The sequence below is a fragment of the Martes martes genome (genome assembly GCF_963455335.1).
Source record: "Martes martes genome assembly, chromosome: 2".
NCBI lineage: Eukaryota > Metazoa > Chordata > Mammalia > Carnivora > Mustelidae > Martes > Martes martes.
This window is the reverse complement of record NC_137889.1, coordinates 105,154,057-105,298,235: the sequence shown is the minus strand read 5'-3', so window position 1 is coordinate 105,298,235 and position 144,179 is coordinate 105,154,057. Positions and strand designations below refer to the sequence as shown.

Here is a 144,179-nt window from a genome sequence, read left to right as displayed (position 1 = left end):
GATACCTTTGGGGGTTTTAAGTTATAGAATAATTGAATAAAAACTACAAAAGCAGGTTTATTTTATATATATATACATAATTTTTTTATAAACATATAATGTATTATTAGCCCCAGGGGTACAGGTCTGTGCATCGCCAGGTTTACCCACTTCACAGCACTCACCATAGCACATACCCTCCCCAATGTCCATAACCCCACCACCCCTCCCTACTATCCTCCCCACGGCAACCCACAGTTTGTTTTGTGAGATTCAGAGTCTCTTATGGTTTGTCTCCCTCCCAAACACATCTTGTTTCATTTATTCTCTTTCTACCTCCTAAACCTCCCACATTGCATCTCCACTTCCTCATATCAGAGAGATCATATGATAGTTGTCTTTCTCCGATTGACTTATTTCACTAAGCATAATACCCTCTAGTTCCATCCACATCATTGCAAATGGCAAGATTTCATTTCTTTTGATGCCTGCATAATATTCCATTATATACACATATACCACATCTTCTTTATCCATTCGCTGTTGATGGACATCTAGGTTCTTTCCATAGTTTGGCTATTGTGGACATTGCTGCTATAAACATTTGGGTATACATGCTCCTTCGGATCACTACGTATCTTTAGGGTAAATACCCAGTAGTGCAATTGCTGGGTTGTAAGGTAGCTCTATTTTCAACTTTTTGAGGAACCTCCATGCTGTTTTCCAGAATGTTTGCACCAGCTTGCATTCCCACCAACAGCGTAGGAGGGTTCCCCTTTCTCCACATCCTCGCCAGCATCTGTCATTTCCTGACTTGTTAATTTTAACCATTCTGACTGGTGTGAGGTGGTATCTCATTGTGGTTTTGATTTGTATTTCCCTGATGCCGAGTGATGTGGAGCACTTTTTCATGTGTCTGTTGGCCATCTGGATGTCTTCTTTGCAGAAATGTCTGTTCATGTCCTCTGCCCATTTCTTGATTAGATTATTTGTTCTTTGGCTGTTGAGTTTGATAAGTTCTTTATGGATTTTGGAAACTAGCCCTTTATCTGATATGTCGTTTGCAAATATCTTCTCCCATTCTGTCAGTTGTCTTTTGGTTTTTTAACTGTTTCTTTTGCTGTGCCAAAACTTTTGATCTTGTTGAAATCCCAATAGTTCATTTTTGCCCTTGCTTTCCATGCCTTTGGCGATGTTCCTAGGAAGAAGCTGCTGCAGCTGAGGTCAAAGAGGTGGCTGCCTGTGTTCTCCTCAAGGATTTTGATGGATTCCTTTCTCACATTGAGGTCCTTCATCCATTTTGAGTCTATTTTCGTATGTGATATAAGGAAATGGTCCAGTTTCATTCTTCTGCATGTGGCTGTCCAATTTTCCCAACACCATTTATTGAAGAGACTGTCTTTTTTCCATTGGACATTCTTTCCTGCTTTGTCGAAGATTAGTTGACCATAGAGTTGAGGGTCCATTTCTGGGCTCTCTATTCTGTTCCACTGATCTATGTGTCTGTTTTTGTGCCAGTACCATACTGTCTTGATGATGACAGCTTTGTAATAGAGCTTGACGTCTGGAATTGTGATGCCACCAACTTTGGCTTCCTTTCTCAATATTTCTTTGGCTATATGAGGTCTTTTCTGGTTCCATATAAATTTTAGGATTATTTGTTCCATTTCTTTGGAGAAAATTGATGGTATTGTGATAGGGATTGCATTAAATGTATAGATTGCTTTAGGTAGCATAGACATTTTCAGAATATTGTTCTTCCAATCCGTGAGCATGGAACATTTTTCCATTTCTTTGTGTCTTCCTCAATTTCTTTCATGAGTACTTTATAGTTTCCTGAGTATAGATTCTTAGTCTCTTGGTTAGGTTTATTCCTAGGTATCTTATGGTTTGGGGTGCAATTGTAAATGGGATTGACTCCTTAATTTCTTTTTCTTCTGTCTTATTGTTGTAAAGAAATACAACTGATTGCTGTGCATTGATTTTATATCCTGACACTTTGCTGAATTCCTGTACAAGTTCTAACAGATTTGGAGTGGAGTCTTTTGGGTTTTCCACATATAGTATCATATCATCTGCAAAGAGTGGGAGTTTCACTTCTTCTTTGCCAATTTGGATGCCTTTAATTTCTTTTTGTTGTCTGATTGCTGAGGCTAGGACTTCTAGTATGATGTTGAATAGCAGTGGTGATAATGGTTGCTGTGTTCCTGAACTTAGCGTAAAAGCTTTCAGTTTTTCTCCATTGAGAATGATATTTGCAGTAGGTTTTTCATAGATGGCTTTGATAATACTGAGGTATGTGCCTTCTATCCTTACACTTTGAAGAGTTTTGATCGGGAAGGGATGCTGTACTTTGTCAAATGCTTTTTCAGCATCTATTGAGAATATTATATGGTTCCTGTTCTTTTTTTTATTAATGTGTTGTATCACATTGATTGATTTGCAGATGCTGAACCAACCTTGTAGCCCTGGAATAAATCCCACATGGTCATGGTGAATAATCCTTTTAATGTACTGTTGGATCCTATTGGCTAGTATTTTGGTGAGAATTTTCACATCTGTGTTCATCAAGGATATTGGTCTGTAATTCTCCATTTTGGTGGGGTCCTTGTCTGGTTTTGGGATCAAGGTGATGCTGGCCTCATAAAATGAGTTTGGAAGTTTTCCTTCCGTTTCTATTTTTTGGAACAGTTTCAGGAGAATAGGAATTAATGCTTCTTTAAATGTTCGGTAGAATTCCCCTCAGAAGCCGTCTGGCCCTGGGGTCTTGTTTGTTTGGAGATTTTTGATGACTGTTTCAATCTCTTTACTGGTTATGGGTCTGTTCAGGTTTTCTATTTCTTCCTGGCACAGTTGTGGTAGTTTATATGTCTCTAGGAATGCATCCACTTCTTCCAGATTGTCTAATTTGCTGTCATAGAGTTGCTCATAATATGTTCTTATAATTCTTTGTATTTCTTTGGTGTTGGTTGTGATCTCTCCTCTTTCATTCATGATTTTCTTTATTTGGGTCCTTTCTCTTTTCTTTTTGTTAAGTCTGCCCAGGGGTTTATCAATCTCATTAATTCTTTCAAAGAACCAGCTCCTAGTTTCATTGACTTGTTCTATTGTTTTTTTGGTTTCTATTTCATTGATTTCTGCTCTGATCTTTATCATTTCTCTTCTCCTGCTGGGTTTAGGCTTTCTTCGTTGTTCTTTCTCCAGCTCCTTTATGTGTAGGGTTAGGTTGTGTATTTGAGACCTTTCTTGTTTCTGGAGAAAGGCTTGTACTGCTATATATTTTCCTCTCAGGACTGCCTTTGCTGTGTCCCACAGATTTTGAACCATTGTGTTTTCATTATCATTTGTTTCCATGAATTTTTTCAATTCTTCTTTAATTTCCTGGTTGACCCATTCATTCTTTAGAAGGATGCTGTTTAGTCTCCATGTATTTGGGTTCTTTCCAATTTCCTCTTGTGATTGAGTTCTAGCTTCAGAGCATTGTGGTCTGAAAATATGCAGGGAATGATCCCAATCTTGATACCGGTTGAGACTTGATTTATGACCCAGGATGTGATCTATTCTGGAGAATGTTCCATGTGCACTAGAGAAGAATGTGTATTCTTTTGCTTTGGGATGGAATGTTCTGAATATACCTGTGATGTCCATCTGGTCCAGTGTGTCATTTAAGGCCTTTATTTCCTTGTTGATCTTTTGCTTGGGTGATATGTCCATTTCAATGAGGGGGGTGTTAATGTCCCCTGTTATTATTGTATTATCGTGGATGTGATTCTTTGATTTTGTTATTAATTGGCTTATATAGTTGGCTCTTCCCATGTTAGGGGCATAGATTAAAATTGTTAGATATTCTTGTTGGACAGATCCTTGGAGTATGATATAGTGTCCTTCCTCATCTCTTATTACAGTCTTTGGCTTCAAATCTAATTGATCTGATGTAAGGTTTGCCACCCCAGCTTTCTTCTGATGTCCATTAGCATGGTAAATTGTTTTCCACCCCCTCACTTTAAATCTGGAGGTGTCTTCGGTTCTAAAATGAGTTTCTTGTAGGCAACATATTGATATGTTTTGTTTTTATAATCCATTTGATACCCTGTGTCTTTTCATTGGGGTATTTAGCCCATTTACATTCAGGGTAACTATTGAGAGATATTAATTTAGTGCCACTGTATTGCCTGTAAGGTGACTGATACTGTATATTGTCTCTGTTCCTTCCTGGTCTACTACTTTTAGGCTCTCTCTGCTTAGAGGACTCCTTTCAATATTTCCTGTAGAGCTGGTTTGGTGTTTGCAAATTCTTTCAGTTTTTGTTTGTCCTGGAAGCTTTTTATCTCTTCTTCTATTTTCAATGATAGCCTAGCTGGATATAGTATTCTTGGCTGCATATTTTTCTCATTTAGTGCTCTGAATACATCATGCCAGTTCTTTCTGGCCTGCCAGGTCTCTGTGGATAAGTCTGCTGTCAATATAATATTTTTACCCTTGTGTGTTACAGACTTCTTTTCCCAGGCTGCTTTCAGGATTTTTTTCTTTGTTGCTAAGACTTGTAAATTTTACTATTAAATGACGGGGTGTGGACCTATTCTTATTGATTTTGAGGGGGGTTCTCTGCACCTCCTGGATTTTGATGCTTGTTCCCTTTGCCATATTAGGGAAATTCTTTACAATAAGTCTCTCCATATACCTTCTGCTCCCCTCTCTTTCTTCTTCTTCTGGAGTCCCAATTATTCTAATGTTGTTTCGTCTTATGATATCACTTATCTCTTGAATTCTCCCCTTGTGGCCCAGTAGTTGTTTGTCTCTCTTTTGCTCAGCTTCTTTATTCTCTGTCATTTGGTCTTCTATATCACTAATTCTCTCTTCTGCCTCATTTATCTTAGTAATAAGAGCCTCCATTTTTTATTGCACCTCATTAACAGCCTTTTTTATTTCAACTTGGTTAGATTTTAGTTCTTTTCTTTCCCCAGAAAGGGCTTTTATTTCTCCAGACAGTGTTTCTCTAGTATCTTCCATGCCTTTTTCAAGCCCAGCTAGCACCTTGAGAATCATCATTCTGAACTCTAGATCTGATATAGTACCAATGTCCATATTGATTAGGTCCCAAGCCTTCAGTACTGCTTCTTGTTCTTTTTTTTTTGTGGTGAGTTTTTCCACCTTGTCATTTTATCCAGATAAGAATATATGAAGGAGGGAATAAAATACTTAAGGGGTGGCAAAGACCCCAGGAAAATGTGCTTTAACCAAATCAGAAGAGACCCCAAATCGTGGGGGGAAGAAAGGAGAAAAAAGAAGTTCAGAAAAAAAAAATTTCTAAGAAAACAAATAAAAAATATAAAAAAGAAAATGTGTATATATATTAGGCTGGTGATTAGAAGAGGGTCACCCACTTAATTTTGGGAGTATTTTGGTCTCTTAGAAGAAACTACCTCCCAAAACTTTAAATAATGAAAAACATATATAAGGGTAAACAAAATAAAGGGATGGAATATGACTATAAAGGTGAAATTTTTTTTAATTTCAAAAAAAAGAGTTGATAAAATAAGTTAGTTGGAAGAATATAGAAAGAAAGTGGAGAGAATCGCTCAGACTGGAGATTAGAACAAAGCCCTGTGCTAGACTTAGGGTGTACTTTGATCTATTAGAAGAAGTTGTATCCCAAATTTTTTAGAAGAAAAAAACCCTATATGTATACAAGAAATAAAGTTAGATACAGTGAAGGATAGAATATGTCTATAATAGTGAAGACTCAAAAAAGATTTTTTTTTGAAAGGTATTGTTAGGATAAATTTGTCAAAAACGTTAAAAGAGGAAAGGGTAAAGGTTCTAAAAAAATTTAGCAGAAGAAAAATATAAAATTAAAAAAATTAATTAACTTTGCAAGACTAAAGAATCATGCAGAGAAAGCAATGAATTGCATGCTTTGCTTTCTCCTCCTCTGGAATTCCGCTGTTCTCCTTGGTACATGAACTTGGTCTTGGCTGGATTTCTTGCTGATCTTCTAGGGGAGGGGCCTGTTGTAGTGATTCTCAAGTGTCTTTGCCCTAGGTGGAATTGCACCACCCTTAGCAGAGGCCAGGCTAAGTAATCCACTTGGGTTAGCTTTTGGGAGCTTTTGTTCCCTGAATGCTTTCTGTAGAGTTCCGTAGGATGGTAATAAAAATGGTGGCCTCCCAATCTCAGGCCCAGAGGAACCGAGAGCTCGGGGCCCCACTCCTCATGTGCCCTCGGAGAAAATTGCTCAATCGCTCCCATCTCCCTGGCCTCTGGCCGCGCTCCGAGCTCACCTAGCCTGTGACCAAGCTTCTCTGTCTCTGGCACACAGCCCCGCCTGGAGTCTCCAAAGCCCACAGATCCCTGAGCTCTTCCGGGGGGGTCTCCTTGGATATTGTGGGGTCCCTACTCACAGAGCAGTGGCCTGTGCCACAGATCACGATAAGGTAACCCCGAGTTGAGAGCTCACTCGTTGGCTCCATCTCTGTAGCTGGCTTCCCCGCTCTAATACCTGTAAGCTCTGCCACAGACGGCCATGATCCTTCTGTGACCCCATGGGAACTGAGGCCACACTGCCCCCGCATGGGCTTCACCCCGGCTTAGCCTCTGGAGCGATGTCCATCAGTGGAGCAGACTTTTACAAGTCCTGATTTAGTGCTCCATTGCTCCACCGCTTGCTGGGAGCTGGCTCCTCCCCCCGCGGTCTATCTTCCCATCGCTTTGGATTCACTTCTCCACAGGTTCTACCTTTCAGAAAATGGTAGATTTTCTGTTTCTAGAATTGCTGCTCTTCTTCTCTTCGATCTCCTGTTGGATTTGTAGGTGTTCGGAATGGTTTGATAAGCTATCTAGCTGATCCCAGCCTGCTACTTCTCTGCCATCATGACTCCTCCCCACAAAAGCAGGTTTAAAAGAATAAGAAAAGTGGTGTAGTGTTACCAATGTCAGACATAATTGCATTTTATTATATAAGCATAAAATACTACATAAAAATAAAAGAAACAGTCTAACAAGATCATACTACATGAACTTATATACACCGAACAGTATAGTTTTGAACAATTAAAGCAAAAGTGTTCATAATCATAGGAAGAGATCAATAAATACACAATCATAGAAGATTTTTATACATTTCTATTAAAAAAATTCATCAAGGATATGAAAAGTTAGTTAAATATTGAAGAGCCGAACAACAAAATTATCAGGTTTTATCTTATTTTTATATATTACATACTATTTATATTATATAGTATATCATATATTTGTTATTTAAATTCTATTAAATATATCTGTATATTGATATTAATAGAATACAGTAATATACCAAATATTATATTACATCTCTATTTATATATATTTCTACATATTTACCTGTGTGGAAAACCATACAGCCAAAATAGCATACATGCATGGATCATTTTTGAAATGGCCACATATAAGACCATAAACTGTTTTTTAAAAAAAAATTAGTAAGATGCTTACCACAGTCTTCAATTTCAATACAATTAAATATTTTTAAAGCTAAAATTCCTGCTTATATTTTGAAAACTAAAATGTGGAAAACTTACAAAAATAATCTATATAAATTTGAATGGGATAAAGAAAAAACAAAAAAAATTGCAAAATACAACTGATATTGAAAATATTAGATGTCAGACCTTATGGAGAGCAGGCAAACTATTTTTGAGGATATATTTTATAATATTAAATGTATTTCTTTTAAAAAATTAAAAAATTTAAAATAAATTAGTTAAGCATTCAAATCAAGAAACTATAAAAATAACAGTGAAAATAATTAGAAGGAAAATTTTTTAAATGTAAAAACAAAAAATTAATGGATCAACCTTTAAAATGTTGATTAATAAAACCAATACATTGCTTAAATATTAATAAAAATAAATTATTTAATACAACTAATCAAAAGAATAAAGCCACAAATAAACAATTGTGAGATAAATGAAGGAGATGCTTTTAGTCATAAGATAGCTCACTGAACAACCTTATGCTAATAAATTTTAAAATGTTCAAATTTTATTTTTTCTAGAAAATAAAAATGATAAAAATTGATTTAAAAAATTGATTCAAGAAGAAATAAGGTATGGGGGCTGCTAGGTGGCTCAGTAAGTTAAGCATCTGACTCTTGATTTTGGCTCCAGTCATGGTTTCCAGGTCATGAGGTCAAACCCCATGTGAGATCTGCACTGGATGTGGAGCATTCTTAAGATTCTCTCCCTCTCCCTCTCCTCTGCCCACCCTCTACTCCACTTGCATGCATACTCTCTCCCTAAAAAAAAGAAGTAAGGTATAAATACCAATAACAATTTAAAAATTAAATCAGTAGCCAAAAAATCTCTCTTCCCAAAATGAAACCAGGCAATGATGGTCTTACAGGTGATTTTTACCAAGTCTTTGAGAAAAAAGATGTTCTACATCTTATTCTTAAAAGTTTTTAGTAGAGGGGCACCTGGGTGGCTCAGTGGGTTAGGCCTCTGCCTTCAGCTCAGGTCATGATCCCAGAGTCCTGGGATCGAGTCCCGCATCGGACTCTCTGCTCGGCAGGGAGCCTGCTTCCCACGCCCCCCACCTCTGTCTGTCTCTCTACCTACTTGTGATTTCTCTCTATCAGATAGAGAAATAAAAAAATCTTTAAAAAAAAAAGTTTTTAGTAGAAAAAGAAGGAAAATTGCATTGATTACAAAAACTATCTGAAGACAGTTCCAGAAAAAAAATGACTCAGAAATCTCAGTTATGAATGTAAATGCAAAATTCCTAAATAAAGTATTAGCAAATACATGTCAGTGGTTTATAACTAACACATGATAATATATCATGACCAAGCAGGGTTTTCTGAAGGATGAAATGATATCTATACATCAGAGTTTATCAGGAGCACCTGGGTGACTCAGTCCGTTAAGCAGCTGCCTTTGGCTTAGGTCACGATCCCAGCGTCCTGGGACGGAGCCCCACATTGGGCTCCCTGCTCAGCTGGGGAGTTTGCTTGTCTCTCTTCCTCTGTACCGCCCCCCACTCATGCTTTCTCTCTCTCTCTCTCAAATAAATAAAGGAAATCTTTAAACATCAGAGTTTGTCAATATATTTCACCTCATTAACACATGAAAAGGAGAAAAGACAAAAGAACAATTTTAATTGAGCAAGAAGAGTATTTATTGGACTATACTGGACAGTCATTTAAGCTAAAACTAGAACCAGAAGAGAGCTTCTTTGTTAAAAAAAAAAAGTGTTTACCGGGGCGCCTGCGTGGCTCATTGGGTTAAGCCTCTCCCTTCGGTTCAGGTCATGATCCCAGACTCCTGGGATCGAGCCCCATATCGGGCTCCCTGCTCAGCAGGGAGTTTGCTTCCCCCGCTCTCTCTCTGCCTGCCTCTCTGCCTCCTTGTGATCTCTGTCAAATAAATTTAGGGAAAAAAAAAGTGTCTACCAAAGAAATGTAAACACTGTAATTATGGTGAAACTTTACAAGCATTTTTTTTTTTTAAACCAGAATGACTGAAAAATTATCCAGAATTTAGAAGTAGGCAAAAGAGAATAGTAGGTGTTCTTTCAGTGAGGAACTGGGTTCGCACCTTTGGTTGATTTTTCTGTTGGTTGTGCTATTTTATGTTTGTGTAGATGCAGGTTAACTTGTAGACATTTGTCTGGTGCAGATGAAATTAACTTCTTTGTAGTGAAAATTATAACCCCAGAATACAGTTTATGCTCTGTAGGATGTTAACTAATTTTGGATCTAACCCAGCAATCTTATCCTAAATTTCCTTTATTAAGTTGCCTATAAATAACTCTAACTATAAAGTATCCCAGTTCCCTCATTCACTAATCAGTTGAATAAAATCCTTGGCAGGTATCCTTTCTCTATGTGTATGAGAGCCATGATTTACCCTTTTGACAAATACTCTTTAATAAGAAGAAGTCAAGGATGACTATTATCACTGCTTCTATTCATCTTATACTAGAGGAGATAAATAAATAACTAGTGAAAATAAATACTATGTCTAAATATTAGGACAAAAGAGGAAAAAACCTTGTGATTTTCATGTGCTATGGTTCTCCAAAAAAAATAAATTAATTTTAATTTGCTGAATACAAAACTGATATAGAAAAGTTAATAGTCTTACTGAATATTTAGCAATAATGGTTATAAAAAGTAACTTGGAAAAATACAGTTTACAAAAGCAGCAACAATAAAAAATTTACGTAGGAATAGACCTAATAGAAAGTATGGAAGTTCTCTTTAGAGAAAATCTATCCTCCCTCCGCCAAACCAGAGTAGACAACAGGTAATGGATATGATCAGGTAGGTCACTGAAGTAGTAGAAAACATATTCATTATTAAATATTTAAAAAGATAGTCACGTCAGTAGTAATCTGCAAAAAATGTTGAAATGATAATAAAGTAACATTTTGCATTCATCAGATCAACAAAAGTGTAAGCATTCTAATAATTCCAAATGTTATCAGTGATATGGACTAATGATTACTCTTTTAGACTGTTGGTGGAAGTATAAATTGGTGCAAGGTACAAATAGGAACATCTACTTTGAAAAGCAATTTTATAATACATAAAAATTTGAAAATTTGTAGAAGAGAGCTTAGCAGTATCTAGGACCTTTGAAAGTGTGCATACCCCACGACAAGCAGTTTCTTGTTGGCTCCCCCTTGTGGTGCTGAGTGGTTACCAAATACTCAAAGTTTAACGTTTCCCTTGTTCCGGAGCAGGGAGACACAGATGACTTTGGAAACCTCTTTCTTTAGAAGCCTCCAACAAACCTCTTTTTCTGAGGGCATTTGTACTGCTGGGCAAAGTGGAGGTCCTTAATTAAGATCTGTTCAACTGACCTGCATCTCCACAGATAATTAACTCACAAAACATTCAGCAGGATATCAAAAAGCCCAATGTTTATAAGGAACAAAATACTCTTCTCTTTATAAATATTAGCAAATACATGCTAGTTTAGTCACTTGTTTTCTAAATTTGCACCTTTTATCCCAGAAGTACTCTCTTGAGTTCTCAGACGTAGCTTTTAAATATTTCTAATTTTGAAAGTTATAATCACAAATTGTATATTGTTTTATTACTTGAAAATTAGTTGATAGAAATCAAATATGCAAGCAAGAATATTTTATCATAAATACGAAATCATAATTAGATGAAACATGAGAGAATAAGGTACTGGGGGAAGATATATGCTTAAGTCATTTCATAACTTGGTATGAAATGGTACCTAGGTCTAACATAAAAATCAGAAACTGTAAGAAAGGCAAATTTAACTACATAGGAAGTAAAATATCTGTACAGTCAACACTTGAGCAACATGAAGATTAGGAGCACTGACCAGTTGAAAATTTGCATATAACTTTTGACCCCCCAAAACTTACCTGTTAAGAGCCTACTATTGACCAGAAGCTTTACTGATAATGTAGACAGTTGATTAACGCATGTTTTGTATGCTATATGTATTAAGTACTGTATTCTTACAATAGAGTAAGCTAGAGATAAGAAAATGTTATTAAGAAAGAGAAAGTACTTATACAGTACTGTACTGTATTTATATAAAAGTGGAATGACATAGTTCAAACCCATGTTCCTCAATGGTCAACTGTATATTAAAAATACTCTATATAAGGTAGATACAGAAACAATGAACTGGGAGTTAATATTTACTATATATATATATATATATATATATGATTGACAGCTATTTGCCATAAATTATAAGAAATACTACAAATCAATATCAAATAACTAAATGGAATAAGAAAGAGTTAAAGTCATAAAATATAATCCACAGGAAAAAAAGTATAAATAACCAGAAACATATGAAAAGATGTTCTAGGGGCGCCTGGGTGGCTCAGTGGGTTAAAGCCTCTGCTTTCAGTTCAGGTCATGATCCCAGGGTCCTGCATCAGGCTCTCTGCTCAGCAGGGAGCCTTCTTCCCCCTCTTTCTCTGCCTGCCTCTCTGCCTGCTTGTGATCTCTGTCTGTCAAATAAATAAAATCTTTAAAAAAAAAAAAAGAAAGAAAAGAAAAGATGTTCTATCTGACTATGAAAGAAAGAAATGCAAATTCAAACAATGGGATATTTTTCTTGGAAAAGATTAAAATGAGTGATGAAGCCTGTGATGGAAAAAGACCATTTTAGGAGGTAGGAGTATAAGTTAACACACTTCACCGGAAACAATTGAAAATACCTACTTAAAGTCAAGTCAGTTTCAAAATTAAATATTGAAAACTTTTGGATTCAGATATTCTATTTCTAAGAATTTTTCCTGAAGAAATAGTTGCACAACTGTAGAAAGATATATGTATGTAGGTACTCATTGCAACTCTGTTTTCATATAAAAAATTGGAAACCACCTAATTGTCTATCAATTGAAATCTAGTTAAAAAGCATATAACAGTCATCTTTTGAATATCACACAATCGCTAAAATAGTATGTTACATCTATACACACTGACAAGGAAAGATAACTGAAAATGATTTCTTAATTGCCAATATATATATATAATCTGATCACATTTTTGTGAAATACATGATGTAAATCTTGAATATATATTTTTTAAAAATCCTAAAGAATGTACATCAAAGCAAAACCTGTGATTATCTCTTGGGAGTGGAACTCTGGAAAAGTGACCTTCAACTTTGTATATTCTATATTTCTTAGGTATTTTACAGTAGGCATATAACACTCTTGTTACCAGAAAAATACATATAAAGTTATTCTAAAAATATGTACTACAGGGGCACCTGGGTGGCTCAGTGGGTTAGAGCCTCTGCCTACGGCTCAGGTCGTGATCTCGGGGTCCTGGGATCGAGCCCCGCGTCGGGCTCTCTGCTCAGCAGGGAGCCTGCTTCTTCCTCTCTCTTTCTGCCTGCCTCTCTGCCTACTCATGATCTCTCTGTCAAATAAATAAATAAAATCTTAAAAAAAAAATAAAAACATGTACTACATAATTTTTCAAGACAGAGATTAATGCTGTTAAATAACTATTGATAATATATTTACCTGACACTTATTTCACTGATACCTTAGAGAGTAACTCATAATTGTTTAGTATATGTGCTGCCGAAGCGAGCACTAACTCATAATTGTTTAAAAGTTCAAGTTATTAGTTAGGTGGTATATTAGTAGACAATATGTGAAGTGTTAGTAGAGAATAGCAGAAAGCTTTAAATGAAGGGATAAAGCAATACAAGTGGAATATTGAAGAATGGTGATTAGTTGGGAAAGGGTAATTGCTAGACAATGTGACTTTCAAGTCTCCTTGTAACATCCGTGTTCAGTACAGCCCATTTTGCTTTGTGGTTGCAATAATGCCCACTGATGAGTCTCAAAATGTCTCAAAATTCAGCACAACTCATCTTTTGTGATTCTCTCTGATCACTACCAATGACCTATATTTCTTCTATCAAATAGAAAAAAGCATTTTATATAACAACAGATATCACAGAAAACCAAAACTAACTGGATACCACTCCCTGCCCCTCACCCCACCCCACCCCACCCCTGGAAAAAGACAAACTAACAAAAAACTTTCTCCTTTCTTCCTCTTTTATCAGTCTTTGATTTAGTGTCTGGGGCTGAGAATCCAGAGATAAATTACAGGTGGACATGCCTTTTTGGGAACTTGAACCCTAGATGAGAAGACAAACAAATGAATTAAAAAACAACAACAACAACAAAGAAAATGGAAATTCATTCAATACCTTGAAATTAGGTGTCAGTTACTATCAGTGATGGCAGAGTGTAAGTATGACCCTGTGTGTTGGGAGTGTTTAAAGATAAAGGTGGCCTCCCTGTATTTAAGGGTGGAGATTACATGTCACTTTTGTGCAGACTTCTATTCTGTGGCAAAATGCTTAATATGGTCGTCTCTTACTTATGTGTGTTAGAGTGAATGCGCTTAAGGAAACTGGAGTTCGGAACTTCTTGTGAAGCATTCAGAAAGCAAATATTATACACTGTGCAATAGTTAGGAGGACTGAGCACAGGAGTGACATGGGACATCTCCATGAGTGGTGGGACTGAGGGAGCCCAGGCACAGTGGACCTTGATGCCCAGCATTGACCCCCTGGGGCCTGGCCAACAAACTGACCCAAGGAGGTTGTTCTTGTGATATATGCCAAAGTGACCGAACAAATCTTCAACTGCTGACAGCATGGGCTGATTAGAAGAAAGAGCATGAGGGACTTGCAGTGTGAGCTACATACCTCTTTGGAGCCCCTGGATGACTAGGAGGCTGATAGGCATGTGGAGACTTGGGGATTGCTTGGAAAAATAAAACAATGAGACCACATTTGCAAGCTGGTTACACAATTGAAGAGTGTTCAAATAATGGCAGAAATGGGCAGCTGGAGAATGAGGGGATAACAGTGGAGTGAAAGAGTTTTGAACTAAGAGTTGGGAGGTTTGGGATTAAATCTTGCTTTTTTCAGTACCATTACACCAGTTTAAAGATGAAGGAATAGAAGCTTAGAAAGCTAAGTCAACCAAAGAAACCTGGCTTCTGAGCTGGCAGGAATGGGATTGAAATCTAAATTGCTGTATGACTCAACTGGTATTTCTCACTGTCCGTATCCAACTGCCTTCTTGATGTATCCCTCTGAAGTTTAACAGGCATCCTAAACTGGTCTAGACAACAGAGAGCTTTGGACTTTCTGCCTGCCCACCAAATTCAACTCTCCACAGCTTTCTCAGCCTTGATTATGGTATCTACATATCCATCCAGCTGCTCAGTCTCCAAACTTGAGTCATCCTGATTCCTCTCCTTATCACACAACTTCACTGAATTCATCAGTAGGTTTTACAAGTTCTATCTCCAAAATATATCCTGACATTAATATTGTTCAGCCATAATTTCTCTGCCCAGACTGTGGCAATAACCTCTAAATTGGTTTTCTAGCAGAACAAATCTTCAGATAGTGACATCATGTACTTCTGAGAACTCCTGCCTCCTTAATAGTCCATCCTCCACACAGAAGCCAAAGTGAGCTTTCTCAAGTATGATTCAGATCACGTCACACTTCAATTTAAAATCACCCAATGCCTTCTTTTTACAACCAGAAAAAAATCCGCTATCCTTCTACTGCCCCCCACCCTTACATGATGAGACCATTGCTGATTTATTTTCCTGCCCCCTGTGCTCCCCTTTGTTCCTTATTCTCCATCCCCATTGGCATTTCTTCTTCCTTGACACACCAGATCCTTTCTATCTCAGGGCCTTGGCTTTTGCTCTTCCTTATGTGTGGCTTCCTTCTCCCCCAGACCTCCATGTGTCTGTCTCTCCCTCCTCATTCAAGTCTAAACGCAAATGTAACTACCTAGAGGTGACTGCCTTAGTTAAAGGAACCCCCTCACTCTGAATGGCATTTCCACATTTTATCTTCTTAGCTCTTCACACTTCTTGAAATCCCTACTAGAGATTAGAAGCTCATCGAAGATGTAGATTCTGTTTTATACACTTTAGTATTCCACTACTCAGAATACTGTGTATACTTGGTGTTTAATAAATATTTGTTGAGTGACTGTATTACTGCGTTGTTTGCACCCTATGATAGCCTTTCAGAAATGATGAACAAACTTGTGAAACAATAGAATGTCTCCTTTCTAGATAATGGTAAATCATGAGAAAACCTCTGTTGGACTAATATCTATGGGTATTCCACTTAGTTTGCCTGTGATTGTTCAAAACTAGGAAAAAACATACATGAGAACACGTAATACTATATCACTAAAATTGCTGCTTAGATTACAAACATACTAATACTTAAGTCTTGTGGTAAAGTCCTGCAGCGCCAAGAATAAATCACAACTTTATAGCAACATTTACAAATTGAAGGGTCAGGATCTTTCACTTCATTTCAAAGTCAGAGCCCCAGAACACTAAGACTGAGAACTCTAGAAATACTTCTCCAGAATTCGAGGTGAAGTAGTCGGTTCACACTTTATATTTGTAACAATTTACTGAAGCTCATAATTTTTTCCACACTTCACTCTCACATGAGGTTAGGCTGAGCAAGGAGTCACCAACTTTATTATTTTATTGAATTCAGAAACAAAAGAAATGGAAGTTGCTGCAGTAATTGCTGCTGTAATGGATTAAGCCATTGTGTGTGTATATATATATATATTTTTTTAAGATTTATTTATTCATTTTAGAGAAAGAGAGAGCATTGGGGGAGGGGCAGAAGGGGAGGGAGAGAGAAACTCAAGCAGACTCTGCACTGAGTGCAGAGCCCCACGTGGGGCTTGATCTCATAACCCTGAGATCACGACTTGAAACAAAACTAAGAGTCTACCGCTTAACCTACTGTGCCACCCAGGCGCTCCCCAATTTATATTCTTAATAGACTGTCTATTTTTTTATTTTTGACACACTCTCCTATTCTACATACATCATACTCTCTTCCTGACTTCTTTACCATCCTGAGTTTCACAGCACCTGCTAGTTATGGAAACACAAGATAGCATTTGGGAGTCACAGAAAGTGAGATGAGTAGGACAAGGCTTGACCAACCCTTGAGGACTGAAGGATCTAGCCATGCTAAGGAGCTTGGGCTTACTGTGAGGTCTTATTTATGGGGGGTAGGGGAGAGAAGAATAAAAAGAAGAGAAGGGAAAGAAGAGAACAGAAAGAAAAGAGACTCTTGTTTGCCTGATTGTTCATTCTAGCCGTTACCCGATTTCACTTCCTCTTTTGACTGCCAAACCTCTGGAATGAGTCCTCTATCCTGAGACCTATGTAAGAGGATGTTAAAGTATTTTCTCGGTTTGAGGTAAGGCTGTAAACTTGAGAACAAAATGTTTTATTATCCACAAATTATACAAAGAAAGGCTTTACATAAGAGAAGGCTCCGTCTTCAAACCAAGGGGTGACTCAAACAGGTGATTCAGCCTTATCCTACCTTGAAGATATTTTAAAGGGATGTTTGCCAGTGAATGGACATGGCTAAGTAGGACTTCTTTAGAGGGAAGAATGTGACTGATTGAATATACAAATGGAGGATGACCAGACCATGTATGTCAAAAGAATTCTGATGCACTTCCTCTGCAGCAATCGGAAGCCAAAACACAACCTTTGTAGCAATCTGATGGAACAGTTAGGACTTGGTCAATGACTTCCAGCTTCCTTTTTTTTTTTTTTTTTGCCCAGCTTCCAACTCAGGACCAGACAGAAGAAGCCAAATATGCTTCTCAAACTTAGCATCTAAGATGCTCTGCTCTAGTTAACTCTCCTCCAGCTTCTCCACACCAACACCTGCAACCAGAGCACACCTGAATGCTTTCCTTTCTTAATCCTTGAGACTTCCCACTCCCCTGACTGCCTTTGCATCTCTGCCAAATGCAAGTGATGATCCCAACTCCCTTCAAACAGAGGCTCTGAGGACATGACTTTAGTTCTTACTTAGGTGATCTTCGTTTATTTTCGGAGTGCTATGACATTTCCCCATCTCTCTGCCTGGGAGACAGAACAGGGTTGCTTGGTCCTTACCTATAACCAAAAGCCCCGGGGACTGCCACTTTACTAAATTCCAGGAAATGTTGAAAGGGGAGGTTGGCTAAAGGGAGCTGGGATAGCAGAGGAAAGAAGAAAGATCTGGGGAGGATATTTTGGTAGGGGAGGGATGTAAATGCAAATCATATGGACCAAATGTGGATCACTTGGGCTGTCCTGAAAGGGACTCTCCCAGGATAACTTCCTAGGAAGGTGAGCTGACTCTAACTGAAGGTCTCTTAAAAACTCAGAAAATCACCTAGTGAGAGAAAACATTAGCTTTTTGGTAGGCCAAATGACAAAAACTATATGAGCTAAATCACAGTGTTTCTGCCTTTGTTTCTTTTCCCTCCAACCATACCATGTCTGGAAAAGCCATGGGCAACACAGTGAGTAGGAGAGAAAGTAATAAAATTTTCATATTCTCCCCAATTTGGATTATTATTTAAAATAATACATATATTTTTATTTTATTTTATTTATTTATTTATTTATTTATTTTTTCCAAGACTTCTGAAAGAATCACTCAAAAAACAACCCTACATTTCTTCTACTATAGACCATGACACTCTTCTTGGTTAAATAATGAGTAAAGAAGCTTTTTATAGGATATTAAAAGTTTAATATCAGAGATAAATTTGACCAGTCTTCTCTCTCCCATTGAGTTGTAGTTCTTAGTGCAACACTCCTCTCAAACTGTGAACCCGCTTTGGGAAACCAAAAATTAACTTACAATTTTGAATGAAGGTCTGTGGTTTGCTCACTGGCCATCCATTAACCTCTACTGTTACAAGAAAAGGAAAAAACAAAAACAAAAACCGCTTCACTAGTGTGCTCCTTTGGGAACTTTTGACCGGGTAGCCAGGAGACCAAGGTTTCTCATTTTTCTGACCTTACACTCCACCCAGGAGGCAAGCCTCCCCTTCTGCACTTCATCCTATGTTCATGTCTCCATTCCTCTCTTTCCCAACCACTCTTCCCATTCTATCCCTGGAACATCTGTCTCCTAATAACCACAACCACCTGAAACTTCAGATGTTTTACAAAACAACCTGCTTGCCTTAACGGATCCTGCTCATTTTTTCTAGCTACCCTCCTCCTTACAGTTTTTTCAGGTTGAAAGCTCTGCATTTTCCTACTTGCTACATGCTTCAGAAATTCTGGATTATTGAGCATTTTTCTTCTCTCCTTGCATGTTCTCACCACTATATTTATCCCACTACACTGTCAGTATAGTGGCCACTTGCCACATGTGGCCATTGAGCACCTATTACCTGACTCATCCAAATTAACTTGTACTATAAGTGTAAAAAACACCACAAATCTTGAGGACCTGGTGTGAAAAAAGCATTAAAATATATTACTGATAATTTTTATGTTGATTGCATATTGAAATGAAAATTTGGGGAACAAATTCAGGGGTCAAATTAATTATATTACTTAAAATTTTTTGGCATTTAAAATGTGGCAATTAGAAATTTTAAATTACATGTGTAGCTCACACTATATTTCTATTAGAAAGAGATGGGAATTACATGGGCTTACAATCAAAAGAGAAAATTACATGATTACTTATCTCATGTACTCCGTGGTGCCGGGTACCAGGTATTGATCTTGGTACTGGTGAGGTAGCAGTGAGTAAAGTCCTTGTCATCATGGAGCTAACATTATTGTGACAGGAAACAAACAATACATACACTAACAAGTACAGACAAAATCAGTAGGATTTGGATAGTGCTGTGGTAAAAAGAGGAGGGTATGCTGGGGGTGAGGGGGAGGAGTTAAAAGAAAGCGCCAAGGAAGTGAGGAAAGGGTGTGTGTGTGTGTGTGTGTGTGTGTGTGTGTGTGTGTAGTGGGTGGGCGGCATTGTATCATTACTCTAGATGGAATGAAAAACCAATGGAGAAGGCTGAACCAAAAGAATGATCTTATCTCATTCCTGTTTTGAAAGGATGACTCCTAAAAAGAGGGATGGGGGGCACCTAGGTGACTCAGTTTGTTAAGCATCTGCCTTTGGTTCAGGTCATGATCCCAGGGTTGTGGAATCAAGCCCTGCTTTGGCTTCCTAGCTCAATGGGGAGTCTGCTTGTCCCTCTGCCCCTCCCCCATTCATGTACTCTCTGTCTCTCTCTCAGATAAATAAAGTATTTAAAAAAATAAAAATAAAAGATGACTCCTGCTGTCACATTGAAAAGGGAGTAGTGATGGATAAGGACTGATGAAAAGGAGACTATTATGGTAGCACAGCAAGAACTGGATAGCAGAGGAGTGCCTGGGTGGCTCAGTGGGTTAAGTCTCTGCCTTCTTTCTGCTCAGATCATGATCTCAGAGTCCTGGGATCGAGCCCTGCATCAGGCTCTCTGCTCAGCAGGGAGCTTGCTTCCCCCTCTCTCTCTGCCTGCTTCTTTGCTTACTTGCACTCTCTTTCTCTGTCAAAAAAAAAAAAAAAAAGAACTGGATAGCAGCTAGACAACAATGGGGCGGGGCTGGAATTATGGATATATGTTGAAGATACAAGCACTAGGATTTGCTGGAGGATTGGATATGTGAAATGGGAAGTAAAAAGGAGCCAAAGAAAATTCCTAAGCATTGGCTTGGGCAACTGGCAGACCATTTGCTGGGAAAGAATATGTTGTATGCAGTGGAGGAGGGAAGTGGCAGTTGGTGGTCCATGTGAGGGGAAAATATCAGGCGCCAATATTCACAAGAAAGAGGTCGAGACAATTTGCCTAAAGATGTCAGGGAAGGTTTCATAGGGTACATATTTTTAAACTACGCCTAAACATATGACGAAGTTTTCACAGATGAGAAAGAAAGGAGTGCTCTGCCCTTTAAATTGGAAGAGCAAAGGCAAAGGAAATGGAATGGCCTTGGCTATTGTTTGCAATGGTGATGGTTGTAATTTGGTTGCAACATACGAAACTGTAGCAAATTGCAGAGAAATAGGCTTAGAAAAGTGGGATGGAGCAAGATGGTGATGGTCAGTTTGTTTAGACTTGTTAGGCTAACTAGGATATGCTGAAGAATTTTGAGCAAAGGGGAGAATGATAATTTTAGTCTCAACTTTAAGAAGATAGGTATGGAATGTGGGGTGGACTGGTGGAGGAAAGTAGAGTTGAAAGCAGGAAAACAGGCGGGTATTGATGCTGGACATTTTCCTTTTGCACCTCGGAATTCACTGGTCGTCCTACTCCACTTTGCCTGGTGCCCTGGAGGTTGGCTTTCCTGGACTATTTAAACGAACTGTCTCTATCCCCTAATTTATTATTGAATTTGTCCAACAGAAGACATGGCAGGAGAAAAGAAAGCTGGGAGAGAGTGAGGGCAGAGTGACTGTTATCCTGAGTCATTCCCTGATGGGCACATCTGCTTGAAAACCAGTGCTCCTATCAGGAGGCCTAATTCTGTAACAACCTGGGATCCAATAATGGCTCTCTCCTTGATCCTTAAAGCATAGTGGCCAAACACGCTTCTCTGCAGTTAGTAAACATGTTATTATTGTGTCTTAATTCTGCCCATACCCTTCAGTAAACTGTCCTCCGTAGCCCTATTTGAGCCTGCCATCTATTTGACACTAAAATCATAACTGTGTACCACAGGAAGCACTCCAATCATAGTATTTAAAACTCAGCAGCTTACTTGTCTTTCAAGTAAAAGAAGTCAGGGAAGTTGGCAGTGCAGGGCTGAAAGGACAGTTTCTCCTTCACTCTATCAGGGCAGGCTACCCAGATGGCTAATGGAACACGGACTAGTACTTTCATTGCCTAGGCTGCAGGAAGGCAGAAAAAGGGTTTCACTTCTCAGCAACTTCAAGATGACTTCCAGGACAACACTTTTGTTCCCATCTCATTGGCCAGAACTTCATCACATGGCTAAGTCTTGCTGTGGGGGAGGCTGGAAAATGATTCATTCAGCTGGACATGTGCAACTCCAAATAAATCTGGGGTTTTGTTATTAACAAAGAACTAGAAATGGTTATTATGTAGGTAGTTACAAGCCTCTACCACCAGAAACAATTAAATAATCCAGAAAAATAGACTAGATAACAAGGGCCTGAGAATGGTTAAGAGGAGTGATAGATAATGGATATTGTGAGAGATGGACAGGGCTACATGTTAATGGTGGAAAGGGACCTCCTAGTATCCTCTTTATCTAACAATATTTGACTTAGATTCCTTCTGATCTAATAAAATATTATTTCTCTAAATATAAACTTTCTAAAAGCTATTTGTTGAGAGCTGGAGAAAACAACCAGGAAAATCAAAACCATGATGAGGTATCACCTCACAGCTGTTTGAATGGTAGTCACCAAGAAGACAGGAGACCACAGGTGCTGGTGACGATATGGTGAAAAGAGAACACTTGTGCACCACTAGTGGAAATGTCAATTGGTCTGGCCACTACTGAAAAAAAATATGGAGGTTCTTCAAAAAATTAAAAACAGGGGGCACCTGGGTGGCTCAGTGGGTTAAGCCTCCACTTTCGGCTCAGGTCATGATCCCAGGGTCCTGGGATCGAGCCCTGCATCAGGCTTTCTGCTCAGTAGGGAGCCTGCTTCCCCCTCTCTCTCTGCCTGCCTCTCTGCCTACTTCTGATCTTTCTGTCAAATAAATAAATAAAATCTTTTAAAAAAATTAAAAACAGATCTACCATACAATCCCACTTCCGGGTATATAACCAAAAGAAATGAAAACAGGATTTTGATGAGGTGTATGCACTCCCATGTTGATCCCAGCATTATTCACAATACCCAAGATATGGAAACAACGTAAATGCCCACAATGGATGAACGGATAAATAAGATGTGGTATATACGCACAATGGAATATTATTCAGGCAGAAGAAAGGAAGCTATCCTGCCAATTGCCACAACATAAATCAAACTCAAGTAAGTTACGCCAAGTGAGATAAGTCAGATCGAGAAAGACAATTATTATATTATATCACTTATATGTGGAATCTATAAGCAAACAAATAAAAAGCCAAACTCATAAAAAATGAGTTCAGACTTCTGGTTACCAGAGGCAGACATGGGAAGGGAGGGAGAGAAGGAGCTGGAGGAAGGTAGTCAAAAGACACAAACTCCCAGTTGCCTCCAAACCTCAAATTGCCACCAATACAATCATTTGAAAAAAGTATTTGAATATTCTACTTTTGCTAATTATGAGACTCTATTAGCTTTTTCACTGTAGCAATACTGCATAACCAATAATCCCTAATATCTCAGGGGCTTGAGACAGCAAAGACTTTTCTTTCTCATGGGTCTGTATGTTGGCTGTTATTATCTGGGATCACTTATGTTAAGTTTCTGATCATGCACCAATAGAAAGGAGAAAATATTACTACAAATGTGCAACAAGAGACTCCTGCAGTGAAACACAAGACAAGGTTTTATGGAGCACAGTTTGGAAAAATTAGGCTCCTTGGGAGCAACACTATTAATCACTCACAGAGACTTAGCCATAAGTAGCCAGAAAAAAGAGACCTACTTTTGATGAATATTGGTACCTCCCTCTCCCCACCTCCAGCATTCTCCTGATCAGTAAGTTTCATTCTATAGAAGTCAGTGAGTGAGATAACATTCATGGCTTCCAGAATAGATCAGATAACTGGGTTGTTGGAAGACATCAGTTCATATCCAGAGAACTAAATTTGATACAAATATAATTTTATCCCTGTCTCTATCTCCCTCATCCTCTGCCCCCTACTATAGTATAAGTCAAAACTCCCAGCAAGACAAGTTGCAGGGATTAGCAATAAATAATTTCCTTTATACTTGGTTAGCAGGCTCCTCAGACAGGGTTGAGGCTCTGGAAAGAGAATATAAATACTTATTTTCTTCTCACAGGCACTCCTTTCTGAGAAACAAAAATCAAAAGACTGTTCAGTTTTCTGAGGAGAAAAATGCTTATCCATTAGTGTTGTTTCTGGTGATGTTCTGGTGCTTAGCCCATTCAGGCTGCTACAACAAAATACCACAGACTGGATAGTTTATAAACAACAGATTTTTATTTCTCAGTTCTGGCAGCTGGGAACTTCAAGACTGAGGTGTTAGCATAGTCACATTCTGGTGAAAGCCCGCTTCCTGGATCATAGGTGGCACCTTCTCACACTGTCTTCACATGGAGGAAAGGGCTAGCAAGCTCTCTGGGGCTTCTTTTATAAAGGCACTAATCCCACTCATGAGGGCTTCACCCTTATGACCTAAGCACCTCCCAAAGGCCTAACCTCCAAATACCTAACCTCCAAATACCATCATATCAGGCATTAGGATTTCATCATATGAGTTTTGGAGCAATACAAAGATTCAGTCTGCAGTGACCAGTGTCTTTTGAAAGAGTGCACACCATCATGAGAACTCTTCCAAACAATTAAATCACTAAGCAAAGAAGTGGTGAAAGGGCTGAAATGAAGAATAATTTCAATCCTACGAGGGGAAAAAAAGAACTCAGTAGACAAATCATTCTCCTCTTCTGAAATAAGGAGCTGATTATAGACAGGGGCCCTTAGGATTCATGTTAATGAATCATGAATTCATGTTAATTCTAATAAGTGCAAGGTGGTTACATGTGGGAGAGTGATCCCAGATTTCACTGCTGGTGACAGAGGTTTGGCAAGGTTCAAGGTTTGGGGCTCTGAATACACTAAACTCTCACATTGCTTGTTTGAATCAGAGGAAGCTCCTTGCTGTCTAGGGAGTTAGGACTCTTGGTTGCAAGTCACAGAAATGTAACTGAAATGTGAACAATAAAGAGGATTTGTTGACAGGGTACTGGTGAATCTCCCAGAGCCAGTGCAAGATTTAAGCAACCCCCTCTCGGAAAGACAAGGATTAGTGCAGCTCCAGGAATTCCAGTAACTGGAACTAAAGATTTGAAGGTCATCAGCTCTCCCTCCGTGCTTCCTGTTCTTTCTGGTTCTCACTGCTGCAGACAGAGTTTTCTTCATATTGTAGAGCAGTGGGGGGCATGGCTCTAGATCATGTATTTATTTATTACGTACTGCTCCAGTTTTGACAATCCCAGGGAATGTCTCCGACTGGCCTAGCTTGAGTGGTGGGCCCATGTTTAGCCTTCCCAACCCATGGAGACAAGAACACACAGCTTCCTTTGGACCATATGCTAGAGCGGGAGGGGGCACAGAAGAATCAGTCCTTAGAGAAGGGGAATATCAGAGTATCAAAGTATCAAAGACTGACTACTGGGGAGATCCCTGTAAGCCAAGTGATCATAACAGTTAATGTCTACTGCATCTAATTCCTGAAGAACCTTCAAATTTTTTCTGACTGGAGGAACCTCACCATTCCAGACTGAGATAAATCTAATAATCAGGAAGGAGGGGCAGGAAACTCTTTCATGGTTCTAAAGAAACAGCTGAAGATAAAACCTGAATTTTAGACTATCCCCAAATGGTCCCATCCAACTCAGAGTGAAAGGAGAAAGGCAGGAGAGTTGGGTCCTGGCTGAGCCACTGGCAACCTAAAAACTACAGTATCTGCTCTTCACCCACCTCTTAGAGAGAAGCAGCCAGAGTGACAAATATTTCCTCAGAGAAAGATCAGGAAATTCTGTCTGTTATTTATAACATTTACTGCTTTCCTAAGAAGGGATGAGGGGTAGGTGTGAAGTCTGATAGCTCGACGTTGTTGCTTTCACAGTTGAAAATGTAGGACTTTATCACTTGGGAACTTTCCTCACAATTTTTGTAAAGGAAAAGGCAAGTTTCTTTCTTTTATTTCTTTTTAAGTGTGTTTATGTGGGGGAGATCCATCTTTTAGGACACAGTCCGTTTTATTGCAATGTGTATAACTTTTCCTCTGTGAAGTGGAAAGTATGTGCACAGGCAGCTTAGTGTGGTTTAAGTACAATAGAGAGAAGATACCACATGATAGATTCATTTGTTTCTATGATAAAGTGGGCTTCAAGCTGGTATTAGTGAGGATTCTCCAGAGAAACAGAACCAATAGGATACATATAGATATAGAGAGATTTATTATGACAGATTTGTCCATACAATAACAGAGGCTAAGAAGTCCCATGATGTGCTCTCTGCAAGCTGGGTGCAGGAAATCTGGTGGTGTAGTTCTAGTCCAAAGGTGTGAGATCCAGGTGGCCAATGGTATGAATCTTAGTCTGAGTCTAAAGACCTGAAAGCTAGGAGCACCAATGTCCAGGGGCAAGAGAAGATGATGCTCAAACAGAGAGGGTAAATTCACCCTTCCTCTGGCTGTTGGTTCTACTCAAGCCCTCAACAGTTTGGATGATGCCCACCCATGTTGGTGAGGGCATCTTCTTTACTCAGTCTACTCATTCAAATGCTAATATCTTTGGAAACATCCTCACAGACACATCCAGGTATAATGTTTTACCAACTATCTGGACATCCATTAACCCAGTTAAGTTGACACATAATATTAGCCATCACAAGGCCTATAAAGGGGATTTTGATTAAAGATGTCTCAGAAAAGGGAGAGAACGCCCAAGAATTCACTGATTTGTCAAATCATATATTACCAAGGAAGGTCTATTAACGTGCTTAAAGCTGAAGGTGAATGCCAGTAGAAACTTACATTAAACTGCTCTGCAAAAATGGGTTATAAATTAGGCATACAGATATTAGATAATGTCTCAGTGATGATTACTGACAATTTGGGGGTCAGTCAAAAGATACTAATACATGCTGTGCCTTCACCATAAACTAGCCAGTATACTAAATGATTGATGTGTATAATGGCCTTCTAGGGAACTGTTTTATCATACTCCTACCTATTAGTGCCCTTTCCAATGCAATCTACTATCTTCCTCTCTCTGTCAAGTGGTATATGCAAGAGCTGCCACCTCACAGACCATGTCCCTGTCCACATTTGGTTGATTCAAGGTAGGTAACTTGACCCAAGAATGGCCAATTAGAGCCCATCACTAAGAATTTTGAATGTAAGGCCAGAGAGAATATGGTGGTAGGAATGTCAGACTTGGGGGCAGTTAGCAGCCTGCTCACCTTACCTGCTTAACTGAGGAAGCTGATAAGGAAGAATAATAAATGATATGCCAAGAGAAATAGGTAAAATACCTGAAGAAAGAGCAAGAGAAAAGGAGACCTGAAGTTACTTAAAGACCTGGGTTTCAATTATTTTTAAGGACCAGCTGTGTCCTTGTGGTTCCGTTGCTCAATATTTCCTTCAGTTCTGTGCAATATCTTGTCAGCTAATGGCCATTTTTTTCTAGGTTAGTTTAGGTTGTATTCCTATCACCTACCACAAAAGCATAGAACTAGCACCATGGATTATCTCATTCAATTCTTTAAGCCGTCTTGTGGTAGGTTCTATTCCCTTTATACAGATGAAGAAACCAAGTTTAGAGAGGTTCCAGTCGTGCCCCGATTAGCAGCTTGTGAATAGCAAAGACAGGAGTCACACCCCAGTTAACCTCAGCCGTACCTTTCAAAACAGAGGATTGGTGAATTATGACTATAAGGTAAAGAATAAATTTTCAAAGAACAAATTAGGACTTATGCATAGTAATAAGTATTTTTTTTTTGCTTGTCTAAAGAGGATATATATTTTTAAAAGAAGGCCAATGTATCGGTTAACTGTTGTGCAAAACAAATCATCCCCAAATTCAATGGCTTGAAAAAAAATTCATTATTTTTCATGCATCCGCAGATACGCCAAGGGTCAGCTGATCTGGGCTGGACTCAGTTAAGGTAGTTCTAGATCACATGTCATTTGGCTTCCTCAGACCAGTGGACTGGCCATAACCAAGGTATAGTCTTCTCATGTTGATGGCAGAGACAGAGAATAGACCCAAATATGTAAGCTCATTTTATGCCTCTACTTGTGTTATATTTACTAATATCTTGTAAGCCAAAAGAAATCACATAGCTGAACTGACAGGCAAGGAGGAGGCCAGATATACTCTGCGTCAAGGAGCTACAAAGATACATGGGAAGGGCGTGGAGACAGGAAGGGATGAAGAATTTGGAGCGATTAACGCCATCTACCACACAGACAGTTACCACAAATGATTTTTCTTAGTGACAGTGTTCTGGTTAATTATTACTGTAGTTTAGAAGCTCAAAAAAGGCTCACCTAATGGTTCTGGCTCATGCAGTTTCTCAAATAGCTGCAGTCAGATGATGGCTGGGGTTGGAACAGAAGGAATGCTCAAGCAGATGGGTGCCGCCTGGCTTCTTGCTCTCAGAGCCTTATCATGGGGTCTTTTTTTTTTTTTTTTTTTGCCCCCATAGGGTCTTTTGACATGGGTTAGTTTGTGCTTCCTTATGACATGCTGACCTTAGGAACTTTTCTTTCTTTTTTTTTTTTTTAATTTTTTTTTTTAATTTATTTATTTGTTAGAGAGAGAGAGCGAGTGAGCACAGGCAGACAGAGAGGCAGGCAGAGGCAGAGGGAGAAGCAGGCTCCCCGCAGAGCAAGGAGCCTGATGTGGGACTCAATCCCAGGATGCCAGGACCATGACCCGAGCCGAAGGCAGCCGCTCAACCAACCGAGCCACCCAGGCGTCCCATGACCTTAGGAACTTTTAAAACAAGATTTAAGAACAAGTAGTCTAGCTCATGAAGTCAAAGCAAGCCTTAGAATTTTCTGTAGCTTCACTTCTGCCACTGTATTCTATTAGTTACAAGTGCATCACAGCCTGCCCAGATGAAGGGAGGCATAATAGACTTCACTTCTTGATAGAGGTGTGGCAAACTTCTAAAGCATATGGAATGAGAGATTTTAGTTTAGAAAATATAATCTGCCACAGGCAGTTTAATAGAGCAGAAGATTGTACCTGTGTCCTAGTTCTGGTCTGCCACCTACTAGCTATGTAACTTTAGACATTATCTGATCTGATATTTATCATATAAATATCAAATGAATGAATGAATGGCATAGAATGACTTCTTCAGGCTTCAGTTTCTTCCCTGGGACTAATAATACCTAAGGAAAGTCAGGAAGAATCAATCAGATGAAAGGCTTGAAGATGTTTTTGAAAATTTGAAATGGCAAATTTCTATGGGTATTATCTTTTTTTTTTTTTCCAGAGCCTATGGCATTCTTTTTGGAATATTCTCAGTAATGTCATATCTTTGTCCTCTGAATAATTTGGTTTTTGGGAAGATGTGAAGGTCATTTGGAGCAAGAAAAGGACATATGATTTCACTGGGTAATAACATTTTGCAGTCTAAAATGAGATATCATTATAATATGATGAGATTGATATTTTTTAAAGTGGCTGGTAACCTGGTCTGGATGACATTTCCAAGAAAAGATTACTGAAAGTGTTTTGAGAGAAGGCAGGGGAATTGAAATAACCGTATGACAGCTGCAAATGCAGGATAAATACTCATTTGAATGTTTAAGAATGGGATTAAATGCTTTATCATCTCTCTTGCCCAGTGTCTGAGGAAAGACTCATGCTTCATTTCTAGGATGGGGAAATTTGAATTTTGCTGGTGATCAGTTAAAAGAAAAGCCAACAGGGATTAAGTGAGATAATTATATTGATAGCTAAGGACCAGATGTAGGTTTCCAAAAGTCATGAGAAAAGCACTTTCAATTGTCACTTCTATATTTATCTTTTAGGGTTCAATTACCTAGATATTTTTTACTTACACATTTTTTTTTCTTTTTGTAATCCTGGAGACAGCTGATGGGAAGTTATTTTTTTACTTTCTTTGAAGTTTTATTTTCAAAAAATAAATGGTTTCTCAGTCATTGAAACAAAAATAATTAAAAAGAAGGAAAGGGATTTCAGCAAATGGAGATAATCAGTACCAGCATTTTCCTTCTTAAAGGCATATGGTAGTGGTTGTTTTTCTCTGGGGAAACCTCATGTGATAAAGTAGATGGCACTGTGACATCAAAGCCAGCAAAAAACAGTCTTAGCAGACTAGTTAGGTAATTTTGATATTATTTTCATTTGGGGTAAAGCTTAGGGATAAAAGTGTTTTAAAGGAGAGAAAATGTAAAATAATAAGAAAAAGAGTGAAATTATATATAATCAATAATATTCCACATAAGCTATATATAATAGGATACATATATTTTAAAAGTATACATACTAGTATTAGGTCAGAGCTTTTGTAAGTATATATACTAGAATAATGCCATGGATTAACATTCTAGCTGATTGCACACTCTCCTAAAAAGATTACTAAAGACCATCATATACCCACTCAATTCTTGTCAAACCCAAAGGCAGTGAATAGCTACCACATATACTTGGGCGGCTTATGGTCTCCTTGACTTTGTGGGCAAGACCTCCAGCTTTTTTCTGTTGCCCATTGCCCTTTGCCCTTCTTCAGATGGGGCAAGACTCAGTCCTAGACAGCTCAGACAGCCCACATGTCACTGCTCATTGAGAAGCTGGTTCCTCAGATAGATAAAAAGGATCTTGTTGGCAGCAGCCCAATAGCCAGTTTTGAGCCCTGCTCTGTCTTTTACAAGAAGGGCTGGTGGGTGAACACAGGACCAACGAATCACTCTGATAACCAAAGCTGGTTTCCATAGCATGAATAGGATATGTAATTGCTGCTTCCTTGTTCCAGGTCCTTCGAGACGACACATCGTAAACTCTAGGACACCGCTCCTTGGGGGCCTTTTAACCTGAGAGCCAGACAGGTCTGAGGAGAGTTATTTATTACATAAAATTTCTATCTCCAATTATGATTACTGACATGAAAGTCTTTTGATTCAAAGTATGTTAATTAAGGCATACTTCTTCCTGGTAAACATATTACTGTTTATCTCACTCGCAGTAGAAAAGTCCCTTATCGTAAAGAATATAATATTGCCTCTATAGGAAAAATATTTTAGAAAATAGCTTAGAAGGTAAGTCAAAAAAGATACAATAAACTAACTTCAGAAGTGTTGTCCTAAGAACAAAGTTTGTTCAAACGTGATGCAGCACACCAGGCACCACTGAGCATGTGAGTGACGTTATTTTGAGAAATTCTTCAACAAAAGGGAAATAAATGAAGCATGCCTAAATATGGTGGCAGATATCAGTTTTCCTAATAAAAAATTTACAAAGATATAATATTTAGTTGTTTTGAAAATACGTAAACATTTTAATGTTGCCTTAATTGGTGCTTAAAGGAAACTACTGTTTCATGGTCTCCAAACTGCAGCCCCGTCCAGCTTCCTCACCTTATTTCCATTTTACTTTCAGTTTACTCTTCCTCAGCTTCACGGCCCTTCTTAGTTCCTTTCCCACCTCCATACCTAGCCTTCCTTGTCCTTCTCCCTCCTCTTAGACTCTGTCTTCCCGCGTGCTGGACTTGTTCGTTCACCTCCTCCCTGGAAACCATTCGCTATCTCGGTTTCTCTACTTTTCCTATTGACCCCACGACCGCAGGAGAGCCATCTGTTTTCGATCATTTTTTTGTGGCCGCTCCCAATGCTCCGGTTGTATCTTGCTTAGATTCTTTCCATGGCCTCCTAATCAGACCCCTAGATGACATACCTGCTCCCCTCCAGTTAATTCGCCAACCTCCAACTAAGATGGTAGCTATAAAACAGAAATTGAGGGGCGCCTGGGTGGCTCAGTGGGTTAAAGCCTCTGCCTTTGGCCTGAGTCATGACACCAGCCTCCTGGGATCGAGCCCCGCATCGGGCTCTCTGCTCAGCAGGGAGCCTGCTTCCTGCTTCCTCCCTTCTCTCTCTGCCTGCCTCTCTGCCGACTTGTGATCTGTCTGTCAAATAAATAAATAAAAAATCTTAAAAAAAAACCAAACAAACAGAAATTGAATCGCAGCACTCTGTGCTTCAAACCTCTTAGTGGGGTCCCATTGCATATAGGCTAAATTCCAAAATCTTTAAATCTCCCATAAGGCTCTATATGACTCGTCTACTACTCTCCCTTGTTACTTACTGTGATCCACCCAGTGGGGGCTGTTTCCCCTCCCCCCCATCTTCCTTCCTTTTTTTCTGTTTAAACTTTTTATTTATTTATTTATTTAGAAAGGGGGAGGGGGTCAGAGTGGTAGTGATTCTTAATGAATGTCCAAAAGTTGGACATTGGTTGGAAGAGTTGGCTGAAGCTCTGAAAATGATTAGCTATATTGGAAAGCATCACTTTTGCTCGAAGATCATCTAAAGCCTTTTTAAAAAACCAAAATAATACATGCTGATTGTAATAATAATAAAAAACCATTCAGAAACAAGCTTCAAAGATGTCCTTCCAGATGTCTCTTTGCACTTATTAGCATATATGTCAACACAAGTAAGTTCTGGTTTTGGACAAACAAAAAAACAAAAATTATAATTCCTCTCCCAGAAATAACTGAGCCTCAGGATAGAAGTCTAGAACAAGAAACAACAGGTGTTGGTGAGGATGTGGGGAGAAAGTAACACTTTTGCATTGTTGGCGGGGATGCAAACTGGTGCAACCACTGTGGAAGACAGTAGGGAAGTTCCTCAGAAAATTAAAAATATAACTACCATATGATCCAGTAATTGCACTACTTGATGTTTATCCTAAGAATACAAAACCACTAATTCAAATGGATATATGCACCCTGATGTTTATTACAGCATTATTTACAGTAGCCAAATTATAGAAACAGCCCAAGTGTCCATTGATCCATTGATGAATGAATGGGTAAAGAAGATTTGTGTGTGTGCTTTTGTGGGTGTATAAGATGGAATATTACTCAGCCATAAAAAGAATGACATCTTGCCATTTGCAACGACAAGGAGAGAGCTAGAGAGCACAATGCTAAGTGAAATAAGTCAGAGAAAAACAAATACCATATGATCTCACTTGTGTGTGGAATTTAAGCAACAAAACAGATAAACAAAGGAAAAAAGAGAGAAGGCAAGAAACAGACTCTTAACTCTAGAGAACAAACTGATGGTTACCAGAGGGGAATTGGGTGGAGGGATGGAGGAAATAGGTGATGGGTATTAAGGAGTATACTTATATTGTAATGAGCAGTGAGTAATGTATAGAATTGTTGAATCACTATATTGTACACCTGAAGCTAGTATAACATTGTTTGTTAAGTTTTCTGGAATTAAAATAGGTAACTTAATTTAAAAAATGTGGAAGCCCTGATTGCAAAGGGAAGCCAACTGAAAGCTCTGAAAGAGGGGAAAAGACTATCAACATCAGCAAAGCTGTGTCTAAAAGGCAACTCCAAAAAAAAAAAAAAAAAGCAACTCCATCTGGAGGACTTACTTAAGATAATCTGATTCAAAGGAAATACATTGTTGGCATCTTTTGTAAGCCCTTTGTATTATTTTTCTTTAAGATTGTATTTATTCATTTGACAGACAGAGATCACAAGTAGGCAGAGAGGCAGGCAGAGAGAGAGGAAGGGAAGCAGGCTCCCTGCTGAGCAGAGAGCCTGATGCGGGGCTCGATCCCAGGACCCTGGGATCATGACCTGAGCTGAAGGCAGAGGCTTTAACCCACTGAGCCACCCAGGTGCCCAGCCCCTTGTATTATTAAGACAAAACTTTGAAATTGGAAAAAAAAAAAAAAAAAAAGAATAGGTAACTGGAAATTGAGGCACATTTTTGATGAAACCCTGTAGAATCTTATTTGCTTTTCCCACAGACTGTGGAGACAGTCACATGAACCTGTCCATTTAAAAATTACTTTAATTTTATCCCCCTCCCCTCTGCCCAGTGTGGAAACTCATATTCGTTACTGAAAACTTTGATACACTATCTAACCAGGATGCTCCTTCCCTGAGAGAACTACATCACATTGAGAGGAACCATTGTCCAGGAATCCCAGGATGAGCAGCAGCGTAAATATACCTCCAATGACTGTGGGTATTATCAGTCATTAAGTTTTTGCCAACGCAAGTCACAAGAGAGCTAAAGGGTTCTCATTCCAGTTTGTATTTTTCTTATTGCTAACAGTGGTTGAGCATCTTTTTATGTGTTTATTGATAACTTGTGATTTTTTTTTGAATTGCCTACTTTTGTCTTCCACTCTGTTTTTTGTTGGGATATTTTTCTTTTTATTGATTTGTAAAACTTCTCATAAAATTGAATATTGTGATATTTATGGAGAGGTGCCACTCAGATCCCCTTCAAAGGAGGGACTTGTTTCCCCAGCTGTTAGGAGCACTGGTACAGAAAGCCATCAACTGTTAGTCTCTTCAGGGATGGCAGGAGCTGCAGAACTATAATGGCTAACATCCAATGACTGATGTAATAGGGGAAAGGCTATAATGGTCCAGCCATTCTGGCCCATTAGACAAAATACTGATAGACCATTTTACCCAGAACTCCCTGTGTGGTTTGCTAAAGCTGTTGTTTTTGTCTGCATTATATCTGGACCTTTCCCTCAGACAAATCCTGAGTCTTTCCCCTGCCCTCCACAGGAACTGATCCTAGGGGTACTTCCAAAAAAAATATTCTGTCTCAGATTTTGCTTCCTGGAAAATCCAATCTGTGAAAAATATATATTTTACATTGTAGCAAATATTTTCTTAGGAAATTTTCTTAGGCAAATATTGCCTCAGGACCTTTGCACATTCTTTTCCCTATGCCATTTTCCCCTTGGCTCTCTCCTGCTTCCTTAGGTATCAGCTAAGTTGTCATATCCTTACCAAGGCATCCCCTGATCCTCAACCTAAATCAAGTCTTCCTATTATTTTCCGTCATGGCTTCTTATATATATATATATTTTTCATAGCTCTTATCTCAGATTTTAATCTTATCAATAGCTTTATGTGATTATTTGTTGAATGCCCGAATCCTTTACCAGACTATAAACACCATGAGGGCAGATATGTTTAAAAATATTTTTCATCATTCTATATTCAGTTACTGTCATAGTTCCTGATGTATAGTACATTTGTAGTGAATTTTAGTTCAGTGAATGAAGGGATGAATAAAGGAGTGAAGGCAAGAATGAGTTCTCTTTCTAAAAGCATGATTTTCAAACAAGGAAAACTCCTCAGCTCCTGAGTGTCTAACACAAACATCACCAACTGACATTATGAAACCATTTTTCATTCTTTTTGGGGTCCTGAAATTCTTTTGTGGTGTGGGCCTGAGGTTTGGTTATAAATTAATCCTGTCCATATTTTCTTGCAATGGATTACTTGAAATTTATTTCAAGGGATTGCCTTTGGAACCCAGGGTTCTTTTGAATCCAATTTTAAAAGCATTATTCTGTGTAATTAGACTATTATAAATGAGGAAAAAAAAATAGGAGTTCTGTGGTTAAACCATTTAAAAACAAAATTAATTCCCACTGCTCAAGGCCTAAAGGGAAAATCTAGAAAGTGGGCAGAGAAAATGGGTTGTCTCATTAGATTTTGTTCAGGACCTATTATTACCAATTTAGTAGCTCACCCTTGAATTGGATTAGAGTATTACCATGATTACTATATTTATAATATTACAAGGGATTTATAATGTGTCATTTGCAGCTGAAATTTCTCATGATTATTTTAGCCTAGAAGCAGTAATAATACTTAATCAAGCAAAACTTTCTATTTTTTTATCCCGTTTAACAATGTGTAGTTAAATCACATGTGATTCTTGTATGATGGATGAATTTTATTACATTCAATTTAGTAACTAGCCAGAAAGACTGAAAGCTTAATACCAAATGTATTCTGCATATTATTGGGACTTGGTTAAAAACAACTCGATCTTCCTCTTTTCTTCTTGTAAGAGATATATGGGCCTCAGAGCATGGACTTATTGTCACCTATATACCATTATCATTCAGAAAAGAATTTCTACATGCTAAAACAACTTTTTTCCCCCCAAACTAAGGGAGAATGAAACTAATTTCTCATCTTTCAACCAATCATTTCTCTATTGGGTGAGTCTGCTTCTTGGGCCATTTGTTTAATCAAAACTTGGATCAAAATATCTTTTAAAATAGGGCGGAAAAACATTTATAAAATAAGTAGAGGACAAACAGATCTCTTACCTGTTCTTTAATCGTGACAGTTTTTTTTTTTTTTTTAAGATTTCATTTATTTATTTGTCAGAGAGAGAGAGTGAGAGAGAAAGAATGAGAGAGAGAGAGAGAACAAGCATGGGGAACGGCAGGCAGAGGGAGAAGCAGGCTCCCTGCTTGAGCAGAAAGCCTCAGGTGGGGCCTGATCCTGGGACCTGAGAGGAAGGCAGGTATTTAACCTTTTGAGCGTGCCACAATCATGACAGCTTTTTTTTTTTTTTTTCCTAATTTTATTTGAGAGAGAGAGACAGAGATAGTGCAGGAGTGGAGAGGAGAAGGAGAAGCAAGTTCCCTGCTGAGCAGGGAGCCTGACTTGGGCTTGATCCCAGAACCCTGGAATCATGACCTGAGCTGAAGGTAGCCACCCAGGCGCCCCCAATCATTATAGTCTTAAAGAGAAATCTAGAACACCATCATATTTTTTTCTTTGTCCTCTAGTCTTCTATTCAGCTCTTAGCCATCCACCAAAGTACCTCTAAGGATAACAGGGAAGGAATACACACCCCTTCCCTTTGGTAGGTGTTTACCACCAGGGGCTCAAGAGGGAGAATTTAGGAGATCAGTAAACTAGCATTTAAAGAAAAAGGAAAAAAAAAAGACTGCATCTTTATTTTCACTTACTTCTAACTAACATTTAGCATTGATAAATGTAGGCAACAAACCCTACAGTAGCATGAGTACTATCTACGCTTTTTTCCTCCAGGAGAAATGATATATAATTGTTATTTCATTTTTCCAATGTTACAGGTGTATCTGTCATTTACAGTGATCATGACTTCAAAATGATGATAGTTATTAGATCTGCTGCTGGATGTAGTTGCTTAATGCCTCAGTGAAGAACTAAGTGTATTATCAGATCACGTTTTTTCCCAAAGTATTTTTGCAGATATATTTTAATATAATTGGTTTGCTCTTTAAGAGTGTATTTTAAGTATTTACAAACGTTACTTTGAGAAGCATTTTGTAGGCTTCGTAAGGCTGCGAAATGGGTCCATAGAACAGAAATGATCAAGAACTCCTAACAGTTATTTTCAGAGTTATTAGACTTAACTTTCCCCTTCTTTCAGAATTGAGGTGAAATTCATATAACATACAATTAACCATTTTAGAGTGTACAATTCAGTGGCATCTAATGCAGTTGCAATATTGTGTAATCACCACCTCTGTAGTTTCAAAACATTTTCATCACCCCAGAAAGACACCCCATATCCTTTATGTAATCACTCCCCATTCCTCCCTCCCTACACCCTTCTGACAACCGCTAATTTTTTTCCTATCTTTATGGATTTGCCTAGTCTGGATATATCATATACAAGAAATCACATAACGTGTGACTTTTTATGTCTAGCATCTTTTGCTTCGTATTAATGCTTTTGATATACAGCTAAGAATGTATCAAAACTTCATTTCTTATTATGGGTGAATGGATAAACTAGTATTTTCTTTTAATAAGAAGTATTTTGTAAAAGTGTCTTTATGCTCTTGAAATGAAATTGATAGATAATAAAACCTACTACACAAGGGCGCCTGGGTGGCTCAGTGGGTTAAAGCCTCTGCCTTCGGCTCGGGTAGTGATCTCAGGGTCTTGGGATCGAGCCCCGCGTCTGGCTCTCTGCTCCGCAGGGAGCCTGCTTCCTCCTCTCTCTCTGCCTGCCTCTCTGCCTAGTTGTGATTTCTCCCTGTCAAATAAATAAAATATCTTTAAAAATTTTTTAAAAAAACCTACTACACATAATTTCAAAAAATCAATGTAATGATCAACTATTTTATAAAACACAAAAGAAAAATAATTTGTAATAAAATCATGTGTATTTTGATATGAAAATGTGCAGGCACTAGTACTAAAAACATATTAAATAGTCATATGCTTGCATCCTTATATAGAATCACCATGAATTAAGAGCTATAAATGTAGACTAATAGAGTGTGTAGTATCAGAGTCTCAAACACCACGCACATATCTTAAAACAAAGCAAAAAATTCTCTGTGTTATATATGAAATCTCATTAGCTTTTAGGCTGACATAATTTTTCAGAAAACAGATTAGACACTTGCACCGATGTCTGATGGGACATTTCAGAGCAATGACAACACTTCCTTGTGTAGGGCTGTCTTACATGTTGTAGCATGTACAGCATCACTAAACAGCAGTAATGTTCCTCAGTCACTGTGACATCAGAAAACACCCTGGCAATTTCAAAAAGGCCTCTTTGGGAGCAGTAGTGACCCACAGAGAACATGTGACCCAAAGTTTACTCCCTGAATCTTGGCATTTCTCTGAAGACTCATGTTTTATCTCTAGCATTAAATGCATATCTGTGTTCTGTGATACAGTGGAAGCGTTCCTGTTTGAATATATATGTAACTCTGATGTATCTGAATTGCATGGGGGACAGTCCGAGTATACTGCATCTTCCTAAGCCCAAGTCTAACTCCAAGAGCCTTCACAGTAACATAGATGTCCCTGTGAGCTTCAAAGAATGTCTTGGAAAAGTGTTAGACCTACAGCAAAACTTCGTTACAATTCATTTTAAATCTCTGCTCCTTTTACGAAGTCCCTCTCTTTCCCCACTCGAATATCTATCCTTCAGCTTTTCCAGCCAGGCTGGCTTCAGATCTTTCCACAATTCTCTCTAAATCTTATATCTTACCATGCTCTACCAAGCAGAACAAACATTACACATAAAATCCTGTGATCGAGTTTCCTGGTCCCTCCCTCCGGAGGGGTGCAGACTTTTCAAGGAGCTGTCTTGATATTTGTTTCCTTTTGTTGTCTCCCGGTAGAACAAGGTGTTTAGGCACCTGGGATTTCATTTTTGAGGCTTCGGGGCTTTAGGAACAGACTTTAGGAACACATGGGCCCTGGAGTCTGCCTCTGCAGCCCAGCCCCTCGCTTGTTCTGATATGCAAGCTGCTGTGGTGTTGACCACCCCCCCCCCCCCCGAGCTTCTCTTCAAGTATCTGCTTAAAATTTGCTTTAAAACAAACAGATTTGTTCTCAGGGACTCTTCTGATGGTGGAAAGTCAGCTAAAGAACTTTGAAACAATGGCATTTCAGGAAAAAAAAAAAAGGACAATTTACTGTTAGGCATCCTCAAGGCTGAACCCCAGACTGAGGTCACAGAGGTGTCAGACCCATTGGGAATTTCTTTTGCATTTGCACCAAATATATAGTATACTTTCTTGATTCAAGGTACTGGAGCTATGTCCCAATATTTGAGTTGAACCATCTTCTTGAGAATTTTCCTAAAAACATCTGCTAAATTACATACAGGCATGGCTCTGGCAGATATTTGTGAAATATGAAGAGAAAAATGATTACCACTGAACTATTGCCTCATTCAGAAGCCCAACCTATCTTTTTAAGAAGCCTTCAAAGTGGGAGCTAAGATTAGTTGCTCTTTAATAGCTGTGTATGTGGGAAACATGCATATTTCAAAGTAGGTGTTCAGTAAGTCTTCAGAAAAGGACCTCTGAGCATTTAGGCTTTTCTATTAAGATATTGGAGTTGGGGGTGGTGGAAGAGGTGGGTAAAATTGTTTAAGGTAAAAATTAGATAGGACACTTGCTTAAAAATAAAATGGTACAAAAATTTTCAATAATAATAAGGAAGGATATGCTAGAATCTCCAGCAGAGTAAAATTGTCCATGGAATGCCCACAGGTGAACCTACTTCCTCCTGACATAAAATGATTAATGATTTTGCAGACAGCCTACATATATACCATTTTATGCCCACGCTAAAGCAACAGCAATTCAAGTTAAGAGCAAATGTTATATGCAAACAATGAATCATGGAACACTCCATCAAAAACTAATGATGTACTGTATGGTGACTAACATAACATAATTAAAAAATAAATAAATATATTTTTTTAAAAGAGCAAACATTACAAATACTAAAGGTAGTAATGACACTCTTATAGGCACTATTAGGAAGTTAAAATAAAACATGATTTTTATTAGATGATAAAGAAAAATAGTTAATAACAAAAAATTATATATTTTCATAGTTTAAATTACCATACTTGATATTGTTTCCAAAGTTTTTGAGATGTTCAGTCTCTTGGAGTCATTTTTATCTTTAGAGCAGTTTTAGGTTCGCAGCAAAACTGAGAAGAAGGTACAGAGGCTTCCTTTTATTCTCTACCCCACACACATGCACAGTATTCCCCACTATCAAGAACCTTCATCAGAGTGGTGGTACTTTTATTACAATCAAACCCGCATTGATGCATTATTGTCACCTGAATTCCTTAGTTTACATTGGTATTCATTCTTGGTCTTGATATTCTATGCATCTTGAGAAGCGGTTAATTGTTATGGAAACCCAAGTTCAGCTAGCTGCCTGTCGCTCAAAAAGACAATATTTAAGAGATGAGTTTTGATCAGAAAGTAATATGGGCTTTATTCAAGACGCTGGCCACCTAGGGAGAAGGCAGGCTCTGTCCAATGGCCAGCTCTGAAGGTTCTGCCTGGCCCAGGCGGTTTTAAGGAATTTAGGGCAGTTAACATTTTTGTACAGACTCAATGGTACCAGCTACAGACATTATCTCAGTGCTTGGAGGCTGTGGCACAGTGTTTGATTTCTGCTTTGTGTTGTGCAGAAGGGCTCTATTCTTTCTAGGAAAAAATGCATGATCTATAGATGTACAAAGAAAGATTAGTTAATCACGCAGGTTAAGGCTGCTTGCTAAGGCTGGAAGACTACTAGGTTCTAGGCTAGAAGGGCCAAGGTGACTTTATAGTGACATGTATCCATGTCACTATAAATCCATATTTATAATGACATGACACATAAATCCAGGATTTATACATTTGGAATCATACAGTATATAGCCTTTTCAGGTTGGCTTCAATCACTTAGTAACATGCATTTAAAGTTTCTGCATGTCTTTTCATGGCTTTATAGCTCATTTCCCTTTTAGCACTGTCTGGATGGACCACATTTTTTTGTATTATTATTATTATTATTATTATTACTGTTATTGTTATTATTTTCGACCACAGTTTATTTACCCATTCACCTCTTGAAGGGCATTTTGGTTGCTTCCCAGTTTGGGCAATTACGAATAAAGCTGCTATAAACATCATGTGCAGGTTTTTGTGTGGACATACGTTTTCGGTTCATTCTGATAAATACCAAGGAGCCATGACTATTGGGTTGCATGGTAAGAGTATGTTTAGTTTTCTAAAAAACTGATCAACTGTCTTCTAAATTTGCTGTAGCATTTTCCGTTTGCATTAACAATTAATGGGAGTTCCTGTTGCTCCACATCTTGGAAGCATTTGGTGTTGTCAGTGTCTTGGATGTTAGCCATTCTGAGTGTAGTGATAGCTCATTGTCGCTTTAATTTGCATCTCTCCAATGACAAAAGACATGTAGTATCTTTTCATACGCTAATTTCCCATCTGTAGCTCTTCTATGGTTAGGTATCTCTTTGGAGCTCTTCCCTGTTTTTTAGTTGGGTCATTTATTTTCTCGTTGTTGAGTTTTTAGAGTTCTTTCAGGATATTTTGGATACTGGTTCTTTATTAGATATGAGTTTTGCAAAAATGTCCTACCTTAAGTTTCAACTAAAATTCCCTTTTAATACCATTTCAGTTGGTTTTTAGAGTTGAACTTATAACATATTTTTTCTTTCTAATACAAGTAACTTAAGTACTTCCTAAGTAACAGTTCATGTAATACTTTTACAACGTTTTGAATAAAATTATATAGGTAGTAAAGAGGGGAGTTCTCAGAATTTCTCCTAACATATTTTCTATGCAAGAAGAAGAAAATGAAGATTAGAATTAAATTCAGCTGGGAGAGAAATCAGAAACAAAAAAAGAATATTGGTGGCTAAATAAGATAGATATTTATTTCTCTTTCATGTAAAAGTTCCAAGGTTTGTATTCTGGAGATATCTGGGCCCTCTGGTCCACAAAGTCCTCTGGCGTGCAAGCTTCTTTCAGCTCAGAGCCCCATTTATCCAGCGGATGGCCCTTATCTTCATGGACAAGGTAGAATGTAAGAAATGATGAAGAGGAAGAGGTAAAGGATGAGCTAACTGCCTCCCTCTCTTCCCCACCCCAGCTTTATTGAAATATAATTAATATTTAAGACTGTGTAAGTTTAAGGTGTACAGTGTGATGACTTGATGCATGTAATATTGCAAAATCAATACCAAAATAATGTTATTCGATAGCTTTATCACCTGACATGATTATCTTCTTTGTATGTATTTGTGGTGAGAATATCTAAGATCTATTCTCTTAGCATGACTATAGTTACCATGGTGTATAGTACATCCCTAGAACTCACAACTTGTACCTTTTGACCAACATCTCCCTATGTTTTCTAACTCCCAGTCCCTGGCAACTACTATTCTACTCTATTTCTATGAATTCAACTTTTCTTTCTTTCTTTTTAAAAATATTCCACATTTAAGTGAGATCACGCAGTATTTGTCTTTCTCTGTCTGACTTATTTCACTTAGCCTAATGCCCTCAAGTTCCCTGCATGCTCATGACAGAATCATATTCCATTGTGTGTATATATACATATATTGTGTGTATATATACATGTGTGTATATATGTATACATGTATGTATATATGTATACATGTATATATACACACCAGATTTTCCTAGGGAATGTTCCTAGATGTCCCATTGGTGGACTTGAGTTACACGGTCACACCGATTGTAAGGGAAGCTGGAGAGTATAATTTTTATCTGGAGAAGTCAAAAATTCTTCTGCTGTAAATGAAGGGGAGGACTGATGTTGGGGGACAACTGACAGGCTCTGTTACCCATAAACTTATTTAACCAATCTCTCACTATTTTGTTCTTTCTTTTACCAATTTTAAAAATTAGGTTGGTTGTTTTCCTATTTTTCATTTTTAAGAGTTATTTGTATAGTTTGGTAATAGTCCTTTATCAGATATATCTTTTGCAAATATTTTCTCCCATCATCATCCTCTCTTATTCTCTTGAGGTATCATGGCTTTTATAAAAAATAGCTATATAAAAACACAACACCATTTAATATAATATATTTAGAGATCGAAAGTTCACAGACAAAAATCATTTTGTTTTGTTGCATTGTCATGATAATAACTTTTCTCCTCAGTAGACTAAAAGTCAATATTTAAGTGAGAAATGATCTGGAACTTTGACCTGTATTTAAAAGAAGAAAAATGTGGATCACAAATAGAGGATGAATAGGAACTCTAGGTAACATTTAGAAATACTTTTGCAACATTGCAACATTTCTATGATAATATGACAAATGTTTTAAATGTTTGGTAACATGAAAATATTTTCAAAGTTGCCCTTTAGATAAAGTGTTCAAAAGGCCAGTGAAATATTGTGTGTCCCTAAACAGATAAAGTAGAAAGTGCTCAAAATTGTTTTAAAATTCTCCTTTTATTAAATCCTACTATATTATATATATTATATTATATCCTACCCAGTCCCTGAAGTTAACCATTGGCTAGCAAGCATAAGCAATGGCAATTAGCAGATTTTAAAATTTGTTTATTTATCATGATATATAGGTAAGGATCACAATCAATTTTAGAGACATATGCTGCTTTTACAAAATATCACACATAAATGACTACTCCACAATTCCAAAATTCTTTCATTTTCTAGCAGGATAATCCAGCATTTCAGAAAATGACAACTCTATCCAAGTTAGATTTTATGTTACACTTACCAATGCTAAAAGCAGAAACAGAATTGGGATTCACTGATGACCTAATTTTTCTCTAGCTCCAACTCCTATCTCTACCACAGTTTCCTAGCTTTGGGAGAGGCTAGTTTTGTGCCACCTTTAACGAAAGACTTTGCTTTAGTCGTCAGCCTTCTCAGGGCTGGCCTTTGCTGCCTTTTCCACATCATGCCCTTTCTAGGGAAGCCCATATCCAATCAGTGGGGTTATAAAGGCCCAGTGATTTTGGCCTTACACTGGACAACTCTAGCCCCTTAAGCTCTAGAATATTCTGCTGGGTTTGGTCTTATTCTAAGAATCTACGGATCAAGTAAAAAAATTAAAAAATTAAAAAAAAAAAGAATCTATAGATCATTAGAAATTAGCCTATAATATTGTCTCAGTAGGGTTTATCTTGTTGAAACATCTGAACTTCAAAGGTTAAGAGAAAAATTAAGCTTTTTTTTTCTACTTGATGAAACAAAATTCTATAGCCACTATGATACATGCACAAAAGTAAATCCCCCCTCCCCACACCTTTATGGGAGAGTCTGCCTTACAGTTTAGCCTAATCAAGCTTACACATTACAAAGCCACCACTGTTGACAAAAACATTTTAGGATCTACGATCTAAGTAGAGTCTAAGGGGTTACTGACAACATCTCCTACATATCCTTTCTGGAAATGAGATGAGTCTCTTAGTTTTAACTGTCATGAAATAATTGGCAAAATTGAAAGAACCCTGGTGCCTAGCAGGGAAGAATGTGAACCTAGTTCATAGTTGGAAGAGAAATATGTAGAATTCTCACAGAACTTTCCAAGGTAGTTGGACAACATAGAGGAAGAAAATGATGTTTGTGGCGGACTGCTGGTTGTCCTCCACTGTTCATTTCTTCTTTTTCTGTAGTAGTATGGCATCTAATTTCTATCTGGTCTTCTATTAACCCAGAAAAATAGGCTGCCAGTTTATAGTTAGTTGTAGCTGGTACACTGTGCTGCTTGATACAATGTAAGTAAAGGTAGTGTTACAGTCTCTGAGATGTGTTCTTAAGGGAAGGGCACACCCTTCTTTAATCTTTTCTTTTCTCTTTCTTTCTTTCTAGGTGAAATGAGGGTGTAATGATTGGAGCTGTAACAGCCATTTTGAGCTAGGAAGGGGATCTTAGTAATGGAAATTAAACACACTAAGACCAACAAGACAGAAATAACTTGTTTCTCTTACATGGGAGACCCTGTATCATCTACCTTCAGACATTTATGTTGATTAAAAATCCTGACCACCATCTAGATATAAGTACTATTATCTCTATATAAAGTTATATGATGGATATAGAACCATCTTGGTGAAATTTCTGCTTGCAGATTTTTGTAAGTAAAGGTTTGTTTCAACCCATTTTTAAAAATCTTGTCTATCTTGTTAAAATTAAGAACCAGAGGATGTAATTTGTAGCTATGGAACAGAGAGAGAAACTAGTTTAGACTAGAATCAGATCCATAATCAGACTTAATTAATATAAATTAATATAATCTTGGCAAAGATGTTTGTCTTATGCTATAAGAACTAGGATTCTAAGTTAGAATTATCTCTCTCATGAATTTATGTATTCATTGTGCATAGTAACTTAGAAACTGATTTTTATTACAGTACTTTAAGAGATAATTTTAAAAAGGCCTTCTCTTTTTTTTCACTTAGTTTTTGCAGAGCGTAAGTGCACCTTTTTTGCCTCTTTCTGTAAAATTGCTACTATTTTTGTTTTCACTTTTGGATTGAATAACAGATACTGAAAGGTCCCCCAATAATGGGTCCGTGATTAAAGGAGCGCGACTGATACAAAGCAAAGGTCAAGCAAAGCTTTATTTTGTGCCAAGTATCAAGAATCAAACCGAACATTCAGGGCCGCGCCTCTTACAGAGAGGGCGACCTCTCTCTGCTTCACAGACTAGCTTTTAAGGGCAAAGGCCATGTGGTTGGGCATGGCCACGCACAGGTGGCCAATGAAATTTTAACACACAGAGAAAGCTGCACAGTCATGTTAGGTCACACATTAAGTGACCAATTGAATTACAATTTACCCTAGGAGATATTTGAACCAGCCTATCACCTTGGTCAGAATTGGCGCCCAAAAGGTGCCCAAAGGGCGGGGCCCATACTCCTTGGTAACCAGGGAGACAGTATGCACTCCCCCACTGATCGAATGTCTCCACCTGGCCTGACCCACCCTTGTATTTGGGCTTTGTTACCTGGGACTGGTTTCTGGGACTTGTTTTTAAGTAAGTCCCCTAGGGGAAGGGGAGCAGGGACAGTTTAAGTTTTAAACAAGAAAATTATTGTTTAACTGGATGGAAGCGCTCTGGCTAAATAGGTCCTTACAATACCCAATTTTCTTTAAATGTTTTCATTTCTAATGAGAAAATCTTTTTTACTGCTTTCTTCTGGGTTCTCTCATTCTGATTTATTGTGAGAATTGAACTTCCTATTGATTGGAGGTCATTGGTGATCTTGAGAAGGTGGAGGAAGGTCATCTGAATTGAAATGGGGAGAAGTGGAGATACTGCCTCTGGAAAATTGTTCCTGCAAGTTTTTCTGGAAAGTGGATAACCAGAATTTCATATGCTCATAGAAAGAGCTGGTAAAAGGGACTCCCAGGAGCAACTTAACTCCACAACAAAAGAGACATTATTATGTGCTGGGCATGCTGCTACACCCTGCAAGGATACTAAATCTTAATTCCAGAGTATTTGGCTCATTAACAAAACAGTGGGTTGATTCGGGTGAAACAGAAAACATGACAGGTTCACAAACATATAGGTCTGGTACCAAGTGTCACTGTAGAAGTGAAAATGTAAGAAAAAGAAAGGATAAATCATCTCTAGTTGGGTTAAATAGGAAATGCCTCACGGAAGAGATAACCATTTGAAGTTACCTTTTTTTTTGTCCTGTAAGTCAGGTCGAGGTCAAATCTTCACAAGGAGGTCTGATCGTGTCTCATCATGGTGTTTTTGCGTGTGCAATGCTTGCCTTCTACATTGGACGGGATCTAGAGCAGTGCCTGGCACAGAATAATCACTCAATTTTTATCATTATAATAAAAATATTATGACAGTAAATATTGAGTGGATGAGTGAAGGAATAAATGCATATACGCATTAATAAGTGGCTGTGAGCTCCTCAGGGGTGGTGGATGTTATCTTGCTCATCTTTGCCTCGCTCTGGACACAGCATACACTCTGCGCGCGTCACTGACAATTTATTGGGCGCTATGTTTGCTCTGATCGAAGTCTCCAGGCCCGGGCGAAGACTGGCGGGCGCCCAGGATATAAATCCAAGCCCCGGGCGGGAGGGATGGCTCCAGCCAGTAGGGGGCACCGGCGCGCGGCTGGGCCAGGATCCCGAGCGCCGCCCTGCGCGGAGCCCGACCGCCGTCAACGCCATGCGCGCGCTGCTGCCGCTCCTGCGCACCGGCTGGGGCTGGCGCGCGGGACCCCCCGCCGCCGCCCGCTTGACCCGGGTAAAGAGTGCAGGGCCTGGGCCGCACCGCGCCATGGCCCAGGCCTTATACCGCACGGAGGAGCGCGGCCAGCTCTACTCCCCCGATTACCGCCTCTTCTTCAGTAAGTAGCTCGAGAGGCCCCCGGCGGGCGGCGCACCAGGGGAGGCTCGGGGTGGGGCCTGTGCGGTCCACGCGGCCTCCTCCCTCCTCCTTTCGGGCTTGCCGTGGTGGCCGAGCCTCCCAGGCCACCTCCCCGCATGCAGGGGCCCGCGCCGAGCCACGGGAGCTGTCTGCAAGGGGGGCGGCGCCGTGAGTCTCCAAACGCGAAGCGCAGAGACGCAGGGTGGTGGGCGGCCGGTGGCGCCGCGCTGAGTCGCCCCGGGCGCGGCCAACCGCCTTCCCCCAGCGGCGGGCCGAGGCGCAGGGGCCCCGCAGCGTTGGGCAAGGCCCTGCAGTGTCTCAGGGTTCCGGTAACTTAGTTGTGCTAGGGAAGGGCAGAGTCCGCCGGCAGACCGGCCCTCTCCGTGGGCGTAACCACGCTCCTCCTAGTGAGGGCCTCCTGCAATTGGAAAGGCGGTCGGAACTTTGGAGACGCTTAGGCCAGTGGGTCTTTTTGGGGGGTGGGGATGGGGTTGGGGAGACTCTGGCGAAGCATCTCCCAGAAGCACGACTTTATATTCACAAATTTGCACTTTGAATGCGGTGCTCGACCAAGAGCCTAGTTGGCTCCCGGCCAGCCCTGTCTTCTCAGAGTGAACAAGCCCCGGAGGGCAAAGCGAGTTGCAGGGCACTGAGCTGACCGGCTAAGTCAGAAAAAGACCCAGGCCTCCGTTATTTATTCTTTTTTTCTTTGCACCCACGTATTTCACTGTGGGGTGAAAATAGGGAGGTTGGTTGAGTTGCCTTCATGCCTCATTGACTTCCTAGCCTGAGAGAGGTAGTACCTTTTTTCTGTAAAGTCGGCGTTGCCTTATAAGCCCATTTCTTAGGAGCATTAGCTTTGGGGGCTTTCGTAAGCTGGAATCCTGGATTTTTCAGCTCTTCGCTCCGTGACCCCGGATGAGTTTCTTTACCTGCTTTGCCTTTTGTTTTCTTATCTGTAAAACAGGGCTGTAAGAATTTCATGATAAAATGTGTATAAAGTGATTAGTCAGAGCGTCTACAATATAAATTATTAGAAATAATACCTGTGATTATTGCTATCTGTAATTTATAAAATGTTTACACTATCTTACAAGAAGTTAGGGTCGAAGAGTATTTTATGGGAGAGAAAACTGAGTATACTTTATGGATTATGCTGCAAACAGTATTAAAATATCTTCAAAATTGATTGCTCCCCACCCCACCCCCAATGCTACATATCCTTTCCCATCCTTGTTTAGTCAATCAAGACTCATCAGGTGGAGAGGAACCCTTAACAAGAACTCCCAAATTTCTGAGTGGCTTGTGTTCCAGAAGGTTATGTATGATGTGGTAATTTAGGGCACAGAGTGTTATGAAATGGCAGTTAGGTTTTTGAATAGATAAAAGCTTGTCTAAACGCATAACATGGTGAAAATATTCTAGATTTGCAATAAGTACAGTAATAATAGACCAAGAAAGTCAATAAGTATCAAGTGTGCTAGACACAGTTAGACATGGCACTGAGTAGATTTTAGTTACAGACCCTGCTCTTCAGAGAGAGTCATGATGTCAGTATAGGTAATTAAGGAAAAATACAAAAACACACAAAAAATATTTTACTTGAAGGTTAACAGAAAAAAGTCTTGAGGAGCCTGGGTCATATGGGATAGTTGACAGCATTGGCTTTTAAAGTGGCAACTCCTAGGCCTTCTCCCTGTGCCTTCCCTGAGCTCTCACTGTTATTTGGGCAGGTGATTCCTTCATTTCTTACAGGGTGTTTTTTTAGCTGTGAAATAATGCAGTTGACCTAGCAGTGATCTTCAGGGTCCTTTTTGGTGCTGATCTTCCTTGAAGGCACTGGATAAATACTAGATATTTTAACATTCTCTATTGGGACAGGGTCTCTTTTAGGGCATTTCCAAGGCTGTATTGACTTTACACTGTGATTTGTTTGTTTTTTTTTTTTTTAGCTACAGTGTATTCACTTCATGAGTTTTCTATAACTAGAATGCCAAAAATGTTCACTGGGTTAGGGTAAATGAAAGGAAGGAAGAGAAAAGACAAGAACTGGACGTGTGGTTTGGGGGAGGGGCCAGGTGGTGAGAAACTGAGTGGAAGGTATGTCTGGTTAAACAGTTCGTGGTCTAAAACGCCAGGTGGCATCCTTGGCCCAGGATGTTTCCTGCTTGCTGGCAAGGGTAGGACAAAGTGAAAGGAAGCCCCTTTAGGGTAAGGGAGGAAGTGGAAAACAGTGAACAAATTGCTTCTTATAAAGATGGTCTCAGATTAGGTATTTTGAGCGTTGACAGTGTCTGCATGAAGTACTAGTATGTAGTTGTACATAACTTCAAAGAAAAACACGAGTGTAGCACTACTTGGCTGAAAAGTGTTATTCAGCGTTATTGCAGTGGAATCATTTCCCACATTTCTAAATATATCCCAGTTCTCTACGGCACTGGGAGGTAGACCATTTTTGAGCTTCATTTCTGTAAATGGTTTCTCTGTACTGCCATTCAGGAGAATCCGAATAAGTGTTAGGTTTAATACTTTTTTTTTTCCTTTTAATTAGCACTGGACTTTGTAGAAACAGTACTGAAGTGAGATGGGATGATACAGAGGAAAGAGTATCCTGGCAGGAATCATCAGTCTCCTTGGTACTAGCCCTGGCCTTTTATTAACTTTCTGTGTGGCCTTGACTGAGTCATTTAACTTACCTATATCTCATTTTTATTAAACCATGGAAAGAGGAGATTGGACTAGATTGTCATTTTTCCAAACTGTGCTGAGTTGAACAGACATACCATAGTTTATTATTAGGTTTTCTTTATACAAAGCACTTCATGGTTTAATAAATGAGCAGAACACTTCCCATTTTATCACCTTTTTGGAGAGTCACAGTGTGCATATTAAAGATCTGGGAAATTCTGATGTAAAGTAACTTGTCGTAAAGATTTGAACCCCAGAGCCCATATTTCTTAGAACATTTGTTAATATTTTAATGACCTTAGAGTTTCATGGAATTCAGTTGGGGAGGCACTGGGTGAAGTGATAACTGAAACTTCCAAAAGCAAGAGTGTCAGAGAAACAGTTTTAGACTAGTAATCAAAGCACTTAGATTGTAGGCCTAGTTGGGCTATCTTGGGCGTTGGTTGACATCCCTCAGCTCAATTTCTCCATCTGCAAAATACGGATAGTACTAATAATATTATCGAATTGCTTGTGACAGTTAAATGAGATCAAGTGTGTAAGATATCAGTGTCTCACACATGGCGCATGGTAAATATTTAATATTATCATTTCTTTTTTCCTTTTGACTTCAAGATGTAAGACCAAAATTCTTGTCATATTCTGTGAAGGGTGAAAGTAACGGGAGAGAAGCAGATTCCCTGCTGAGTGTGGAGCTCTAGGCAGGGCTCAGTCTCACAACCCTGAGATCATGACCTGAGCCAAAATTAACCTCAGCCGACTGAGCCACCCATGCACCCTCCAAGTCTTGGTTTTAATGGATATTGTCCTGCAGTCTTTTGAATTGTGAAATCATAAAGAAGTTAGACTTGTTTATATGGGACCAAAGAGAGCACTGCATGTCAATTCCTTTGATAGCCTACAGGTCTTTGTTTGTTTTGTTAATAACTTGAAAATTCATGGAGTACCTGGGTGGCTCACTTTGTTGAGCCTCTGACTCGATATCAGTGATACTGTTTAGGTCATGATCTCAGTCAAGGTCTTGAGATGAAGCCCTGGTTAAGATCCTCTCTGTCTCTCTGCCCTTCCCCCCTGCTCACACACTCTCACATTTTCACAAAGATGAGTAGAAGCTATGCTTTCCATAGTTTGGATTTTTGTTACTATGGGGTAGGTGACTGATTCACTTTGAGGCATTGTGCTGTGGGTAATTCATGTTGCTTTTATTTAGAATAAGAATGAATCATACAGTTCTTTAACAGTGAATTTATCATTCATAGTATATGCTTAAGTTGAAATTACTATAGGTTTTCTTTCTTCAAGCACATCATTTGAGGGGTAGGTGATGGAATCTGCCATTGACTGTATCATACATTTGGATTTAATAAAATTTCCTGTGAATAATCCACATAATATGTGTTTGAGTCTTAAATATATGAGTTCTTAATAACCTTTTTTTAAGTTGGTTTATATCATAGAATTAGAATTTTATAGAGAACATACAGAACATAATGGTTATTGTGTGAATATTGAAAAATTACTTGTATTTATTTGTTATTTGTCATTGCTAAACTTCCAGTAAGAATCTCTGTACATGGTTTTTAGTAATAATTTGTAATCGTATGATGGTACTTGGCATACATGTTGCTATTTGGTGTATACACATATTATCAAATACAAGTTTTGTACTCCATTCAATTTTCTCACTTGCTAATACCATTAATAAACTTTCGTCCTACTACAACTTGCTGTTATGAGAGAAAAACATAGGTAATTTACAGAATAATAGAATAAAATCTCATTTCAGTCTAGTTGAAGGGAAAGTTTTAACACTGTCTGACCATGTGCAGTATATATTGATGGGCATGACAGAATTCTTAGTTTATTATTTTTGACAAAGCAAAAGACTGAGACAAGATGGCAGTTGTTTGTCTGATCTTCCTCCTAGTGAATATCCTATTACAGTGATAATAAGTGAATAAAAAAGGATAATCCTAAAACAACAAATAAGAAGGATCCATCAGAGCTGGAGATTTCAAAATACATACAGAACATGAAAAACAGTTGGAGGTATGGTTATTGATGAAACAGCATGGAGGAAATCCCAGTGTAAGTATGTGTGCTGTGGGGGTCTGTAGAATAAGAAGAAGCCAAACTCCGGTGCAGAACCCCACAGTGGTTGTGTGGGCTTAATGTCCAGTAGGAGAGAGGTTAAGAGGGGGATGTGGAGCTTAATGCAGGGGGTTGGTGTGAGTTTTATTATGGAATAGGATACAGATGTTTATCATGGAGGCTTGGGGCTTGTGGAATGGGCTGGTTTCTTCTACAGAAATTGAAGACAGTGGAGGGTTGTAGAACGGCCCACCCCCCAGTGTAATAGCCAGGTTCTTACCCCTGTGTCTCCATGGGAAGCTGACTTAAACAAGGCTTTCTCGTGTACACATCAGTCTTTCTAGTCTCTTATTAAATATCAACCAAATTGTCAAGGATCACCGTCAGTCAGGCTTTGACTCCTGCTGCTATTGCTGCTACTCTACCAAACTCATTGGTCAAAAGGTGACTTGCATGTGACAAATATAATGATCAATTTTAAGTTCTCATCTCATGTGAATTATCAACAGAACTTGTCATAGTCAATCACTTTGTCTTCCTTGAAACATTGTTTTTTCTTTTTGTCTCTGGGACAACACTCTTTTATTTTATTTTATTATTTTTTTTTTAAGATTTTATTTATTTATTTGACAGACAGAGATCACAAGTAGTCAGAGAGGCAGGAAGAGAGAGAGGAAGGAGGAAGCAGGCTCCCCGCTGAGCAGAGAGCCCGATGCGGGGCTCGATCCCAGGACCCTGGGATCATGACCTGAGCCGAAGGCAGAGGCTTTAACCCACTGAGCCACCCAGGTGCCCCAACACTCTTTTATTTTGATGGCTTCTCCAGCAGTGTCTTTTGCTGGTCTTTTGAAATGCTCTAGGGCTCAGTACTTGGCCCACATCTCTGTCTGTTCTCTCTCTAGGGCAGGGATTGGCTAATGTTTTCTGTAAAGGGCCCTGATGATAACTAGTAGGCTTTGCAGGCCATAGGGTCTCTGCCACAATTACTTAACTCCACCTTGCTAGCATAGAAGCAACCAGAGAGAGTAAAATATGAATATGGCTTTGCCCGAGAAAACTTTATTTACACAAGTAAAAACAGGCCGTGGGCCAGAGTTTGCTGACTGTAGCCCTTGAGCTTTTCAGTCCCTCAGTTTTAGATACCATCTATGCCTCCCAGATTTGCAACAGCCTGAATCTCTTCGTGAACTCAAGATTGACACATCCAGTAAACATTCTGTCATCCCCACCTAAATGTCTCAGAGACATCTCAAGGTTACCATGTGTAGTACTCTGGATTCTGGATTCCTCTGCCTGCTCGGTTGTTTGTTTCTGTCCTCAAATCTGTAACCAGTAACTCAGCAATCATTCTTGGTGCCTTTCTTATCCTTAACCCCACTTCGGATTCAGTAGTTTCTCCCTTCAGCTGTGCTTTTGAAGTGTATCCAGAAGAGAGTTACTTCTCTCCACTCCACCCTTGCGACTTTATCCATCTTCCACCTGCCAGTTGTAATAGCCTTTCGATTCATCCTCCTGCTGCCACCCTGGTCCCTCTCTAGTCTGCTTTCCACACAGAAGTCACCTTGATCCTTTTAACATGTAAGTCAGATCATGTCCAGGCTCTGCTCAAAACCCCAGTGACTTTTCATTTCGCTCAAAATAAATTTAAAATATTCACCACAGTATACAAGGTTCTGTGTGACTAATATTGGACTTCCTCTCTGAATTCGTCACCTGCCACTCTTCCTTTTGATCAGTGTGTTCCAGCTGTCCTGGCCTCTTTGCAGTGTTCCTCCCTAGATAATCTGCTTGACCTGCTTCCTCATTTTATTTAGGTCTGTGCTGAAGTATTACCTATCAGTGAGATCTTTCCTGTCCTTTCCATTTAAATTTTTATCTCTTCCCTTATTCATTCCTTTCTTGCTGTCATTCTTTTGCTTTTTGATGCTTATTTTACCCACTATAGTAAGAACATATTCCTATTCATTGCTTCTATACTTGACCCCCCCACACACTAGAATATAAATTCCGTAAGAAGAGGGAATTTGTATACCCAGGACTTATGTGTTCAGTAAATATTGAATGAATGAATTTAAGGAAATCTTATAAATTAAATAGAAAAGAAAAAGTAGAAGAGAATTTGATTTTTAAAAAGTCCAGTAAATGTCCTCTGAGATTTTAGAAACTCTTGTATATATTAAAAAGGAAGAGTAAGCTATGAAGAAAACATAATTACAGACCTTTTCAAATAGTGTAAAGACAAAGAACTCAATAGGTGGTATAGTGGGAAAAAAGATGATCTGTTGTTTTAAGCCATCAGGTTTGTGATCATCTGTTATGGCAGTCCCGGAAAACTAATAGAGAAAAGTTAGAATATAAGGTAGAATATAAGCTAAAAAAAACTACCAGAAAAATTATAAGGTAAAGAAATCTACAGAAAGTAGAACAAAATGTCAAGGAGATAGAAAAAGGAGGTAGAGGAGACATAAGACTTAATCTATGAAGTCCAGTATTTGACTAATAAGAGTGCCAGAAGGAATGGAGAGGTAATTATCAAAGAGATGGTAGAAGAGATCTAAGAATTTAAGGACCCTAATGTTCTGAGTCCCAGAAAAATTGCAAAATCTCAGAAAACTGAGGCTTTTATAAAGAGGATCCTGAAAGTCTTTGGGTATAGGGCCAGGGAGGAAGGGAGAACAGGTCACCCTAGAAGGAGTGAGAATCAAACTAATATTTGACTTATGAGCACAAATGAATGCTTAAAACCTTCAAGATTCTGAGAGAAAATAACTTTCCTCCTAGAATTTACCCAGGCAATCATCAGTCTAGGGTGAAGACCCAATAAGGACATTTCAGACATTTAAGGACTTGGGAAATTTACCTCATATGCATCCTTCCTACGGAACAGAAGTTAGGGATATGCTCCTGCAAAACAAGTGAGTAAACCAAAAGAGATGAATGCATGGGATCCAGGAAACAGATCTGAGCTGGAGACCAAAGAAGCAGAGTCTTAGGATGCCAGAAAGTCATCCAGTCTTTATTGCAGCAAGGGGATAGAGATTTTCAAAGAGAGTTGTTTGTGTATAGAGAATCCATAGTCTTTGTGGAATCTGTGAGGCATTTGAATAATTTATAGATATGATTATGACTGACAATGGAAGAAACATAATTAGAAGCACAAATCAAAACAAGCTGAACAGGAGAGGAAATTTAATTATAACGTTATACTTGGCCAAAAATCAATACATAGACAGTGCTCCTCAAACTTACTTCGGTGTTAAGAAGTATTTGTGGGTGCTTGCTAAAAATCTATCCAGATTTCTCTTAAGATTCTGATTTCCTAGGTATGGGAGATCCAGAGACCTGTTTAACAAACGCTCCCAAGTTTTTCCTATCTTTAGAGAAATTTTGGAAATATACTAATAGGAAAAGCATAGAAAATTCAGTATGATTATAGAACATTTATCAACCTTGAAATGAAAAAATAAAAGTGCAGAAGATAAAAATTAAGAGAGAAGGATAAAGGGACTGAAGTAAAAAACCAGGTAGTACAGTCAAATACTCTAAGTGTTTGGTGGAACAAGGAATAAAGCTGTAAATGTTAAGATTGGTCAGTAGATGGGGCACCTGGGTTGGGTGGCTCCGTGGGTTAAAGCCTCTGCCCTCGGCTCAGGTCATGATCCCAGGGTCCTGGGATCGAGCCCCACTTTGGGCTCTCTGTTCAGCGGGGAGCTTGCTTCCTCCTCTCTCTCTGCCTGCCTCTCTGCCTACTTGTGATTTCTGTCAAATAAGTAAATAAAATCTTAAAAAAAAAAAAAAGATTGGTCAGTAAAGAATTTAAGAGGAACAGATTGGGAGTGAAATGAACTAAACTTATCTCTTAAAATTGGAATCAGTAGATAATTTCTAAAATTGATAAGGCAAAAGTTAACCATACAAATATATTATTTGGAGAGATGTAGATAATTACTAGACCTCAAGTAAGTTAAAGAGGTGAAAAATTTTGCTCTGACAGTGGATCTGGATTAGAGAGAGGTGAAGACTGCTGAGTTTTTGTCAACCATGTACATAGATTGCTTTGTTTAAGCAGCAAAATAGGTACTTTTTTTTTTTTAAGGATTTTATTTACTTATTTGACAGACAGATCAGAAGTAGGCAGAGAGGCAGGCAGAGAGAGAGGGGGAAAGCAGGCTCCGCGCTGAGCAGAGAGCCCAACCCGGGGCTTGATCCCAGGACTCTGAAATCATGACCTGAGCTGAAGGCAGAGGCTTAACCCACTGAGCCAACCAGGTGCCCCCAAATAGGTAGTTTAAAAAGCAAATTGCAGCAACAACTTGGTTTCAAATCTAAAGAAACAACCAGACTGAGCTTCAAATACTGAAGTTCTAACTCAGGATTATCACTGATTGATTTGAAGCTCTGAGAAGGGGCTGTTTATATCATGTGCTTCAGTTCTGTCATCTTTATGGAGTGGCACACATTGCTCCAACGCTCATGTCTCTGTCTTTGTCTCCTGTGTAAAGTATGGATTACCTTTTCCATTTTATTGAGGATCAGGATAGATAGCACCTATCTTTACATCTAGCTTTAGAGTCTTAACACTCTGTGGAGCATCCTGGCATACTAATAGCACTGACCCCAGAAAACCTGATGGGGTCTCATCCTCCCTTTCTGCATTAGGTCAGTGATGAGCTTTCTGATAATCCTAAGAGGACTCCTTTGTCTTTGCACTTACTAGTGGTGCTGATGGGGATGAGGAAGTACAAGCCCTGTCTTGGCTGTGGGCATAGCCCACTTTTTAGCACTTTTGTATTCTCGCATCTAGTGCATTACCTTTTACAAACTAAATTACATATTGCTCAATTGAAAAAAATTGAGAAAATTAAGGTTCAGAGAAATTGAGTGAGTTTATCAAGCTCAGTAACTGGAAGTCAGGCTCTTGGTCTCTGTATTCATTGCTCTGCGTCAAGTTTTTGGTATATTTCCCAATCAAAGCATTATCATCTGACATCTAAAGCCATATTTTATTTTTGTTGTTGCAGATATAATTTTGTTCTTTTTTCTTCATTAGTACATTTTAATCTGTACTATTTTGTGGTTCAGTTGGCTGCTAGTAGGTATTGGTTTTCTAAGTCAGACCATTCACCCACTAATACTCTTTTTACTTTCCAAGATGCAAGTTAGACAACAGCTTAAACCCATGTATTGGCATTATCATAGTCTTTGAGTATCATGTTTAGATCCCGATTTACCTCAGCACACTTCATAAATCTTTAGCTTTTAATGATCACAGTCCCATTTTCTCCTCAGGCTTGAGTAGTGTGCTTTCATTCTAAATCATAATAAGTTTGTTGGGGCTTGTCCTCAGTTAACAGGAGCATTGGAGCTATAGAGAAATTTAACACCGAATCAATGTGCTAGAGGTATCATTTATTCTTAATTACAAAGGCAGCCCAACTGGTCTGTCAAATTTCCTATACTTTCTTAATTTTAATAACAAAGTTACTTGGTTTATACAGCTGCTTGAAGAGATTATTGTTAATTCCCATCATAGTGATGGGTCCCAAATGTAATAATTGACATAATCTTCCAGAGGATTGTATTTTTCTCAAAACTACCTTATCTTTGTGGCTTAAAGCTAGGAATCACAGATTGGTGACTGTTCATTGGAACAAGAGCTTACATTTGTACTTTAATACTTGTTTTTCTTAACCTATTTTTTTTCTTATTTATTTTTGAAATTATATATAGTAAAATGGAGTCTTCTGGGGGGGAACAGTTCTGAGTTTTGATAGAATAAGGATTCGTTTAAACGCCTTCACGATCAAGACACAGAACAATCCATCACGCCTAAACAGTTTCCATGTGGTTTCTCTCCAGTCACCTTCACCCTCTGCCCTCAACTCCTGGCAATCACTGATCCGCTCTTTATGCCTGTAGTTTTGCCCTTTCCAGAATGTCGTCCAAATGATATTGTTTGAGTCTAACTTTTTTCACTTGGCATGATACATTTTAGATTTATGCATTTTGTTTTGTGTATCAATAGTTCATTCTTCTTTATCGGGTACTAATACATCATTGAGCAAAATACCATTATATGGGTGTAGCAGAGTATAATTGTCCATTTACTGTTTGTACATTTAGTTTGCTTTCAGTTTTTGGTGATTTTGAATAAAGCCACCTGTAAACGTTCACTTAGTTTTCCTGTAAACATTAGTTTTCATTTCTCTTGGTCAAGTACTTAACAGTTGGATTTCTGGGTCAAATATTTAACTTTGTAAGAAAATGCCTAACTATTTTCCAAAGTGGCTGTATCATTCGAACTGGGGTATCTTAATAGAAAATAAATAGTACAGATTTAAGTATGTATTACTTCTAGAAAAGTATATAATCATGCAACAAACTGAGACTTTTGTTCTTGTGTTGCTCCTAGATGATTTTAAATTTAAGCAGAGAATTTGAAGTTTGATCTGATACGCAAGTTAACGTTACATAAAGTTGCAAGTTAAAAGTGCATTTTTTTAAACTAATGAAAAATAACTTTGTAGATAATAACAAGATTGTATATACTTTGCCACTTGTGTGCGCTTCTTTATCCTACCCTGTGAATGGGTCCTCAGGAGTTACCCTGTTACTAAAGTGGGAAATATTAATAGGGATGTATTTATTGAATGCCAACTAAGTGCTAGGTACTTCCTGGATGCTGGGGACCTAGTGGAGAGTGTAGCAGAACAAACAAAAGCAAACAACAAAAACTATTAAGCCCAGCTTTTGGAAACAGATGTGTTCCAATAAAAGTGCATGTTAAGTTGTTGTAGTTTATTTAAATAATATATACTTTTAAAAGTATTTAAAATATGCATTTCAGTATGCAGTGAAGATAAGATAGTTTCTGTGACTAAAGTTCATTTTTGTTTTAAGCTTACCTTAACATACGCATCCTATCACTGAGTGGGACACAATGATTTTCTTTTAATTGGGTAGGACATTTACATCTTTATTCATGTGAATTGTAGGCAGAAATTGGGAATTCTCTTGTTAGGTTTGTCCTAGGGAAATTGACATCAGTTTTAATCCAGTCACTTATTAGACAATCTCTTTTCAGAAGTGAGGTTTTTCATATTTAGGTGATAGTCAATTTTAGACGTTTTTCTGCTTTGGATGTTTTAAGCTACAGAGTTAAGTACAGTTGACTTGAACAAGAGAGGGTTAGGGGCACCTGTCCACCACACAGTCGAAGATCTGTGTACAACTGACTCCCTAAAAACCTAACTACTAATAGCTTATGTTAAACAGGAGCCTTACCAATAGCGAAAACAGTTGATTAACACACATTTTTGTATGTTTATGTATTATGTACTGTATTCTTACAATGAAGTAAGCTAGAGAAAAGAAAATGTTATTAAGAAAATCATAAAGGAGAGAAAATACATTTACAGTACTATATTGTATCTAAAAAAATCTGGGTGTAAGTGGACCTGTGCATTTCAAACTTATACTGTTCAAAGGTCAACTGTAAATTATTTTGGCAAACCAAGATATGGTTTATCTGGTATATATTCTCTTTGGTCATCATATTGGGACAAATTCTAAAAGTTGAAGTGAACTTTAAATTCAGAGTTAAGGTTAATTTGAAAAATCTTTGAACATTTTTTTAAAAAGTTTAAAAGTAGATAAGGATGTAATTGTTCTGAAGAACAGTATAATCTGTTGCTGTAATTCTGTATTTTTATTTTTGTTTTTGTTTTTTCCCTTTGCAGAGAATGTGGCTGGTCACTACATTTCCCCCTTTCATGATATTCCTCTCAAGGTGGACTCTACGGAGGTATTGTTTTAACTTGCTTTTGGGTGGGGGAATATATACTTCTAATATCACAAAATGCTTTCTGGAGGCATCTCAAAAGAATGCGATTGGAAGTCAAGAAGGACAGCAGAGTTGTCATAACAGGATTGTAAGCCTCCTTCATGCATTAGAGATAGTATGAGAATAGGATCCTTCCAGGAGGAAGATTATGGAACACTGATGTGGGATTTGTGCTTCCTCCAGGCCTTCAGAGGACTGGACTGTCAATAGGATGGCAAGAGGGAGAGTAATAGTGAAGATTTATTGACCGCTCGTAGTGCTTATCCACACTGTGCTCAGAACTTGACTTGCATTATCTGAGTACTGCTAGGTCTGCTGTTACTATCCTTTCTTTGTTAATGAGGTTCAGTGCTTTGCCCATGGTTGCAAATCTGTTGTCCATTGTGGGAGGTGGGATATGAATTTAGGTGCTCTAACTCCAGAGGTTGCATTCTTAATTGCTCTTGTGTGATCCTTCCAGCTCTTTGCTTCTAAGTAGTATTCAGCTATAGGACAGGAAATCATACAATCTGGAGAGAGAAGGAAGCCACAGACAGGAAGGAAGAACTCCCGTTTTACTGTGTGTGTGTATGTGTCCATGTGTTTTATTTTGGCCAGTGAACAGTCCATTCTGAATATCTCGTCTCCCAACACCCTCCTTGCTTTTGGCCAAAAGCGCATGATTTCATTTGTTTATTTATTAATTAATTATTCTTTCAGTAAATAGTCATTGCAGCATTATGAGCTTGCCGGCGTTCTAGGCACTAGGCCTGCAGTGGTGAATAAGATAGATGTGAAATCTAGTTTGCCCTTGATTGGAGCAGACAGACAACCAGAAAACAAGTCAATCAGTAGTGTTAAGTGCTATAAAACTAGAATAGGGTAATGAAAGAAAAAGGGTTAGTGCTTCTTCATGTGGGGGTGTATCATGACAAAATCTGTTTACTTAGCAAAAGAATAATATTTTGGGGAATCATGGAGTAGGTAGGAGTGGAGCTAGAAAAAGAGTGGACTAGAAATACCCAGTGGGCATGATATTCTGCCTAAGAAGATGGGGTTTGAGGAATATGAAATTGGGGTTAGGCAAAGTTGAGAATGGGGCAGGGCAAAATACACCAGGCTAACCCAGTGAATTCTGGGCATGTGGAGATTGGTACACACAGTGGTTGTGTGGATAGGTTTCACCCATCCTCAGCTCTAATGTTTGCACCTCGTGCTTTGGAATGTGGTATTTTAGGAACAGAAAAAATGTTTTAGGACCTACTTGGAATAATCATTTTTCTGTTTTGTTTCCTTCATTAGTGGTTTTTTTTGGTGTGTAAAAGTTATATAGAAGTGTGAGCATTTGTGAATGGCATAATTTTTCCTCCCAACCTATCACATACTCTTTTAATTTGGAAGTGCTTGATGGAGGCATAGTAATCACACCTTGGTGGAATTTACAGGCAGGAGGTGCAGCTGAGTACTTTCATGGCTTGTTAGTCATGCTCCCTAGAGTTTCATTTCAATAATGAAATGACTGTTTTAAGTGTAATCACTGGAAACTGACAGTCTTTCCTTAAGGACCGAACACAGCCTTTGCTTATTTTATAAAAACTAGGAAATATACTTGAAAGAGACTTAGCTTTTCTGATAAAATATTTTATGAAACACTAATGTTCATGCACTGGGGATGCAAATGCTGAGAGAAAAGGAACTGGGCATTTGGTAGGTTCTCTGTGAATCATGATTCTGGACAGCCTCTGTAGTGAATGTTTCTGTGGTAGGCTGACTTTCAGTGCTTTGCAATGCAGCTGTATTCTTTACTGAAATATTAAAATTATAAATACCATCTTTTCTTTTATAGGAAAATGGCATTCCTACAAAGAGAGCACGAAATGATGAATATGAGGTATATCTCTAAAGGTTTTTTTTTTTGTGAGCCACTTCTGTTATCTGTTAAAGACCTTGATGATAGTTTGCGTTTGTAAAATCCTTCTAAAATTTCCCCCTTACAAGATTTTGGTGTGCATACAGATTTTTTTTTTCTTCTAGTACCTGTTTAAGGCAGCTAGGGCTGATCTCAGTGTTTCACTTTTTTTTCTTGTGTTAAAATATACATTAAATAAAATTTAGCATTTATTGCACAGTTTTTAAAGTGTACAGTTCAGTGTAATTAAGTACGGTTCACATATGCAGCCATCACCACCATTCTTTGCTTCAGAACGTCTTCATCTTCCCAGGCTGAAGCTCTACCCAGTAAACACTTAACTCTCCATTCCCTGCTCCACCCAGCCCCTGGTAACTACTATTCTGCTTTCTGCTTGTGAATCTGACTATTCTAGGAACCTCCTTACCATTTCATTTTGTAAGTGAAGAACCAGAGAGAATCAGGAAATAAACCCAGAGAGAATCAGGAGATGAACCTGTGATAAATAAGAGTTATTTATCACAGCAGATAGTCTAAAGTAAAGGTACTTTATGAAAATTGGTCTGTTTACCATTTTTTTTATTCTAAGGGAAAAGGTGGTCTGAGAGGCTGTTTTAGAATTCAGGAACAAGTCTTTTGGGGATAACGGAAGAAAAAAGTTACACCAACTATACGCTAAAATAAGTGTGTTCTGAATATATCTTAAATATGTGATTGTCAAACCTTTAATAGTTCTTGATTTAGGACCAGAACATTTGATTGATGGCTGTCATCCCGTCTCATGCTGTTGATGGCTTTTTGTCTTGCTGATGCCAGACAGTTTTTCCTGCCACTTTCCTCAGCCTCCTTTTCCCTTAAACCTTATTTCCATTTTTCTCTACTCCAGCTGAAATTTATGACCCCAGCCTTTGAATCTACTTCCAAAAATAGCTGTGAGTGCTGTTTAGTCCCAGCCACCTTTGCCTGCCATCCATATTGTATTTTCTTAAATTGGTGTCTGTTAAAATGGCCCTTAAACCGTCTTTGTTGGAATAACATAGAACACTTGTTAGAAGTTCAGATTCTAGGGTTTATTCCATATCTACTAAATCAGAATCTGCTTGATGGGGACTGGTTAGTCCTCATATTTAACAGGTGTTTCAGGGCATTCTGTACACACTGAACTTTGAGAACCTCTGCCCTAGATGGGGGTGAATAGATATTGAGGGCTTCAAGGCTTTATAGGTTCCTGAGGACTTGGTATATTCACCTGGAAATAGTTGTTTGTTTGTTTGTTTGTTTGTTTGTTTCCAGTGGGAAAAATGTATTCTGAGTCCATATAGGCAACTTAAAATTTAATTCTTAGAACATGGTTCATAAGTCAGAGAGTGACTAATTTGAGTCTGTAGTTTGTGTGTTTATTTATAACTCTCTCCCATTTTTTCTAAACCCTTGGCAATGACTTTTCTATTCTCTGTTTCTATGAGTTTGGCCCTTCTTTCCAACCCCCCCTTCCTTTCTTCCTTCCTAGAATTCCAGATATAAGTGTTACAATTGCAGTAGTTGTCTTTCTCTGTCTGGCTTATTTCAGTGAGAATAATGCCCTAATGGTCCACCCATGTTGTCACAGATGGCAGGTTTCCTTTCTCATGGCTGAATAATATTCCATTGTATATATTAAGCACATCTTCTTTATCTTTTCATCCATTGACAGACGTTTAGATTGTTTGTATATCTGGGATATTGTGAGTAATGCTGCAGTGAGCATCAGAATGCAGATATCTCTTCAATATTCTGTTTTCACTGTCTTTTTTTTTTTTTTAGATTTTAGTTATTCATTTGTCAGAGAGCACAAGCAGGGGGAGCAATAGGCAGAGGGAGAAAAAGAATGAGAAGCAGACTCCCCGTGGAGCAGGGAGCCCCATGTAGGACTTGATCCCAGGACCCTGAGATCATGACCTGATCCGAAGCTAGCCACTTAACCTACTGAGCCACCCAGGCACCCCTCAGTTTTCTTTGGATAAATATCCAGAAGTGGGATTGCTGGATCATATGATAGCTTTGTTTTTATTTTTTTATTTTTATTTTTTTTAAGATTTTATTTATTTATTTATTTATTTATTTGACAGAAAGAGGGAGATCATAAGTAGGCAGAGAGGCAGGCAGAGGGTGAGGGTGAAGCAGGTTCCCTGCTGAGCAGAGAGCCCAATGCAGGGCTTGATCCCAGGACCCTGAGATCATGACCTGAGCCGAAGGCAGAGGCTTAACCCGCTGAGCCACCCAGGCGCCCCTGTTTTTAATTTTTTAAAAAACTGCCACACTGTTTGCTGTAGCAATTTACATTCCTACCAGCAATGCACAAGCATTCTCCTTTTTTCACGTTCTTACCGGCACTTGTTATTTCTTGTCTTTTGATGATGACAGTCGTTCTAACAGGTGTAAGGTGATATCTCATTGTGGTTTTGATTTGCATTTCTCTGACAATTGTGATGTTGAGTACCTTTTCATGTACCTTTTGACTGTCTCTTGGAAAATCATCTATCCAGTGAGTGGTGGGAGGGGCAGAAGGAGAGAGTCCCAAGCAGACTCCCTCCTGAGTGCAGAGCCCGCCCACTGGGCTCAGTCTCAGGACCCATGAGATCATGACCTGAGCGGAAACCAAGTCAAACCAAGTCAGCCGCTTAACCAACTGAGCCACCCAGGCACCCCCTCTGCCCATTTCTTAATCAGATTTTTTTTTTTTCTATTGAGTCTTTGAGTTCTTTGAGAACTTCTATAAGTTCTTTGAGTTTTGGATACTGATCTTTATCAGATACATGACTTAAAATATTTTTTCCCATTTATAGTTTACCTTTTTTATGTTGTTAATTGTTTCCTTTGCTGAGCTGAAGGTTTTTAGTCTGATGGTCTTGTTTATTTTTGCTACATGTTGCCTTTGCTTTTAGTATCAAATCCAAAGTTTATTTGATCTTTTTAAGAGTTAGAGGAAAGAAGGGTGATATCCTCCCATTTTTTTCCAAAGTATATAAAATTTACTAACTTTTTTCATGTATTATGAGTTTTTCTTTTTGGTTTTTGCAATAAAAATAGAAAGGAAAAGTGGAGAGACAGAAAACACTTGAAGAAGGAGGTAAATGGTTCTTGCTCATATCCAGCTTTCTCACTTGAAATGTGTCCCCTCGTATCTTTCCTATTTTCTAGTAAATTTCAGCAGACCATTACTGGTTTATAGTTAACAGTAATCTTAGGATAACCAGACTAACATTGGCTTTAAAAAATTATAGGTAATATGTATTTTAGCTGGAGGGAAGAAAAGCAGGCTGGGGATTTACTCTTCGGAGTAAGTAACAAGTGATGAAGGAGAGATGGTTTACATACTTAAAATTCAACCCTTGTCTTTTGTTCTTTTGGCCTATTTCAAGTTTCTGTGAGTGGTTTTGGTAGGTGTCATTGTGTAAAGCAGTTGTGACTAGCCTGGGTCTTCCTGTCGCCTCTGAGGATTCATCTGTATGCATTTGTTCTCTTATAGCCAGGCTTTCAGGGATGAATAAATTATGTGAACATCTGCCATTTACTTAGGTTTTTCTTTTTAACAGCTACTTGAGACATATTTAAACAGGTGCTGGGGTACCTCATAAAAGAGCATAGAAAATGAAACATAACAGCAAGACTGTGTATAAAGTTGCAGAGATAGGTATGAGACATACTTCTAAGGAGCAGTTGTTGTGAATTCATTCTTGGCTTTGTTCTTTATCTCATTATGGTTTTGCATTTCTGTCATTGGTAAACTTTCGTCTTAACTAGAAAAGCTTAATAACTATCATTACTTTTGTGGCTCAAATGGCATTCTTTGAATTAATAGCGTACGTGTTTCGCTAAGCCCCCACGTATTGTTTAGCAGTGCTGTAAGCCAGAGGTTTACAACTCTGGATGAGTATTAAAATTTGCTTGCAGAGCTTTTAAAAATAAGCAGTACCCTGCCTCCATCCCCAAGCTATTGAATTCAAATATGTGGGAGGTGGGCTCTAGGAAACCTTTTTTTAAATTTTTTTTTTTTTAATTGATTAAAGCTCTCCTGGTGATTTTGATGCGTGGCACAATTGAGAATAAGTGTATTTAATCACAGCTTTCTCAAATGATCTGTACTAAGGGATTAGTTTTTTGGTTTATTTCTGATCTGTTGTGAACTGACACTTCAGAAAAATACAATAAAAATGAATTAGAAAACTGTAATTCAAGGTTCAACAGACCTAAAAATGACCCCATCAAATTGCTATTAACGTTTCTAAATGAACCAGTAACAATCAGCTTGCAGATTAGCTCTGGTTCTTGGCCATACTTGTTGTAGCAGTGTTTTAACATTGCTTTCCTATGGTAAGTTGTTAGTTACTGATACCAAAATGGCATGCAAGTCGACTTTAAACTTGAGACTTTATTTTTGTAAGGCCCAAACTATGGAAAATTACAGATTTGTATACCTAAGTACTGTAGGCAGGTATTTTTACTCACCATTGACCTAGAGTCTCTTTTGCTTTAAATGCTCTGTAAAGTTCAAAAATGATAAAAAGAAGCTGGTTCTTTTATAACTTTAGGGAATCATAAATCCTAGATAAGCAAGCTAAGTGTAGAAAGGTGTCAGTCTGGCTTTTTAAACTTAATACTTACCTATGCCAAAAGCCTGAATTTTACATTATGATCATAATACCTTGTCTTTAAATATTGCATTGGTTTGGGGTTTGTTTTTTTAGATTTTATTTATTTGAGAGAGAGAGCACACGTTAGAGGGAACACAAGCAGGGGGAGTGGGAGAGGGAGAAGCAGGCTTCCTGCTGAGCAGGGAGCCCGACACAGGACTGGATCCCAGCACCCTGGGATCATGACCTGAGCTGAAGGTAGACGCTTAACGACTGAGCCACCCAGGCACCGCTAAATATTGCTTTCTGATTTTCAAAATATTTTACTTTGTAGTTTTTTTGTGTATTTTCATTTAAGTTATGTAATTGATTTGTGTTACAACCTTGTGTGGTGAATAGGACAGAGATCATTACACTTACATTACAGATCGGAAAAGTGAGACTTTAGTTTACATGATGGACCCTGTCTCTCACTTCTGTTTTAGTTGGAAAATAAAAATTGAAACAAGTTTCCATTCTAGTTCTGTCACTATACTGTGAAGGTGAAATATAGCAAGTTTTAATGCTGCAGCATCATGTGACATGATGGCTTAAATCCTGCTGTGTTTTAGACAACTTCTTTAATTTTTCAGAAGAAATTTAAGGCATGCAGATGTATGATGTAGTCTCCATACATTTTTGTAGGGAAAGAAACTACAGCATTCTTGCACAAGAGACAAGTGATATAAAGGATAACTAAAAATTTAAAAATCATGTTTGTTTTTTTTTTTAACTGCAGAATTTGTTTAATATGGTTGTAGAAGTACCTCGGTGGACAAATGCTAAAATGGAGGTATGGCTATATTCTTTTAATATCAAGTGGAAATTACAATTAAGACTTAAAAACTTTATTTCAAGTTGTCTGGCAATATTTTGAATTTGGGATGGTTGACAAACTTCTTTTTGATAAAAACAATTGAAAACATTTTAGTGAACTTCAAATCTAATTTTCAAATAGCAAAATATTATTCAAAGCTGAATTTACACTTTAAAGAGTGTGTTTTCCACTATTGTCTCTCTGGTTTGTTATACACATATTTATTTAAGTTTCTTCGACTCCTCTGTCTTTGAAAAATAACAAACATTTTCAAGGTTTATTTAAACAGATTCAGAGATGTATTTTGTTCACAGGTAAAATTGAGACATATTTATTTGGGACTGATGGCAAGTTTCTAAAGACAAACTGTCCTTTAGATTTTTTTACCAGAAATGAAAGCATTTTCCTGGCCAACTCTTGATTTATAAGTGCTATCCAGGATATCTGCTGCTCCCTGGTTACCTTTTTTTCCCCTTTTTAAAATCGTTTCTTTGAGACATGAACCTATCAAGAACTTCCCTTTTGCCCTTCAGAATTTTCTTGTTCCATCTTCAGTTAGGTAAGATTCCTTAGACTTCTAAGTGAAATTTAATTTATAGCACTTCATTTCTTTAGTTATTTAAGTCTTGTCCTATTGCTTTGGATGTGATAGTAAGTATTATTTCAAGTATCTTTTTTAAAAGATCTTATTTAGGTATTTATTTGAGAGAGAGAGAAAATGTGCAAGTGCATGTGTACATGCATACAAGAGAGCCCATGTGAGTGTGATGAGTGGCAGAGGGAGAGGAGAGAATCTCAAGCAGACTCTATAAGGGGCTCAGTCTCAGGATACTGAGATCATGACCTGAGCCGAAAGCAAAGTTGGGCACTTAACTGACTGAGCCCTTCAGATGCCCCTCAAGTTTTTAATTAAGGATTGTTATATAGGTGTATGTTTTTTCAGAATTTATAGTTAGTGAATTGCCAGTAATTTCACCAAGTCCTAGTAGCATTGTTTTGGTTAATATTTTAATAGGGAAGAGTAAAAATTTTAAAAATGGATTCTTTTTTTGGTCTTCCTTCAGAATATTTGAGCATTCTGGCTACTTTCTATCTCAGGTATGGAATGAAGAATCCGTGAGATCCTACCTAATTTAAGCAGTATTTATTCATTCAAAAATGGCTTCAAGTTATTCTTTATAAGTGGTTTTTTGTTTTTTTGGGGTTTTTTTTGGCAACTCAGTTTGAGTATATTTGATAGAAAGTTAACTGAAATGAAATTACTTGGTGAAAATCTTTAGGTTAACCTTATTTTCGTAAGATTGATGGTAAGACACCCAAAATTAGTATCAAAAAGCAAGTAGGTTAATCTTTATCCTTTTGCCCTTTCAGTAATTCTGTTATTTTTGTTTGAAACGAGTGCATATAGAATAGTGAATAAATATATAATCTGATGTTTCCTTTTCAGACATTCTTTCTTACCTAAAACTGTAAAGTAGAAATAAGAGTTAATTTATTTTAAAGTATCTTTGATCAGTAAGTTGGAATATAAATATTTAGCCTCATAATAGCAGACAGATTTAAAATACACAATTTGAATATAGGATTAATCATTTCTTATCCTCCTCTCTCCTTTTTTCTATGATCTACATAGATTGCCACAAAGGAGCCATTGAATCCCATTAAACAAGATATAAAGAATGGCAAGCTACGCTATGTGGCAAATATCTTTCCTCACAAGGGTTATATCTGGAATTATGGTGCCCTCCCACAGGTAACGTTTTTGTTATAATGGTAAAACTTCTCTGTCTTCTGAAAAAATTGCCTTGTAAATCCTGTGAACTACTTGAATTTAAATTGGTTCTGAGGGCATGTCAGTTTGAGAGATTTGTAAATTTAAAATTTTTTAATATGGAGTTTTATTGTTATCAATAAATTTTTTTCAAACTATATATATGTCTCTACTTAAGTTCTTGGAGTTAGGCATATAGAACACTTACATTTGGCATTTGAACACATTTCTTTCTCTGGGCTTGGCAGTTAAGAGTCAGTGAAAAATGTTTTACCCACTTTTATCTTCAGTCATTTCTTTGAATGTGACAAGTTATGCTTTTATATACAGTCATATATGATAGCATCCTATCTTATCCCTTTTTGTTTTCTTCCCATGTTTCCTCACCCTTGGGAAATGGTATCTCCTTCCAAATTATTTAGTGAGTAAAACTCGGAGTATGCAGAATCAGAAGTCTGGGATAGAGAAGCGTCTGTTTTTATGATTATAAAAGTCATCTATATTAGACTATCTATCTGGATATTTAAGCTTGATATTTTATTTATTAATTTTAACATTTTGCATGAAATTCCAAAATGCTTGTGGGGAAATAACTGAGAAAAAGGAGTCTGGCTTTATCCCACTCAAAAAACCAGCTGCCCATTTAGAATATTTACAGGAAAAGAAGAGAGAAAATTGTTTTCTAAGGGGTCAGCTGCCTTTGATGCTTTTAGACCACCCACATGGATACATTCTTGGTTAAAACAAGCACTTCTAAAATGATGTACTAAGAAAGAGAATATCTGTTGAAAAAATGAAGGCAGGTGTTCTGACTCCCCAGGTGCCTAAGTAGACATTCTGTTTGACCTATCAGTAAAAGGGTAAAAAAAAAAAATTTTTTTAAGCTTAGGGGATACTCTTTGTAGGAGAGGATATATGGATGAGGAGAAGGCCAAAGAAGCAGTTGGATTGGAGAAAGATAAAAACAGAGACATATAAAGTAGAGAAGGCAGGGGATAAACTAAAGTTCATATATTTATTTGTTTCATGAAACATTTATTAAAAATTCTTGTGCTAGGCAGTGTATAGATGGTGGGTATACAAAGAAAACTGATACACAAGACAGCACATAAGTGACTGAGAATGTGGGTTTGGGAGCAGATGGCCCTTACTAGTAATGTGACCTTGGGTAAGTTACTTTGTCCTTCTGTGCCTCACTTTCTTCATCTGTTAAATAGAGATAATAAAGTACCTAGTACATATGGTCTTGTTGAAGTTAAATGAATTATTGCACAGTGATCTTAGAAGAGTGCCAAGAGTATAGTGATCACATTATTATAGGTACTGGTATTTTTATTATATGGTCTTCCCTCTAAAGAAATTCATGGGGGGTGATCAGCAACTAAACCACTGGTTACCATGGAGCATAATAAGTTTTACTAACTCATCTACTAATTCTCAACTTTTGTAGTTTCTCCACCTAAAGTCCTGACGAGTTTTCGTACTCTTCGGATGTGTTTGAATTTTGAAGATGCCCCTACCTACTATTATAGTAGTCTGTTAGGTACAGTAGTTTTACTGTAGACTCTAACAGTCTCTTAATGCATCCTGAACTATTGCCTACTGACATTTAATACTCTGTCTAGCATCCAAAATAGCATTTTAAAAACTTAAATCTCCTAATGTTTTGCTCATATGAGAACCTTTTTAGTGGTTTCCTATTGCCTCAAGAATAAAATACAAAATTCTTTTTTTTTTTTTTAAAGATTTTATTTATTTATTTGACAGAGAGAGAGAGAGATCACAAGTAGGCAGAGAGGGGTGGGGAGGAAGCAGGTTCCCTGCCGAGCAGAGAGCCTGACGTGGAGCTCGATCCCAGGACCCTGAGATCATGACCTGAGCTGAAGGCAGAGGCTTAACCCACTGAGCCAGCCAGGTGCCCCAAATTCTTTTTTTTTTAAAGATTTTATTTATTTGAGAGGGAAAGAGAGCATACAAGTGGAGGGGGTGGGGAGAGGAAGAAACAGACAACCTGCTGAGCAGGAAGCCTGATGTGGGGCCTGATCCCAGACTTTGGGATCATGACCAAGCTGAAGGCAGATGCTTAACTGACTGAGCCACCCAGATACCCCAGATACCTCTGCTTCCTGCTCCAGCCTCCTTTTACAGCGTTTGTCTTTCCTCATTTCCATTCCACCACAGTGAGTGCTTTAGTGTTTCTAATTTCCCTTTTTTCTATACCAAGACTGCACAGAGCTGTTCCTTAGTATATACGAGAGCAGTGCCTGATGTTTGCCAGGCAGTGCTATAAGTATTGGAAATAAAGCAGTGATAAGAATGACAAAAATCCTTCTGGGTCTTTTATTCTGGACAGAGTGACCCACAACAACAAAAAAAGAGTAATAAAATGTATAGTGTGTCAAATGGCAGTAAGCATGTTGGCGAACAATAAAGCAGGGAATGGGACTAGGATATATTGGGAATGTTGTAATTTTGATTAAGGAGAAGGCCTCCATGAGAAGGGGTTATTCAAGAGAGGACCTCCAAGAAGTGAGGGGACAAGTAGCATGCACATCAGGGCGGGAGTTGCAACAAGAAACGGGACGTATAAAGGTCCCAAGGTGGAAGTAGGCCTAGTGTGTTTGAGTAACAGAAAGACCAGTGTGGCTAGAATGGATGTGAGGAGGAGGAAATAGACCTGTAGTCTCTCTGCCATTTTTAACCAGAGATCTTTACCATCTTTTTAAACCTGCACTCAAAAGTGTGTGCATGTGTGTGTGTTTGTGTGTGTGTGTGTTAGTCTTCAGCAAAAGAATACATGAGGTTGCAGAGAACTTGTTTACCAAACAATAAGTGAACTGATGAATGTTTATGAAAAATTGAAATTAGACCAGTTGTTTATGGGAAAAGATAATTGTACCTAATATCTTTTTGCTTCATTGTCAGTATCAAGACAGAATGAGTCTGCTAAAATGATAGCGAGCCCCTCATCCTGTTTTTTTTTTGTTTGTTTGTTTTGTTTTGTTTTGTTTTGTTTTCTTTATGAGTGAGAGAGAGCATGAGAGAGGAGAAGATCAGAGGGAGAAGCAGATTCCCCAAAGAGCTAGGAGCCCGATGCGGGACTCGATCCCGGAAGTCGGGGATCATGACCTGAGCCGAAGGCAGTCGCTCAACCAACTGAGCCACCCAGGCGCCTGCCCCTCATCCTGTTTATACTTTTTATTTCATCTCCAGTTTCTCATTCTTCTTTGCTCCCTCACTCCCACGCTGGCCTTCTCACGATTCCTCTTGTTCTCCAGGCACATTCATGGTGCAGGTTTCATCTTTATTGTATCCTCCAGGTTGGAACGGTTTTTGCCAGGAATGCCCATGGCTCACCTCCTTAAATGTTTGGTCATAAATCACCTTCTTCGTGATGTCTGCCCTGAAAATCCTTTAGAATTATAACCTTGACTCCTGCTTCCCTACTTTATTTTTTCCCTTTTCTATAGAATCTACCAACTTCTAACATGTTCTGTAATTTGGTTGTTTATTATGTTTATTGTGAATTTTTTCCAGCTAGAATGCAGACTCCAGGAAGACAGGGATTCTGTCTTTATTGTTCATTGAGGTCTTCCAAATAACTACTTAGATTAGTGCCTGACACCTAGTAGGTGATTAATAAATATTTGGGGAATGAATAATGAATGCATTGTGTGTATTACATTTGTTTCATATGTATCTGTGGGTATTAGATTTTGCTGTTTTCTTATGATTTGTCCTGTAACAGAAGGAAATTTGTTCAGAACCATTACCAAGCCAACCATGCTTGGAAGAACAGTAAGTAGCAGCGTTTTGCTTAAGTAGCAGCCTCTTCCTCAGCTTGTGATTCGTCAGCGTGCTGTCATTATTTCAGATCTCTAGCTGTCTAGACTGGTGAACCTTAATTAATAACTTCCCCCTCACTAGCAGTAATGCCTTCACCAAAGTTTGGGTTTGGCCTGAGCAAAAATTTTCTTTTGTTTGCTTTCCCCAAGTTGTATTTCCATGTATAATGGATTATTCAGTATTACAACTTCTGAGTGAAATTTGGAAGACACATTATGTTAATGGACTGGATAATGTTAAAGGACTAGAATCACAAAATTTAAGATTTCTTCAATTTCTTTTTTAGTGCAACAATTCTTTTTTTTTTTTTTTAAGATTTTATTTATTTATTTGACAGAGATCACAAGTAGGCAGAGAGGCAGGCAGAGAGAGGGGGGGAAGCAGGCTCCCCGCCGAGCAGAGAGCCCAATGTGGGGCTCGATCCCAGGACCCTGGGATCATGACCTGAGCTGAAGGCAGAGGCTTTAACCCACTGAGCCACCCAGGTGCCCTGCAACAATTCTTTTTCAATTGAAGTATAGTTGACACACAGTGTTACATTACTTTCAGCAGTACAATGTAGTGATTGGACAGCTCTGTAGTTTATGTTACACTCACTTCAAGTGTAGCTACCATCTCGCCATACAATGCTATTACAATACTGTTGACTCTATTCCTGTGCTGTACTTTTATTCCTGTGACTTACTCATTCCATAACTGGAAGCCTATTCTTCCCACTCCCCTTCTCCCATTTTGCCAACCCTCTGCAACCCCCCCACTAAGATTTCTTCAGTCTTAATGGAATATTGTGTTTTTATTTTGAACTTCATTTTAAGTCTGGTTCATTGACCCCAAGTAGCATTTAGTACCACTTATTAGGTTTGTAACCTGGGATCAGTGGCTAAATCTCTCTAGGTCTGTTTCTACACCTATATCATTATACCACCAAGGTTGGTGTCGGTACTGAATGAGATAATCAAAGCAAACTATTTAGCCTGGAGGGAGTTCTCAATAATATTTCTCGATGATGACATTGTTGCCACTGATAATAGCTGCTGTTAGTGAGACAACTGGCAGTGGCTTTTGCTTCAGATTGAATCTGTTAAAGTACAGGTGCATCCTCCTTCCCTTGAGCTGGTTATAGGAATCCTGATTAATCAGGAAGTAGTTCTCAAGAAGCGCTTGTATAGAGAGCTCTGTACAATTCAATGATTTTTTTGACATAAGGACCAGAGCATGGTGATTATAAATGTACTTATTAATATTTGTAGCTTGTAAAGTAATGATCTCAGACATCTACACAAGGATGAGAAAGATTTGTTTTAGGCTAGATCAGTAATCTGTTTTCTGATTTATTTTCTTAGCTTTATAGCCATTGTTTGTACTAACATTATTTGTATTTCCATTGATAGTTTCTCTTTTTATTTTTGCTTTTCCTGGGTTCATGCTAAAATTTTTCTATATATGTAGCATACATAGGTATGTACTGGTAGGTGTATACCTATGAGTCAGATTGCTTAATTGTGAGCAACACACTTCTGTAACTCTACTAGGTATTCCCAAATTCCTTACAAAAGAAATTGTAACAATACACACTCCTACCAGCAGTACGTAGTGTGCTAGATGCCTCACATCCCTACCAGTACAGTTGACCCTTGATCAATGAGTGTGAACTGCATGGGTTTGAATCTACTTATATAGAGATTTTTATGGTACAGTACTGTAAGTGTATTTTTTCTTTATGACTTTCTTTCTTTCTTTCTTTTTTTTAAAGATTTTTATTTATTTATTTCTCAGAGAGAAAGACACAGTAAGAGAGGGAATACAAGCAGGGGGAATGGGAGAGAGAGAAGCAGGCTTCCAGCTGAGCAGGGAGCCCACTGCAGGGCTTGATCCCAGGACCCTGGGATCATGACCTGAGCCGAAGTCAGACACTTAACAACTGAGCCACCCAGGCACCTCTCTTTATGATTTTCTTGATAACATTTTCTCTAGCTTACTTTAAGAATATAGTATATAATATATGTAGCATAAAAATATGTGCTGTTTATGTAATTGATAAGGCTTCCTGTCAGCAGTAGGCTGTTAGTAGTTTTTGTGGAGTCAAAATTTATATTCAGATTTTCAATGGTGCAGGGGTTCAGCATCCCTAACCCTGAGTTATTTGAGGGTCAGCTTTATTTGGCATTATCATATTTTTAGGTTTTTGACATAGTGTCTCATTATAATTTTACTTTTTATTTTTTTAATCAGACTAGGTATCTTTTCATATATTTATAAGTCATTCATGTTTTCTCTTTGAATGACCTGTTCTTGTCTTTGGCCCATTTTGTATTGGGTTGCCCTTTTTCTTACTTAGTTGTTGAAGTTATTTCTAAATTTTGGATGCTAATTTTTTTTTTTTACTTTTGTGAAGCAAATATTATGATTTGGAATTTCCTCTTGTGGATATTGAGCTTTTTTAGTTGTTTCTCTGCCTAGCTATACAGTTAAAGCTCCACAAGGGGGCATAGTCAAAGTTTTAATTTTGTCAAGATTTCCTCTCCTGGTGCTTGCTTAAAATTATACTATATTTTCAAGTTAAGTTGGAAGTCATTTACTATGACTCTCTTTTGTAATCACAGTGGAGGCCTGTGGATAAAGTATGAAAAGCAGGACTAGAACTAGAACCAGTCAGTTGTTTTTGTGGTAAGGGAAATCATGAAGAACATGCCTTAAAAGTATCAAGATTGTATAGCTTAAGAATTTTGTACTTATGTACTTACTTCCTTGACAGGAGGAATACATTGATAAATAATATTGAAAGTGGAGTTCTGAGGCCAATTAATAAATGGGAAGCACCCACCAAAACCAAATGAAGTATAGCATGTATGAAGACTGTTTTTGTCTCAGTTCAAGGAAGGAATTTCTTAAAATTACGGCTGATCAAAATGGACTAAGTTACCTCATGAAGCTTCCTCTTCACTGGTAGTATTCATGTGGATAATGAATGACCACTAACAGTCTTAGCACTCAGGGCTGGGACACATCTAGCAATTATCTTACTGAGGCCATTTTTTTAATAGGTGAGGAAACTGAGATCCGGATGTTTGGGCCAAGGCAGTTTGTGACGGAAGTAGAACTGGAGTCTAGGCAACTTCCTTTATGTCAGCGTGACCTTAGCTATCACATTTGTCCCCTTCTGAGGGTGGGAGTAAAGTTAAGGGAAGTTTAAGAGAGGGTTCTTATATCAGGAAGGAAGACCCTCTCAGATATTTTCTGCTTCTAGGTTCTCTGATTTCAGTCTTATCTCAGTCCCATCTTGGTTTCTTTAGCACATCAAGATTAATTTTGTAGCATTTGTGACAAATGCTGTACCATTTATGAACTTGACATTCTTCAGGGTATTGACCATGTCCTCTGCATCTCTATTCCTAACTTCCCACCCAGATTGTTACTCAATAAATATTTGCTATGTGAATGGATGCCTACATAGGAAATTCTGTGAGTGAGAGAAGGTATTTAAAAGAAGAGAATCATGAAGAAGAATAAGGTTATATCTGAAAGTAATTCTCACTCGGTTGCTGTTGTTATCTAAACTTGGGCATTGTAATAAGATTAATACCTTGAGTTCTCATCCCATTGCCACCATTTAGAAAATGTGAACATTGGGCAATTTAAATTCTGTGTGCTTCCGTTTATTTGTCTATAAAATGGGTCAACAATAGTAGCTTCTTCATGGGGTGTGTGTGTGTGTGTAGTTGTGTATATCACTTAGAATATGTCTCTCCCCTATAATCGGTATGTAAGGTTAACAATTAGTTTATTCTTCCTATATTTTATTATTAATATTAGTATTTGAGGTAGTGAATGTTGTTTTACTGAATTTTTTGGGGGGAAGGTGGGGTTCAGTTTACTCCTAAATATATTATAATTTGGGCCAGAAGGAAAATATTGCAGTTTATCTAGGGTTTAGCTGTAAATAAGAGTATACTTTTAAAATTATCAATATAAAATTAGAGGAACCAAGCTTGGATAATCTAAAATTACCTCTAGATAACAGTCTTGAGGTGACACAGTCTCTGCACATCTTGTAATGTATATCTAAGGAAAATAATTTTAGGGAATTTCTGCAGTTCCATTTAGAATCAAGTAATTATGAGGCTTTTTTGAAAGGATGGTGCCTAAGGGATATTTTAATTTGATAACAAATTTCTCTTATGCTTTTCATTTATAGAAATGCTCATGTGTGTATTTGTAACCAGCAGGGTATAATCTTTTTAGTAAACTTAAGGGTTGACATCTTTTCACGCTTTTGTCAAGGTTTTGAGATTCGATAGGTAGAGAATTTTTTAAGTGGAATGAAATGAGACAAAAATAGATTCTTCTTTTATTTGGTGTAGATTCTGTCTTGTTCTTTATGAAGGGAAAACTAGGTTTCTTCTAGTAGGGGTCATTTAAAGAATAGAAAGTTAATTTTCAAAGACAGAGAGCCAGACCCGATGCTGTTACCATGTCAAAGGAAGCAGTGAATGATGGAAGCAACAGTTTCCGCAGCCCCTGGAAGAAGTGCAGATGGTAGAAACCTCTGAACTGAAACTTGAAAAGGCAGGGTGAATTTACATGCTGACTCAGCTTGGAAAAAGAGTATGTTTGGAAATACTGGCCACTTTCAGATGTGATTATACAGAAAAATGATTATTAATTAATTATTATGATGTTTAGGGTTGTACTGTCATGTTGGCTCAGAGCCTGTGTAATTTCTGAGGTTTTTCCCTTTGGATTACTACTACCTGTAAAACTTTGTGCTCATGTGGACAGATTAAGATATGTATTATAATATATATATTATAATGATTATTAACCTACATTTCTGCCTCCTCTCTCCCCCTTTTCTTTTTTAGACTTGGGAAGATCCCCATCGAAGAGATAAGAGTACAGACTGCTGTGGAGATAATGATCCTATTGATGTTTGTGAAATAGGCTCGAAGGTTTGTTTTCTAGACTGTGTTATTCTATGTGCTTTAGTCTGTTCACGCCGTAAAATCTCCTTTCTCTTCAGGAGGCACCAGTTCTCCAGGTCTCCCTGGGCCTGGCCTATCGATCCCTCTGATACGAGTCCCTTTTTGTATCTTTCTTTCCTTCTCTTACGCTAGGGGTTGGTAAACTGCAGCCCAAGGCAAGTGAAGTATAGTGCACCATCTGTGTCTGTCAGTGACACGGTTATGCCCACGCACCTATGTATTGTCTGTGGCTGCTTTGGTCCCGAGGTTGAGGAGTGGCAGCAGAGACCGTACCATCTGCGAAGTCTAACGTAACTACTGTCTGACTTTTTATAGAAAAACTTTGCTGAGTACTGTCTTCAGCTTCGTTAGGCATTACCCAGACAGGAGATTCAATACTGAATAAAGCCAACTCGGACTCTTGATTTTTTTTTGTTTTGTTTTTTCATTTTGTTTTGCTTTGCTTTATTTTCCTTCACAGATACTGGTTGTTTTTTTTAATAAATTAAAAGTTTGTGGCAACCCTAAATTGAGTAGTTCTATTGGCACCATTTTTCCAACATCTGCTCACTTTGTGTCCCTGAGTCACATTTTTATTTATTTATTTTTTAAAATGTTCAGTTAGCCACATACAATGCTAAGGAGGGCTTGTGTTGTGATGAGCACTGGGTGTTATATGCACTCTTGTTTTTGTGTCTGCTTCCAGGTTGCCAAGACCTACTGCAGAAGAACAAAACCTACAAGTTCATAGATTGCTGCTACTTATAGAATTCTTTGTGTTTTGGGTCCATTTTTCTATTTTCTATTGCATTTATTACTAATATTTGTTGTTCCCTGCAGACATTCGACTCCTAGCACTTCGTTTTCACTTAACAGCAGAACATTTTGTCTTTAAATTTTGTGGAGCCCATAGGAACCGACAGATAAGAGCTCCCTCATCTCTTCTTTTTGGACTACCAAACTACCAGGGTTTACAAACATTATTTCTTGCCTTTCTTCTCTTATTGTAAGAACTATCTTTCTTAGGTAAGACCTGGGCTTCCACCTGTGCTCTAGATCTTGTCCCTTCCTCACTCATGAAACACAGGATTTTCTCATCCTTTCCCTGTTCTCTATTCACAGCTTCTCTTTCTTTATTGGCCTCCTCCCCTATGTCTTCTTCCCCTCCACCTGAAGACTCATAAAAAGAGTTTTCAACACTCATCTGCGTCTCCTACTTTCCACTTAATGTTCAACCTATTTCAAAAGTGTTTACATGCCCCCAGTATTTCTGTGAACTGCTTTCAAAAAAGGTCCCTGCTAACTTTCTTTTTCCAAGTCTGGCAGGCTTATTTCATAGGCTTTGTCTAACTTGAACTTACCATGCCATTTTTTACTGTTCAATCTGTCTTCCTTCTTGAAACAGTCTCCTCACTTGACTTTGCTTATATCATACTATCTTGGTTGTGCTCTAATTCCACTTCTTTCTTGGTTTGCTTTTAAGTCCTTCTCTCTAATTCTCAACTATTGTTTGGCTTGAGGGTTGTGCATTTGTTCAGCTCTTCTCTAATTGTATCTGCCTTGATTTTTCTTCCCTGGGAACAGGTTTTTTTATTTTTGCCTACTTTCGTTTTTATCTTTGACCCAAATTCAGTATTTAGGACTTTTTTTTTTTCTCTCAGTAATATTTATTGTTCAAGAATAGTGTAGTTATATTATGGAAATAAAATCAAGCATAAACCTTCCCTCACAATCCTCCTATCCCAATAAATCATACAGTTTTTTTTAAAGATTTTATTTAGTTATTTGACAGAGAACATAGGCAGGGGGAGCAAGAGGGAGAAAGAGAAGGAGAAGCAGGCTCCCCACTGAGCAGGGAGCCAGATGTGGGGCTCAGTCTCAGGACCCTGAGATCATGACCTGAGCCAAAGGCAGATGCTTAGCTGAGCCACCCAGGCTTCTAATCTTATCATTTTTATCTTTCTATGTTTTCTTCCTCTTGGGGTAAATATATAAACATTTTTATTTTGTTGGGCATTTTTTCCAGTTTATTTTCTGTTATACAGTTAATATAGTTAAAGATTTTCCTGAATATAGCTTTTCCTTTTTAATTTCTTTTGGTAGAACTTGATATGGGAGGCAGGGTTTCTAGAATGGCCTCTCAAAGATGTCTGCCCTAATCCTGGAATCTATGAATATGGTAATATCTCACTCTCTTGGTTGTATTATTTTACATAGCAGTTTACTTTAAAGAAGTATTCTCCTGGATTTTCCATGCAGACCCAGTGTAATTAAATGAGCCCTTAAAAGTATGGAGCTTAGTCTTGCTGCTGGCAGAAGAGGAACTTGGAGGTTCAAAGTTTGAGAAGGACTGATATTCCATTGCTGGTTTGAAGATGGAGAAGGGGATGTATGAAAAGGAATGCAGTTGGCTTCTAGTTGCCTAGAGTAGTCCCTAGTTGACAACCAGCAAGTTAATGGGGACCTCAGTCCTACAAGTACAAGGAACTAAATTTAGGTGGGTTCATTTTTAGAACCTTCAGATCAGATTCCAGCCTCTACAACACCTTGATTTTGGCCTGGTCAGGTAGTAAGCAGAGAACGTAGCCATGTTGTGCTTGGATTTTAGAAGACCCATGGAAACTATGAGACAATAAATTTACATTGTTTTAAGGCTGTAGGTTTGTCATAGTTCATGACAGTAGATACATGGTATAACAGGCTTTAAGCGGTTTTACTTTCCATGGTTTCCTTGTATTGTTTGGGTCCAGCTGCAGTTTTAGCTCATTCAAGTTGAGAATCAGCATAGAGCTTTTGTTGTAGACCACTGTTCTCTTTTGCTCATACCAGGCCCCTGAGAAGTTGGCAGTTGACTGGTATGAGCTGATAAATACACGTAGGGCCCAGAGAGAAAAAAATATTAATATTTGTAGGAGAGCTTTTATGTTCTAGTTCATGTATGTGTTATAGCCTTTGCTCTTCATTTCAAGGAATAAGTGATATAATCTCCATTTCACTGTCGAGAAACCAAGTTCTAACATAATGGTGGGAAATCATTTGCCTAATGTCACCTTTAGAAATGGTGAATGAAGGGGCGCCTAGGTGGCTCAGTGGGTTAAGCCTCTGCCTTCTGCTCAGGTCATGATCTCAGGGTCCTGGGATTGAGCCCCGCATCGGGCTCTCTGCTCAGCAGGGAGCCTACTTCCCCCTGTCTCTCTGCCTGCTCTGCCTGCTTGTGATCTCTCTCTCTGTGTCAAATAAATAAAAATCTTTTTTAAAAAAAATGGTGAATAAAGAATTCAGCTTCAAAAATCCTCTCTTTTGAAATCTTTACATAATAACTAGAAAAGTGGTAAGAACCCTAGTCTGATTCTGCCTAAAACCTTAGAGGCACACCTACATTGTTTTAGAATCTCAACTCATTTTCAGTGGTAGACCCTGCTGGACACAGTAGTTTCCTGGGAAGGGTAGATTGGTAGTTCTATAATTAAACTGGAAAAATAGATTTCATCTTATAGCCAGTGCAGTTTATTCCTTTAGTTAATGAGATCTGAAGTACCATTAAGTAAATATGAAGTAAGTGTTAATCACCATCTAAAGAACAGTTTGGTTGTTGTTGGTACAGTGCTCCTTTCTTTTGTGTCTGGCTGTGTGAAGAGTCCTTAAATCATCTGTAAGGAACATAATGGGAGAAAGCGTCTTTGAACACTACATTGTAAATGGACAGAGGGAAGGGAGCAAAGTCCTGTAAGTTGATAATAGAGTTAGAACCACATATATAGAAATTTTTAAGGTTGTTGAAATTCCTTGAGGGATTATGTGTTATTCACTTGGTAGTCTGACACTGTGTGTTCTGCCTACATTTGTTGAACTGATTTAGAGTAAATTGTAGAGAGTTCATAATAATTTTACCATTTGTTCTTAAATTCTTATTCTGAGTTTTTGGTTTGCCTGAGAGTTTCCTTTCCAGTCTTCAAAGGTATTATAGCAAGACAGTGGTTTGTCTAATCCCTTTCTGTTGCTTATGAGATCAGAGAGCATGTATCATTCTGATAAAACTTGGTAACCCCCAGACATGCTTCCTGTTTGCCCTTGTAACCATAAACATCTCAAATCTGCTTTTATGTTATATGAAATTTCAAAGTAAATTATTAATTTTTGTGAATAAAAATAAAACAATTTGCATTGTGCTTTTAAAAACTATACATAATTCCTTAGAATTCTGATACGACACTCCTACCACCAAAGTCTTCTGTAGGGTCTTCATTGGACCTGTTGACATTTTGGATGGATAATTCTTTTTTATAGGGGATGGTCCTGTTCGGCATCCTTGGCCTCTTCCCGCTAGATGCTAGTAATACCTCCTCATTTTTGACAATCAAAAATGTTTTCAGACATTGCCAGATAGTCTGTAAAGGGCAAAATTGCCTCTGGTTGGGAACTGGTGATCTAGTTTATTGCTGAGTTAGTTATACATTGTGTCCAGCCTAACACTGGTAATTATGTAGAAACTTCAAATTTGAACATTTTTGTTTTATAAAGGATCTCCTGGCATGAGGTGTGTAAGTCTCCCTAGTAAGACTGGAAACCTTTGAGAACAGGGATTCTTTCTTTCTATTGAATAGTATTTAATATAGTGATGAGTATTTAGTAGAGCGTAAACATGTGAGTCTGGTTAATATAATTGTGCATATTTCCCTAAAAGTGAGATTTTACTTTATAAAGTCACACTAATCTTTTGTGTGATCAGTTACAACTAATTACAGATTCATGTAGATTTATATTAAGATTTTAGATTGATTTTGCAAATGTTCTGAAAGGATTTATTTGACTTCATGGTTTCAGGTCTTTTTTTTTTTTTCCTCTCACATTACAAGACGCAAAAGAAACTTTTCTTTTGCATACCTTGCTTTCCAAATGTAGAAGCTGCTTTTTGAGTCATGAAGGAATTTGTTCCGAAGCATGTGTTCAAATTTTGGCTTGCAGTGAAATTCTGTAGAGCAAACCAAACCTTTAAAAATAAAAGGATATAGAAAGAATGCATGCATATAAACCTGTCATTGGCAACTTGAGGGAACCACTGAAATAACTTTCTTTAACACATGGAACATCTGCTTCAACATCATGCAGTTTCTTGATTTCCTTTAAAATCTTTTTAAAGCATTTTGTGAAACCCGTTTTATCGGTATTTTAACATGTTAATTCTTTCACTGTCATTCATTATCTTCTTAAGGCTGTATTCTAATATGTTAAAAATTTACTTTTCACTAGTAACTGATAAATGTGGTTTGCAAAAAAGCAATTTAGAAGGATTTTCAGGTCTCTTTTTTATCCCCAAGCAGCAAAAGCAAGGTTTAAAGTATGTAATGATATATATGGCTTTATTTTCTGTTTAGGATGAGTTTCTAGGCCTAGTACATTAAATTTCAAGATATATAAATAACTTCAGTTTCCAAAAAGGGATCAAGAAACTTAATTCTAAAAGGGATAGCATGAAAGGCTTTATGACTATTTTTAAAATTATCTTTAATTTTTAAAGCTTTATTAAATTTCAGTCTATAGTGCTTTTAATCTTTCACATGGGCTTTTATAATGTATGAGTAAATTTCCAAAACCTTGCAAATGCTGAATTTCTTTTTTCTTTAAAGGTTCTTTCTTGTGGAGAGGTTATTCATGTGAAGATCCTTGGAGTTTTGGCTCTTATTGATCAGGGTGAAACAGATTGGAAAATAATTGCTATCAATGTGAATGATCCCGAAGCCTCAAAGTTTCATGGTAAGTCTGTAACTTTCCAGAAATAGAAGTAAATCAGTATGTCATTGGAATTCTTAGAATTTAAAAGGGGCTCATCTGAAATACAGTGTATATATTTGGGAGTTAAATTTGTGTGTTTTATTTTGTTATTCAGTCTCCATCCACAGAATGTAAAAGGTAGTCAGTTATGATTGTGTCTGAGTTGGGTCATAAAAAGAGAGAAAAGGATATAGGAGAACAGGTGGTACTTCAGACTAAGAAAGTACACACTACGGGATTCCTTTCTCCTTCCCTTGGTTCCCTCCATTCCTTCCCTCCTCCCTCCCTCCCTTCCTTCCTTCCTTTCCCATCCTCCTCCCTTTTTTTTTTTTTTTTTTCTTTTCTTTTCTTAAATCTCTGTTTTGTGCATTTGGGTAACAGGAAGAAAACTGAGGGAGTAGTGTTGATCAAGGACATAAGCTGTGCAAAAATGAGGGGAAAGGTAACTGCTCTTTGACAAAATTTGATGTCCCAGAAATAGCTTGGTATGGTAAAGAGTTGACTTTCTTTGGAGTAGGACAGATCTCATTTTGAGTTCTTTGCTATTTCCTGGCTGAGTGACTTTGGGTAGATCATTTAACCTTTTTCAAATTCAGGTTGGTCACCTATAAAGGGAGAGAGTTATACCTATTTGTGAGCTTGTTGACAGTAAGAGATGATTTACTAAAAGCATCTGTCATGTATCGAGTGTTAAAAATATGGCCACTATTATTTTTCTTTGACTCTTTCCCCCCTATTTATCTACCTTTTTTTCTTTCAGTTTCATTCTTTTTCAGGTTCCTGGTTCCCTTTAGACTTCAGTTCTTATCTGGAAAATACATCATTTCTGAATTGACTGAAACTCATTGACACTTAATGTGTTAACCTCTCTTAATTTATGTGCATTTAAAAACCTTTTCTCGTGCATGGAACAGCCAGAGATTTTCTGCCATTCTTGCATGTAATTGAGAAAAGAAAGGGTTTGGTAAGGTGAAGTATAAGTAACCTCAGGGGCAAAACTAAAGCAGAAAAACTACAATTAAAATATGAGACTTGAGTCCATAACCATATATATTTCTTGTCTGTCTTACTACTTTACCTGGGTTTCTTTATTACCATATTTCTCATGTATACGTATGTGAGAAGAGGAAAATACACAGTTAACATTTTTTTAATAGGTTAACTGCTTCTCAGTTGAGAACTGGTAATATAATGGTGCAACAGCACAGCCAAAACAAACCCACTAACTAATCAATTTGTGATTTGACACCCTGAAGTCATGAAACTCTGCTAAGGGATTCCCCCTTGAAACTGGAAAGGCTGAAAGCCTGAATGAAATGATTTGTTAGGTGGAATACACTCTTCTTTAGCCCAGTCTTGTTGGAGATATGATTTAACATTTTAAACTATCCCCATATGCAAAGCATTGGTACCTGTTCTAGTGCATATTACTAGTCTTAATCTAAAAGGTGCTCCAAGGATTTAAATAATTTGCCCAAGTTTGCACATCCGTTAAATAATAGAACAATGATTTGAACTCATTTTTGATTATAGTGTCCATTGTCCACCTCTAGTACCGTATGAAGCAATTCATACTTGATTATAGTAATACGGTTTTTCTAACTAGCAGGATTGAAATCAGATTACATAACGCTAAGTACCTTACCTCCTTCTTGAATTTCCTAAGGGTTAGAATGAAAAATTTTAACTCTCTTTTAACTTTAATTCTGCTTGTATCTTGAATGGAGATGACTTTGCTCTTTGGCATCTTCTGGATTTTTTTGGTGTATGCTTATACAAAAAGATGTGCAGAAATACTGAAACTTACTTAGGTTGAGGTGACATCAGACTAGAATAATTACAAGAACTGGTTTTGAAAGAAAAAAGGACTTTTTTCCATTCCACTAGAAGAAACACGTGTCCTCATCATGAGAATAGAACAGTGCTTCTTCAAAATACATTTTAAAAATCCTAAAATTAAAAGATCAGATGAGTGTTATTGACATATTTTTCTCTGAAATGGTATGCTTACATTTGTTTTGTATTTATTTCCTGAAGGAGTAAGGTATACAGAGGGAAAATGGATATTACCTACTTTAAGGATATTTGTATAGTGTTCACTCTGGATAGTACCTGAAGTAATAACTCAAATATCTAGAGTTTGTAAAGTAAGTTTTGTAGTTGTAAGAGTTGTGTTTTCTTCTATTACTTCTCATTTCTTTTACCTTCACATTATTGTAATGGATTCTACATATCTTTATTGAATTTTCTTTTCTTTCTTATTTTACAGTGACCCAAGGAATAGATGTAGGTACAAAGTAAAAGGCTGAAAAAACTGTAGTATAAGTTTTTTTTTAAATCATGAATCATGGAATACTGGATAACGCTATAGAGGAGCCTTTATTTTTAATTCAAACTCAAGTTTTGATTTGTATTTACTATGTCTCCAAACATTATCCAGATGTTCTCTCAACTATTTCAGACAAAAGAAGAGTTTTTGTTGTCCTGCTGCTTAAGCAAATGTTAATGGACAGGTATCATTCTTAAGCTTAACTTTTTTCTTCATTACTTAGCCTGGTGTTGTCTGTGTTGTCATTAACACCTATTAAAGGCGGGGCGTTAGAGGGGATGAGAACAGAGAGATGCTCAGGAATTGCAGATGTTGAAAGCTTTCTAAATTTGTCAAGGAATTTTTTAGAAGATCAGTTTATGTGATTTAATTACACTGTTTAATAGCTTTCTCTTATAACAATTAATCTATCTTCTAAAGGCACCTAACTTATAATTCAGCAGGAGCTTAAGTATTATAAGCACATAACTTATTTTATATGATGTTACAGGTTAAAAATAGAACTTCTGCAGGGGAGGGGGGACCTTATCATTTCTTGATTTTGAGATTAGATGAAATGCCTATTGTAACAACCTATGATTTTATTACAGTAAGATAAAAATGTGTTTTTGGTGTCATGTGATTAAGTAAATATTAGCTAACAAAAATATTAGCTAACAGATATTAAAAATTTTTGCTGTTCTGTCTCTACTGTACATCTTTGAAAATTAACAATATGTAATCTTGAATTTGGCAATATTTTTAAAATCTTTTAATGTGTCCCTTTTAAAATCACAACAAAGGATTGTGGATGGTATTTTTAATTATAAAAATAATCATATACTTGGAAATAAAAACTCAGAAGTATAAAAGAAAGGTATCTGAAATAAAAAGTAAAATTCTCCTTCCCACTTCTCATCCCCTGTCTGACTTCTCATCTCTTCTTCCCTATGTTTTTAGTTCTCCTGAGTGGTTGCGTCTCTACTCAAAGCATTGTACTTACACCTCTCTTAATTTATGTTTTTTCCCTTTTGACTCAGGTTGCTGCTTTGAAAACCAAAGGAATTTAATTTCTTAAACATTTGGATTTTGTTACATTTTGTCTTCGATTATCTTAATAACTCTAAGCATTACACGTTGAGCTCTATTTATTGCTTCATTAATTTTGAACAGTAACTTGTGGTTGCTGTATAGAACTAGGGCATTGAGGTTTCTGTGCTATTTGTCTTTTTTATAGACCACCTTCTCTGAACTGTATGTTAGCTCTGTGTGTCTGAATTTATAATGTTTAAATTCTGTTCTTTAACTGTTTTTTATGTTTGATATCTTGAATCTGAAAATTGAAAAATAACAACTAGCATTTACAGTCTTTATGTGAATATTAGTTACCTCCTTTGTCATACTTCTTATTGAAAGACCAGTTTATGGATATGAGAGAACAGCTTGCCACACAGCGATCATCACGGGGCTTCTTTCAACTGCCCTGGCTTAATAGTTCTATTTTTTCTTAGATTCTTTCATGTCCTCTTTTTTTGTTTCCCATTTTTATTGTTGGCCAGTATGTATTTCCCAAAATTCTTTAAAGAAAACGCATGGAAGATTGATTCTGAGTCCATACATCTTAGAAATGTCTTTTTTGGTCACCTTCTCCCTAAAAACTTTGATATATAATGCAGTAACCTTAAATATAAATTAGTATATATGAATTGATATTTTTAATCACAAAGGAGTAAATGATTTTATGACAGTTTAAATATTTGCTGTCTATATACTTCTTGGCATTTTTATTAGATGGATCAACAGGAGAGATTAAAATCATGTAGGAAAGAGTAACTATCTGGAATTTTTAAAATTCTTAAGTTTTCTGAGGATGTGTATAATACAGAAATTGATAGAGAATTTTTTAATTACCTTTTACACACTTTGATTGTTACTTAGACATTTATAAAAATAAATCCTTGTTAATTTCCACTACTTTAAGAAAAAGAAGCTGTTTTTGACATGATCAGTACCTATTTTTTCTTTTTTGAAAACAGAAGTCTGTTTTAATTTATAGACAGTATGTCCTTCCATATTTTCATATATATTTTTAAAATTAATTTATTTTTTGCTTTATTAATTCATTGAATTATGATTCTGCCAGGATGTTTTAGGGTTGTTTTATTATGAAGTAACTTTTTTGATCCAAATGAATGTATGTGCAAACTTTGGTAGACTATAATAGCCTCTTCTAATATTTATAGTTTTTAATTTTGACGTGACTAATTTGAAACTAGCCGTTGCATCAGAGAACGTATTTCAATTAGAAAGAAGCTGTGGTTGCTGGCTATAGTTCTATAACTTTAATCTTATTATTTGAATCTTCCAAGTTTTGCCTTCTGAAACTGGAGTAGCCACTGTGAAAATCTAAAAATAGTCTAAATAACATTTAAAAACAAATTCTTTGTACTCCCTGATAGAAAATCGGTCACTTTGGCTAGCTCATTAACACCTGAAGAGCACTAAGACCATTTAATACACTATAATTAGGTTCCAGGCTCTAATGCTCATAATGGTACCTTAATGGCCTGAAAGAGTTAAAAAGACTCCCAGGGCTCCTAAATTGTTACTAGAGAATGCCTTGTCCATTAGAGATAATAGCGCTTGGTTATGAAATAAACAAGTTCAGAGCTTTTTAAGAAGATTGAAATGCTAGGGCATGTGTAATTTATCTTTTGGTTAAATTAACCACCTTCTGTAATGTAGAGCTTCGCATATTCTCCAAACAGATGTTTGAGCCTCTTCAGACCTGCCAGTGATGCCTGAGGACCTTATGTCAGGTGAAGTAACATATTAGGAGGTAATATAGGCCCAGAAGCCACTTCAACTTTCAGAGTGGTAAATAAATGAAAACTATTGTTAGTTCTCCTCTTTATTTAAATGTTGCTCATGCAGTGATATTGCAGTTTTATAAAATGAAAAATTAGAAAAAAAATTGAAATCAGAACAATTATGTTGATGTAGATACATTCTGGAATTAATAAACTGCATGAGTGAAAAAGGGATTATTTAAAATGAGGCAGTTGAGAATTTTTCAAAGGCAGGCATCATACTTGTCTTAGAATTTGATATACGTACAGTTTCAATTTACAGATAGAAAAATTTAAAAGTCAGGGCCCCTGGGTGGCTCAGTTGGTTAAGCGACTGCCTTTGGCTCAAGTCATGATCCCGGAGTCCCGGGATCAAGTCCCACATCGGGCTCTCTGCTCAGCAAGGAGTCTGCTTCTCCCTCTGACCGTCTCCCCTCCCATGCTCTCTCTCTTTCTCTCTGTCAAATAAATAAGTAAAATCTTTAAAAAAGAAAAGAAAAATTTAAAAGTCAAATAAAATTATGTAGTTCCCTTTATGTCTTTCGAGATGGTAATAAACATGTGAAAACCAAATCTGTTTGGCTCAAATTTTTATTTTCTAAATGAACTTCTAGTGTCCCTGCAATTATTATTTTAAAAATAAGCAAATTAACATGGTGTTTGATTTCCGTACTTTCTAAAACACAATTTAATATTGTTATTTAGGGGAGAAATAGAGAATAGCACAGAAATCTTAAAGGAAAATATTTGTGTTAACCTTTATAACCAGAAAGAATAGAGTTCAGTTTGCTTTTCTGTGCATGTACTCTTTGGCACAAAAGAGGACTAGCATGTCACCATTGTCATCCCAAAAGCTCTAATATTTCTGCAACAATTCCTGCATGTTTAGTAACTATGCTGAGTTCATCTTGTTTGATGTTTACACAAGCTCAAGCAAAATGTGATAGTGTCCCCTCCCCCCCACTTTGTTTTTCAGAGTAAGAAACTGAGGCACTGCTGTGGGGTTGGGGGTGGTTTGTAACTTGTCTAAAGTCATACAGGGAGCCACTGGAAACCATTTGGTTTCCAGAGCTTATGCTCTTCACTACATCTCACCACCCCTCTGAAAACTGCTGGGGTAATCAGATGTATCCCTGGCCTTGGACAGTGTTGCTTTCTGGGAGTACTGACCATTGGCTCTTAAGTAATTTTGGCATCAATGGGATACTTGTGATTAGAGGTCCCAGGAAAAAGATGGCTTTTTTGATCTTCATTCCTCTCATTTCATTAATTGCCATACCTTAATAGTAATGGGTATGTAAGGATGGGGTTGGGAGGGGGCAGTTTGAGGAACAGGGATGAATTGAGTGAAATGTACTATAATTAAGAATAGAATTAAATTACTGGGAATCTCTTACTTCTTTTTGAAACCTTGACGTCTTCCAGTGCTTTTTAAGCTTCAGTCATGTTCCTGTGATGTGTTGGAAGAGTAGGGGAGGCCTAAATTCTAAAATCCTCTCTTGTGTAAGTTACTGACCTTGGAAACATCATGTAACTCCTGGAAGCTTTAGTTTCTTCATCTCTAAAAGTGTAGCAGGATTGATCCTCTAATGGTAAAAACCCTAGGGATCATTTACCAATCTCTGAATTTTGGTTGTTCTAGGAAATATTTTTAATTCATTATTTTCAGCCTCTTTTAAAGTAGAAACACCTAAATAAATTATCTTCAAAGATAATGCTAAAGGAAACAGTTTAAATTAAAGGATTGCGAGGTAGATCTCGGGGACATTGGCACTTTTTTTTTTTTTTTGAAAGATTTTATTTGTTTATTTGAGAGAGAGAGAGCACATGCTAAGCAGGGGGCAGAGCAGTGGGAGAAGGAGCAGCAGACTGTGCACTGAGCAGGGAGCTTCAATCCCAGGACCCTGAGATCAGGACCTGAGCTGAAGGCAGACACTTAACCCACTGAGCCACCCAGGTGCCTGGCGTATCTTACGCTAAGGTAACTTTTAGATGATGGAGTGGGAACTTCATTGGAGGGCTTTCCAACCCAAAACCTGCGTATTTAGCCACTTTGTTATATGCTTCAAATTAAAATTAGATTAGAAAAATATTTGAATTTGTGCTATGTACAAGGCACCTAGATAGTTTTTATTTTACTGGTCATATAAAGTTTCTTGTGAAATGGCAATGAATATTTATATTTTTGGAAAAAAAATCTTATCAGCTCTTTTCCAGGAGGTTTTTCTGATACAGTACAAATAGGCCTCTGTGTAGAATTACCTTGTTTGGTATGACTTTTTTTGATGTATGTTAATTTCCATTGTTTTTCATGATATTAATATGTTCTAGTACAGGTGTTGATAAGAGTAGAATTGGTAGAAAAGGGTAATGGAGAAGGAAAAGTTAACAAAACGGGGGTTGCTGCCTCTCAGTCTGTGCTATGAAGCCTGGATACATAGAGCAGTGTGAAAAAAAAAAATCTGAATCAGAGATATGAGTAAACAGAAACTATTCAAACTATTAATTCACTGAGCTCTAGCTCAGTTTGTGATAGTTAGATAATAGTAGATAGTAGTTAGAGGCTATCTAGCCTCTGTTTGTGATGCAGAAAATGCAGTAGGTGTTATGGAATGGAACCGTTGTTTCTTGTGAATGTTTGTAAGATATCATTAGAAACATATGTTCTTGCTTCCCACGGATTTTGTTTAGAGGCCACTTGCACACATACTCAACTCTCTGAGTGCAGCAGCTCTGAATTGGAAGGAGAGCTTTGTGCATTTGCATCATTTCCTTTGGTAAAGTCCCATAGAATTGGAAACTCTTTTTTCTTTCTTTCTTCCTTTTTTTTTTTTTTTTTAAATCCTCCCTGGACAAAATTTCAAGCATGTGACCATTTCCTAATGTTTTTTTTTTTTCTTTTAAATAATGTGAGCAAAGAGATATGGCATTACATTTATGTTACTGGTTTTTATCTAAAAATAAAAACAAAAAAATCCTCAGCTGATTATATGCTTCCTTCCCTTCATGTTATGGTTTGGTGGAAATAAACCAGATAAAACCAGCATTTTAATTTTTTTTCTCTAGATGTTCTTCATGGAAGTACAGGTGGTTCTTAGTTTGGGGATGTGCATAGGAAGTAAGAAATGTGCATCTGTATGTATAGTTTGATAAAGCTCCTTGGGTGATTCTTCTAGATTTATCCAAGTAGAGAATCATTCTATTAGCTTATCCTCTGCTGGTTGGATATTCAGGTCTTGAAATCTAGAATAATTGATAATAGATTTGATATACATTTAAGTAGGAGATGTAATCACCTAATCAAATTTGAGGATATCCCTCCCCCGCCACACACACCTACAGGTGTCACCCTAGATTTAAAGCTATTGAGGTTACTCTGTCCTTTGAGATCCTGAGCAAATTTTGTAACCCCAATTTCCTAATTTATATGAAGGACATAAATAATTCCTAATTTATAAATTTTGAAACTTCAATGACAAACTGTTACCAAGCATTTAAAAAATTTGTTTTGCCAATCTGATAGATGAAAAATGGTATCTTTATTCAACTTTGCATTATTCTACTTAGTGCTGGGATAGAGGGTCTTTTTCATTTATTTATTAGCTATTATTTGTATCTTCCTTTCTGTGAATTGCCTATGCATATTGCTCACCATTTTTCTTTTTTCTTTTTTTTTTAAATTTTAAATTTTTTAAATTTTTAAATTTTTTTAAATTTTAAATTTTTTAAATTTTTTTATTAACATATAATGTATTATTAGCCCCAGGGGTACAGGTCTGTGAATCGCCAGGGTTACACAGTTCACAGCACTCACCATAGCACGTACCTTCCCCAGTGTCCATAACCCAACCACCCTCTCCCTACCTCTCCGCGCCCCCGGCAACCCGCAGTTTGTTTTGTGAGATTAAGAGTTTCTTATGATTTGTTTCCCTCCCGATCCCATCTTGTTTCATTTATTCCTTTCCTACCCCCCAGGCCCCCCACATTGCCTCTCAACTTTCTCATATCAGGAAGATAATATGATAGTTGTCTTTCTCTGATTCACTTACTTCGCTAATCATAGTACCCTCTAGTTCCATCCGCGTGGTCACAAATGCCAAGATTTCATTTCTTTTGATGGCTGCATAGTATTCCATTGCGCATATGTGTGTGTGTATATATATATACATACACACATAACACATCACATCTTCTTTATCCATTCATCTTTGATGGACATCTAGGTTCTTTCCATAGTTTGGCTATTGTGGACATTGCTGCTATAAACATTAGGGTGCATGTGCCCCTTCGGATCACCACATTTGTATCTTTAGGGTAAATACCCAGTAGTGCAATTGCTGGGTTGTAGGATAGCTCTATTTTCAACTTTTTGAGGAACCTCCATGCTGTTTTCCAGAGTGGCTGCTCCAGCTTGCATTCCCACCAACAGTGTAGGAGAGTTCTGCTTTTTCCGCATCCTCGCCAGCATCTGTCATTTCTTGACTTGTTACTTTTAGCCATTCTGACTGGTGCGAGGTGGTGTCTCACTGTGGTTTTGATTTGTATTTCTCTGATGCCAAGTAATGTGGAGCACTTTTTCATGTGTCTGTTGGCCATCTGGATGTCTTCTTTGCAGAAATGTCTGTTCATGTCTTCTGCCCATTTCTTGATTAGATTATTTGTTCTTTGGCTGTTGAGTTTGATAAGTTCTTTATAGATTTTAGATACTAGACCTTTATCTGGTATGTTGTTTGCAAATATCTTCTCCCATTCTTTCAGTTGTCTTTTGGTTTTGTTAACTGTTTCCTTTGCTGTGCAAATGCTTTTGATCTTGATGAAGTCCCAGTACATTTTTGCCCTTGCTTCCCTTGCCTTTGGCGATGTTCCTAGGAAGAAGCTGCTGCAGCTGAGGTCAAAGAGGTTGCTGCCTGTGTTTTCCTCAAGGATTTTAGTGGATTCCTTTCTCACATGGAGGTCCTTCACCTATTTGGAGTCTATTTTCATGTGTGGTGTAAGGAAATGGTCCGGTTTCATTTTTCTACATGTGGCTATTCTAATTTCCCAGCACCGTTTGTTGAATAGACTGCCTTTTTTCCATGGACATTCTTTCCTGCTTTGTCGAAGATTAGTTGACCATAGAGTTGAGGATCTATTTCTGGGCTCTCTGTTCTGTTCCATTGATCTGTGTGTCTGTTTGTGTGCCAGTACCATACTGTCTTGATAATGCTTTGTCTTGATAAAGCTTTGTAATAGACCTTGAAGTCTGGAATTGTGATGCCACTGACTTTGGCTTTCTTTTTCAACATTCCTCTGGCTATTCGAGGTCTTTTCTGGTTCCATATAAATTTTAGGATTATTTGTTCCATTTCCTTGAAAAAAATTGATGCTATTTTGATAAGGATTGCATTAAACATGTAGATTGCTTTAGGTAGCATAGACATTTTCACAATATTTGTTCTTCCAATCCATGAGCATGGAACGTTTTTCCATTTCTTTGTGTCTTCCTCCATTTCTTTCATGAGTACTTTCTAATTTTCTGAGTACAGATTCTTTGCCTCTTTGGTTAGGTTTATTCCTAGGTATCTTATGGTTTGGGTGCAATTATAAATGGGATTGACTCCTTAATTTCTCTTTCTTCTGTCTTGGTGGTAGTGTATAGAAATGCGACTGACTTCTGTGCATTGATTTTATATCCTGACACTTTACTGAATTCCTGTACAAGTTCTAGCAGATTTGGAGTGGAGTCTTTTGGGTTTTCCACATAACGTATCATATCATCTGCAAAGAGTGAGAGTTTGACTTCATCTTTGCCAATTTGAATGCCTTTAATTTCATTTTGTTGTCTGATTGCTGAGGCTGGATTTCTAGTACTATGTTGAATAGCCGTGGTGATAATGGACATCCCTGCCGTGTTCCTGACCTTAGCAGAAAAGCTCTCATTTTTTCCCCATTGAGAATGATACTCGCTGTGGGACTTTCATAGATGGCTTTGAATACCCAATGGCTTTGAATAGCCAAAGTGTGGCTTCCCTATACTTTGAAGAGTTTTTATCAAGAAAGGATGCTGTACTTTGTCAAATGCTTTTTCAGCATCTATTGAAAGTACCATGTGGTTCTTGTTCTTTCTTTTATTAATGTATTGTAGCACATTGATTGATTTGTGGATGTTGAACCAACCTTGCAGCCCAGGAATAAACCCCACTTCGTCATAGTGAATAATTCTTTTAATGTACTGTTGGATCCTGTTGGCTAGTATTTTAATGCTCACCATTTTTCTACTGAGATGATATATTCTATTGATATTGGAAGTTGCTTGGATATTTTCATAGTTAATTCTTTATCATTTAGGCTGCAAATATTTTCTCCTCATCTGCAGAGAAACTGTGGCCTTTTGGCTTCTAGAGATTTCAATTTTGATGTATTCCTTTTGTCCATCATTTCTATACGTAACTTCAACATTTTGTTTCTTAAGGATTTCTTACATAGTCAAAAAGATGTTTTTCTTTTTGTTTCCTTTGTTCTTATGTATTTTTTTTTAACAATCAGATCTTTAGTCTATGTGGAATTTTATTTTTTCCATATGTATTATTTTTCCAACACCACTTATCAGAAAAATTTGTTTCCTTCCCACCGTTTTGAAATGTCTCCTTTATCATATATTCCATTCTTATTTATACCAAGAGTCTGTTTCTGGATTCTGTTTAGTGTCAGTGATCTATTCCTGAGCTAGTACCATATTATTTAATTATTATAGCCTCATAATAAAATATTTACAAGACAAATCTTTCTCTTTTAGTTTTACTTTTTCAGACTTATTTTGGTTTTTCTTATGCTTTACTCTGTGCAAATTTTGGGATCAAATTGTCAAGGATTTATGCTATCATTAATAAATGTTTGCATCAATGAATATATTTATTTATTTTGTCATTTATTCGGGAGTTCTATTATTTCTTTTAGTAAAGTACTTGTAGATTATTGTGAAGATCTCGTTACATTTTATGTTAGATTTGTGTCTAGGTATTTAGCTCTAATTTTTCCAGTACAAGGCTTGTTATAGTGCCTGGCATGTTATAGGTGCTCAATAGATTTTTAAAATTGATGAATAAGTGAATATGCATGTAGTTATTGATAAATAGATAGATGAGTGTATTGAGCAAAATCTGAAAATAATAAATCCAAAATAGGTGAATTTTTACTTATTTTAAAGGAGAAGATATTTATACTTAAAATTCTGGCTTTTTTTTTTTTTTTGGCACTGTCAGTACTTTATTGATGCTGCTGCCTGTAATTTACAAAATTTCAGGGACCATTACGCTGAATTGCATCTATCTCTCAAACACAAATTGATTTGTGAAATTCGTGAAACCAGAAGAAACACACACGCATACACGCACACACACACACACAAAATTTTTTTACATTTACCCACATATTTGCCATGTCCATACCTATATATTTTGTTACAGAAAATAAAAAGAAGCTGAAGATCTATAGTTTCCATTTGGTGTCATTTAACTTCAACATGAAGAGTTTAGCATTTTTTTATAGCGCAGTTCTGGTGGTGATGAATTCTCTCCATTTCATTGATCTGATACTGTCTTTTCTTGCCTTTGTTTTGAAAGTATAAATTCACTGGATGTAGAATTTTGAGTTAAAGAGATTTTTGTTAAGGTGTTCCATTTTCTTTTAGTCTCCACTGTTTCTGATAATAAATCAACAGTTAATGTATTATTATCTAGTATATAATTTTTTTCTCAGACTATTAATGATTTTCTCCTATTTTTAGATTTCAGCAGTTTTTCTGTGATATGCTAAGCTGTCCTTTCCATTATATTTATCCTGCTTAGGATATATGAACTTTGCAGATCTTCATGTTCATGTTTTTACCACATTTGGGTAAAACCCAAATTACTTACTGTAATCTTTTTTACCCCATTCTCTCACCTTCATTCTGAGACTCCTAATACACATATTTTAGACCACTTTCTATTGTCTCACTGGTTACTAAAAGCTCTCTTTATGTCTTTACAGTCTTTATTCCTTACTCTTCTTCAGACAGGATAATTTTGATTGTTTTTGTCTTCTACTTCTGTGATTTTGTCATGTCCAAGTTCTGCTATTAAGCCCATCTGATTTTTCATTTCATATACTCCCTCATATGGTTCTTTTTTCTGATAGTTTTATATTTATATAAAATATATTTTATATTTTATATATAAATATAAAATATAAAATATAAATTAAATATTTATATTTTATATATAAATATAAAATATAAAATATAAATAAAAAATATATAAAATATATTTTATATTTATATTTATTTATATTTATATTTTTTATTTTTCCTCCTTAACTGAAATTTCCACATGTTTAATGCTTCATAATCGTATTTTTTTTAATGTCCTTGACTGTGTTTATAATAAGTACTTTAAAATCCTCATTTGCAGGGGTCATCTCAGGATTGGTTTCTTTTGGCTGTTTTTTTTTTCTTGATTAAGAGTCCCAGAAATATTCTAGTATGTGCAATAAATCTTATGGTCCTCTTGCTTTTACCTGACAGGTATTTTTGTTCCATATTGAGTCTGCATGGTGCTTATCTTGTTTTTGAGTATTTTTGGCTTTCTATTTTTATTTTTTCTATCTCTGTGTAGGTAAACCTGAGGGAGTTTGTTGAAACATGAATTCACTGCCTCATTTTTGTCAGAGGTTTCTGTTTTCTATAAAGGGAAGTGCTTCAGATAGTAGGGTATTGCTTTTAATTGATAATGTGCTTAGTGTACTTGAACTGAGTGAGTCTCACTTCAGAAATAAAGGGATTTTATTTTTATCATCCCTCTCTGTTCGAAATGTTTTAAAAAATGGTTGTTTAGATTTAACTTAAACATGGTAGAAATGAAAAAACTTTATAAGAACTAAACTGCAGTAATACTAGAAATAAAGGTAAATGTGTACATCATTAAATAAGAAATTATAAATTCATTTGAGGCCTGAACTTTACCATAAGAAAAAGTATATCTATAGAAAAATGTTATGATTAAGTGTGCACGTGTTTATGTGTGTGTATGTCCAGATGCCATTTATGTTAATTTTACTGCTTGTTTACAGTGCTTATATCAATGCCTATCTTCAATTTCTTAGTAGGCATACACATTAAACATCAAATAACTGTCAGTATTAATGAAAATTTGTTCAGTAATTTTCTTAATTATTAGTTCATATTTATTTATTTATTTTTGAGCATGTAAGACTCTAGGTTTGCCTGTGAATATAACTGTGTCTACATTCCATGGAAAAGGCTTTAGGGGATTGGAAGAATTATAATTCTTAAGAATTATCCCTTTTTTTATTAAATGATTTTTAATTTGTTATCTTATTTAATCTTCACAACAACCTTGATTTTGTACATTTTGTGATTGAGGAAACACACAGACCAAGATGATGCACTCTGTGAGTGCCAGAACTGAAGTTTGAACTTAGTGCCATTCCAAATGGGATATTTTTCATAGTTTACCTTATTTCTTCTTAAAAACTTGGAGTGTTCTTATTTTTGTTATTTTCTGAATATTCTTAAGAGTTTTCATTTCCTTTTGGACCAAAAAAGGTTTTCATTAAGTAAATAACAAAGAGTATATTTTTTTTTGTTTTGTTTTCAATATCCAATTTTTAGTTATACAAAAAGTTGAGGGGATTGGGTATGATTCTTTTTTGGTAGGCAGGAGAGTATTTAAAATCTTTCATTGTTGATTTTTAGATTTATTGTATTGTTTACTGGATGTGTTGTCCTCATTTTCTCATGCTTAAAATTTCTTTATGTTCTGTTTATTTTTAATACATTTATCTTCATTTTTATTTTCAATTTTAAATTTTTAAAAATTTAAAATTTAAAACTTTAAAATTTAAAACTTTAAAAATGATACATTATTGCTTTACTGTATCTCTAGATTAAAAGATCTCATAGTTTAGGTATTTCTCATTTTTGAGAGCTCTCTGTATGAAATTAACCTTATCAGCTCAACTTTTCACCTCTTTTACATCATTTATTTCTGAAATCTAGGTAAAATTGAATATGACTAGAAACTCTCCCTTGTGTGAGAGTGTATTTTTAGTAAAAAAGAACAGAAGAAACTTCAATTCACAGACCACTTTTTTTTCTTTTTGCTTAGTAGATCACAATTTGTGACATTTTTTTAGGTTTTAGAAACAAGTGAATTGGTATATATTGAAAAGAAACCAGATTACAGGAAACCTATACCAATATCTCTGATAAAGGAAAATGATAAGTTACAAAAATTACTTTTAAAAAATGTGAAGTGTTACAATCCTTTATTGTCTACAGGCAGAATGATGGGTTTTGACTAAGATATTTTAGATTAATTTCTTTGCTTTTATAAATTTCTAAATCAAAATTGGTTAAGAAAAACTAAAACAGGAGAGTGCTAAACTTGGAAAAGCCAAATTAAGTTTTAAAATTTGTTATTGCATCATCATTTTCTGTTTTGCCTTAAAGCTAGCATTTAGTAAAGAAATTTATAAATATTCCAGTGGATTTACAAAGAACTATGATTACTTATAAATTATATATCTTTAGTTTTAATATAAAAATTCTCTTAAGGAAACTCCATGTAATCTTTGTTAATTAAACTTTCAAGTTTGGAAACAGATTTATTATAAAGTAAATAGTGGCTGTATGCTACTTGTAGGAAGTATGACACCTTTTATGGAGCTTTAAAAAATAAACTAGGGTGATAGATATTTAGGTAACTGCTTTTAATTGTACTATAATTTAAATTGTTACTTAATATTTCTAATTATTCCTTTTAGTTCTTTGAAACTTTAAATTTTATGTAAGTTTGGTCTTTACTGGTTTTTGTTTTAATTTTTTCTTTCATTGGTAATTCCCCTCGGTTCTGCTTTCTAAAAATATCCCCAATTGACCATTTGTCACCACCTCCACAAAACTACCATTTATCTAGGCCCTCATCATATTTCATCTGTGTGGCTTCTCTGTGTAGCTTGTTGCTTGATTTCCTTCTGCTTCTCCCTTTCCACAGCCTTTTACCTACACAGCAAAAAGAGCGAGCTTCCTAAAACCCATACTCCTCAGCCCAGAACCCTCTACTGGCTTCTCATCTCAAAAAGGATGGCCCTTAGAGTCCTTTGTGACTGGCCTGTGGCTGCCCCTCTCATTTCCTCTCTTTACACTCTTTCTTCACTCTGCTCTAAACATAGAGCTTTCTTATTGCCTTCCTTAAACATGTGAAGCACACTCATACTTCAAAATATTGGTACTTTCTATCTTCCTCTCAGGACTCCTCTTCTAGATATTTGAGTGAGTTGTTCCTACACTTCATCCAAGAATTTGCTAAAATACATTTTATCAGAGGCTGTCCCTGACCTTTCATATCTAAAATCCTTTTTGCAGAGATAGATACATAATTATAGATTTTTATGTCTTTTTCTCATCTTTAAGTATTTTTTTACTCAGGCCTAATTTGACAACAGGTATTTTTAGCAACACACTTTATTGAATTCTTTCAAAACATTCAAATTACTTTTGCAGAAACAGAATCTTTTTTTGTACTGTCAAAATCATTGCCTTATATAATATTTTACTAATTCTCAAGATTTTAACTACTGATACAATTGGCATAAATGTTTTGGGCGTAAACACACCTGATGCATGATAAAGCTAAAACTTACCTGGTACAAGCAAAGTGTGGACTTCATTCCAGAGTTGTCTACCAGACTCAACATACATACCACTATGGACATCAGTCAGAGTATTTTACAGAAGTGGAAAGTCTTTGTTAATAATCCACAGAGTTGATCAAGTAGATCTCAATTAAAAGAGTTTGATTCGTAATTAAAAACATACTGAAATGTTTGGCTTGATTATGTAAAAGAACTCTTCTGGATTATTCTGATTTTATTGTTCGGTTAGTTCATCTTGAAAATAGGTTGTGTAATTGTTATAATAAAAACTTCCATTTAAAGTTAACTCCAAGATTGGGAATAAATGACTTCTAGAGAACTACTGTTTTTCTTAACATATATAGTAAAAAAATGACATCTAATGAAAAATTGTGCAAGTGTGTGAAAGTGATGGTTACATAATATTGTGGTGTGCTCAATAGTAAATTTTATATTGTGTATATTTTACCACAATAAAACTAAAAAGAACATCTACACTTGTATTCTTTTAACATAAGGAAAACCTGTGACAATGTAACTCTACAGTATAGAAGAAAAAGCAGAATTCATGAAATTAGAAGACTTTTATAATACTAATTATGCCATGAATGTACTGTACAAAGTTTGGCAATTCTTTTGCATTTTCTTAGCTGTAGTTTTCTTATATTTAATATGAATGTACTTCTCCGTTTTATGAAGAACAAATGAAGTTGTTCAGCTTATGAAGAACAAATGACGTCTTTTTAAAATTATAAATCAGTTTATAGATTGTAGGTATAATTTTTCATATTTTCAGAAAAGTAATTAATTGAACTGGCTGTTGGTATTAGATATAAGATTTTTGGCTTGAGGCATTTGCTGTTGAGGTTTTTGTGTATTTTGAAGTGTGTGTGTGTGTGTGTGTGTGTGTGTGTGTGTGTGTGAAAATACATCTTTTTTTCCTAGGTTATAATTAATTGAGAGTGGAATGTTTATCTTACATTTGGAGTGTTTTGTTGGCATTATTAAATTGTCAAGGTTTCTGTTATTGTTGTCTTTGCCTAACAAGCCTTCATAATGTCTGAAGAGAAAGCTGCCTAAGCCGAGTTAGATATTGGATAACTTTGCTTTTCCTTTCTTATTTGAAGTCACTCGGTTAAAAAGCATTTACCAAAAAAAAAAAAAAAAAAAAATTGCCATGGGATAGAGAACAGTAGATTGGGTAAGGTAAAATGATAAAGTAATCAGATTTAAATAATAGAAAATTATTTATTTTGAACCATTGATTAAATTGCATTGCATTTCTGCATTAAGTTCAGTGAATTTAAAAGATTGTTTTTCCCTCTAAGAAAACAATGAGTAGGGGGGAACTCATCAGTCAGTTTAAGAGATATTTTGCAAAAATACAGTATGTGGGAAAATGATCAATAGAAAGCTCACATTAGCAAGAAGCACCTTCTGTGTGGCAAGAAGAAAATCAGAATTTGAAGAGGAAACAATGAGTATTAGATGAAATATATATTGAGTGTTCTATTTTGGACATGACAAAGAACTCTATGACATAAGATACAACATATAATACTAAAAAGGTCTTAGTCTTTTTAGAATTCCCTATCTTTAACATCTTCCATTACTTAGAAGTATGTATTGAAAAAAAGTATGTATTGACTGTGATTGATAGAGTAGGTGTGCCCTGTGTTCAGTTTCAAGTAATTATTTTTTCCCTTAGTTGTAATATTTCTGCTGTTTGCCCCAGAATTACTTGAGATAGACATGTGGCCCATTAATGTATTTAAAAATGTTAAATTTGATTGCCTTAAGGTAGCATACTCAGGCTTCTGTTTGCTGTGGTTTCTGCCATTCTTACGCTGTCTACCTTACCGCACTCATTTCACTTACATGAAACATCTGGCTTCTGGAGACATAATGTAACTATTACAAAACCTTGACGAAACAGGTAAAAGGCAAGCACAGCAAACAAAAGCGTAATTCCTAACTCATGCCTGCAAAATGCTTACCTTTCCCTATCATGCCTGTGAATGGAGATTCCCACGAGGCTTGGATGAGCAGGTCTGAAACCAGTGGTCTTTGAATTATCCCAATCCCATCTATATTTAGTAATAAGTTTCTCATTTTTCAAATGCTGTCATGGCTGTTATATTGTGCATAAAGGACTATGATAAATTTCCCCTAAGTCAAAGTCTGGTGGAGAGTACAGATTGCTAGTTTTACCTAGTTATTCCTCATATTTTATTTAATTGATATTTATTGGAAAGGATACATTCTTTGGAGACCTCTTTTGGAGAAGGGTCTGTTATTAATATAGTAGTATTTCCAATTACTTTAATGAATGTCCTCAAAATGTGATGGTTGAGCTGTTCTTGTGGTAATAGAACTTAAATCCTAGAAATCATTACAGAATTTGAAATGAAAAAAACTGAACCATCCAGATATCACTCTGTTTAAAACTGCCATATGCATTCTCTTTCGTACTCTGCTTTATTTTTTCTTCATCAGACTTGTACCACTAAACATTGTATATTTGTCTCTCTGTTTGTTGTCTGTCTCTTCCTACTATATAAACCATGAGCGTAGGGGCTTATTTCTGTTTACTCTTCTACTTTACTGCTTAGAACAATGTCTGACACAGAATGAGAAACTTAAGTATTTGGTGTGTAAGTGTGTAAAACCCTTCTCATCTGACTTTAGTGTATCCTCTTCCAGGGACTGCCCTCTCCATTTTATCTTCAGTTGTCCTTTAGCTTAATATTTCAAAAACACAGATCCCTGATGTTAAATGATCTTATTCTTAAGCCCTTTTGCTCACAAAATGACATCAGTCCTTAAGTATATCTCACTTACTACATTGCTGTTAGTTGTCTCTTTGCTTTAATTAGACCTCTGAGCTCCTTGAGGAAAAAAACTTTGTTGCCTTCATCTGCTTATCCCCCGTGCCTGCCATACTATCTGAAGGTGCTTAAGAAATGTTGTAGAATGGAGTAATGTTTTACATGTGAAAAAAAATCTCCAGTCCAGAGGTAGTATGGTACGTGTTAATGATTATGCTGAAAGATAACCCCAGAGGTGGATTCCTGTAGTCCAGTGTTTTACCAGTAATGAGAATGGATTTCAGCTTTTAACAAAAAGCATTTTGTTTCTTCACTTGCAGATATTGATGATGTTAAGAAATACAAACCAGGTTACTTGGAAGCTACGCTTAATTGGTTTAGATTTTATAAGGTGCCAGAAGGAAAACCTGAAAACCAGTTTGCTTTTAATGGAGAATTCAAAAACAAGGTGAAAATGATAATCTTTATTTGAAAACGGACCTCATGATACTTGTACAATACTTCTTTTGGGGCGTTTCTTATGTGAATATTTTTATGTAACATGGTAACAAAAGTGCTTTATATTGACTTCAGTATTTAAGGACATTTTATCATATATATTTAAGAGGATTTTTTTTTCAGGACATCTAAGTGAATTAATAAGCTTTGATACATACATATATTCATCTCTTTATCTGTTGACAACTCCCTCATCTCAGAAAATGAAGGATTTCCATCGTTAGTCTAACTCTACAAACTGTGTATGAAGAAACTTCCATTTCTTATTCTGGAGAGGAGAAAGTTACTTACTTTACTTACTGTAAATCCAAAGGGGCTTCCCCCTTAAGAGTTCAGTCTACCATGACTGACTTAAGCTGCTTAACAATTAAGAAAACATTTGAATTATCTTACTGTCATAAGATTTTTCTATTAGAATACCATAGAGTTACCATGAAGTTTGTCTGATATGACACAAATGGAGAAAATGGACCAAAGACATCAAGTCTAAGTCATGGAATATTTTTTTAAGTTATCACCATTATTTAAATTATACATACACCAACACTAAAGTGGGTACTAATAAGTAAAGTATAAGTAAAATAAACACCGTGAATGGAAGCTTAAAAATTATAATAAATATCTTGCTATATAAGAATTTATTGCTTGACCTAATATTTTTGAAGAGGTGCATTCAAAGAATCCTTAAGATCTTGAAGGCTTTGTCTAAGACTTAGTAAATGTAGATATAAAATGTTTTCAAATAGATACTCTTCCTTTTTTTTTTTAAGATTTTATTTATTTATTTGATAGAGATCACAAGTAGGCAGAGAGGCAAGCAGAGAGGGGGGGAAGCAGGCTCAATCCTAGGACCCTGAGATCATGACCTGAGCAGAAGGCAGAGGCTTAACCCACTGAGCCACCAGGTGCCCCGATACTCTTTCTTAAAAATAAAATATTAAAAATTTATAAGATAAATTATTTTTTGTCTTTTTCCTGTAAAAAAATTTATATTTTGTATTTTTATTTGAACTTTTGTGGTTCCTTACTGCCTCAGAGTTAAATTGCTAAATCATGAATTTATAGAATGAGGTTGTTTGGGGTGGTTTTTTGTTGTTGTTGTTGTTTTGTCTTACTTTGTTTTCTTTTGCTTGATTTTGATAAATGTTAATTTTTTTCTGAGTGAAGACTAGATCAGTTATACAACCTGGTTTTGGAACATAATATCCTATTCATTGCTTTTTACCACTTCTGTTTAAAATATAGTGCCTAACTCAGGAAAATTAAATTGTATCTCTTCACCATGTTTTTTTTACTATTATGTTATGTTAGTCACCATACAGTACTTAATAGTTCCCCATATAGTTTTCCATGATTCATTGTTTGCATGTAACACCCAGTGCTCGTTGTAATATGTGCCCTCCTTAATCCCCATCACGAGGCTAACCCATCCCCCTAACCCTCTTCCATCTGAAACCCTCAATTTGTTTCCCGGAGTCCACAGTCTCTCATGGTTGTCTCCCCCTTCAGTTCCCCCCCTTCATTTTTCCCTTCTAATGTCCTCCATGCTATTTTTTATGTCCCACATAGAAGTGAAACCATATTTGAAAAGATGGCACCATGTTTGAAAAAGATTTTTCCTGCCAACTCCTTTAAGCAGGTGGAAAAGTGATTCTAAATAATCATAATTATCTGAATGATTCAGTTAAAAATCTTTCTTTGTATTATCCGGACAATAAATTGGCTTTTTTGTCCCAGATCTTAAGTGGAACTCCCCAACACCGCCTCTTTGGGCCATACTCCTTTATCTCAGGCAACAATAGAGCTGAAAGAACTTTCCCAACTACCCAGAAGTACATTTCTCATTATTATTACATCTTGGTTTCCAAGATTTTTTATTTTCTTCATTTCTTATCATAATGTGTTTAGTTGTCATAGAAGGAGAAAGGAGGTAGTATGAATTAGTTAATATATAAGGACTCTCCTTAAGGAAAATTAGCAACATTAGGAGGAGAAAAACGAAATTTGCTGCTTTGGAATAACAAAGCAAGTGTTCCTTTAGATAGTCTTCTAGATATGTATCTAACAAGAGGTATATATTGTTGATTTTGCATTTTGGGCCACAGTAGGAATTTATACTAAGAAAAAATTTGAGAATGTTTAGGAGGCTTACTACTTTTAGACAGTGGATATTCTAAAATGATTATACAGTTAGAATGCAGTTTTGATGGTGATGGAATTAATAGGTGTATGCTTACTTACAGGCAAGGGTCTAGACTAAGCACTTTGCACAACTTGTTTATCCTTTTAGCAGCTGGTTAATTTAAATCAGGTGTTGGCAACTTTTTCTGTAAAGCACCAGGTAGTAAATATTTTAGATTCTGTAGACTATATGGTCTCTGTCGCAACTTCTCACCTCTGCCATTGTGGTGCTAAAGCAGTCATAGGCCATGTCACAAATGAATGGGCATGACTATGTTCAATAAAACTTTATTTACAAAAACCAGTGGTGAGCTAGATTTGGCCTGTTTGGGTCTAGTTTACCAACCCCCAAGTTACATTATCTCCATTACCTTCTACTTACAGATGAAGAAGTTGAGACTTAGTTAGATAAAGTAACTTGCTCAAAAGTCACACAGCTGATAAATAAGGATGCCAGAATTTATACTCAGGTTTGCCTGACTCCAGAGCTCATTTTCTTAAAAATAAGCTGTCATGGGGAAAATAGTTCAATGTTACTATAATGATATGATCTTTATGTCTGTTTTTGGTTTGAAATAGGCTTTTGCTCTTGAAGTTATTAAATCTACTCATGAATGTTGGAAAACATTGCTTATGAAGAAGTGTGATGGAGGGGCTATAAGTTGGTAAGAACTCATCTTTTCTATGTAATGTTATTTTATTATTAATGGTACTAAACAGCTATATTATACTAGTCAGATAAAAAAGGAGGGTTGGATTTTTTTTTTTTTCCCATTTAAAAAATGCTTATGGAGCACCCATTTGGAAAGCAGTACCAAGTGCTGGACACTATGAAAGTAGGAATTGACACAGTCCCTTTTCTCAAGAGATTTATAGTTTAGTGGGGGATTCTGTTGAGTAAATAGGCATTTTAATTACAATACACTGTGATGTATGCAAAGATGGGGTAAAAAAAACAGTGATTTTTCAATATGCAAATGGTTATTTTATTTATGTGTGACTACTACATCATTTCTTGGTGAAATAGTAATAAGCCTTTTTATCCAATATGATCTGGGTCACTAGCTGATTGACGAAAGGGAATCAAACGATAGTAACATACATAACTCATTTTTTTCTATTTTAAAACATTTAAACATACATTTATTTACTCCTCTTTGGATATAGGGCTAAGACCTTTTCTGTATATGTTCCAAATAAGTTATATATATTCTAACATAATATAGAATAGGAAATCAAGATAAGATCCTCTAATCCTTAAACTCCTTACAGTTAAAAGCTCTTAAAGATTTTTAGGTTCTGTTTCCTAAACCTTTTTTTACAGTATTCTTACCCACACTACTTTGACACCAGTTATTATAGTGAGTTACCTTTATTGAGGCTTTTTAGCCTTCGTAGTTTTAGAGACTGCTTAATGTTCATAGAATCTATTCTCTTTCCACACTCCCTTCTTTGATGAGCATAATTACCACTTAAATTATCAAATAGTAACAAGGGCAACTCACATCAACAGGTTTAGAAAAAAAAACATTGGGCTATTGGTAAACCTAACTGTAGGAAGCAAACACAGATAGTCATTTTAGAGAGTAGAGTGGTACCCAACTTCATTGTCCCCTTCTCGGAATCAGGAGAAATTCAGAAGTTATTCACTCTTCAACAAATACTGATTTGAAGGTCTTCTGCCAGGGACTGTACTGATACTAAGATTATTGGTGAGACTATAATAAAAAGAATCCCTGCCCTTTTGGAGCATGAAGTCTGGGAATTAATAGAGACGTTAAAGCAATCATTATAATAGGGGTGCCTGGGTAGCTTAGTCGGTTCAGTGTACAACTCTTGATTTCAGATCAGGTCATGATCTCAGGGTTGTGAGATCAAACCCCATGTCAGGCTGTGCTGAACATGGAGCGTCCTTGAGATTCTTTGTCTCCCTCTCCCCCTATTCCCTGCTCACACACTCTTTCTCTTAAAAAAAAAAAAAAAATCAGAGTAATCAGATGGAATAAATAATTAGTCTAAAGAAACATTTTATCCATGTCATCGAAAGGCTCATCTTGCCTATAACACAAATGCGTGGGCATTATACTTCTCTTGTAAACTCAAGTAACACTGTCAGTTCACTAGTCTCCTTTCTTCTTACATCTTATAAAGACCACTCTTTTTTAGCATAATCTTAAAATTTACCTGATTGTTTCTAATTTAAGTGATACACTTTATTAACAAAACTGGGTATAACTGAATGCCTTCTGGTCCTTACTATCCTAGTAATTAGTAGGCCTAGGTATCCCTTCATGACATTCTGAGATATTCTAAGTGAGATATTCATGCTCCTCTAATATCTAAGTGAGATATCTAATATCTAAGTGAGATATTCATGCTCCTCTAAAAAGGAGTCTCTTGGTGTCCAGAGAAGTATTTGTTCGCTGTTTGCTTTTGTCTCCTTCCTTACAGTACTTTCTGAAAAGCTTTTGCAGTCCTTGAAGGGTTTATGTTTTCCAGGTTCCTCAGCTACACAGTTAGAGACTGTTGATTTGGTTAGTTTTTCTATAGTTTGATGTCATTCCTTCCATGCTAAGTGTAATTATCTTTACTCTGAGGGTAACTTCATTTGTGCTCTCTGGAGTCATTTTTCTGTAGCCTCCTAGGTAATGATAAGGATTATGTTAACGGTAAGAATTGTCATTTATTGAACTTTGTACTTTTTTTCGGGTTCAAAGTGTTTAGTATGTGTTATCTTAATTAATAGTCAAAAGAATTCTGTAGGATATGTATCATTGTCTCCATTTTACTCATGAGGAAATTGACAGCACAGAGAGATTAAGTGACCTAAGGTCACACCGAGTAGTAGAGCCAGGTTTTAAGCCAGATTCCAAATGTACTCTTACCAGCTATATTCTACCTCTGTCTTTTCAAGGAAATACAACTAAATAATTTTTTAGCTTAAGGATTTTCAGGACATAAATTTCTGGGCATAAATTTTATGCATCTAGATACTGTAAAGTCAGAATCTTCAGATTTTAACTCGTTTTATCCATTATTTTCTTATTTTTATCACTACTTGATTTGTAAAACTATATTCACAATAGTAAAGTTTTTATTCCCTTTGTCTTAGTAAATTTCTTCTTTCTCTTAATTCCTTAAAATATACACTGTTGCTGGGGCGCCTGGGTGGCTCAGTGGGTTAAAGCCTCTGCCTTTAGCTCAGGTCATGATCCCAGGGTCCTGGAATCGAGCCCCGCATCGGGCTCTCTGCTCAGCAGGGAGCCTGCTTCCTCCTCTCTCTCTCTCTGCCTGCCTCTCTGCCTACTTGTGATCTCTGTCTGTCAAATAAATTAAAAAAAAAAAAAATCTTAAAAAAAAATATATATATATATCTACACTGTTACTAATCAGTGACCTCCCCCATTCCTTTTTATCCTATTTTCCCTACTCAGTTGAGTTTAGGTCCACATTTTTTTTTTTTAATCACAACATTTCTCTCAAATCACATATAGTGTGTTATATTTACCTAGGGAAACTGGAAAATTCAGGTGCACTGTCTCCTTTAAACCCAGTGAATTAGGCTCTCTGAGGAGTAGGGTCTAAGCATCTGTGTTTTAAAGCTTTGTACGTAAGTGCTTCTGATAAGCCTCTCTGCTCAAGAACCAAAAAGTCCCAACTTCTCAGAGAAGAATAAATAAGACCTTCTAGGATTTGGCCCCTGCTACCTGTCTGGCTTCATTTTCCATCACTTCTGACCTCTTCATGTTGCAGCAACGTAAAATCACTTGTTACTCCACAAATACCATGCTCTGATTGACCTCCAGGCCATTCATGCTGTTTCCTTTGCCACTATTTTCTTCTCATTTCTTTCTCTCTTTTTTAAATTAACATACAACGTATTATTTGCTTCAGGGGTACAGGTCTGTGAATTATCAGTCTTAAACAATTCACAACACTCACCATAGCACATGCCCTCCCCAGTGTCCATAACCCAGTCACCCTATCCCTCCCCCTCCACCTCCCAGCAACTCTCAATTTGTTTCCTGAGATTAAGAGTCTCTTATGGTTTGTCTCCCTCCCTGGTACGTTTTGTTTCAATTTTACCCTCCCTACCCTCCGCAACCTCCTGCCCTGCCTCTCAAATTCCTTATATCAGGGAGATCAAATGATAATTGTCTTTCTCTGTTTGACTTATTTTGCTTAGTGTAATACCCTCTAGTTCCATCCATCTCATTGCAAATGGCAAGATTTTTTTGATGGTTGCACAATATTCCATTGCATATATATATACACATCTTATTTATCCATTCATCTGTTAATGGACATTTAGGTTCTTTCCATAGTTTGGCTATTGTGGACATTGCTGCTATAAACATTTGGATGCATGTGCCCCTTGGGATCACTACATTTGTATCTTTAAGGTAAATACCCAGTAGTGCAATTGTTGGGCTATAGGGTGGCTCTATTTTCAACTTTTTGAGGAACCTCCATACTGTTTTCCAGAGTGGCTGCACCAGCTTGCATTCCCACCAACAGTGTAGGAGGGGTCCCCTTTCTCCACATCCTCACCAACACCTGTAATTTTTAGCCATTTTGACTGGCGTGAGGTGGTGTCTCACTGTGGTTTTGATTTGTATTTCCTTGATGCCAAGTGATGTGGAGCACTTTTTCATGTGTCACTTGGCCATCTGGATGTCTTCTTTGCAGAATTGTCTGTTCATGTCTTCTGCCCATTTCTTGATTGGATTATTCTTTTTGTGTTGAGTTTTATAAGTTCTTTATAGATTTTGGATACTAGCCCTTTATCTGATATATCATTTGCAAATATCTTCTCCCATTCTGTCAGTTGTCTTTTGGTTTTGTTAACTGTTTCCTTTGCTGTGCAAAAGCTTTTGATCTTGATGAAGTCCCAGTAGTTCATTTTTGCCCTTGCTTCCCTTACGTTTGGTGATGTTTCTAGGAAGAAGTTGCTGCAGCTGAGGTCAAAGAGATTGCTGCTTGTGTTCTCTTCAAGAATTTTGATGGATTCCTTTCTCGCATTGAGGTCCTTCATCCATTTTGAGTCTATTTTCGTGTGTGGTGTAAGGAAATGGTCCAGTTTCATTCTTCTGCATGTGGCTGTCCAATTTTCCCAACACCATTTGTTGAAGAGACTATCTTTTTTCCATTGGATATTCTTTCCTGCTTTGTCGAAGATTAGATGACCATAGAGTTGAGGGTCTTTTTCTGGGCTCTCTATTCTGTTCCATTGATCTATGTGTCTGTTTTTATGCCCGTACCATACTGTCTTAATAATGACAGCTTTGTAATAGAGCTTGAAGTCCTGGATTGGGATGCCACCAACTTTGGTTTTCTTTTTTAACGTTCCTCTGACCATCTGGGGTCTTTTCTGCTTCCACATAAATTTTAGGATTATTTATTCCATTTCTTTGGAAAACATGGATGGTATTTTGATAAGGATTGCATTAAACATGTAGATTGCTTTAGGTAACATAGACATTTTCACAATATTTGTTCTTCCAATCCATGAGCATGGAACGTTTTTCCATTTCTTTATGTCTTCCTCCATTTCTTTCACGAGTACTTTCTAGTTTTCTGAGTACAGATTCTTTGCCTCTTTGGTTAGGTTTATTCCTAGGTATCTTAGATTTTGGGTGCACTTGTAAATGGGAATGACTCCTTAATTTCTCTTTCTTCTGTCTTGCTGTTGGTGTATAGAAATGCAACTGACTTCTATGCATTGATTTTATATCCTGACACTTCACTGAATTCCTCTACAAGTTCTAGCAGTTTTGGAGTGGAGTCTTTTGGATTTTCCACATAAAGTATAATATCACCTGCAAAGAGTGAGAGATTGACTTCTTGGTCGATTTGGATTCTCATTTCTTGAACTAGCTAACTTACTCCTCTTTTTGAGACTTGGTTTTGACTTTACTTTCTTTAGGAAGCTTTCCTTCAGATGAGCTGGCATTCGAGGACACTACATTCCTTGCTCCCTGTGAGCTTCTGTCATTGCATTTACCAGTTACTAACTGCTTGGTTTATGAATTTGTCTCCTCTTCTGGAACATAAGATCCTCAAAAGCAGATAAATAAAGATACCTTATTCATCTTTATATTCCTTATGCCCGACATGTGGTAGTCACTCAGTAATACCTGTTGGAGTAAATTGTTGACTAATATTTTAAAACCAACAGGTATTTGTTTTTTTTCAAATCTAGTGCGGCTCTTCTGCTTCCAGGATCCCTGCATGTATTAAATTCTGTAACTGATACTTTGAGTAGTCTTCTTTGTGTTGTTGTTTTTATTCTTTTTTTTCCATTGCTTAGTATTTACTACTAAGAAAGTTATATAGTCTTTTACTACTTTTTCTACTTTTCTACTTTCTACTACTACTTTTACTACTATTCTTTACTACTGAGAAAGCTACATATTCTTTTAACAGAGAGAATTTGATTATTTCTATTCTTCCGTAAAGTAACTTTCTACTGTGTTGTAGGAGAAATAGAGTTTTTGCCATTTGAGCTTTACTCTTCAGCCCCTCTTGGTCTTTCTTCCACCATGGCTTATTTATCTAATTTTTAAGAAATCAGAGATGTACTGTTTATTTTGCCAGTTTATTTTATTTCACCATTATTTATCCTGACCCATCTATTTTCCAGATTTTTCAAATTTTTCATGTTTTGATTCCCAGATGCACTTCTAGAGCATCTGAATTTTTTTTAATTTAATTTTTAATTCAGTTTTAATTCAGTTTTACTTTGTTTAATTCAGTTACTTGTCATTTATTCATAAGTTGTTTATATTACTTTATATTACAACCACTTTCTTATTTAATGTACTCTATATAGTACTGTCAGAATTATCTTTGACAGATACACATGTGATTGTCATTTTTTTGCTTAAAAACTTCTTATAGCTTCCTTTGATCTTGAATATAATCCAGCTCTTCTATATATTAAACAGCATGTCCAGACCTTCTTTTCCAGCCTCATGTTCTATCCCCTCCTATTTCATTGTCTTTCCTCCATGAATGCGTGCTTATTCTTCAAGAAGCAGTTCTGCTTTTTATTTCTTTTGGGCAGATTACCTGTGCTCTCAGATCATTGCTATATACTCCTCTGTGTAGAACTTGGTATTTTTATTATTTTTTTCAAAGATTTTATTTATTTATTTGACAGAGATCACAAGCAGGCAGAGAGGCAGGCAGAGAGAGGGGGAGAACCAGGCTCCCCACTGAGCAGAGAGCCCCATGTGGGGCTCGATCCCAGGATCCTGGGATCATGACCTGAGCTGAAGGCAGAGGCTTTAACCCACTGAGCCACCCAGGCACCCCTGTTGTATTATTTTTTTTTATGCTTTGAGTTTGTATCTCAGCACTTAGTGACAGGACTTGACACATAGTAAGTAGTTTACACATGCTTACTGAATAACTCTAAGTATTACAAATACACAGATATGTTCTTCAAAATTGTGTAGTTCTTAAAATAGTTTCTTTTTACCTTTCTAGAGGAAGGTGTATTTGATCTATGTATGTAGAGCTCCAGTTCTTTTAGCTTTCTATAGATTTACTTCAATGTCAGTTCTCTTCTGTAAACTCTAGAGGTTATGGTCCAAAATCATTATCATCCTTGGCTCTTTAAATTTTTTCTCTTCTTTTTTCTTGACTACTTTGCTTTAGAATGAAAAGTCTTGGCAAATCTGTATCCTGGACACTGTCTTTGAGGATTCTACTGAGTGTGAGCCTTTGTCTGATTTGAGATTGTGTGGAAGAAGATAATTTTCTCTTTACTAAAATGTTCCATATTGCTTGCCCTGTAAATTTCATCTTGCATGTGTCTATGTATTATTTGCAGGTATCTTTTTATATAGTCTGTCATTTTGTACTATTATGTATCTATTAACGCACTTTTTTTATTATTTTTGAATGAAGTTTGGTTTGTCATCCATGGCATTTTTGGTATTGCTGATCATCTGATGTCATGTCTGCTTATTTTGGTGAGCAAGATTGTATATAGACTATATAATATTTGTAAATTTAGAACAAAATATTTAATATCATATTATAAAAGGAAAGCAGCACAGTCTCCTTAGTCCTTATTTTAAATCTCATTTATTATAGACACCTTCATCTTAGTCATTCCTTTCTTTAAATGATTACACTGCTTCTTCTTTTGCAGGCCATAATTGTAGTTTAAAACTAAAGAGAACGCCTAAGTATTATAAACTCCACAGGGGTTCAGTGGTTCAGTATTATATCCCCAGCATCTTATACATTTAGTATAAGAATAATTTTTTGAATCAGTAAATATGAATCAGTATTAGCTATTTTTACATAAGGGCCAATTTACAGAAAATAAAAATGTGTCTGATAACATGCCTTCAAACATTCAAAGTACATTAAATCTGGAGGGAAATATATTACAACCCAGATTGTATACTTTATTAACTAAAAGGATGTCAGTGAGGAAGTTGGCACTGTTTTTAGCTGATGGTAGTAGAAGAGCCTATTGGAGAAAAAGTAAACAAGAGGCTTCATGATCTCTCATCTTTATATTGGTGTGCCTTGCAAGAATCTCTTAAGTCTATTTGTATATACCTTCCATTTCATTCTTTTTTTTTTTTTTTTTTTTTTTTTTTTTTTTTTTAATATTTTATGTATTTATTTGACAGACAGAGATCACAAGTAGGCAGAGAGGCAGGCAGAGGGAGAGGAGGAAGCGGGCTCCCTGTTGAGCAGAGAGCCCGATGTGGGACTCGATCCCAGGACCCTGGGATCATGACCTGAGCCGAAAGCAGAGGCTTTAACCCACTGAGCCACTCAGGTTCCCTTCCATTTCATTCTTGAAACAGCTGTACTGTTAATTTGTCCAACATGAAAATGGCAGAGTCTCTTGCCTTTCCTCCATTCCATTGGTTACTTGTCAAGATATTTTACTGGGGATATTAAAAAGTTACTTCAAATTTTAAAAATTTACATTGTTGGCTTTAATATTGACTCTTTTCTACCATTTCTGTTGATGGTTTGCTTTGTTGTAGCAGCAGAGGGTTACTTCAGAAATAGGTTATCAGATTTAACATAAAATCCTGGATATCCAGTTAAATCTAAATTTCAGAGCAACACATCTTTTAAAAATAAATGTCTCATGCCATGTTTGAGACATACTAAAAAATAGTTTGATCTTACTTGAAATTCAAATTTAATTGGGTATTCTGTATTTTATCTGGCAGCCCTATTTAGAGAAGATTTCCCTGTTTCTTACCATCATTTTCCCAGAATTTCCAAGGTATGTTTTACTTAGGTTTAGTTATAATGTTAAAAACATTGTAACTAGCCTATTTAGCATACACCGTGCTTTCTTCAGAGGACGAGGACTTAAGACTTCGCAGTGTCTAGTTTTTTGCCTTGTTTTTTTTTAAATTTAGTTTGGACATTCTTCGGGAAACATCTGACTTATAAGGCCTTACCTTTTTTAGTTTTTAGCCTACTTAAGTATGGGCTGTGGAGAAGAGAATACAAAATAGTCTTAAAGATAATGCCAACTTGCATCAGATTTTATTCATGCCAAGAATGAAATAAATCCCACATTGTGAGTCTGGATAGAAAGCAGAACAGCCACTTAACAGTAATTGCTGTATACCCAATGTCTGATTACAGACAGATGTAATTACAAAGATAAATAACTAGACAGGTCTTTTTATCAATATATCCCAAAATATTTCACAGAAACCATTATGAAAGTGCATTTGATAATATATATCTCTCAAGTCCACTTGGAGGGCAAGTGTGTGTTTGTGTTTCATCTTCTTTAGGGATCTGCTAATTACTTTTCCCTTTGGTTTTAACTCCTTCACTGCCTCTTTCTATATCCATTTTAATCTAATTTCTTTGATGAAATTTTAAAAAATCATTCTTAGTATCTTTGGAAGGAATGATGCCTCTGCTTTCCTCCAGGAAGTAGGAAATACACAGTGGGCGACATGCTTACGGGGATAGCCTACCATTCCCCATTGTGTGGGAAGGCCTTGACCATAGAAGGGGCTCCTGTCTATGCCTCCCTGAGCTTCCCTCCCCCGAAGAAAACTGAGTTTTCATATTCAATGTGCTTTCCTCTCATCACTCTTAGCTTAGCCTTCCATACCTAGCTGAGAGATTCCATAGCATCTTTCACTGGCCAGTTGTAGTGTTTACCACCTCACTTAGATGAAGAGTCTTCCTTATAGTCATCATTCCATGTGTCAAGTTTGGTTTTTCTTTTCCTTACTAAAGGCCAAGTGTAGTTGTGTTGTACAGTCTTTTATATACCAGGAGATTATTTAGATTTGTATACTATTATTTAAATTTTAAAAAAATTTAGAATGTGTAGTGCTGTGGAACACTATATTTATAACTTTGCCTGAAAGAATGTACAAATATCTCAGTTTATATTCATTAGGTCCTTTTTCACTGGCTGGAAATAAATTACTGGAATTCTGCATTCAATGTAGAGTATTTGGGATTGGTTTTCTTTTTTCAGTAATTGCTTCTTTTTTTATCCCAATTAATAATAACATTGTCTTTTCCTCTCCAGCACAAATGTGCAGGTATGTGACAGCCCTTTCCATTGCACTCAAGAGGAAGCAAGATCAATAGTTGAACTGGTAAGGGGCAAATACTCAAAGCATCCTTTAACCTTACAAACTTCATGGGGAAATCTAGCAGAAATTCTGAAAAAATCTAGCAATGAAATGTACCAAGTATTTTGAGAAGGATAGTTTAAAAACAACACTAGAATCTATTCTTTTTTAATCTGGAGAATTGAAAATCTTTTAGTTGAATTTTTAAATTCTGTTTTCTGAAGTACAGTAACCACATTGGGGCACCTGGGTGGCTCAGGCGGTTTAAGTGTCCAACTCTTGCCTTCAGCTCAGGTCATGATCTCCTGGTCATGGCTCTGTGCTCAGCAGGGAGTCTGCTTGAGGATTCTCTCTCCCTCTGCCCATCCTCCCACTCATGTTCTCTCTTTCTCTCTGTCAAAAAAAATTTAAAAAATAAGGTACGTTAACCACTTATTTCATATGAAGCTACTTTTCTTAATATCACCAATTTATTGTTTATATGCATTTACTCTTCCTGGTACTGTCCTGTTCCCATGAGTGACCTACCATCGAGTGTCTAAATTATGATTGGCTGCTGGTGCATGTGCATTTTGGCTCAAGAAAAATGAAAGAAAACTATTTCTCTTTTTTTTTTCCCATTTAGTTGGGCTGTCTTGCAAGCTTTCCTTCTAGCTAAGATGATATCCTTCGATTTTTATATATCTTAATGATAAGGCTGTCCGGAGGCAACTGAATTTTTTAGGAAATTAATGCTTGATTTGGAGACCACTAAATAAGAAAATTCATATTCAGATAATCAGGTAATGTTGCTATATAAAGTGTGTTCAGGAGTGGTCATAGGCTAGAAATCCCATTTATAAATTAAGTTTTTCTTTTTAATCTTAAACTGATTATGAGATTGAAGCTAGTGAATTTAGATCTTTACTTCAGGAACAATAAAAGTGTTTTTGCACTATGGCTGCTTTGATTTTTTCCCCCCCACTAATTCATCAGCTGTTGAATTAGTACCTGCTGGGTTTGGTAAGATTCTAGGTACTAGGGATGCAGTATTAAAGAAAAGACAAGAAAAACCTCTGCCCTTATGTAGCTAACATTGTAGTTGGGGAAATGGATAATAAATAAATACGTGGAAAATATATACAGCTGACCCTGAACAATGCAGGGGGTGTGGGGTGCTGACTCCCCTGCATAGTCGAAAATCCATGTATAACTTTTGATTCCCCAAAAACTTAACTACTAACATCCTACTACTGACCAGAAGCCTTACTGATAACACAAATAGTTAATACATGCTTTATATGTTATATGAATTATATATTGTGTTATTACAATAAAGTAATCTAGGGAAAAGAAAAAGTTACTAAGAAAATCATATGGAAAATACATTTATGGTATTGTACTATATTTATTGAAAAAAATCCACTTGTAAGTGGACTTGCATAGTTCAATCCCCTCTTGTTCAAGGACGAACTGTAGTGTGTCTGAGTACAATAAATGCTAGTATGAAAAATGAGCAGGGCAGAGGGGATGAAGTGCCAGGAGTGGGATTAAAGTTGTAGTTATTAAAAAGAGAGTCAGGGGCAGCCTCTCTAGGAGAAGACTGACATGAGTCAAGATTTGTAGAAGGTAAGAGTATTAGCCAAGTAGCCATCTGGAGGAAAAGCATCCCAGGCCACAGTCCGAAAGGCCGTGAGACAAGAGGATGCCTGGCATTTCAAGAAATACCCAAGGTACCACAGTGATTGGTAGAGTAGAAGGAGACTAGGGGAGACAGGAGGAGGTAAGATCAGAAATGTTTGGATCTGGATATGGAAGCGGTGGCAAATTATTGTGAAAGACCCTGTAAAATAGTCTGTAAAGACTGTCTTCAGAAATTTGTTTCTTGGGGCGCCTGGGTGGCTCAGTGGGTTAAAGCCTCTGCCTTCGGCTCAGGTCATGATCCCAGGGTCCTGGGATCGAGCCCTGCATCGGGCTCTCTGCTCAGCCAGGAGCCTGCTTCCTCCTCTCTCTCTCTCTGCCTGCCTCTCTGCCTACTTGTGATCTGTCTGTCAAATAAATAAAATCTTAAAAAAAAAAAATTTGTTTCTTATTCTGAATGAGATATGGAACCACTAACTAGTTTTAAGTGGAGGAATAATGTTAATTGACTTAGATTTTTCAAGATCACTCTGGCTACATTGGTGAAGACAGATTATAGGAGGTAGGGAAGATCAGGGAAGCCATTATTAGTAATGCAGGGTACAATATCAGTTTATTTTCCCCACGTTTTCAGTTTTGTATATATATCTATGTTATATTCTGAACTTAGTTCTCATCGATATTTATTATTACTTCTTTAAGGAGAAAAATAAAGGAAAACAAAAAACTTTTTATCTTTGTCCAAGTAGTCTCTCTCTCAAATTAAGGCTTTTAGTTTGGGATTTATAAATAATAGGTATAATAGATTTTTGTCTTAAAATTAACTAGAAGATTAAAGTTTCTATCTTATATCCTGTTTTTTATTTGTCTCCTATCATATTAGTAGGAAAATAATCCTCTTGGAAAAAAGAATAATTGGAAGCTATGGATGTGATTTAGGTAGATCTGAGTAACAAGATTAGAGCAGAAACCCTAACATCTAGGCTTAATTACGTGGTGTGGTAACTTTGTTGTGCTTCATAATAATGAAGAAAGTGCTAAACTGATTTTTCACTGAGAATACCACAGAAAATCCAAATGCAGAGAAATCAGTCCACCTACACTACTTCTAATGGAGCATATTGTATATGGGATTTCAGCATTAAAAATGTGTAAGTCAGAGAATTGATCTATTAGCATCTAGTGATTCGAACCCAGCTTAGATAATACTTTCTTGGGAAAATTTTATTAACTTGTAATAATGAAATTCTTTGTAGTTGGAGTATTTTGACTTGGCATTTCATCTTTTCAAAACCACACTGAGATGTTTGAATCAAAATTATTCTGGTATATATTCCCAGGATCTCCCTGTTTTGCTGTATACTAAGCATTGCTTTGATGTCAAAGTACTATTAGTTTTTGTTTGTCCTTTGGTTGCTCAAAATAACTTAAGACATTGAAGTTATCTATCAGACTTGTTCACATTCTGACCACATCAATCCTGGGATTATGTGGAATCACATTATAACCTCAGAGTTTATTAGTGGGCTTATTAGAATGACTGAACACATTCTAACAAGTTTAATCAACAAGATCTATATTGATAGAATGCTCAGGATGACTTGATTAGGTGAGATTTTTGGATAAATTAACTGCTTCAGCAAATGGATACTTTCAAATATAAAAAGAAAAGACATGGATTAATTAATAGAACTGTTACAGGAAGCATATATTCCTCAATATGTATTGATCAAAGCACAATTAAGTCTAAGTAGCACTGAGATAAAAAAAATCATCAGACAGTTACCTGACAATATGTACAGTTCAAGTAGGAAGAATATTGTCATTATAACCAAAACAAAATAAAAGCCAACAACCTGATGAGTATTATTTGGAAGTATTTGAGAAAGAAAACAGAAAATAGCTACAGAAGTGATTTGTCATGCATAGGTCAGATCTTAAGAAGGATAGTAGATCTGAAGAAGATAAGGAGAATCGAAATGATCAAAAGAATTAGAATTTGTTTATGAATATAGATGTTTGATTATTTATCATCATGAAAGGCAAGGCTGTGTCGAAAGCAAGACTTGTGCCGATCTCTACACACTGGGGACCCACAGAGGCAGAGAACACTGCCCTGTTACCCTGGGAGTCTGGGCCACCTGCGTATGTCTCTGGCAACAGGAATAACAGTCTGTAATAGTTCAGCCACAGGACCACCCTATTTCATGTTTGGAGATATTGTGTCTTTTCTTTTTTTTTTTTTTTTTAGATTTTATTTATTTGTCAGAGAGAGAGAGAGAGAGAGTGAGCACAGGCAGACAGAGTGACAGAGGGAGAAGCAGGCTCCCTGCGGAGCAAGGAACCCGATGTGGGACTTGATCCCAGGACGCTGGGATCATGACCTGAGCCGAAGGCACCCGCTTAACCAACTGAGCCACCCAGGAGTCCCGATATTGTGTGTGTCTTTTAACCTTTATGTAAGTTTATAGCCAAAAAAATATGAGACTTTGGCAATTCTTGAGGATGGTGTGACTAGAAATTGGAGCTTTATTTCCAGGAGCAAGATTCAGAGCATTTATAGGAAACAAAGACTGTTTGTGTATATATGTGCACACATCATGTGATTTGCCTTCCAGATCTAATATTAGCTGCTATTGATGACAATTTATTTGACTGCTGGGATTTAGGACGCTACTTTTAGGATCCTTTACTGTATGTAAATATTTTATGAAAATATGCTGAGTTGATTGAAACGAAGTTTACAAGCTTAATCTAATAGACATATAATTAGAGAATGCATAGTTTTTTTCTACTACATGTGGACATGTCCAAAAATTGAGTATTCATCCACAAAAAGAGTTGCAAAAAAAAAAAAAATGCCAGAGTTGATGTCATGTAGATAACATTCTCCTATCTATATATAATGAAGTTACTAATCATTTATGAAAATATTAAAAGAAAAAACCCAAACCATATGTTTGGAAACTAACAACACTTCTGAATATGTTATACCTCAAAAAAAAAAAAAGTAAGGAATCATTAAATACTTAAAATTGAATGACAACTGAATCACTATATGTCAAAACCTGCACAATACAGCAAAAACAGTTTTTGAAAGCAGTAAAATGATATAGTAGAAATAAAAATTGAGAGGCCAAATACTGAACTCAATAATTACTCTGTTCTTTTTCTTATCTTTTAACATAAGAAAGAAAATTACAAAGAGTAGAGCCATTTATTTATTTTTTATTTTTTTTTTTTTAGTTTGGGGAGGGAGAGAGAGAATCTTAAACAGGCTCCATGCCCAACACAGAGCCTGGCACACTGTTCAGTCTCATGACCCTGAGACCAATAAAATTGCTACATCTTTAGTCAGAATGATCAAGAGCTGAAATCAAGAGTTGAACACTTAATGAGCTGAGCCACCCACGCACCCCTACAGCAAATGTTTAATGAAAGAAAGTATAATAGGGGCACCTGGGTGGCTCAGTGGGTTAAGCCTCTGCCTTCGGCTCAGGTCATGATCTCAGGGTCCTGAGATCGAGCCCCACATCTGGCTCTCTGCTCGGCAGGGAGCCTGCTTCATCCTCCCTCTCTCTGCCTGCTTGTAATCTCTCGCTCTTTGTTGAGTAAATAAGTAAAATCTTAAAAAAAAAAAAAAAGAAAACATAATGGCAAGGATCAATTAAAACAAAAGCTGGTTTCTTTTTTTAAGAATAATACTATAGACAAAACTATTATAGGAAGTACAATGAAAGAGAAAGTACAAATAAAAATATCAAGAATTAAAATAAAGACATAAATATGGGCATAGGAGATATTTAAATAATCAGGAATACTATGATATGCTTTTGTCAATACCTTTCTAAACACAGATGAACTGACAATTTTTAATTGAACTTGTCAAGATGATCCTAAAATTTATATGGAGTATAAAAGGCCCGGAATAACCTAGAAAGAATTGATAAATTTAAATGAAGTTTAAAAAAAAAAAAAAAACCTGTAAACAGTTACAAGATACGATAAACTGAGTCAAAACACAAGCCTTTGATTGGGGGAAGATATTTGCATGTAAATGGCAAGATTTAACAGCTTATTCAGATCAACAAGAAAAGGATAATCTAGTAGGAAAAAAATGGGCAAACAATATAAATGGACAGTTCTTGAAAAAAGATACTTATAAATGGCCAGTAAACGTGAAAATTTGCTATATCTCACCAATAATCAGTGAGCTCAAGCTAAGACACAATATAAATTCATAATTACCAGGTTTGCAAATGTGTGAAAGTCTGATTTTCCAGGTGTTTTTAAGCAAGTGGGGAAAGGAGACCTCTCATACTTGTTGATATGTTTGATGGGAGTGTAAATTGGTACAACTGCTTTGAAGAGCAATTAAGTAATTATAAGTAAAGTTGAAGATACTTATAATCCACTACTCTGAAATTGCTCTTCTAAGTATACATTCTACAGAGACACTAATATGTGTGTTTATGTGATCAGACGTGGCAAAACTGGAAACTGAATAAAAGTCTATGGTAAGAGCTGGGGGAATAAACTATAGTGTATATGGTGGAGTGTATGCCACAGGGAAATGGGAACTGTGCGACTCTACATGGATAAAACTTGAAAGTGCGGTGTGGGGCTGAAAAAGCTTTTGCAGCAAGACATACTGCATAGTATGCAAAACACCCAAAGCAGTACCATATATTTTTATGGGTACAAACTGATAGGGTGTTCACATTTTAGAAACATAAATAAGAACAGTAAACACCAGCATTAGAATGGTGGTTACAAGTTACTTCTGAGAAGGGAAATAAATACGATTTTTATTTCGGATGAGTAGGAAGAAAAAAAGACTTCAGTTGTAAAGTTTCTGAAATAAGGTTAACTCTTAAAAGTGGGGCGCCTGGGTGGCTCAGTGGGTTAGGCCGCTGCCTTTGGCTCAGGTCATGATCTCAGGGTCCTGGGATTGAGTCCCACATTGGGCTCTCTGCTCAGCGGGGAGCCTGCTTCCCTCTCTCTCTCTCTCTCTCTGTCTGCCCCTCTGCCTACTTGTGATCTCTGTCAAATAAATAAAATCTTTAAAAAAAAAAAAAAAAGAAAGTGTAGGGACTTAGGTAGGTGTTACAATAGTCTCTGCATTTTCTGCATGTTTGAAGTATTAATAATTTTTAAAATTTGAACGCTTAGGAAAACAATAGAGAAAATTGGTAAAAGCAAAAGCTAGATCTTTTGAAATGATCAATAGAATTGCTACATCTTTAGCCAGAATGATCAGGAAAGAAAAGAAAGAAGACAGATCTTTCTCATCAGGAATCAAGTGACTTCACTGCTGGTTCTACAGCTATTAGGAGAACAATAGGGAAATATTGTGAAAAACTTTATACAAGTAAATTTGACAACTTGTATGAAATGGACAGATTCTTTGAGATATGTAAATTACCAGAGTTCACTGAAAAAGGAATAGGCATAAACAAATTAAATGTGTACTTAAAATCTTTCCATAAACACAACGCTTGGCTGAGCTGGCTCTCTCTACTTTTATTCAGCATTGTAGGTTCTAGCCAGTACAGTACGAAGGAAGGGAAAGGGCATTCATCTTACAAAGGAAGATACATGAATGTCTATGTAGAATATTCAGTAAAACCTACCTGAAAGCTACCAGAATAAGTGATTTTAACGTTTGTTGCAGGATACAGAATCAAAATACAAAAAACAAGTTTATTTTTATAGGCTAGCAATAAACAGTTGGAAACTAAAAATAAATATGGTATTTGTAATGGCATCAAAAGTATGAAACACGTAGGGATAAATCTGGAAAAAATACGGGAAGAACCTTTAAACTATAAAGCATTGCCAGCAGAAATCAGAGAACTAAATTAATAGATATATTTGTAAATGTAAATATATCATGTTTATAGGTTGGAAGACTCAGATTATGATCTTCTCAAGTTGATCTATAGATTCAGTGTAATGCCAATCAAATTCTAATACACCGTTTTGTAGAAATTAGCAAACTCATGTATATAGAGATCTCGAATAAACTAAACAACTTTATAAAGAAGGAAGTTGGAGTAGTAACTTCCTGATTTCAGGACATTTTATAAAACCACAGTAATCAAGATACTTTAGTAATGTGTAAAACTAGACAAATCATTGAAACCAAATCCAGAAGTAGACTTACATATATGTGGACAACTGATTTTCAAAATGATAATCTTTTCAACAAGTAGTACTTGAACAGTTGGTTATTATTCCATATGGTACCAAAGAAACCTCACTTCATTCCAAACCTTGCACAGTATATATGATAATTTTCCAACATGTATCCTAGACCAAAGCTTAAAACGTAAAACTATAAACCTATTTTGATCACGGGTTAGATGGGCAAAGTTTTTTAGATATGGCACTAAAAGCATAACTTAATTTTAAAAATGATCAGTTGAATTTCATCAAAAATTTCTATAAAAATACTCTTTAGAGAATGAATAGCCACATTAAGTAAGAAGATATTTGAAAATCATATCCCCGACAAAGGGACTTGTACTAGACTATATAAAGAACTCTCACAGTTCGTTAATAAGAAAATAAAACATCCCCTCACCCCCAAAGGAAATGCGCAAAATACTTCGGTGGTCACTTTGCCACAGCAGACATACTGAAGACATGTGAGATGGTGCTCAGTTTGACTAGTCTTTGAGGAAATATAAATTAAAAACCACAGTGACATGCTTATGCACACGTTTTAGAATAGCTAAAAATGTAAAAGATTGGCCATTGTTGGTAAGAATGTGGAGGAACTGGTAGTTCCATAGCCTGCTGGTTGTAATGAAAAATGATACAACCACTGTGGAAAAAAACAATTTGGCATTGTCTTGAAAAGTTAAGCATATACCTACCATATGATCTAGCCATTCCACTTTTAGATACTTATCCAAAAGAAATGGAAGTATATGTCCATACAAAGACTTGTACACCAATGTTTATCTCAGCTTTCTTTGTAATAGGCAAAGTGAAAACAACCCAAATGTCCACCAGCAGATGAATGGATAGATAAATTGCGGTGTATTCAGATTATGTGTTCAGTGTGGGTGTACTGCTCAGCAATAAAAAGAAATGACTATTTGACACATGCTATAACATGGCTGCATTAAAAAAAATTATATTGAGTGAGAAAAGGCAGACATACATATTATATCATACCATTTATATAAAATTTCAGGAAAGGCAAATGCTCACGTATAGCGACACAAAACATCATTGGTTGGAAAGTTTGGGAGAGAGCCAAGAAGGAAAGGTTTCATAATTTCTTCTATAGAGACAGGAGGAAATTGGGGATAGTGGTGAATATGTTTATTATCTTGATTGTGATAATGACATTACGAGTGTATATTTGTCAGAACTTACTAAGCGATACTATAAATATAGTGTGCAACATTTATTTTATGTCAGTGTTAGTCCAGTGAGTTTCTTTATGTAAAAAAAAATTTTTTTTCCAGAGTCAGACTGTCTAGGACCAAATATCAGGCCTTTCACTCATAGCTTAAGGCAAATTATTTAACTTATTTATGCCTGGTTTCTTTCTTTATAAAATGGAGCTAAGAATATCTTCCTTGTAAGAGTTACTGTAGAGCATTGAATGATATAATCCAGGTAAAATATGAAACAAAATATTCAATACACCTTGGGTTTTATCATTATTGACATGAATGTTGTTGAATTAAATTGAGCACAGAGGGGAAAAAAATCCCTTCTATTCCAGCTTCTTGAATACTTCTGGTGATGAGAATATCACTCCTTCATGAGGTAGCCCATCCCATTGTTGGATATTGGAAAAGTCATTGTGACTAATTTAGATTATTCAGTGAGAATCTGTCCTATATTCGGAGACTTAAACAGGAAGAAAGGGAAGAGGAAAGAGAAGAAGTTAGTTTCTACAACATAACTTATTCTAATACGTAACCACTTTTCCCATCTGGGAATTTTTTCCCCAGAATTTTCCCACATGCTTCTATTTAAGCACTTTCCTTGTATTCTGCTCTCCGAGGAAATGGAAAACCTCTAGGCATCATGCGAAGTTAGGGAAAGTTTGAATTAGGTAATTTGTAGGGTTTTTTTAGTATTTGGTGACTGTAGTCATTTTACTGGAGGGGAAGAAAAAAGAATTGACCTTTGTGAGGTTGCACACACAAACTCAGTGCATGCAGGACTGAGGAAGAACCACACTCATTGCTAAAGAAATTCCCAGACTTTCCTAAGGCTCTACACAGCCTGGTAGCCATAGGGATTAAAATTCCTAGAATTTAGGATCGAGGGCAAAGAGAATAAGTAAGCACACTCCTGCTCAGTTCAAGGACCCAATCTCATGATACTGTGAACCTTCAGCTCACAGGAATGCTGGAAAGCACTAGAAACTTCTGGAACTGGGAGGAGAGAATACCTCCTAGAGAAGTCTCAGCAGTGACAGTCTGACTTTATGCCTTCCCTTGGCAGCCTCAGGCAAACCTGGAGCACCCAGCGCTCAGAGACGGCTATGATGACAGTTCACAGGTTCATGAGCAGTGCATTGAAGGAGAAGAATAAGGGGGAAATTTCTACTTTAATTAAAAATGTACTGACTATATTTGGTAGACTTTATTTCTTTAGTGAAGCAGTGATATCCACAGTGTTTGTATGAAATTTGGGACAGTGATTTTGTGTTTGATGTCAGGACTCCTCAGCTGAATCTTAGAGAACAGTGCGCTAGAACCAGATCCTGATTTATCAAGAAAGGACATTTTAAAAATTTTTAATGATGAATTACCATAAAGATGTTCCTTTTTTTTTTAAGATTTTATTTATTTATTTGAAAGACAGAGATCACAATTAGGCAGAGAGGCAAGCAGAGAGAGAGGGAGGGAAGCAGACTCTCTGCTGAGCAGAGAGCCTGATGTGGGGCTCGATCCCAGGACCCTGGGATCATGACCTGAGCCAGAGGCAGAGGCTTTAACTCACTGAGCCACCCAGGCACCCAAGATGTTCCTTTTTGACTTCAGAGCTCATTCTGCATCACTACTCAAAGGGGAATAAAACAAATGAAAATAAGGTCAATCATTTTGTTTGATTCTAGCCAATTATATACATTATTGAAAGGAAAGGGAAGTAGATTAAACTTACATAACCTAAAATACTCTACATTTTTGTCTGAGGATAACTAAGAACTGGTCATATTTTGTTGGGTTTCTAAAGCAAAAATCAGAAAAGAAATGTAAAAGTAAAACTAATGTACATCAAATGCTGTATGAACTTTGGAAATGTAATAATGTAATAATGTATAAATGTAATAATGCAGGAAGAGAATATTCAAGAAAATAAAATTCAGCTACAACCCTGCTGTACCTGAATGAAAAATGGGGAACTTTTTTCCCTTTAATCTTGAGCCCTTATAATAAAGTGAGAGAGTATCAATTCTCATATAAGAAATCACAGGGATGCCTGGCTGGCTCAGTGGGTTAAGCCGCTGCCTTCGGCTCAGGTCATGGTCCCAGGGTCCTGGGATCGAGTCCCGAATTGGGCTCCTTGTTTGGCGGGGAGCCTGCTTCCCTCGCTGCCTCTGCCTGCTGCTCTGCCTGCTTGTGTGTACTCTCTCTCTCTCTGACAAATAAAAACAACAACAACAAAAAACCCTACAGTTTTACATTGTTCCAGTCAGTGTATCGTGTTAAGTTGAACAGATGTCACCTGCAGTTGAAGATGCTCGTAGGGACCTGGTAGGGTTATTTGAAGGAGAGACCCTTATGTACACAGTGGTTGTATTAGTGATTCATATCAACTTAAAATACATTTTAAGCATGAATTGGGACAGAGGCTAGAGTAAGCTTTGGTGGGTAAAAGAGGAATACTTTGGTAATGCAAACTCTAGATTAATTTGAAAGAAATATGAATATTCATGAGAAGTATTTTTGGAGTGGGAAAAGGAGAGAAGATAGCGTTTTTCGAATAAGAGTATAAAATAGTACTGTTTTGCAGAGAATTTATATTAGTTGATTTGAGGGTGCCCAGTTTTCCCCAGTAAGTAACTGAAAATGGTTTCTTCGTTTCTTGCCATGAAAACGTTGTGGTGGTGACTCCTGACAGAGATGGGATTGGGTCACTTCTAGGTGCTCCTCTGTGCTGCTCTTAGTTCTTCCACTTTTTATAAGCAGGTATGGTTTGCTGTTACTTCAAGGATCAGGAAGCCATTGACTGTAGGTGAAGAATTGAAGAGCAGATGTATCTCACGAACCCTTTGTTGTTTACAGATTTAAATGTTGGTTTCTCTTTTGGCATTCGTTAATATGGAAAAATGTAAAAAAAAAAAAAAAAAAAAAAAGAAGATCTCCAAACCATGAGTTCTTATCTCTGCAGGTTCGACTTATTGGTGATGTTTGTTTTCTTTTTTATAAGGCTTTTTACATACTAGATATATTCTAACCAAGAAATATATTTTAAGATTGGAGAAATAAGGGGGTATCTGGTTGACTCAGTTGGTAGAGCACATGACTGTTTTTTGTTTTTGTTTTGTTTTGTTTTGGTAAAGATTTTATTCATCTATTTGACAGGGAGAGGGAATACAAGGAGGGGGATTGGGAGAGGGAGGAGCAGACTCCCTGCTGAGCAGGGAGCCCGATACAGGGCTGGATTCCAGGATCCTGGGATCATGACCTGAGCTGAAGGCAGATAGTTCAGGACAGAGCCACCCAGGTGCCCTGAGCACATGACTCTTGATCTTGGGGTTGAGAGTTTGAGCCCCACGTTGGGTGTGGAAATTACTTAAAAATAAAAATATTCTTAAAAGAATGAACTAACATTCTGCAAAAGAAAAAATTAAGATTTTATTTATTTGAGAGGGAGAGTGCAGAGGGGGAGATAGCACGAGCAGGGGGTGGGGAAGGGCCGAGGGAGAGGGAGAAGCAGCTCCCCACTGAGCAGAGAGCCCGATGCGGGGCTCCATCCCAGGACCCTGGGATCATGACCTGAGCCAAAGGCAGATGCTTAACGGACTGAACCACCCAGGTGCCCCTGAGAATTATTTTTTAAATGAAATGTTATGATAAATGTTTCAGCTAGAGTAGTTTTTTGTTTCTGTCCTTTAATACTTTTTAGGTTAATGAGAAGTTGCACAGTTACCCTATTTTATACAGGCATACCTCATTTTATTGCTGTTCACTTTATTGTGCCTCACAGATGCTGCATTGTATACATACTGAGGTTTGTGGTAACTGTTACGCAAGTCTGTTGGCTCTATGCCACTTTTCTAAAAGCATTTGCTCACTTTGTGTCTCTGTCATGTTTTGGTAATTCTCACAATATTTCAAACTTTTTTATTACCATATTTGTTATGGTGATCTCTGATCAGGGAGCTTTGATGTTACTGTTGTAATTGTTTTGGGCTGCCACAAACCACACTCATAAAAGACAGTGAACGTAGTGGACAAACGTTATGTGTTCTGACTGTTCCACTGTCTGGCTGTTCCCTGTCTGGCTCGGAGAGGCTTTCCTGTTGCTTGAGACACAACAATATCGATTAAGCCAGTTAATAACCCTACAGTGGCCTCTGAGTGTTCAGGTAAGAAAGAGTCCCATGTCTTTCATTTTAAATCAAAAGCTAAAAACAACTAAGAGCCTTCATGGAGAAGGCACATGTTGAAAGCTGGGACGGGACCAAAAACTAGGCCTCTTGCTTCATAAAATTAGCCAGACTGTGAACGCAAAGAGAAGTTCTTGACTACTGCAGTGAACACCCAAGTGATAAGAAAACAAAACAGCCTTATTGCTGCTATGGAGAAAGTTTGAGTGGTCTGGACAGAAGATCAAACCAGCCACAACATTCCCTTAAGCCAAAGCCTAATCCAGAGCAAGGCCCTAACTTTTCTCAGTTCTGTGAAGGAGGAGAGAGGTGAGGAAGCTGCAGAAGAGAAGCTGGAAGCTAGCAGAGGCTGGTTCATGTGGTTTTAGGAAAGAAGCCATCTCCGTAACACAGAAGATCAAGGTGAAGCAGCAGGTGCTAATGGAGAAGGAGCTGTAACAAGTCAGCAGAAAGTCTAGCTAAGATAATTAATGAGAGGCAACACCAAGCAATGGGTTTTCAAAACAGCCTTCTGTTGGAAGAAGATACTGTCTACAACTTTCGAAGCTAGAGAGGAGAAGTCAGTGCTTGGCTTCCAAAGCTTCAAAGGACAAGCCAGCTTGTCAGGGGCTCATGTAGCTGGTGACTTCATTGCCATGCAGCAAATCCTTGGACTCTTAAGAATTCTGTTAACTTTACTCTGTCTGTGCTCTGTAAATGGAACAACAATGCCTGTATGACAGCACATCTGTTTACAGCATGGTTTACGGAACATTTTAAGCCTACTGTTGAGACCTACTGCTTAGAAAAAACAACTCACTGAAAGCTCAGGTGATGGTTAGCATTTTTTAGCAACAATTTTTATATTAAGGTATGTACATTGTTATTTTAGATATAATGCTTTGGACACTTAACAGACTAGATTGTATACGTAACCTTTACTAGGAAATCAAAAATTCATTTGACTCACTTTATTGCAATATTTGCATTATGGCAGTGGCAGAACCAAACTCACAGTCCCTCTGATGTATGCCTATATACTACATGTTTCTTTCCTCTGAAATGTTTGGCAGCTCCAGCAAGAAGCAGCTGCTCATTTTAAACAGGAACTCTATAATCTTTGACAAAACAGGAAAAAATATCCAGTGGGAAAAAAGACAGTCTCTTCAATAAATGGTGCTGGGAAAACTGGACAGCTATATGTAGAAGAATGAAACTTGACCATTCTCTTACACCGTACACAAAGATAAACTCGAAATGGATAAAAGACCTCAGCGTGAGACAGGAATCCATCAGAATCCTCGATGACAACATAGGCAGTAACCTCTTTGATATCAGCCACAGCAACTTCTTTCAAGATATGTCTCCAAAGGCGAAGGAAACAAAGGCAAAGATGAACTTCTGGGACTTCATCAAGATAAAAAGCTTCTGCATAGCAAAAGAAACAGTCATCAAAACAAAGAGGCAACCCACGGAATGGGAGAAGATATTTGCAAATGACAGTACAGATAAAAGGTTGATATCCAGGATCTATAAAGAACTCCTCAAACTCAACACACACAAAACAGATAATCATATTAAAAAATGGGCAGAAGATATGAACAGACACTTCTCCAATGAAGACATACAAATGGCTATCAGACACATGAAAAAATGTTCATCATCACTAGCCATCAGGGAGATTCAAATCAAAACCACATTGAGATACCACCTTATACCAGTTAGAATGGCCAAAATTAGCAAGACAGGAAACAACGTGTGTTGGAGAGGATGTGGAGAAAGGGGAACCCTCTTACACTGTTGGTGGGAATGCAAACTGGTGCAGCCACTTTGGAGAACAGTGTGGAGATTCCTCAGGAAATTAAAAATAGATCTTCCCTATGACCCTGCAATTGCACTGCTGGGTATTTACCCCAAAGATACAGATGTAGTGAAAAGAAGGGCCATCTGTACCCCAATGTTTATAGCAGCAATGGCCACGGTCGCCAAACTGTGGAAAGAACCAAGATGCCCTTCAACGGATGAATGGATAAGGAAGATGTGGTCCATATACACTATGGAGTATTATGCCTCCATCAGAAAGGACGAATACCCAACTTTTGTAGCAACATGGACAGGACTGGAAGAGATTATGCTGAGTGAAATAAGTCAAACAGAGAAAGTCAAGTATCATATGGTTTCACTTATTGGTGGAGCATAACAAATAATATAGAGGACAAGGGTAGATGGAGAGGAGAAGGGAGTTGAGGGAAATTGGAAGGGGAGGTGAACCATGAGAGACTATGGACTCTGAAAAACAACCTGAGGGTTTTGAAGGGGCGGGGTGGGAGGGTGGGGGAACCAGGTGGTGGGTATTAGGGAGGGCACAGATTGCATGGAGCACTGGGTGTGGTGAAAAAACAATGAATACTGTTACGCTGAAAATAAAAAATTAAAAAAAAAAAAAACAGGAACTCTAAACCGCTAACTTTCCAACAAACTTTGTTATAGATGTTTTGCACAATTGAAAGAGCATACCAATTTTAAAGAGTAAATAAGTTACTCTGTCTTATTCTCTGTGTGGTTAAACAGTCATCAGATCCCAGAGGCCTACTCTCAATGAGTATAATTTTTATACTGTGTTGTTACTTTCACACCCAGGTTTGTATAAGTTCCATCTTTCTCCAAACCAACCATCATTAAGCATTTTCTCTGTGCTAGGAAGCTGAATAGAATTTTTTCCTGTTGTTTTGAAGTACTTGGAAATCTCAAAGATGTTTTACATAGAATTCATACAGAGGTTTTCTTTATTTACATTGTTACATCCTTTTTCTGTGACAGAACATAAAGTATATTTGATTAGCCTTTTCCTTAAAGAGTAGAAAGAAAAATAACTTTAATCTGTTTATGATTCAGAGAAATATATTAGGGTTCTCCAAAGAAACAGTAGGATGTATAGATACATGTAAACAGTGATCATGGAGGCTTAGTGAGTCCAGAATCTGCTAAGTAGGTCAGGAGCTGGAGACAGAGGGAAGCCAGGGATGCAGATGAAGTCCAAAGACAGTTTGCTGGAAAATCTCCTCTTGCTTGGAGAGGCTAGTCTTTTTGTTTGTGCCTTCACCTGGTTGGTTGAGGCCCACCCACATTATGGAGGGCAGTCTGCTTTTCTGAGAGTAAAGCCTATTTAAATGTTAATCTCAACTACGAACACCCTCCAAGTTGACACATTAACTGTCACAGGGACTATTTTAATGTTGTTGAAATTTAAGTTTTTCTTCCTGCTTACTTGTTCTTATTCAGTACTGCCCTTGGACCGAAGCAAGGAAGGCCCTGCTTTGCTTTGGCCTTCATCAGTTATATCCGTCCTCACAAGGCAAGACCAAAGGACCAAAGCTGTGCCTTCATCAGGAGCCAAGCCCCCCATTCCATACTACCCTCTAGCTACTCAGAATCCTGGAATTCTTTGTCCAGATAGCTGCAGGTGTGTCTCCAGGGTCTTCATGGGCCTCTCCCCAAGTCCATGCTCATTCCTTTGTGAATGGTGTGCTCACTGTTACTTCTTCAGGGGCCACTGGGAGGCTCTTCAGAGGTAGGGAGTACATAGATATATGGGCTGGAACTGGACCCTGCGGATGGGACAGAAGTGGCGCAGGATGGGGGCCATGTGCCTTTTTTCCTTACTTGGCTGTATTCAGGCAGTCTCTGGGGTGTCTAGAATGCTAAACGAGGGCTTTCAAGTCATTACAAAAGTACATTTCTCAAGATAGGAAGATGAAGCTTACACTAAACTCCACTCATCACTTTCTTAGCTTGGTTTATAACTCTTTAAGTATTCACATGTATGGTATGCGGTCTTCCATTTTGTACCTTTGCTCCAGACCTCAAAGGTTGGAAGCAGATCTTTCCTGTTGTGGGCAAGCAAATCAGAGAATTAGAAGTTGATTAATCAGTTCGAATCTCATATGTGTCATAAAATCAGGGTAGTGGTTTCCTGAGGGGAGAAAACATTATGATTGGGGAAGGGCCTGGCCTGTTCCATTTCTCAACTTGGGTGGTGATTAGTAGATGTTTATTCTTGGGCTTTGTGCATTTCTCTCCATGGATGAGGGATCCCTAAATTAAAAGTAAAAAAAAAAAAAAAAAAACTAAAAAATGTATTGTTCTTAATTAGGGAAAAAAACCCTGATATCTCAGAAAAGCCTTTCTTTCAAACTTGTCTGTCACAGATTATACTACATTTGTTCTAAAAATCTTGGCCCAGTCATGGAAATAAACAGAAAAATTAATTTAAATGCTCTAGACGGCAGCTAAATAAATTTTATATGTGTGTGTGGCGGGGGGGGGGGGGGTGTTGGATTTTTGTCTTCTAGTCCTCAGCCAGGGAGGCAACCAAAAGAAAACCTCCCTGTCCTCTTTGCATTCTCAGTATCCCGTGGGTTAATTAAAAAAATATTTTTAAGCATGCTTTTTTTATTTGACTCAAAGTCTGTGGTTTGTTTATCTAAAAGAAGCAATGATAATTAAAGGCAAAGAGGAGTACTTACTTTTCTCAGGTTCTAGTTTGTTCTATAGTTTCATGAAAAAAACAAAAAACAACTGTGGATGTGGTATCCACATCCAGATACTCATAACAAGGGACTCCTCTGCTTTTATCTTTCAGGTGTCATCATCCCCAAATAAGGGAAGTAAAGAAGAAGGTATGGTTTTTGGTTCTTGAAGAGCCTAGATGTATAAATTTGTTTATAGTGGGGGAAACCAGAAAAAGTATAATAGGTTATTTTAAACATTATATAAACCAAATAGAATACTTTTTAAAATGGTCATTAAAATTTTCAGATGAAATCAATTTTTTTCTAATTTCAGAAAATGAGAAGGAGCACATACACTACTTTTAGGCTAGAAAATAGTTTGGTTGTGTCAGTGACTTTTTTGGTGAAGTACTGAGAGGTTTCAGGTAGTTCTGATAAATTTAATGGACTCCAGATATCTGCATTTGGCAGATTTTTCTTTAGTATCTTACCATTTTAAAGAATCACTCGTTTTAAATATCCTAAAATCAAAATTTATAATAAGTTTGAAAATACTATATTTTTTGTTACCATTATTTGAAGCTGTTGTGAAAAACAAGTAAAAATGTTGTGTAGTAAAAATTTCAGAATATAAGCATAGGCACAAAGCATTCATCTTTGAAACTTTGCAAGATTTTTGGCCCTTTGTTTTAATATAAAACATTAGAAGAGCATTCAACTTGCAAAATTGGAGGAAAAATGAGAACTATTTACTGTGTCACATTCTGCGATGTGTAGAAAAGAGCAGATCTGTAGACATTCCATGGGAAAGCAAGTTATATTCCTTATATGGGAAACTAACAGACTGTTTCTTTGCAATACTATCCCATTTTGGATATTTGACAGGCAGTCAGATTTTACAGTACAAGGTTTTCCTAGACCTTTCAATCTGTAGCTAGGACACTAACCTCTGTGTTATTAGTAGAGACTAAAATGATCCAGAAAGATGTAGGGAATAAAATGGGAAGGCTCTGGAGTTTTTAAGCACAGTTTTATATAAGGCTTGAGCCAAATGAGAGAACTTAGGATGAAAGTTTAAAGGGGATTAACTTGAAATAGGGAAATGTGTCGTACCAAGCTTATGATTGTTTTTCTCTGCCTAAATACTTCCTCAAGGTCTAAATTAAATTTGTCTTCATTCCTCCCTCTTTTCCTCCCTCCCTCCCTCTTTACCCTTTCCCCAACACCCTCTTCCCCATTTCAAACACAGAGCAAGTGTGGCACTTCCTTGGCAAGTGATTTGAACATTTGAAGTTCTGCCATCAAGACTCCAATCTCCAAGGACTCCACAACTCCCTCTCCCCAAGTTCTAGCAACAGGCAGATCTATGAGAAAGTACTGACTTCCTGTTGAAACTTTTTCCTCCAGCCTTATTCGAGATATACAATATGTAAATAAAGACCAATATTTTTAAATTGTTTGGATATTTATTGATATGAAAAGATTTAAATTTCATAGCAGAAATGTAGAAGCATTGAGTTTTGACCAGTTCTAATTTCTGTGGCTGAAGGAACCCATCAGTTTTATTAGCTTTTATTTCTATAGGTTAATATAGAAATTATAAATTTTATAAGTTAATTAGATTGTTGTAGATAACTACTCTCATTTTCATACCATATTATCTTTTCCAGGTTGCTGGTGGAACCTTTCTTAAGTCAAACTCTGCCCTCTTACTAGGCCTGTGTAAATGTGTTTACATTTATTAAGGCTCTTTCCTAGAATTTATTATTTTAGAGGGCCTAAACTCTCTGATTCTCATGCAGTCCCCTTCGTCTCAATTCTCATCTCTCTGGCGATGATGCTGAAGTCTTCATAAGCAGCCCAGGTCTCTCACCTGAGGTCTGTCTCTTGGATGTCTCTTGGACGTCTGCAGCCCCTCTGGTTCAGAACTGAACTCTCTTTTCTTTCTTCATTCTTCAGCAGTGGAATTCACATTCTCCTAGACCCCCACTCAAACCCTTGAAATCAGATTGAGCCTCCTCTTTCTGTCTTCATTCATGAAGCTCATCTAAGTGTTTCTCTGCCTTCATTCCTTTCCATCCCCACCATGCTGGTTTTCCCCCTCATTTCGCTTGGATGCTTGGACCTGCCTCCCAGCCCCTCTCCATGCCTCCCAGATCCAGCCCTCCACCTCAGCCCCGTTGCTCTTGCTCCACTTCATACCCTCTTGTCTCCTGAGCGAGTTACTCTGTTTCTGCTTTTCTCCCTTTCATGTCATCCTCCACTTTGCCTGTCATTTTCCTAAAGCAAAGTTCTTGCCTTGTAATATTTTTCTTCAGAATACCTTCAGTGGCTTTCCATGTTCTGGAGAATAAGAATCAGACCCTCTGATTTCCTCAGGAGTCCCACCCTCCAGCCATGCCACGCCGCTCACTCTTCTCCAAGCACGTCTTGTCTGCTCACACTCCCCTTACTGTGCTTCTTAGGCCAGTTCTGTTCACATCTTTTCTTCTTTGTTATCATTATAGAATGTTCTATTTGCATAATCTGTTTTGAAGTTATGGTAGCTGTTATAATAGCTACCATTTCTTGAGCTCATTTATCGTGTAGTAGGTTTTAGATGTCATGCATGCATATGCCCTATAAGGTGGAGATTGTCCACTTCATGTTGAGGCTCTGAGAAGTTCTGTAACTTGCCTGAGGTCACACAGTAACTTTCAGAGCCAGAATTAGACCTCTTGACAGTATGGCTCTAAATCCTGTGTTTTTCCACCCTGCTATGCATTCTGCTTCCCACATACAGCCTCATTGTGATGTAGGCAGAGCTGAGAGTACGCCTGTTTTACAGGTGAGACAGGCACAGAGGGTTAAAGTGATAAGCCCAAGTGACATAGTAATTTTCACTCAAGACGAGTTTGGGAATGTGTAAACTTTTTTGGAGAACATCTAAGAATGTGAGGAGAGTATTTGTTGTTTTTAAGTTTATTGATACATTGATTTTTTTTTTTATGTTGTGGGAATAAAGCATAGAGAAAATAAGGAACAACCATTATTGCAGTAGTTGTAAACAATAAGCTGAATTATCAAAGGACAAATTAATGGGCTTGTGGCATGTTGTGTATTAATCTCCTGAGAGCTGGAAGAGAGAGGCCATGTCTGATGGGGCAGCTCACACCTGTTTACTCTTCTCCTTCTAGAAGTCAGTAGTACTTAGATGTTACCTAGTTAGTGAGCCTTGCTCATTACAGTACGGTTAGTCAAAATTATCTTCACAGAATATGATTTTGCATAGCTAAAATCTTAATATATAATTTTGAATATCAATGTTTCTCTTACAGGCATCTTTCTATGTTGCCACTTGGCCATCATGATAATGGTGACAGTTATATTTAATTGTATGGCTATTTCATGATTGTTTAATAGTGTCTTCCAGACTAGCTGATCTGATCTTTGTCAGCCTTTTCCCATGGAACAATTAAATTGAATAGATTTTATACTATATAGTTATAAAGGAAAACTCCTCAAAAAAGTAGAGTAAATCATTGTTAAAATTGCCTACAACAAATCAGGAAACCAAAAGTGAACAATGGATGGATTTAGGTGACACCTACTAGAGCCAGTAACCGTGGATGTGAAAAAGCAAAGAGGTAGACGATCGACGATTCATTTTTCCCAAACTTTCTGTTATTATAAGTGTCCGAAATTTTTTTCTTTTTATTTTTCATATACAGACAGGATCATTTCATACATGGGACATTGAATTTCACTCCATTGTAACGCAGAAGGAACGCATTGAGTTTCATAAAATCCATTTCTCCATCGAGGACTACATGTATTTTTAGCTGTTTGTATACTCATTAACAACAACATCTGATTTATTCCCAGAAGAGGGATCGTTGCATTGTCATAGATAAAGATACGTCTTGTGACTGCTCATTTATCTTTATTACTCACTACTATCTTACAGAGTGGATCACATCTACAGATTCTGGGTAGTGTCTTTTCATCCTCCTTGTACATTCTGTCCAAGCTGTGTATCAGGGTTCGCCTGTGGGGTCTTTGAAACACCAGCTTCAGAATCACTTAGAATGCTGCTTAAAAATCTTTCCAGCTTTCCCTAAAAATCTGTTAAATCAGAATCTTGGCAGAGGGAGCCCCAAACATGTTTTCCCCTTATCCCTATACGTCTTATGTATTAAAGTTTTAAATCCATTGGTTTAGATAATCGAGGGCTAGATCATTCTGGGAATTTCTCAGTTGATGTTCTGTTTGAGACTGTTCCCCTAAAAAGAGGAGAAATAAAACCAGATGTCTGTCTTTGTAGTGGGCTCGTGCACGGAATGTTAGCATTGCCTCCTCATAGGAAGAAGAAAACCAAAAGGGAATAAAGTTAATACCAAATTTAGTGTTAAATATTAAATGTCTTTTCGGTTTTAAATCAGAAAAATTTATATCCGATGAGAATAACTTTTGCTTTCTAAGTTACCAAACTGTTTGGATAAAGTAACTGAGCCCCCAAGAACCGGCCACCCCACCATCACCACACCTGGCACCTGTCATCCTAAGGAGAAGTGACAGAGAAGCCTCTCCTGATGGGATGGCCTCAGAGGAGTTGCAGCAGTGAGGCACTCGGCTGTGCTCTGACAGGAGCAGGAGAAGACCCGGGTGGCAATGAGACGTGAGAACTTTGTAAAATGTGTGAGGCCAGCCGCCTGTCAGGGCTTCTGCCGGTTTGCCCTGTTTGGATGACCCATGCGAACAAACTCTACTTCTCAAAATCTTTCCCAATTTAAAGGAAGCCAGGAGGAAAGGCTTAAACTGTTCTTTATTGAGTTCTTTGTGTCAGGACCAACAACACATCTATCGGTCATACCCTGAATGCGACGACTCTGGAGGTATCCTGGTGCACCCCAAGGGGAAAGCTGTCAGTGCATCTCTTCTCTGTTAAGAATACCCAATATATCAAGGACTCTTTCCTCTTTCCAAGTACCTGGTTGCAGAGGGTTGAAGCATGCAGAAACATTAGGGGGCTTTAATTACGTCAGTCCTGAATGCATCTGGTTGCAGGGATTTTAATTAGCCAACCCTGTGTCTAGAAATGCTTCTTTTTTGCTCTTTTAAAATTCAGTTATTTATTGAGTACCTATATGTATGCCAGGTGTTTTCCAAGTCCTTTGGCTATGTCAGTGCAAAACATACAAAAAAGTCTCTGCCCTTGTAGACTTTGCCCTTGTGTGGGGAAGACGGATCGTGAACATCGTAGGTAATTTGTACAGTATGTAGAAGAAAAGAACAGGGTAAGGTGAACATGGGCAATCCAGCCTGTGTTCAGGGGTAGGAGTGTGGACTAAAGTTCTGAATGGAGTCGGTCAGAACAGGCCTCACTGGGCAGACGACAGCCAGGCAGAGGGTTGAAGAGAAGCAGGAGTGGGCCCCTGTGGGGGTCTGGGGGGAGACCGCTGAGGCAGAGGGAATATCAAGAACAAGGGCCCTTAAGCAGGGGTGTGGCTGGTTTGCAGGAGGAGCAGCAGGGGTCGCAGAGATGAGGTCCCACAGGTAACAGGGAGAGAGGGGAAGGATTCGGCCTCACACCCTGATAAAATCAGGAGCCGTGGAGGGTCCTAAGCAGAAGAGTGGGTCACTGCTTGCTGTGATGAAAACAGACTGTGCTAGAAGTGAGGGGTTGGGGGCAGTGTAGGGCAAGGATGGAAACAGGAAGGTCACTGGGGATGTCTACAGTGATCCAGGACACTGGAAAACATATTTGCTTTGTTTGAGATCATTTTCTTACTCTAAGTTCCATAAGATGTACTCACAGAATAAGAACACTTTAGGACCAAAAAGATCTTGATAAGGGTTGTTCCATATTATATTGGCACAACAATAAATGAAATTTCTAGTTTCTTTTTTCCTACCCTTCCTGTAACAGGATATTTTGTTATTGTTATTCATAGTAGGCTTAAATTTTTTCCTGCATCTTGTCTAGTAATAGTGTCTTATAATGTTCTGTTTTCTTTACCTATTTATCCACTGGGTCTGAATGTTTTTATCAATGTGTATGATATCTTTAGTCTTCGGTGCAAAAATTGGATCCTGAAAACTGCATCCAAGTTGAAAGAGAGAAGCCCACATTCAAATACAAACATCCAAATCTGGATCCTGAAAATATTTATGCTGAGCTAACTGTGGAAGCAGGGGCACAATAGGCTAATTTTCCTTGTTTCAAGCAGGACTGACTGTAGGACTATATTATGTCACTGCTTCCTGATGTCTGTCAAAAGTTAAACATGAAAAGTAAGATAAATTTTTAAGACTCACACTCTAAGTTAAAATGGACAAAATCTAGTGGAACCAGTACAGTTTTAAGAGAAACATGAAAGAGTAGCAAACCGTGAGGCTTCTCCAGTCGAAGCAGCTAAAACCAGATGGCAGAACAGCATCTGTGGTCGTCCAGCCAGGAGAACTTGGCAGCTGGCAAGATCGGGGATGACCATCCTTCGGCAAGGGTTCTCCACACTTGGGAAGTAGAACATACACACTAGGATTCCAGCCAGAATCTCTTACGTCAGGAGCCCTTCTGTGCACAGGTGGACAAGAACAGCTGAGTCCACAGTTAAATCCACATACACTTTGCTGCTCCTTCCCGCCTAAACCAACAGCAATGTGGGCAAAGGCACGTGCTCAGAGGCCCCTCTGTGCCAGAGCTGCGTGCAAGTCCGGTGCCTGGGCAGGCAGAAGTAGAATAGAGCTCAGGTTGCTTAATCCATTGTGATGACGTCCTTTCCACTGTATCCAGATGCTTCTTGAGCTCTCTTCCTCACAGCCCAACTCAAACGCGGCCGATTCTGTGAACCCTTCCCCAGCCCTCCTGTTGAAATCAATCATTTTCTCCTCTGTGAGGGCAGAATGGCACAATTGATTTATTCCTCCTTCCCAGGATTTGGGTCATTCTGGCTTCTATTAGAATTGTTCATATGGTCCCTATTACTGAATTTTAAACTTAGTGAGAGCAGAGAATGGATAATGACAATTTAGGCATTTTTGTTTTACACATTAACAATTCATGTTTGTTGTCCTATACTGATACAACAACCTGTGAGGAAGACAGATACTTTCCATTAGACTTACCACACTAAGTGAATTTAGAGGTTCCAGATGCCCGGAAATCTCAGGCCTTCAGCATCTGCAGTTGGTGTTTACTACTGCAACGAACGCATTTTGAGGGCTATCTCTGCTGTTTTCTGAAAGCCCATGTAATATCTTTGAGATAGAAGAATCTATTCCTGGGCCACGTGGGTGGTTTGGTTGTTAGACATCTGCCTTTGGCTCAGGTCATGATCATAGGACCCTGGGATCAAGCCCCAGGTCGGGCTTCCTGCTCAGCGGGAAGCCTGCTTCTCCCTCGCCCACTCCCCATGCTTGTGTCCCCTCTCTCTCTGTGTCTCTCTCTGTCAAATAAATTTAAAAATCTTTAAAAAAAGAAAGAAAAAAAATTATCCCTTTTAAGGATCTCCAAAAGAGGAGATTTAACATACCTAATATAACAACTTTTAATTTAGCTTGTTTTATTTTAAATATATATGGACCTGATCACTGTACTCTGAGAATTCCTCATAAGTCTCAGGCATAAAATTAAGTATTGAATTTTTTCCCCAAGTTCTGTAATTCTTAGTTCCTCAAAGTGCACTCCTCATTGAGAATTTTCTTGAAATCCTTTCTAAATTATTTTATTATCTTTTATTTCCCTCTGTGAAGCCCCCAAATGAATAAACATCTGCCCTGTGTTTAAAAAAAAAAAAAAAGATGAAAAAGAGGAAAACTCATCCTTCATTTTTTTAATGCATTCCACATACCTTTTTAATGCAGCCTAGAAAATTTTGTCCCTTCTGAAACAATGACTGGTGTTACCTGTTTTTTTTTTTCTCCTCCTAAGTCCGTAAATGGTATCCAGAAAGATAAGGATCTTATCTCTGCATTTTGAGAATTTTGAAAAGGATCTTATCTCTTATTAGTATTTAAGGCATTTTGAGAATTTTTACGTAAGATTTCTCTAACACTTGGGAAGAAAAGTTTAACTTACATAAAAACAATACCTTAATTGTGAAAATACTAAGGGTGACCATCACATGTTTACTGCTACTCTTTTTGAGGATCGTGGAACAAAAATAAACATGAAACACTTAAAAATAGGCTCAGGGCCCAAAGGCTAAACTTCTTGTTCCAGAGTGCCTTCCTACATGGGTTTCAGTGTAATTGTTGACAATAACTTCCGTGTTTGAAACTTGATCTCCCAAACTTGAAAGTATAAAATAACACATTTTTGGTTTTCAAATTAGAAATACTGTGAGTAGCACAGTGCTACAAGACCTAAATAATCTTGAGAGAGTGACAGAACAAATGAGAATAATATATAGTGAGAAATCAGAAAAACACAACCCATGTGGATCTCATATAAATAGTTTAGCTGAGGAACTCTCATGAAAAAATAGTTTTAAAGGGCATCTATTGCTCTTAAAATTCCACTTAACTCTAAGCTGTATTTCAGACAACAATTTTCTCACAGAAAATTTTAGTTTTCCTACTTCTTTCTGCAATATCAAATGCTCCTCCGAATTCTCCTTTAGTTTTTTATAGCAATTTGAAATTGCTAATTCATTCATGAAGACTTAAGAAGTCGTTGGTAGGTTCTCAAACCATAATTCGATTTTTACCAATACCCACCCCAGCCTCTCTTCTCCTGTCCCTCAAAACAAGTACTACAAATGTAGTTTTCATTAGTAGCAGCGTCGTCTCTAGAATATCCTTAACCACTTACAAATAGATTTTATGTAATTCAGCAATCTGCCAAAAGCACAATAGCTATAGGCTGCGGGTTGCTTTTCTGAATCTAAAGGAAGATTTAGAACATAGAACGTTTTGAAAAGGAAAGACTCTTGCATGTAAGATGAGGCGAGTTGAGCCCAGCGAGGTTGGTTGCCGAGAGCTATCAAGCAAGCAAGTAGGGAAGACTGACCAGAAAGTAGATTTTCTTTTTTGTTTGTTTTTTTTTTTGTTGTTTTATTTATTTGTCAGAGAGAGAGAGGAGCGAGAGTGAGCACAAGTAGACAGAGTGGCAGGCAGAGGCAGAGGGAGAAGCAGGCTCCCTGCCGAGCAAGGAGCCCGATGCGGGACTCGATCCCAGGACACCGGGATCATGACCCGAGCCGAAGGCAGCTGCTTAACCAACTGAGCCACCCAGGCGTCCCGAAAGTAGATTTTCTGAATCCAAGCCTAGTGTTTTGGTTTTGCTCTTGTTTTTTGTCTTGCTTTCCTGTGGACTTTGCCACCTTGAAAGTAGAAGGGTAATCGTTTGTCCCTTTGTGAGGATGTGTTTAAAAATCCCTGTGCTGGAATACTGGGTGGGGCTCCGTCAGCTGAACGTCCAACTCGATTTTGGCTCCTGTCATGATCTCCGGGTCCTGGGACTAAGCTCCCAGTCAAGCTCTCTGCTCAGCGGGGAGTACGCTTGAGGATTTTCTCTTCTTCCCTGGCCTCCTGCCCCTCCCCTGCTCATGCTTGCTCTCTTTCTAAAACAAATAAATAAATCTTTTTGTTTTTTTAGATTGCATTGGCATGACTGTGGAAATGAAGAGAGGCAACATTCTGCCATTCTTCGCTGTAAATTTCTTCCCAACTTAAAGTTATTTGAAATGTCTGTGGCTTTCTTTATATGGAGCTTTTTCATCTTAAGAACTTCCTGGTAGGCTCTCAAACCCTCCTCTTTTACCACAGCACAAATTTTTATTGACAATTGGAAAATAGTACTCGCGAGGGACTTACAGCCACCTTTTCAGGCAAAATTATGTTCAATCTTTGTGTGTGAGTCTGACAATAAGCTCATCTCTGGTGGCCTCTTTTAGTCTGTGGCTCCCAGTATCCCATACTGGGAATGGGAAAGAAATGAATGCAAATCCGTGGCTCTTTTCCCCTTCACATTTACACTGGGCCATGAAACTGTGGGTCAGTCTTGAGTTTTCCACAATGTGTCAGTGCTCAGAGCAAATGGCGGGAACATAAACCAGCCATGCTATCAAAAAAAAGTTAGTCTTTATACTAACATCTGTTTGGGTGGATGTTTTCCCATGATGTAAAACAAAAAGTGCAACAAATTAGGTTTGCCACTCCTTACTGCATTTTTCCAATGTGCAGTGAATGAAAGATTTAAAACAGAACTGCAGAGGAAACAGGTGGCATGGGAGCTGGAATTAATGCTGGCCAAATACTCTGAGGCACAGATTCATCCTTTCTAACCAATTGTCTATCTATCCCATGAAAGCTCTTTGCGATTTATTACATGAAACATATTATGTGAGGAATGTTAAGGGCTGGCCTCAGGGCTGGATACTTGGGAGGACTGTGACAAACAATTACTTGCTGCTACTGATAGGCACATGAGAGTGTCCAGCTTAGAATGCAATTTCAATTTAGATTGGTAGATCAGTACAAAT

At 37.2% G+C, this 144,179-nt stretch overlaps 1 protein-coding gene across 4 annotated transcripts; it reads left to right on the top strand.

Annotated features, from left to right (window-relative positions):
- The first annotated feature begins 46,499 nt into the window (after positions 1-46,499).
- Positions 46,500-135,167, top strand: PPA2 (inorganic pyrophosphatase 2). 4 transcript variants are annotated; one of them, XR_013966460.1, is made up of 13 exons: positions 46,501-46,729; positions 59,268-59,332; positions 61,197-61,241; positions 66,651-66,704; positions 68,362-68,481; positions 77,208-77,294; positions 82,934-83,060; positions 103,057-103,184; positions 105,995-106,080; positions 115,968-116,037; positions 116,639-116,795; positions 133,845-133,881; positions 134,963-135,167. XR_013966460.1 is itself a non-coding variant. In XM_080797528.1 (12 exons), the coding sequence occupies exons 1-12, from the start codon at positions 46,549-46,551 to the stop codon at positions 134,989-134,991; spliced, it is 1,029 nt and encodes a 342-aa protein (XP_080653654.1). In that variant the 5' UTR covers positions 46,505-46,548; the 3' UTR covers positions 134,992-135,167. The 4 variants fall into 4 exon arrangements, 2 of the variants coding, with proteins under 2 accessions (XP_080653655.1, XP_080653654.1); XR_013966459.1 differs by lacking the exon at positions 61,197-61,241 and having other exon boundaries at positions 46,500-46,729; XM_080797528.1 differs by lacking the exon at positions 116,639-116,795 and having other exon boundaries at positions 46,505-46,729.
- Positions 135,168-144,179: the final 9,012 nt, after the last annotated feature.

Bases quoted from the DNA above. Each gene is read 5' to 3' on its own strand.
- PPA2 (XM_080797528.1), top strand. From the start codon at position 46,549: ATGCGCGCGCTGCTGCCGCTCCTGCGCACCGGCTGGGGCTGGCGCGCG. The intron at 68,482-77,207 runs GTAACGTTTTTG...TTTCTTTTTTAG, and splicing joins ATTATGGTGCCCTCCCACAG to ACTTGGGAAGATCCCCATCG. The intron at 133,882-134,962 runs GTATGGTTTTTG...TTTCAAACACAG, and splicing joins TAAGGGAAGTAAAGAAGAAG to AGCAAGTGTGGCACTTCCTT.